The 110587-nt window shown below is 40.0% G+C and overlaps 6 protein-coding genes across 8 annotated transcripts; all 6 read left to right on the top strand.

Moving 5' to 3' along the window:
• The first annotated feature begins 28657 nt into the window (after positions 1–28657).
• On the top strand, positions 28658–31681 carry LOC124289821 (calmodulin-A-like). Its single transcript, XM_046726494.1, has 5 exons — positions 28658–28785; positions 29163–29193; positions 29691–29834; positions 30291–30530; positions 31356–31681. Exons 1-5 carry the CDS (start codon positions 28732–28734, stop codon positions 31379–31381), a joined length of 495 nt encoding a protein of 164 aa, XP_046582450.1. The 5' UTR covers positions 28658–28731; the 3' UTR covers positions 31382–31681.
• A 1282-nt stretch (positions 31682–32963) lies between these two features.
• Positions 32964–35873, top strand: LOC124289822 (calmodulin-like). Its single transcript, XM_046726495.1, has 5 exons — positions 32964–33161; positions 33344–33380; positions 34346–34489; positions 34886–35161; positions 35659–35873. The coding sequence occupies exons 1-5, from the start codon at positions 33159–33161 to the stop codon at positions 35685–35687; spliced, it is 489 nt and encodes a 162-aa protein (XP_046582451.1). The 5' UTR covers positions 32964–33158; the 3' UTR covers positions 35688–35873.
• A 1653-nt stretch (positions 35874–37526) lies between these two features.
• On the top strand, positions 37527–50954 carry LOC124289794 (calmodulin-like protein 12). The gene is made up of 14 exons (XM_046726460.1): positions 37527–37571; positions 37890–37920; positions 38330–38473; positions 38874–39116; positions 39545–39569; positions 44803–44927; positions 46498–46740; positions 47194–47212; positions 47587–47596; positions 49078–49170; positions 49568–49607; positions 49778–49921; positions 50264–50506; positions 50701–50954. Exons 1-14 carry the CDS (start codon positions 37569–37571, stop codon positions 50727–50729), a joined length of 1392 nt encoding a protein of 463 aa, XP_046582416.1. The 5' UTR covers positions 37527–37568; the 3' UTR covers positions 50730–50954.
• A 2040-nt stretch (positions 50955–52994) lies between these two features.
• Positions 52995–58933, top strand: LOC124289820 (calmodulin-A-like). Of its 2 annotated transcripts, XM_046726492.1 has the most exons (6): positions 52995–53225; positions 53356–53412; positions 53943–53973; positions 54571–54714; positions 56779–57024; positions 58767–58933. In XM_046726492.1, the coding sequence occupies exons 1-6, from the start codon at positions 53211–53213 to the stop codon at positions 58793–58795; spliced, it is 522 nt and encodes a 173-aa protein (XP_046582448.1). In that variant the 5' UTR covers positions 52995–53210; the 3' UTR covers positions 58796–58933. The 2 variants fall into 2 exon arrangements, with proteins under 2 accessions (XP_046582448.1, XP_046582449.1); XM_046726493.1 differs by lacking the exon at positions 53356–53412 and having other exon boundaries at positions 53007–53225.
• Positions 58934–64177: 5244 nt separating this feature from the next.
• LOC124289829 (calmodulin-A-like) lies at positions 64178–74080 on the top strand. Of its 2 annotated transcripts, XM_046726506.1 has the most exons (6): positions 64178–64473; positions 65129–65159; positions 66025–66168; positions 66727–66821; positions 70841–70988; positions 73883–74080. In XM_046726506.1, exons 1-6 carry the CDS (start codon positions 64471–64473, stop codon positions 73909–73911), a joined length of 450 nt encoding a protein of 149 aa, XP_046582462.1. In that variant the 5' UTR covers positions 64178–64470; the 3' UTR covers positions 73912–74080. The 2 variants fall into 2 exon arrangements, with proteins under 2 accessions (XP_046582462.1, XP_046582461.1); XM_046726505.1 differs by lacking the exon at positions 66727–66821 and having other exon boundaries at positions 70746–70988.
• A 2053-nt stretch (positions 74081–76133) lies between these two features.
• Positions 76134–107135, top strand: LOC124289793. Its single transcript, XM_046726459.1, has 14 exons — positions 76134–76701; positions 77068–77104; positions 79978–80121; positions 81113–81355; positions 85269–85329; positions 89204–89319; positions 93158–93301; positions 93763–94005; positions 94913–94933; positions 98110–98243; positions 98574–98604; positions 102588–102731; positions 104217–104459; positions 106989–107135. Exons 1-14 carry the CDS (start codon positions 76699–76701, stop codon positions 107018–107020), a joined length of 1596 nt encoding a protein of 531 aa, XP_046582415.1. The 5' UTR covers positions 76134–76698; the 3' UTR covers positions 107021–107135.
• Positions 107136–110587: the final 3452 nt, after the last annotated feature.

Genomic DNA, 110587 nt, shown 5'->3' with positions numbered 1-110587 from the left:
AATAAAAACAATATTTGGAAGTGAATTGATAAATATTTCTTCCACTTTTTCCGAACTAAGAACCAAATTTGTTTCGTGTTGGAATCCATTCACCGAAAAAAAGAAACAAAAGAATATGACCTAACGGTCCCGATACTAACATATACATCTATTGAATGTGGCACTTGGGTCAGATCCGGGTTAGCAGTGATTTTCAGTAAACCATGCTTGTCGTAGGAGGCGACAAACAGGATCGGGTGGTCAGGCTCGCTGACACATGTCATCGTATCCCAACTGCGTCGATCGATGCTCACGCTGTTGATCACTGGATTGTCTGGTCCAGCCTCAATTACTTACAGACCGCCGCGGCGTAAAACTAAACTCACTCACTCACTGGCTGCTGATTATTGACAGTGTAGTTAATTCCGCCTTTAACTAAGTCGGACAAGTCCAATAACCGGTTTTCATTAACTTTTTCCTTTAGTATGTGGGTGATAGATAGCTCAGTCATTAAATCGTTCACCAATCAAAACGAGAATCTGTGTTCGATACCCATTTCAGGCAAAACGTATGACTCCGAATCGTGCTGTTCTCCATGTTGATACTGATGGGGTATTGTTTGCTCGTTAATACACAATTGTGGCCAACACGACCAGCACAGCAAAACACTGTAATTAATGTAATGGGATTCCCATCTTCAGCCAACGGTGAAGGACACAAATTTGATCAATAGCATTCGGAGACAAACACTGCTGTTTTGAAAACCCTTGTTTTATGCGCATTGGGCCTCTCACACCATCAACCGGAGACTCATTATCACTTTAATGCAGGTTCTGCTACACAAAATACAGAATCATTTGCTTGGGTGAGTGAGTTTTAGTTTTACGCCGCTTTTAGCAATATTCCAGCAATATCACGACAAGGGATACCAGAAATGGGCTTCACGAATTGTACCCATATGGGGAATCGAACCCGGGTCTTCGGCGTGACGAGTGAACGCTTTAACCACTAGGCTACCCCACCGCTGTCTCGTTTAAGATATATATATATATATTAAAACTGTACTCTATCGAGTAAATAAAACTGACCATGTTTTTCAATATTTAGTGCTGTGTTTGAAAACATCATATCAGGTGACATTTGGTGGTAAATTTAATTTCCTGTACGCAGAAGAACTGGCTAAACTCATTTTATTGTTTATTGCTGCTTTAAGGCAGAGTTTGCTAACATGTACATGTAGTACATGTTCACTGTTTGGTTCCATTTTTAAAAAACAAAACAAACCTTAATATAGAAGCCTGTGTGAAAACGTCTTCGTGCAACCTTGACTGCGCTTGAGTCCCAGCAAGGGGAGGTAACTCTTTCGGGACTGTTCACCTAAGTGGCCAGCAACCACAATCCGCCTGTGGTCGTCCTTTCATTGATAACATGGTGGACGACATGATTACTTTCACGAGTTTTCTGACTAGTTTTTTTACACAAAACCTTGGTTAGATTAAACACATAAATATATCAAGAAAACAATTTGAAAAAAAAAATTGCAATCTTGAAAAATAGAAATCGCGGCGTGTCACTGACTACCGACACATGTGAAATGAGTCACCATGAGTATTTTCAGTATTCCGATATGTGTTATCAATCATGAAAAAAACCTTTTCATTGACGAAAATTGCACTGAAGGCGGATTGAACCCGTGAGTAATTGCTATCAACGGGGACCGAAATTCCGTAAAGCCAGGATCAGTTCTCGTGAAACCCACCAGTCTCTGACACAGACAATGCCGTTTTAATGCAAGGTTGACAAAATATAATTTCGGGCAAAACAGAGCACTCACACAAACTATATTTGATGGTGTCTGAAGTGGGAACCAGAGCAACTGGGTATCCGGCTTTAGTTTTCGTTTTTTATAAAGTTTTGATAAGGTTTTCAATTTTGTGTGTGTCAAATCCTGTTTTCAAGAGCTTGATTTCTTGATTTCTGAACTTTGGTAATCAGGGCGGTAGTGTCCAAGTGAAATCCTCCAGATTAACGGATTATCTCGTACGTAGCAGCATGAATCGCCCAGGGTTGAGTGTCCGGTTTAACGGTGGTAAACTTTACAGTGTCGTCTGAAGGCTGAGGGGCGGTGTGGTAGTCATATTCACTCTGAAGGCTAAATCAAGAACGGCGTCAATGGTGTATACTTCCTCTTTTACTAGGCATCCACTTTTTGTTCGTTTGCTGACACGGTTTTGTATTTTCATATCCTGACCTTAACAACACGAGAGGCCATATAAATCATTTGGGTTCGTGATAAACTCGAACATGACTTTCAATATGTATTGTAAACCAACACCTTTATTAGATCAGTCTGAAGATTTATGGTTCCGTACAACACGTTTAGAAAACAACCTGCCTGTGGCTTTAATATACGAGCATTTACTCAGTAATCCCCGTTAAAGGTCCGGGTTGGAATTGATCTTCAGCAACCCTTGCTTATCGTAAGAGGCGACTAACTTGATCGGGTGGTCAGGCTCGCTGAATTGGCTGAAACATGTCATCATATCCCAATTGCTTAGAACGATGCTCATGATGTTGATCACTGGATTGTCTGGTCCAGACTCGGTTATTTTCAGACCGGCGCCATATAGTTGGAATGTTTGCTGAGTGCGGCGTAAAACAAAACTAATCACTCACGGGTAGTCGGGTAGTCCGGCAATGTTGTCGCAAATAGTGGCATAGGTTAACACTAATTTTCTGAAAATGTATATTTTTTATAGAAACAAAAACAAACAACAACAAATAAACAACAACAAAACAATTCTGTGAATAGGAGCCCTAGTGGGTAGAGCTGTTGAGAACAGGGAAATCTAGACTTGGTTTATTTCAGGCTTTCGCAGTGCAGAATAACTGGTCGCAAATCAGTATGGTTATTTGTGTCTTCTGTCCTGAAAGTCTATTAAAAGACAATTGAAACTCTCGTGAAAACGAGTGAAAATGAACTGTGACTAACAAACGCTAAAGTCCCTGAATAAATTTTGAAAGTAACAAATAAACCCATTTAAATTGAAAAGGAGCCCTTGTGAGTTGGGAGAATCAATCATCTAGACTTGCTTCATTTAAGGCTTTGGCATTGCAGGGAGGGCTTGAACTAGGCAACCCACAATGTCCAGATGGCATATCGCCTGGCTATACATTGACGAATTACCTCCCTTTACCTATGCACTGGACTCAAGTTTCTGCAAACAGAAGACATTGCTCAGGTCATAAGTTTGTTCCGAATTTCAGTTGAGTGTTGCAGTTGTGTTTGTACGATAAATCACATGTTTAATTATTGTTAAATATTTCATGCAACGTGTCATAGTTATTTATAAATACCCGGGTTTCTAGTTCTTATGTTTCTTAAACGTATTCAAAGGTCAGTTTAGGGGGAATTTGTAGATAACATTCCTCAGGTGTAAAATTAGAAACCTCAACATGTACATAATTTGGAAACATGTTTGTCTACAGCCCAGCGTCGTCTAGCATTACGAACGAACCAGGAAGATAACGGGCATTACTGGTAGATAAGAAAGGTTGGGGAGAAGAAGGGTGTAGTGTTGACTGAGGAGGGTGGTATATTGACCCGTCAGTGACGTGGACACCATACCAAGACTGCCCGTAAATCACATAGACTTTTATTGCCTTCTCTGACCCCGACAGTAAGCGCCATTCGAGGTCTATTCCCTTCACTAACCACCCACGGACCTGATAACCTCTAAAACAACCCTCCCCTACCCCAACCCCCCTTCAACCACAACCCCTACAAACTGTTCCTTCATAAATGACCTTGACGCTGCTTTGTGTCCCCACAAGTTTATAGATCTCCGCGGAGGAGAGACTTACTCTCACATTTCCTGCGCCCCGCTGCGATATTAAAGTGACCCCTCTTGAATGCGTGTCCACTTTATTCATGGCTTCCTTACTGACCATTTCAGTGAAACACAAGGTCATAACATCTTCGGATTTTGTACAGTTACATGACTGGTTCTTGTTGCTTGTGGACTATACACACTGCCGGACAAAATAAAGTATTCACGTGGAAATTTGACAAAAGATTAAAGTTACCGAAACGCTAATTACTAGACTGGAAACAGTCGCCAGAACGATGCAAATTTAGGCCCAAAGGACAAGCATTATACCTGAGTAAATAGACTTGCACAAGCCTCTAAGGTAATAATTATAATAGTTTAAATGATAGTACTGTCCGCTTATCTAGACTTGCCACTTTAAAGGATACAATTAGTATAAATCCATGGGTTTAGCTAGCATTCAGTACAGCCTTGGAGCAAGGCTACCGTGTACAATACATAATGGAATAACCATTCTTGTTTTTTTCCATTACAAACACAATGAAACATATTCGTATACTTTCTATTGCCCAGCAGTATTGGTGCTATATCTGAAAATAGATTAGTGTGTATTGACTCACGATTGATAAGAACTTGAATAAACAACATATTGTCAGATTTAACAAACTTCTGCAAACACGACAAGAAAAGATCCGATCATGTGTGAATAGATACATATAAAAACCGATTTCCCTTATCTGTCAATACACGCACGCATACATAATAGTAACGAATATGCGTTTTCAAGAAGGGCAAGTGGAATCCAGTGTTTAACAAAGTACTTCTTTGTCCTGTGTATTACAAATCATTTAATCATCCTGCTTGTCTGTTACATAACATTCTATTTGTTGCCACTTAAAATTTCATAGTGTCATTTGATTCTTGTTTTAAGATTTATACAGTCAAACACGGTTGTATCTTGAGCTTAATTTGATGTGCCGAACTTACGGTTGTCTCAAGCTTTGATATGCCGAACTTATGGTTGTCTCGAACTTTGATATGCCGAACGTACGGTTGTCTCAAACTTTAATGGGGCGAACTTACGGTTGTCTCGAGCTTTGATGTGCCGAACGTATGATTGTCTCGAGCTTTGATATGCCGAACTTACAGTTGTCTCGAGCTTTGATGTGCCGAACTTACGGCTCTCTCGAGCTTTGATGTCCCGAACTTCCGGTTGTCTCGCACTTTGATGTGCCGAACTTACGGTTGTCTCGAACTTTGATGTCCCGAACTTACGGTTGTCTAGAGCTTTGATGTGCCGAACTTACGGTTGTCTCGAAGCAAAAGCGCGGCCCAGTGTAATCACTATTTGGTCATCATTTTGTGGTTGCGTCGAACTTCGTATTGCTCGAAGTATTTACACAGGTCCTTTCAACTTCGAAACAACGGTTTTTGATTGTACATAGATAAGTCACATTATTATTTGTTGAAGACGAGTTAGAATTTTGAAGGTTTTCAAATGCGAAAATGATATGTGTGACTCCCCCAACTGTAAACCTGCAAACTAAACAGTTATATTTGATACAAACATGTCAGCTGTAACGAATCACCATGCTTTCTACCCTGAATATAGGATTTCTTTGTGTTTGAGCTATGTACAACGTGCCTTTCATAGCGTTTTCAGAGATTCAAGCCGGATCATGCTGTGATAAGTAGTTCCGTTTTTAACATGGCTGTATCTAGATTTAAATATGCTTGAAAGGATTAAATACTCGGGGGATTGGCTGACCCTGGGGCGCCGAAATGCTCGGGGGTAGGTCCGGTTATGGTGTTACGGGATGACAGTGGTGGTACGTGGGCTTGTGCACAGCATACAGGTCACAGGTCACAGGTCACAGTTGAAATTAATCCACGTCGGTCATGGAGGGGAGATGTATAGATGCTTCAGTAAGACTTCAGAGACAGACTTCTGTCCAGCCACATACTGAAGCTACCTATGTCACCCAAATTTGTCCAAAATATGCATCTGTTGTTAATGGGTACCCGGTAGAGCTATATGGTAACCTTCTATCACTCACAGGCTGCATGGTTGTACACACCAGAAGTTGCTAATGATAAGGCGCACTTACAATAATCTGTGATGGGCTACTTTCGTTCGAGCAGCAATATATTCGAATGTGCAGTGCTTACAAATTTATAAAAGAACGTAATAGTACATATTTCCTCCATTCACAGGGTGAAGGGCAACTGTTAGAATATGAATTATATCATTAATAAAAATGCAGCCCGGTTTGCCATGAACATGACAATAATACATATATACTTGTGGCAAATGAAACAAAACAGTATATAGAATACATATTAAAATAGCTAACCAATTTACCATACGAGGCTTGCTAATAGGAAAAACTATAATATAAAGGTGAATTTGTCGTATGTCGTCCCTTCCAACAGAACATGAGTGAGTGATGGTGAGGTTTTACGCCGCTTTTAGCAATATTCCAGCAATATCACGGCGGGGGGACACCAGGATGGGCTTCACACATTGTGACCATGTGGGGAATCGAACCCGGGTCTTCGGCGTGACAAGCGAACGCGTTAACCACTAGGCTACCCCACCGCCCCTCCAATAACTTAAAGAGATTCTACAACCTCTTTACTGAATCACACTAATCCACACGCACATACGCGCACGCACATACGCACCTACGCCTTCAAATTAAAATCATGATTAAATAGGTTTTCGTACAGATCCATACCCGTGAAGCTCCGGGTTAGAATGCACCTTCAGTAACCCATGCTTGTCGTAAGACGCGACTAACGGGATCGGGTGGTCAGACTCGCTGACTTGGTTGACACATGTCATCGGTTCCCAATTGCGCAGATCGATGCTCATGCTGTTGATCACTGGATTATATGGTCCAGACATGATTATTTACAGACCGCCGCCATATAGCTGGACTATTGCTGAGTGCGGCGTAAAACTAAACTCACTCACTCGTACAGGTCCAGAAGCAAACTACATCCAGCAGAGTCCTCGCGAGTCTATAATTTTTGGCAAGTCTAGCTTCTATACTGCTGTCTCTCAGCTTCTTTTTAGTATATTTTATTGAGGTAATAAGAAGTATTTTTCTTCTAAAATAGTCTACTGATTAGAGTGATGTCATGGGACAGCAAACTTTTGTCGTACAACCTTGATATATTTTTAAACAACCGTTGACAGGAAAAGGACTGAAAACCACGTGACCTCATTTCTCACGTTGTTTATTTTGGAATGTTCAAATAAGCCTGTCGCATGACCCAATGTGTCGGCGCGGGGTCCGATCCACAACCTGTACTACAGGTAGATTCTGTCGCATTGCGGGAAAATTGAACCAATCAGACGCGAAAGAATGCGTGACGTGTCACACCCTGTGAACTTTGATCGAACTTGTCTGATGAATGGGACAGGCAGACGTGTGACTGGGGACTGTTTTGGCGGGAAAACGCGAGGCGCAAACAAGGGGGCGGTATGTGTGTGCTCGGGAGGGGGGAGGAGAAAGGAGGGTGGGTGGTGGGGTGGTGATTGTAGCAGATTGGTAGAAAAAGGGTGTGCGTCTTGATATGAATCGTGTCTTTGTTTGCATTCCCACAATGTATGAGACCGTTCATACCTTATGGCTTTGGGGCTGATGGTGACTTTAGGGGGGAGGGTGGCTGGTCATGGTCACCCATTTTGTTCTGTGGAGGTGTGTGTGTGTGTGTGTGGGGGTAATCCATTTGTACACATGTACTGGGGATGGGGGGTCAGCAATTTTGTACATTAAAATGTTAAAAAAACATGCTTAAAAATTATGGGGAGGAGGACGGTAACTGATTTTGTACATGACATGCAGAGGGGGCCATTAATTTGTACATAAATTTTAAGGGGGGTTGTTCACATTTTACATGCTTCTCCATAAAAATCATCATCACCCCCCAAGTCATAAGTTATGAACGGTCCCTAAAGTCTCATATACCTCCGCGAGCAGGACAGTCGATATGTGGAGATTTATAGTGAGATTAATTAGGGGAATTAGATCTTTTACATTATTGTACACATGTTGCACCTATCATCTGCCACAGGTGTGTATACTGATTACTTCCAAGCATGACTCATTGTCACAGTCTGTGTTCGCATGTCAATAAAAACGAGCAGACAAGTGCAAGCGGTTGTTATTGTGGCAATATTGTATGGCTAGAGATTTCAAACCTGCTTTCTCATGTTGTGTCTTTGACGTTCACATTTTTTTCAAGAGCCATCTAAAAATATATATACTCAACAGAATAAGTAATGCATCATGAATATTTGTTGTTCTTGTGACAATATATTATGGCCAGACACTATAAACGTAAGTTCCGATGTCGTTTCATCGACATTCACTTTATTTGCAAGAGCCTTCTAAATATATATACTCAACAAAATAAGTAATGGATCATGAATATTTTGTGGGATATTTCCTATGACATTTACGTTGCATTGCGTAAAAATCTCGTGGTTTACGTCCCAACCAGACAATTCATTCCAACGCTGGATCTACATACATGTAAGCCGATACGGTGCATACACAGCCGGTATAGAACTATCCTTACAAGCTGCTGCTAAATACCTGCTAAACCGGTATTACAGATCACAAAGAAGATACAGTTCGACAACACGTGGTTGACACAAAAATCTACAACAATTTGCTCTGCTGGACTAAGTGAATGTAAACATTAACTCCAACCAGCACATTAGGAGAAGCATCAGATCGTTTAGGGATTTCGCAATGCAGTTCCAGACAAGTCGAGAAGAGATTCACGTTTCGTTATTTACATTCACATCTGTCACATACACGTTCAGGAAATCTAATGGAGTTTCAAGTTAGGCAAGTGCATTCGAATGCATTGTTCTTCTGCATTATGCATGCAGTTGATGTCTTCCTGGGAATGGGATGGACGTTTGACTTATTGACTTTAGGCTGTCTCTTTATCTCGGCCTGCATGAAGTTGCGTGTGCACTGTTCTACTTCAACGTGTATTTAAAGCTGTGGAGCGTTTTCCACATGTTTTGCTTTACTGCTGTTGTTGGTTATAAAAAGGAATCTGACAGCAGTATCCATGGACAATGTATAACGTGCCAGTTATAAACTATACACAGTTGCATCGGGTATAGACATATCAATGGCACAGGCGTGAACATCAGATCCTTGTATTAGAGTGAGTGAGTATGGTTTTACGCCGCTTTTGCAATATTCCAGCAATTTTGCGACAGGGGACAACAGACATGGGCTTCACATATTGTACCCATATGGGCAATCGAACCCGGGTGTTAGGCGTGAGGAGCGAACGCTTTAACGACTAGGCTACTCGACCGAGACTACAGGCACACGTAATTCCAGTACATACAGACATGAAGTATAAACACGTGTATGCAGTATCATGCAGACATGAAGTGTAGACACGTGTATACAGTACGTACAGACATGAAGTGTAGACACGTGTATACAGTAACATACAGACATGAAGTGTAGACACGAGTATGCAGTACCTACAGACATGAAGTCTAGACACGTGTATACAGTAACATACAGACATGAAGTGTAGACACGTGTATGCAGTACATACAGATATGAAGTGTAGACACGTGTATACAGTAACATACAGACATGAAATGTAGACACGTGTATAAAGTACATACAGACATGAAGTGTAGACACGTGTATGCAGTAACATACAGACATGAAGTATAAACACGTGTATACAGTAACATACAGACAGGAAGTATAAACACGTGTATACAGTAACATACAGACATGAAGTATAGACACGTGTATACAGTAACATACAGACATGAAGTATAGACACGTGTATACAGTAACATAGAGACAGGAAATGTATACATGTGTATACAGTAACATACAGACAGGAAGTGTAGACACGTGTATACAGTAACATACAGGCATGAAATATAAACATGTGTATGCAGTAACATACAGACAGGGAGTATAAACATGTGTATGCAGAAACATACAGACAGGAAATGTAGACACGTGTATACAGTAACATACAGACATAAAGTATAAACACGTTTATGTATACAGTAACATGCCTACAGGAAGACAGGAAATGTATGACAGTAACATATAGTGTATACAGACACGTGTATACAGTAACATACAGACAGGAAGTATAGACACGTGTATACAGTAACATACAGACAGGAAGTATAAACATGTGTATGCAGAAACATACAGACAGGAAATGTAGACACGTGTATACAGTAACATACAGACATAAAGTATAAACACGTACGTGTATACAGTAACATGAAGTATGCAGAAACATACAGACAGGAAGTATAGACACGTGTATACAGTAACATAGAGACAGGAAGTGAAGACACGTGTATACAGTAACACACAGACAGGAAGTGTATACATGTGTATACAGTAACATGCAGACAGGAAGTGTAGACATGTGTATACAGTAACATACAGACATGAAGTATAAACATGTGTATGCATTAACATGCATACAGGAAGTATAGACACGTGTATACTGTAACATACAGACATGAAGTATAAACACGTGTATACAGTAACATACAGACAGGAAGTATAAACACGTGTATACTGTAACATAGAGACATGAAGTGTATACATGTGTATACAGTAACATACAGACAGGAAGTATAAACATGTGTATGCAGAAACATACAGACAGGAAATGTAGACACGTGTATACAGTAACATACAGACATGAAGTATAAACACGTGTATACAGTAACATGCATACAGAAAGTATAGACACGTGTATACAGTAACATACAGACATGAAGTATAAACATATGTATACAGTAACATAGAGACAGGGAGTGTAGACACGTGTATTCAGTAACATACAGACAGGAAGTATAACATGTGTATGCAGAAACATACAGACAGAAAATGTAGACACGTGTATACAGTAACATACAGACATGAAGTATAAACATGTGTATACAGTAACATAGAGACAGGAAGTGTAGACACGTGTATACAGTAACATACAGACAGGAAGTATAACATGTGTATGCAGAAACATACAGACAGGAAATGTAGACACGTGTATACTGTAACATACAGACATGAAGTATAAACACGTGTGTACATTAACATGCATACAGGAAGTATAGACACGTGTATACTGTAACATAGAGACAGGAAGTGTGAACACGTGTATACAGTAACATAGAGACAGGAAGTGTAGACATGTGTATACAGTAACATGCAGACAGGAAGTGTAGACAGGTGTATACAGTAACATACAGGCATGAAATATAAACACGTGTATACAGTAACATACAGACATCAAATATAAAAACGTTTATGTAGTAACATGCAGACAGGAAGTGTAGACATGTGTATACAGTAACATGCAGACAGGAAGTGTAGTCAGGTGTATACAGTAACATACAGGCGTGAAATATAAACATGTGTATGCAGTAACATAGAGACATGAAATATAAAAACGTTTATGTGGTAACATACAGACAGGAAGTATAAACATGTGTATGCAGTAACATACAGACAGGGAGTGTAGACACGGGTATTCAGTAACATACAGACAGGAGAGTATATAAACACGTGTATGCAGAAACATACCAGACAGGAAGTGAAATGTAGACACGTGTATACTGTAACATACAGACATGAAGTATAAACACGTGTATACATTAACATGCATACAGGAAGTATAGACACGTGTCTACAGTAACATAGAGACAGGAAGTGTAGACATGTGTATACAGTAACATAGAGACAGGAAGTGTAGACATGTGTATACAGTAACATGCAGACAGGAAGTATAGACACGTGTGGATACAGTAGCTATAGAGACACAAAGTATAAACACGTGTATACAGTAACGTAGAGACAGGAAGTGTAGACACGTGTATACATTGCAACATAGAGACAGAATAAACATTTTGTATAACAACACAGACATGGGTGTAGACACGTATACGCAGCAACATAGAGACAGGAAGTGTAGACACGTGTATACAGTAACATACAGACATGAAGTATAAACACGTGTATACAGTAACATAGAGAGAGGTGTAGACACGTATACAGCAACATACAGACATGAAGTATAAACACGTGTATACAGTAACATACAGACAGGAAGATAAACACGTATACAGTAAATATACAGACAGGAAAGTATAAACACGTGTATACAGTAACATGGAAGTATAAACACGTGTATACAGTAACATAGAGACAGGAAGTGTAGACACGCAGTATACAGTAACATACAGGCATGAAATATAAACACGTGTATACAGTAACATATAGAGACATGAAGTATAAACACGTATATACAGTAACATAGACAGAAAGTGGTAGACACGTGTATACAGTAACATAGAGACATGGAAGTATAAACATATGTATACAGACGAACATAGAGATAGACACGTGTATACATGCTGTATACAGTAACATAGAGACAAAAGGGATGCAGACATGTGCATACGAAGTAACATATACATGAAGTATAAACACGTGTATACAGTAACATAGACAGGGAGTGTAGACACGTGTATACAGTAACATAGAGACAGGAAGTATAAACACGTGTATACAGTAACATAGAGACAGGAAGTGTAGACACGTGTATACAGTAACATAGAGACAGGAAGTATAAACACGTGTATACAGTAACATAGAGACACTAACAGTATAAACACGTGTATACAGCAACATAGAGACAGGAAAGTAGACACGTGTATACAGTAACATAGAGACAGGAGTGTATAAACACGTGTATACAGCAACATAGAGACAGGAAGTGTAGACACGTGTATACAGCAACATAGAGACAGGAAGTGTAGACACGTGTATACAGTAACATACAGACAGGAAGTATAGACACGTGTATACTGTAATATAGAGACACGAAGTATAAACACGTGTATGCAGTAACATACAGACAGCAGGTGTAGACACGTGTATACATTAACATACAGACATGAAGTATAAACACGTGTATGCAGTAACATAGAGACAGGAAGTGTAGACACGTGTATACAGTAACATACATACATGAAGTATAAACACGTGTATACAGTAACATACAGACAGGGAGTGCAGACACGTGTATACAGTAACATACAGGCATGAAGTATAAACACGTGTATACAGTAACATAGACAGGGAGTGTAGACACGTGTATACAGTAACATAGAGACAGGAAGTATAAACACGTGTATACAGTAACATAGAGACAGTAAGTGCAGACACGTGTATACAGTAACATAGAAACAGGAAGTGTATACACGTGTATACTGTAACATAGAGACACAACATATAAACACGTGTATACAGCAACATAGAGACAGGAAGTGTAGACACGTGTATACAGTAACATAGAGACAGGAAGTGTAGACACGTGTGTACTGTAGCATAGAGACAGGAAGTGTAGACACGTGTATACAGTAACATACAGACAGGAAGTATAGACACGTGTATACTGTAATATAGAGACACGAAGTATAAACACGTGTATGCAGTAACATACAGACAGCAGGTGTAGACACGTGTATACATTAACATACAGACATGAAGTATAAACACGTGTATGCAGTAACATAGAGACAGGAAGTGTAGACACGTGTATACAGTAACATACATACATGAAGTATAAACACGTGTATACAGTAACATACAGACAGGGAGTGCAGACACGTGTATACTGTAACATAAAGACATGAAGTATGAACACGTGTATACAGTAACATACAGACATGAAGTATAGACACGTGTATACTGTAACATACAGACATGAAGTATAAACACGTGTATACTGTAACACCCATATATATCGACATGTTAACTAGATTCCTTAGAATGGATCGTACTTTACACAGCACTATTGTAGACAATTTAAACATCTGCCTATATTTCCATAGTAATCTATATCCACCCATGCTTATGCGAATCTATACATATTGTCCGTCTATTTGCATAGTAAATATTGAAATCAAACATTAATATTTTGAAAAGTATAAATACTGCTATTTCCATTACATGCCAGGCTACAATAATTTGCGAAAATGCAGATAGGTCTGGGTCCGAAAAAGTAGCATGGTAACGTGTCTGTCTGTCTGTCTGTCTGTCTGTCTGTCTGTGGATTAATGAACATAGTAATCCACATGGACATAAGCAGGTAAAATCGACGGGGTAGTCCCGTAAGTTCGACCTTTGGGTCGAGGTAAAAATCTCTTGATGTTTGGTGTTGTGACAATAGTGTTGTTTTAAGGGATTAAGACACTGGCATTCCACAAAATATGAAATGTGTTCATTCAGGAAACGAAATATGGCATGTGTACCAGAGTGAATGAATCTCACTCAATGACTTTGATTATGTTGATAACTTGTGAGTTATTCTCTTTCTTACATAAAATTGCTTGCTATGTTTATGTTGGAAATGATAGTTTTCGTCGTCATTTCCACAACTTCACTTATGGCAAATGTACAATTAGACTACAAGTTTTTTCCTACGTCTCGTGGTGGAAGATACCTATGTGTAAATGGTTATATGTACATCGTGAACAAGAGGAAAAGGGGAAAGACTGCAGATCGAGAGTCTCAACAGTGAACGATATAACTTTTATACACATATTTTAACCATGAAAAATAAACATAAGATGAATATGGATTGACACAACAAGCCAACGGTTTATGTAAGTGCCGCTCCATCAAATATAACACAATACAATCAATAATTAGTTTCAAACAAAGTACAGAAACAATTATTTCCACAAAGGCATGAAATGCATAATATAGCAAAAAGTCTACAAAAATACATTAAACTGTTCATGGTCATTGCATTCATAAGAGTTTAGAATAATTTGAATCTATTTGAAAGAGTATGTATTTATGAACAGAGTTAAGAATAGGCTGATCAATTCTGTTGCTTGAAGTTTCATTACCAATTTTCAGATCTCTTAATGGCCCAGGGTTTGGGTGGATATCTCGGCAGCATAAAAGGAAAATGATCATGTAAATTGAAAAGGACGGATTGTACAAGCTGAGAGATGAAAATAGCATTTTCAAATGGTAGAAGTTTCCTAAAGCATTAGCGTATAATTTTAAATCGAAAACACCAACCGCCTGTCTGTAAGTTACAAGATCAACTGGCATCGAACATTGTTGGAGAAGTAAGAACTACGTTGAAACAGAGGGCGGTTAAAAGGTAAAATAAAATACATCAAATAATCCTGTAAAAGGCTGTATGCCATTTTTGGAAAGAAAAGGGACGTGTTATGACAAGGGTATACTCATCTTCTTAAAATATTACTGAACAACAAAAGAAAAGAAAAATTATAACATCTATCAACTTTATTTATATGTATTATTTAAAATGTAGAGAATAAAGATTACTGCTCCAATGAATGCTCAAATAAAAATGACATTATACAGCGTCCTTGTTCAGTCACTTTCCGGTGAACATTTTAGCATTAACCGTACCGTTGTAAAAACATTGACTGTCCTTTGTGTGGAACAAGTCGACCTAAACAACGACATACACCTCCAAACCGACCAGTTTGTTTTTACACCCATCCAAAGGTCGAACTTACGGGACCTAACCAAATCGACACGTGGAGAACGTGATACATGCAACCTGGGTCACAATATAACACAACATGCATACATGCGACAAAGCTTATGTACTCATAGTGTAGTGTGTTGGTTGTTTACACAACACTTAACAGGGCTTTGGGGTAGCCCAGTAGTGAAAACGTTCGCTCGTAACGCCGAAGACCGGTTCGATTCCAACAAGGGTACAATGTGTGAAACCCATTTCGGGTATAAAAATATTGCTGGATTATTGCTGGATTATTGTTAAAAGACGCGTAAAAACTTACTTAACACTATCAGAGCTACAGGTAACTTTTTGAGTTATGTACTCGCTTGTGTTCATCTCAATTGGGTATCCTAATTTCCTTTGAGTAACCAATTAAATTGTACCAACCTCACTCAAACTATGGTATTTTGCCATTTTCCATTAATTGTAAAAATAAATAAAGTTTTAATGTTGGTTTCCGTGTTTGTTATTAATATTTGATTAGCAATATGAGAAACCATAAGAAAGACTGCAAGTTGCCGAGGTCATGTGCTAAAATAGAACCTCTCAATACACCTCAGTAATTTGATCTATCCTCAGTAACCTCCAAGCAAAGATTTGACATTTTTGTGTGTACGCATGTAAGATCAAATTTATTGAGTATTTACAAAAATTACTTATTTGTACGCAACAGACTTAATAGGAAATGAGTTTTTACATAAATATTTGCGTAATTTACGCAGATACGTAGCTTATCTGTACCTCTGCACTATGTCAATTATATGGCAATGGCTAAGTCTTGAACAAACAAATGATATTGGTATGATGTTGACAAACATGAACATATAATCGGGGCGGACTGGGATTCGAACCCACAAATATAGGTTTCAGGCGTGCCAAGGGACGCGACTCTTTCTCTTAAGCCTTGTTTACATGCACAACATTTACCACCATGGGTATTTTGCCCCTGGGGGTAAATTTACCCGCAGGGGCAAATGGCAAAATTGTGCCTGCGTTTACGTGGTGGGAGGTATTGATATTTCTTGTCACTTCTCTATAACCATGGATGAATATAGACGTTTGTCCAAATCTAGAAAACGGAAGAGATTCGTCCAAACTTTGTGCGTGGGTTCATCACTAGAGAACGCCTTGTTTTGGAAAAGGAAAGGAGTAGATATTGGTGGGAAGTAACTGTACCACGTTTTGATGAAACTCAGTGTAAAGAAAACGTCAGAATGTCAAGGGACATGCGCCAGCGCATCTGTGAAAAGTTCCATCTTCACATTCAAAAAGATTCGAGTAGCAGTGGCAATATACTACTTGGTCACAACAGTAGAATATCGCATTGTTGGTAATCTGTTTGGGATTCACAGGTCAACAGTTTCTTGTGTTGTACATGAAGTGTGTTATGCCACTTGTACACACGTGTTTCCAGATGTTGTGAAGTTTCCTATAGGCGAGGAAAGCTTCAAAGCTTACCACAGACTGGAAGGAAAGAGTGGGTAGTGCTAACAATGATGGTGACATGCCTGTCGTCATCATTGCAGATCCGGCCTGTCACATGTCTCACTAGCTCTTAACACTTTACGGCAACGGAGGAACCCAATCAGATGAGAAGTCATACTTCAACTTCCGCTTCAGCAGTGCCCGGATGGTCATTGAAAATACATTTGGACGCTTCAAAGGATGATGTAGGCGCATAACATGTGTGAATCAGACCACATGTTCAACCCTGACTGGCTGGATGAGGTTGAGATACATTATGGCGACCAAGGACCACAAGGTCAAGTTGATACCACTGGACAAGAATGTTGGACATTGGATGGATGATGGATTGGCATATGGTTGAGGAGTGTTCATGATGAACTGTAGTATACGCAATTGGTGTTCTTTGTCAGAAGCTTTCTGTCTTTCTCCTTTATCCAGTTTCCTAAGTGCAAGCTCTCTATTTTCTTTCTCTCGTCATTTTTCTCATTTCCAGCTCAATTTGTTTCTTTTCCAACTGAATCTGCCTTGCTTCAATATCTTCGTTAGGTTTAGCAAACTAGTCCATGACAGTTTTCAAAGTTGTTTGCAGTTTGGGTTTTCTTTGTTTTCCTTTTTGTTTCTTTTCATATGACCATTTTGTTGGCCATTTTTAACACATTCATAATCTCCTGGCTCAGCAAGTTCGACATCATCAGCAATGTTGTCGGTAACATGATCATCAGTAACTTCAAGATCAGATATGTCTGTATCTGATGCAACTGACCGCTGCAGACTTTGAATGCCCTTTCCAGGCGATGTCGCAAAATTTCATTTAACTGTTCATAAAATGTGCAGGGTTTTTGGGTCTGTCCACTCCTCTTATGTGAATCCCTACACTGTCTATATGATTTTTTAAGTGTTTTCGTTCGTTCTGTGCATTGTTTGGCCATTTTCACAAAGCCCAGTTCATGCATTACTTTGTTCACCTTTGAATAAACAGCTGTATCAGCTTTTGAGGGGCTGTCCAGAAGGGACTAGATGGGCATGTCTCCGCAGATACTAAGCAGACCCTTTGCTCATCATCTGTCCAGAAGGGATTGGATGAGCATGTCTCCACAGATACTGAGCAAACCCTTTGTCTCATCATCTGTCCAGAAGGGATTGGATGGGCATGTCTCCACAGATACTGAGCAAACCCTTTGTCTCATCATCTGTCCAGAAGGGATTGGATGGGCATGTCTCCACAGATACTAAGCAGACCCTTTGTCTCATCATCTGTCCAGAAGGGATTGGATGGGCATGTCTCCACAGATACTGAGCAAACCCTTTGTCTCATCATCTGTCCAGAAGGGATTGGATGGGCATGTCTCCACAGACACTAAGCAAACCCTTTGTCTCATCATCTGTCCAGAAGGGATTGGATGAGCATGTCTCCACAGATACTGAGCAAACCCTTTGTCTCATCATCTGTCCAGAAGGGATTGGATGGGCATGTCTCCACAGATACTGAGCAAACCCTTTGTCTCATCATCTGTCCAGAAGGGATTGGATGGGCATGTCTCCACAGATACTAAGCAGACCCTTTGTCTCATCATCTGTCCAGAAGGGATTGGATGGGCATGTCTCCACAGATACTGAGCAAACCCTTTGTCTCATCATCTGTCCAGAAGGGATTGGATGGGCATGTCTCCACAGATACTAAGCAAACCCTTTGTCTCATCATCTGTCCAGAAGGGATTGATGGGCATGTCTCCACAGATACTAAGCAGACCCTTTGTCTCATCATCTGTCCAGAAGGGATTGGATGGGCATGTCTCCACAGATACTGAGCAGACCCTTTGTCTCATCATCTGTCCAGAAGGGATTGGATGAGCATGTCTCCACAGATACTGAGCAAACCCTTTGTCTCATCATCTGTCCAGAAGGGATTGGATGGGCATGTCTCCACAGATACTGAGCAAACCCTTTGTCTCATCATCTGTCCAGAAGGGATTGGATGGGCATGTCTCCACAGATACTAAGCAGACCCTTTGTCTCATCATCTGTCCAGAAGGGATTGGATGGGCATGTCTCCACAGATACTGAGCAAACCCTTTGTCTCATCATCTGTCCAGAAGGGATTGGATGGGCATGTCTCCACAGATACTAAGCAAACCCTTTGTCTCATCATCTGTCCAGAAGGGATTGGATGGGCATGTCTCCACAGATACTGAGCAAACCCTTTGTCTCATCATCTGTCCAGAAGGGATTGGATGGGCATGTCTCCACAGATACTAAGCAGACCCTTTGTCTCATCATCTGTCCAGAAGGGATTGGATGGGCATGTCTCCACAGATACTAAGCAAACCCTTTGTCTCATCATCTGTCCAGAAGAGATTGGATGGGCATGTCTCCACAGATACCGAGCAAACCCTTTGTCTCATCATCTGTCCAGAAGGGATTGGATGGGCATGTCTCCACAGATACTAAGCAGACCCTTTGTCTCATCATCTGTCCAGAAGGGATTGGATGGGCATGTCTCCACAGATACTAAGCAAACCCTTTGTCTCATCATCTGTCCAGAAGGGATTGATGGGCATGTCTCCACAGATACTGAGCAGACCCTTTGTCTCATCATCTGTCCAGAAGGGATTGGATGGGCATGTCTCCACAGATACTGAGCAAACCCTTTGTCTCATCATCTGTCCAGAAGGGATTGGATGGGCATGTCTCCACAGATACTGAGCAGACCCTTTGTCTCATCATCTGTCCAGAAGGGATTGGATGGGCATGTCTCCACAGATACTGAGCAAACCCTTTGTCTCATCATCTGTCCAGAAGGGATTGGATGGGCATGTCTCCACAGATACTAAGCAGACCCTTTGTCTCATCATCTGTCCAGAAGGGATTGGATGGGCATGTCTCCACAGATACTGAGCAGACCCTTTGTCTCATCATCTGTCCAGAAGGGATTGGATGAGCATGTCTCCACAGATACTGAGCAGACCCTTTGTCTCATCATCTGTCCAGAAGGGATTGGATGGGCATGTCTCCACAGATACTGAGCAAACCCTTTGTCTCATCATCTGTCCAGAAGGGATTGGATGGGCATGTCTCCACAGATACTGAGCAGACCCTTTGTCTCATCATCTGTCCAGAAGGGATTGGATGGGCATGTCTCCACAGATACTGAGCAAACCCTTTGTCTCATCATCTGTCCAGAAGGGATTGGATGGGCATGTCTCCACAGATACTGAGCAGACCCTTTGTCTCATCATCTGTCCAGAAGGGATTGGATGGGCATGTCTCCACAGATACTGAGCAGACCCTTTGTCTCATCATCTGTCCAGAAGGGATTGGATGAGCATGTCTCCACAGATACTGAGCAGACCCTTTGTCTCATCATCTGTCCAGAAGGGATTGGATGGGCATGTCTCCACAGATACTGAGCAAACCCTTTGTCTCATCATCTGTCCAGAAGGGATTGGATGGGCATGTCTCCACAGATACTGAGCAGACCCTTTGTCTCATCATCTGTCCAGAAGGGATTGGATGGGCATGTCTCCACAGATACTAAGCAAACCCTTTGTCTCATCATCTGTCCAGAAGGGATTGGATGGGCATGTCTCCACAGATACTGAGCAAACCCTTTGTCTCATCATCTGTCCAGAAGGGATTGGATGGGCATGTCTCCACAGATACTGAGCAAACCCTTTGTCTCATCATCTGTCCAGAAGGGATTGATGGGCATGTCTCCACAGATACTGAGCAGACCCTTTGTCTCATCATCTGTCCAGAAGGGATTGGATGGGCATGTCTCCACAGATACCGAGCAAACCCTTTGTCTCATCATCTGTCCAGAAGGGATTGGATGGGCATGTCTCCACAGATACTGAGCAGACCCTTTGTCTCATCATCTGTCCAGAAGGGATTGGATGGGCATGTCTCCACAGATACTAAGCAGACCCTTTGTCTCATCATCTGTCCAGAAGGGATTGGATGGGCATGTCTCCACAGATACTGAGCAAACCCTTTGTCTCATCATCTGTCCAGAAGGGATTGGATGGGCATGTCTCCATAGATACTAAGCAGACCCTTTGTCTCATCATCTGTCCAGAAGGGATTGGGTGGGCATGTCTCCACAGATACTGAGCAAACCCTTTGTCTCATCATCTGTCCAGAAGGGATTGGATGGGCATGTCTCCACAGATACCGAGCAAACCCTTTGTCTCATCATCTGTCCAGAAGGGATTGGATGGGCATGTCTCCACAGATACTAAGCAGACCCTTTGTCTCATCATCTGTCCAGAAGGGATTGGATGGGCATGTCTCTACAGATACTGAGCAAACCCTTTGTTTCATCATCTGTCCAGAAGGGATTGGATGGGCATGTCTCCACAGATACTGAGCAGACCCTTTGTCTCATCATCTGCCCAGAAGGGATTGGATGGGCATGTCTCCACAGATACTGAGCAAACCCTTTGTCTCATCATCTGTCCAGAAGGGATTGGATGGGCATGTCTCCACAGATACTGAGCAGACCCTTTGTCTCATCATCTGTCCAGAAGGGATTGGATGGGCATGTCTCCACAGATACCGAGCAAACCCTTTGTCTCATCATCTGTCCAGAAGGGATTGGATGGGCATGTCTCCACAGATACTGAGCAGACCCTTTGTCTCATCATCTGTCCAGAAGGGATTGGATGGGCATGTCTCCACAGATACTGAGCAAACCCTTTGTCTCATCATCTGTCCAGAAGGGATTGGATGGGCATGTCTCCACAGATACTGAGCAAACCCTTTGTCTCATCATCTGTCCAGAAGGGATTGGATGGGCATGTCTCCACAGATACTGAGCAGACCCTTTGTCTCATCATCTGTCCAGAAGGGATTGGATGGGCATGTCTCCACAGATACCGAGCAAACCCTTTGTCTCATCATCTGTCCAGAAGGGATTGGATGGGCATGTCTCCACAGATACTGAGCAGACCCTTTGTCTCATCATCTGTCCAGAAGGGATTGGATGGGCATGTCTCCACAGATACTGAGCAAACCCTTTGTCTCATCATCTGTCCAGAAGGGATTGGATGGGCATGTCTCCACAGATACTGAGCAAACCCTTTGTCTCATCATCTGTCCAGAAGGGATTGGATGGGCATGTCTCCACAGATACTGAGCAGACCCTTTGTCTCATCATCTGTCCAGAAGGGATTGGATGAGCATGTCTCCACAGATACTGAGCAGACCCTTTGTCTCATCATCTGTCCAGAAGGGATTGATGGGCATGTCTCCACAGATACTGAGCAGACCCTTTGTCTCATCATCTGTCCAGAAGGGATTGGATGGGCATGTCTCCACAGATACTGAGCAAACCCTTTGTCTCATCATCTGTCCAGAAGGGATTGGATGGGCATGTCTCCACAGATACTGAGCAGACCCTTTGTCTCATCATCTGTCCAGAAGGGATTGGATGGGCATGTCTCCACAGATACTGAGCAAACCCTTTGTCTCATCATCTGTCCAGAAGGGATTGGATGGGCATGTCTCCACAGATACTGAGCAAACCCTTTGTCTCATCATCTGTCCAGAAGGGATTGGATGGGCATGTCTCCACAGATACTGAGCAGACCCTTTGTCTCATCATCTGTCCAGAAGGGATTGGATGGGCATGTCTCCACAGATACCGAGCAAACCCTTTGTCTCATCATCTGTCCAGAAGGGATTGGATGGGCATGTCTCCACAGATACTGAGCAGACCCTTTGTCTCATCATCTGTCCAGAAGGGATTGGATGGGCATGTCTCCACAGATACTGAGCAAACCCTTTGTCTCATCATCTGTCCAGAAGGGATTGGATGGGCATGTCTCCACAGATACTGAGCAAACCCTTTGTCTCATCATCTGTCCAGAAGGGATTGGATGGGCATGTCTCCACAGATACTGAGCAAACCCTTTGTCTCATCATCTGTCCAGAAGGGATTGGATGGGCATGTCTCCACAGATACTGAGCAAACCCTTTGTCTCATCATCTGTCCAGAAGGGATTGGATGGGCATGTCTCCACAGATACTGAGCAAACCCTTTGTCTCATCATCTGTCCAGAAGGGATTGGATGGGCATGTCTCCACAGATACTGAGCAAACCCTTTGTCTCATCATCTGTCCAGAAGGGATTGGATGGGCATGTCTCCACAGATACTGAGCAAACCCTTTGTCTCATCATCTGTCCAGAAGGGATTGGATGGGCATGTCTCCACAGATACTGAGCAAACCCTTTGTCTCATCATCTGTCCAGAAGGGATTGGATGGGCATGTCTCCACAGATACTGAGCAAACCCTTTGTCTCATCATCTGTCCAGAAGGGATTGGATGGGCATGTCTCCACAGATACTGAGCAGACCCTTTGTCTCATCATCTGTCCAGAAGGGATTGGATGGGCATGTCTCCACAGATACTGAGCAAACCCTTTGTCTCATCATCTGTCCAGAAGGGATTGGATGGGCATGTCTCCACAGATACTGAGCAAACCCTTTGTCTCATCATCTGTCCAGAAGGGATTGGATGGGCATGTCTCCACAGATACTGAGCAGACCCTTTGTCTCATCATCTGTCCAGAAGGGATTGGATGGGCATGTCTCCACAGATACGAGCAAACCCTTTGTCTCATCATCTGTGCAGAAGGGATTGGATGGGCATGTCTCCACAGATACTGAGCAGACCCTTTGTCTCATCATCTGTCCAGAAGGGATTGGATGGGCATGTCTCCACAGATACTGAGCAAACCCTTTGTCTCATCATCTGTCCAGAAGGGATTGGATGGGCATGTCTCCACAGATACTGAGCAAACCCTTTGTCTCATCATCTGTCCAGAAGGGATTGGATGGGCATGTCTCCACAGATACTGAGCAAACCCTTTGTCTCATCATCTGTCCAGAAGGGATTGATGGGCATGTCTCCACAGATACTGAGCAAACCCTTTGTCTCATCATCTGTCCAGAAGGGATTGGATGGGCATGTCTCCACAGATACTGAGCAAACCCTTTGTCTCATCATCTGTCCAGAAGGGATTGGATGGGCATGTCTCCACAGATACTGAGCAAACCCTTTGTCTCATCATCTGTCCAGAAGGGATTGGATGGGCATGTCTCCACAGATACTGAGCAAACCCTTTGTCTCATCATCTGTCCAGAAGGGATTGGATGGGCATGTCTCCACAGATACTGAGCAAACCCTTTGTCTCATCATCTGTCCAGAAGGGATTGGATGGGCATGTCTCCACAGATACTGAGCAAACCCTTTGTCTCATCATCTGTCCAGAAGGGATTGATGGGCATGTCTCCACAGATACTGAGCAGACCCTTTGTCTCATCATCTGTCCAGAAGGGATTGGATGGGCATGTCTCCACAGATACTGAGCAAACCCTTTGTCTCATCATCTGTCCAGAAGGGATTGGATGGGCATGTCTCCACAGATACTGAGCAAACCCTTTGTCTCATCATCTGTCCAGAAGGGATTGGATGGGCATGTCTCCACAGATACTGAGCAGACCCTTTGTCTCATCATCTGTCCAGAAGGGATTGGATGGGCATGTCTCCACAGATACCGAGCAAACCCTTTGTCTCATCATCTGTCCAGAAGGGATTGGATGGGCATGTCTCCACAGATACTGAGCAGACCCTTTGTCTCATCATCTGTCCAGAAGGGATTGGATGGGCATGTCTCCACAGATACTGAGCAAACCCTTTGTCTCATCATCTGTCCAGAAGGGATTGGATGGGCATGTCTCCACAGATACTGAGCAAACCCTTTGTCTCATCATCTGTCCAGAAGGGATTGGATGGGCATGTCTCCACAGATACTGAGCAAACCCTTTGTCTCATCATCTGTCCAGAAGGGATTGGATGGGCATGTCTCCACAGATACTGAGCAAACCCTTTGTCTCATCATCTGTCCAGAAGGGATTGGATGGGCATGTCTCCACAGATACTAAGCAGACCCTTTGTCTCATCATCTGTCCAGAAGGGATTGGATGGGCATGTCTCCACAGATACTGAGCAGACCCTTTGTCTCATCATCTGTCCAGAAGGGATTGGATGAGCATGTCTCCACAGATACTGAGCAGACCCTTTGTCTCATCATCTGTCCAGAAGGGATTGGATGGGCATGTCTCCACAGATACTGAGCAAACCCTTTGTCTCATCATCTGTCCAGAAGGGATTGGATGGGCATGTCTCCACAGATACTAAGCAGACCCTTTGTCTCATCATTTGTCCAGAAGGGATTGGATGGGCATGTCTCCACAGATACTGAGCAAACCCTTTGTCTCATCATCTGTCCAGAAGGGATTGGATGGGCATGTCTCCACAGATACTGAGCAGACCCTTTGTCTCATCATCTGTCCAGAAGGGATTGGATGGGCATGTCTCCACAGATACTGAGCAAACCCTTTGTCTCATCATCTGTCCAGAAGGGATTGATGGGCATGTCTCCACAGATACTGAGCAAACCCTTTGTCTCATCATCTGTCCAGAAGGGATTGGATGGGCATGTCTCCACAGATACTGAGCAGACCCTTTGTCTCATCATCTGTCCAGAAGGGATTGGATGGGCATGTCTCCGCAGATACTGAGCAGACGCTTTGTCTCATCATCTGGCCAGAAGGAACTGGATTGGCATGTCTCCGCAGATACTAAGCAGACCCTTTGTATCATCATCTGTCCAGGCTTAACCACGTCGTAAACGCTTGTTTATCGGAGGCATGTTGTTTCCAGTGTAGAGCTACAGATTAATGACAGGGTGGATAGTGCATACCAACAACATACATACCAACAAAATGCATGTCTAGATTTCCTGGAAAACCATTCCATTATAAGCAGGGATGGATGGTTCTACAAATGTACCCCTGGTTGTAGTTAGCTTGATAGACCGTTTACATGACACTTTTACCCCCAAGGGGTAGAATACCCCCGGGGGTAACTGAATTTGCTCCACCTCTTGACCAGGGGCAGAATACCCCCCTGTGGGTATAATTTACCCCCCTGTTAGACCCGTTTATACGACAAAATATGCCTCTCAGGGGTATTTTACCCCCGGGGGCAAAGGGGTGCATGTAAACAAGGCTTTAGACTGCTTGGCCAGCCAAGCCCATTAACATCAAAGGACCAAGTCATACTACAGCTGCTTACATTACGCAATTACGACTTAACACATTGATGACAATATATACTGAGTCAAAAAAGAAACTTCACATTCTTTCTTCAGGGCACTATAAAAGAACAAGAGATGGTAAGATGGTTAAATTGTTATTATTTCATTGCTGCGATCTGTGTGATGTACTCGATACACTGACAGTGCCATAATCAGTTCCATTAGGCTACACCGCCGTTCCAAAACATGGGTATACAGAATGTCAAGTCACAAGAATAAAAATGCGAAATTTTTCAGTTTAATATCGTGTATGGCCGCCCCGCGCATTCACCACTGCCAAACACCGTCTCCTCATCGACTGCCTGATGCTTGTGAACACGTGGTTGGGGATTCTGCGCCATTGCTCTTGCAAGGCAGCGCCAAGTTCCTGCAAATTCTGAGGTTGGTTCCCAAGACCACGAAGCCTTCTCCCAAGTGCATCCAAAACGTGCTCTATTGGATTAAGGTCAGGGGACCTCGATGGCCAGTCCATGGCGTTGATTCCAGCGTTTTGAAGGAAATTTCGTGTCAACATCGCGGTATGCGGCCGAGCATTATCATGCTGGAACTATAGACCTGGGCCATGAGCCGCCATGAAAGGAACGAGTTCAGGGGTGAGCACCTGGTCGCGGTAAGCAGCAGCTGTGAGGTTTCCACGGATGACCAGAAGTCGGGAACGGTTGTTCCCACAGAAAGCACCCCACACCATGCAACTTCTGCCCCCGAATCTGTCGACTTCCTGTACACAACATTGGGCATACCGTTCACGACGTCGTCTCCAGACTCTATGCCTGCCGTCCGCGAATCTGAGGGTAAACCTGGATTCATCGCTAAAGACGACTCGACTCCAGTCTCTCTGGGTCCATCGGAGGTGACGTTGGGCCCACAGCAGACGTTGACGTTGATGAAACGGCGTCAATATTGGCCACCGATATGGACGTCGAGAATGGAGATTGGCAGCCCGCAACCGATTTCGAATGGTCTGTGAGGACAGTCGACCTCTAAACATCTCAGCCCTGGCTCGTGTAGCCGGCAGAAATCTGTCAAGTAGGTGACGTAGGACGATTTGACGGTCTTCTGCTCGTGACGTCACACGTGGACGACCCGACCTTGGGCGATCAGAAGTGGTGCCAGTTTGTTGTAGACGACCTCGCAAGTCATACACAGTACGACGGTTGCATCCCATTGCTCTTGCGACGTCAATAACTGATCTTCCCGCTTGTAACATGCCAACGGCACGTTCACGTTGCACATTTGACAATCGTGGCATTTAAAGTACCGTTAGAACTGTCGTTTAAAAGTGTTTTTTCAATTCTAGAGGTCAAAGCAAACACGTGCATATGAAGAAAACTTCGATGCGAAGATCACGTGATCGACTGCACGTGCAAAACCTGATTTGACACTAACGTCATTTGCACGACGAATGGATGGGTTTGAGTGGGTTTTGCTAACGTTTTTCTAGAGTCGAAATATAGGGATCCAATTTCGGATACATAGATGTATCATCAGAGAAAAATTATTCATTATTTTTCAAATTACATTTTGTGAAGTTTCTTTTTTGACTCAGTATACATGCATAATATAAGATAAACATGAACAACACTCTATTCATGGGTATTTAACTGTATCCGTGTCATCATATACACATATCATATACTTATACATGTATAAAGAACATAACCCCCTAGGGGGTATATCAAGGCAAATTAAAAATGGTAGCTATTGGGCATACCGCGTAAACAATTGTTAACATATATACTTCATGTATATTTATTTTGTCTCGTTATGCTACCTGGTACTTCTTGCAATATGAAACCTGACAATTTAAGTCTGTTCAAAAGTGATGAAAGTAAACAATGCACACTTTGGCGGCAGCTATCTGAGAGTCGTATCACTTAAATGGTTGTGGAATATATATCCTCACAAGTAAATTAAATTGGATGACACCCTGTCATAGAGTGGAGAACTGACCAATTCTCGCCATCTCATATAGCGTTATCTCGAGCTGATACTGATAAATAACACATCGTTTATGCCCTTGATAAAGTTTTCATAAATATTCCACTGATAATTTCAAATTACTTGCATACAACCAGAGATTGAGTTAACAGGGAGCCAATAGAGAACAGCATGATACTTGTGAAAAGTGACTTAATCAAGGTATTACATAACGACGTGTGTATGAAAGTTTTCTGTCCTCGAGGAGTAGGATTTCACAAAAATGAATTCGAGATCAGAGATTAATTCAGAAACGTCAGAAAGCTTTTTTCCCTGTGTCCTCAGGGCAAGTTCACATCGCGAAATGTTTTTAATGGGCATACGTTCTGTAATGAGGTCATTTTACATTTGATCCTAAAAGGTATATCAATGAATACCTATCTATGCCACAAAATACAATAACATCACAGTTCGAACCTCAAATATATATTTATCGTCATTACGTACAATCATCTTGACGCCAGAACTGTATAAAACGAAAATTTTATAAAGAAACCTTTTCTTCTCTTCTTTGATGAATGCATATGTCATTAAATAACCGAAGCGGTACACCAGCGGTCCGCATGCATTATAACAATAACATTATAGCATATATCTTTGGGTGAAAGTTTGATGGGTTATGTTTTGCTATATACTCTGATGAACAGATATTAAGGTGGATACTTGTTTCAACGACCAAGCTGGATGTAGCCCAAGGCACATATGAGCAACGTTCAACTGCTCAGTTACAGTCGATATTCAGAGCGGAACGTCATGGTAGGTATCGACACCTAACTTTTCATATTATTTATATTTTATACAAATATTAATGCGATGTCGTTCTAAATAATGCTATGATTAAGAGGCTATTTGTTGAGGAACATGTCGTTAATGTTCTGAAGGTCATCACACGTTCACTGCCAACCCATTTGGCAGTGTCAATATCAAGCTTATAGCTGTCAAACATGTTTTGATGTGAGATTCAGGTTTTGAAAGCGTTTTGTGTTATGTCCTCTTCTCCACAACAAATTTGGAGTCTAAGATTTCTTGCAAAGTTATTATGTCCTACAATATAGATGTTGCATGTCAGTAATGCTGCCTTGTTACTAAGTTACGTGTTACTTACTTTGGGTGGAAATAATTTGTCATTACAGACAGAGCATTTGACACAGGAACAGATTTCAGGTAAGTACTTTGTGCAACTATTATTCATACAGTGGTAAATGAGTGGGTGCGTGCCTGCGTGTGTGAATGCGTGTGTGCGTGCGTGTGTGCGTGCGTGAATTGAGTTTAATGTAGACTTGATCAGTATTTGTGTTATATGGTATTATTTGAGGAATGTGATGCATTTTCGACAAAAAAGGATGTGGTCCTGACGAACCAAGGATCAATCTGGGATTCGAACCTATGTTTGATCCTTGGGTCTGATTGGGAATCAGAGGTCAGAACTGATGTAATGTAAGAAATATTTGTTGTTACATAAACACAAGTTTATCACACGTTAGAGTTCATACAATCCACTCATGATTTAAGGAGAAACTTTTTAATGGTTACAAATGAGATAGTTCTTCATTTTAACATCACATTCCACTAACAGAGAAAATATGAACAGGCCGTCCAGTATTTGCAACAAAACAGCATCATTATTAAATTATGAGACAGGTCAATCGATAACATTACAGAATTCAAAGAGGCGTTCGGTCTTTTTGACAAGGATGGAGATGGGACTATTACCACCACGGAGCTGGGGACGGTGATGAGGTCACTTGGACAAGAACCATCACAAACAGAACTACAAAACATGATCAGAGAAATAGATGCTGATGGTAAGGTGTCTTAAAGACACATGGCTCTATACTGCGCAACAAGCACGTCATCAGGCACATTAATGCTTCATTTCAGTTGCCTACACTTGTAAACAAAAACTCCTTTATGACAACAGTCTTGTACGATAATGTGCAATCGTGACGGTACAACAGCCTTTAGATGTGTATTTCCGTACCGTCATTCCACAGGCCGTCATATAATCTGCCTGGCAGAAGAAGTTGTACAAATCAAATCAAATCAAATCAAGTTATGATTTTCAATGATCCATTTACACCATTGCCATCGCGTTTATGCCTGTCAAGCTGTTGCAGTTACAGTAGGCATTTTTCCATTATGTTATACTTTATGAATTTAGGTATCTTTCTTACGCACTAGAGAGGTCATTTTGATAAAATGTGTATGTGCCAATCACCCCGACCAAAGCGACGTAGACTACTAATAATGTTTCCTTTTAGGTAATGGTTTAATAGATTTTCCTGAATTTCTGGACATGATGGCCAAACGGATGAAATCTGACGCCGATGACGAGATTAAGGAAGCATTCCGAGTGTTCGACAAGGATGGCAACGGTTTCATCAGTGCAGCTGAGTTGAGGCATGTCATGACAAACTTGGGCGAGAAGCTGACTGACGAAGAAGTCGATGACATGATCAGAGAAGCGGACACCAATGGCGATGGACAAGTAGATTATGATGGTAAGATTGTATTGAACTTATCCATTAGCATGCCCGCCTGTCCACTGTACACAAAACGTTAAGGACAAACATACGAATAACATTTGAAATGAAACCGTAGTATGATATGGTATACACTCATATATAATGATTGATATAAGAAATAAGAAATGTTTCTTCCATGGTAGAGTAATTACAACAAGTATTATATATGTGTTTTGGACATTAAGTTTGCTGTGTTTTGGACGACTGTTTCCAGCCCAGTAACATTTTCATTGCTTTGCAATTTTGGGGCCAGTATGTTCAACGGAACACATTGTTTAGCTGAGTAGTAATTTTAATGACCTGACAGAATAATATCTCTAGTGTTAACACATATATACATGCTTCGCTAAACTTACTAATATTACAGGTGACATATTGAGAAGGCTCAGTTGTATTAAATATTATTTAATTGTTCTCACTTTATATAATGTTATTAGACTGACTGACTGACTGGGTTTGGTTTTACGCCGCTTTTAGCAATATTCCAGCAATATCACGGCGGGGGACACCAGAAAAGGGCTTCACACATTGTGCCAATGTGGGGATTCGAACCCGGGTCTTCGGCGTGACGAGCCAACGCTTTAACCACTAGGCTACCCCCCCCCCCCCCTATTGTTATTAGAATATATGTATGTAATGTATACTTTTAGAGTTCAGTGGGTCGATACTTTGATGCAATAAATCACTGTTGGCCACACTGTCCTCTGGACCTTCTTGAGCTGTGACCTACACGAGTGCTGCATAAAGAGTGCAATATATTTACATTGATTATTAATATGTTGTAACTGTTTGTTTTTTCAGAATTCGTGAGGATGATGAAGAACTAGTACCATTCTGAACGTCTTCATACCAGCTTGTGTAGCTATGTGTTTCATTTTGTGGGTCTATACCTGTGGGTCAGGTACCCTACCCGTAACAGAGAACAAGGGATGTGTCTTCGAGTATGAACGTACGGATCATTAATGATCTGTTGTATTGTTCTCATTTGTTAAGACACACTTCCATTTCTTCATACAATTGAAAGAGTCAAGTGACGTTTTCCTTCCTGCAGAAGTTACTCAAAATTGATATCCATCTGTGTAGTTTACTGAAGGTTGTTGTGGAATAAATATACGTTATAATGTTTACTTGATGTCAATATGTTGTTTTTTGGTGTTCCAAATACAATACTCCTAATGTTTATTATCCTGACACACATTAAATTGGTGACTGGCGTTTCCACAAAACTGCTCACAGTATTTCTTCCGTTCTACATCGACTCTGTTTTGCTCTACTTAAGTCTACTGTTCTACTTGAGATTAGTGTGTGGGGGAGTGTTGGGTTCATACACTTGCACCCTTATTGACTCGGCTACTGCGATACTTACACTAACAATTACTCAACTTTGTCAACTGTGTGCAGACACGTTGAAACGTTTAGACGACAATGGAGATATTAACTGGGCTTCGGCAGTACGATCAATATTATTTCAACATGGCTTTGCTTATGTATGGATATATCAAAATGTTGGAAACTGGGAATTGTTTTTAAATCTTTTCAAACAACGTTGTAAAGACGTACTATCAAGAATGGACACAAGATATAAGAAACTCAAAATCACTGCATATGTATTCTGCCTTTAAATCTGATATTGTTCCGGAATTGTATTTGATCGCACTCTCTTCGTTACATCTGCGCAGAGTCTTAACAAAATTCAGATGCGGCTCCACCAATTTAAAAATAGTTTCGTATAGAAGATCTAAAGACAATGACATTAGTGTAGCTATGTGCGATTATTGTAAAAATGTACCACAAGATGAGTATCATGTGTTAATGAAATGTCCTTTATATGCAGCGGTAAGAACTCACTACATACCAAGTATCTATATTTTGAACCCAAATAAACAAAAATTTGTACATCTTCTAAATACTAAGAACCATAACATAATACTCCGTCTAGCAATTTTTGTAAACAAAATCATGTCCATGCGCTCTGTAAAAATTTAATCCAAATTGTCATTTTGTATTATTGGCCTCATGGTCACATTTATGAAATAAACCTGTCTGTCTGTCTGTCCAATACATATTTAGTATAAACAGTAGTGAGGGTGGATATTCTACAACACACAGTTATAAATACCATTCTCCAGCCATAACACATGCGAGAGTTCACATTGACATATATGACTTTGTAGGGTGCACACATATACCCAGACACCCCGAATAACTATTATCCACAATGGTCATAACAATTTTACTGTATATTCAAAGTTAACATTGCAAGTTTGAACTACACCATAGCGATTTAAGTCATGCATTGCAGGTCTCAATGTATCCTTTGTACGACCAGCAATGCATTGGCATTACTGATCCAAAAGCTTCACACCTTTACTGACTCTCCTGCATAGACTTACACACTCACAAAAGACGTCTTCTCTCTTTCATTGTTAACAGTACCGTTACAACTGTTTTTTTCTTACCTGAATTATAGCAGTGTATGTTCTATAGAGACTTTCCTAAAGGGTGTATAAATGTTGGACCATACTAAGAACATAGTCAGGCTGTCTGCCATTTTGGGTTTGTATTCTTACAGCTACACCTGTGCAAGTAGCACCTGTAGACAACATGGTAAGTGGATAATTTACTTTGTGTTTTGAAACGTGACACCAATAATGCGCTTAAATAAGTAATTAATATGTGATCATTTATAGTTGTTGAGTGTTAATTTGTATATTTAAATTGTGACTTAAGTGTCAATAATCTTTTAATGGAGACACAGCTGACGTAATGTCAATTCTCATTTGTTTTAGCAATCTGAAAACGATCTAACGGAGGATCAGGTTGAAGGTAATGAATGTGATACTAATTGTCAAACACAATTGACGTTCACACTGTATATGCTATTCGCTCATTATCATGACGAACTACGATGCAATGATAATATAACGTTTTGAGGTCATATTAACCTTTGAGAGGTTGATATGATGGTCATGATATGATGGTCATGATATGTTATTTGTGTTATAATGAAATTAAATATGTGCATCTTTGTAATCGCATAAAACCTGGACCAACACATGTGACCCTGACCTTCAGAAATTTGTAACTCTGGACCACACAATCCAGTGATTGATATCATGAAATACGATGACAGGGCAGAGTACGAAATAATCTAATGGGTATCATCATACAATTAATTACAGACTAATCTCAATTGTCTATTGATGTTCTTTACCTGTTTTGTTGTTACAGAAGTAACAATATCCTTACATCCTTACTAATTGTTATGGTCTGTTTGCAGTGAAAACGTACCGATGAATTTCACTCTAAACAAAAAAGTAAATCGATTAAAGCGAAATTAAAGCGAATCCTCATAATTTTACCTTGCCAATTGAACATTCAATCTCAGAATTTTATTCAACTTAGGATTAAAGTTTTTTAACAAACGATCATAGTTTCAAATCGCTATTATTAGTTTGTATTACAAGGGGGTATGCACATTAGATGAAACACCGAGAACAAGTAGGGCTGGTCTAAGTTAACGCTCATCACGTACAGCACGTGTAATACAAACCAATAATGGCTATTTGAATCTATTATCGTTTGTTAAACAACTTTTATCCTAAGTTGAATAAAATTCTGAGATTTAAATGTTCATTTGGCAAGGTAAAATGATGAGGATTCGCAATCTTAATTTCGCTTTAATCGATTTACTTTTTGTTTAGAGTGAAATTCATCGGTACGTTTTCACTGCAAACAGACTATACAGTGGTCACACTCAATATAATATTCTGAATTCATCATATCCGCAGAGTTTACGAAAGCCTTCAAAGAGTTCAGTGAAAACGATGACGAAACTATACCAAACGAGAAGTTGGGAGCTGTGTTGACGAAACTAAAGCTGGAGCTACCAGATGATGAGCTCAAGGACATGATCAGTGAAGCGGATCCTGATGGTACGAATAATGTTGTGCTCAGGCTGTTTCACATTCATTACTCTGTCATTACCGATCTTACCTTGACATTAAACCTTAAATGTATATCAAAACAGAATAAAGGTACTTAAAAGTGGTACAGTATTAACTGAAATATGAAAATATGGACTCCAGTGAACATGTATAACCTATTACCTATGTTCATGGTCGGGTCGACAGGGTAGCCTAGTGGTTAAGGTGTTTGCTCGTCCCGGGTTCGATTCCCCACTTGCGTAGAATGTGTGAAGCCCATTTCTGGTTTCGCCCGCCCTGGTATTGCTGAAATATTGCTAAAAGCGGTGTAAAACCATTCTCACTCACTCATAGTAGCTCAGATGTTGCTTAGCTGACAACTGACGCCATGTTTAATCTTTTCAGGGAAGGGCAAGATTGACCTTCCTCGGTTTCTGAGCGTGATGTCAAATAAGCTCAACGAGGAGGAGGAAGAAGAAGAGGAGGATGAGGAGGATGAAGATAGTGAGGAGGAATACAAAGCTACCTTCCGACTCTTTGACAAGGATGGCGATGGTTCCATCAGCGCGACAGAAGTCAGGGCGTTCCTTGTAAATATGGGGGAGACTTGGACTGAAGAAGAAATTGACGATATGATCAACGAGGCCGATGCTGATGGGAACGGAGAGGTCGACTACGAAGGTGAGCAGGTCACAGCCTGGAAAAACAACCCGTTACTTTACACTCAACTCCCCTAATCCATACAAGAAAATAGAATAAAGCAATATGCCATTGGTTATTATAGAACGTCATCTTGACCTTGACCTTGACCTGCTCTCTCGACGGATGGTAAGGGCAGCAAAGGACAAGGGTGTTGAGAACATCTAGTTTCACTTGTGCAACGTCAGTTATTCTAGAAAGTTTCGCCACCATTATGTGTCATTGTCGTGTGAGGGTTTGACATTTTCACTCTGAAAATTTACTGGTTGCTCCTCTCACAAACAGTATAACACATTATCGCAAATGCTGTTTATTTGACCAGAATGAATGTCATCACTCATTCAAACAATTATCAGTTTTATCCACAAAGACATGACAAATGGCTAATCAACAAAACATAGTCCATGTTTCATCTTATTCATCCTAAACATATGATGATATGATGAACATATAATATATGATGTATCATTATGTTTCAGAATTTGTAAAGATGATGAAGGGAAAGTGAGTTCAAGAGGATAAAGAATATAAACTCTGTGCTACTGAAGGTCATGTGGGTCTAGATAAATCCTGTAGATGGTAGATTCATCAAATGGAACAAGCCAGTATAAGGACGCTATGATATCCATGACATTTCACGTCTCTCATGTGATCTCAGCATGTATGAACGTCATAATAAACGCATTGAAATAAGTCTCTGTGTTTTCTTGTTTTGTTGCTTTTGAAAGTATTGACTTGAATTCAGCGTAAAGTGTCCAAACTTGTCCATACTACATGATCATGTGACATACTACATGATCATGTGAAAGTGGTACAAGCAGCGTCATGCTTTTGGTTACTTGAATACATGTATCAACAACAGCGTGGACCAGTGTTCTCATAGCCTTAAAGTACAAACTGTCTGTAAGTGGTGAGTTAGTGCATATTGTGGTTGTCTGGTTGTATGGTTGGTTGAGTGGTTGAGTGAGTGAGTGTTTATGGTGGATTCTTTTGTACAACCATTTTAATGTGAGTGAGTGATTGTTGGTGGGTTGTTAATGTTAGACTGACTGACTGACTGATTTTGGTTTTACGCCGCTTTTAGCAATATTCAGGCAAAAACATCACGGGGGACACCAGAAATGGGCTTCACACATTGTACCCATGTGGGATTCGAACCCGGGTCTTCGGCGTGACGAGCCAACGCTTTAACCATTAGGCTACCCCACCGCCCCTGTTAAGTGTTAGAGTGAGTATTTGAGTGGTTGAGTGAGTGGTTGCTTGAGTGGTGGAGTGGTTGAGTCAATGATTGTGTGGTTGAGTGGTTAAGTGAGTGGTTGTGTGGTTATACAGTTGGTTGAGTGAGTGAGTGCATATGGTGGATTCTTTCGTACATCCATTTCAATGTGAGCGAGTGATTTATGGTGGGTTGTTAAGTTTTAGAGTGAGTATTTGAGTGGGTGAGTGAGTGTTTGGTAGAGAGGTTGAGTGGTTGATTAAGTGGTTGAGCGGTTGAGTGAGCAAGCGAGACTGAGTGAGTAAATGGTTGTGTGGTTGAGTGGTTGAATGAGCGGTTGTGTGGTTATGTGGTTGCATGGTTGGTTGAGTGAGTAGTTGAGTGAGTGGTTGAGTAGTTGAGTGAGTGAGTAACTGGTTGAGGGAACCAAGTGAGTGAGTGAGTGACTGCGACAGAAGCTTAAGGTAATATCCTTAAGTGGATCAAATGTCACACTTTTACCACTTTGGTAAAATAACAACCCCTAAGGAATGCGTCAAGTGGAACATGGAAACTGTGACGTTGGGTTGACCAGATGAATCCTTGGTACGAATACTTGTCGGGACTTACGACGTTCGCCACAAATCCTGGTTCAGATACGAATTCTACAGTGTCTCCAAGATTTCATCGACAACATTGTGTTAACGAGGTATCGTCTCATACCATAACCACTGATGATAAATGTTTAGACGGGTTCACACTATTTTCACACGTTTTCAATAATTGTACGTATTACTATTAGTTCAACATATTATACTTTACTCGTAATAGACGCACAGAACACAAAACATATATCACATTCACTGTCTAACATACTGAATGTAAGCACTACCTGTTCAAATAATTCAAACCACATAAAAGACAACTTTGCTGTAACACTTCACTTAAAGCATACAATCACGATCTCCAACACCTTTACAAATTCAACCTGCAAAGTGTTCACAAAGATGTCTCATGTGACTATCAGTCTGGCATAACTAGTTTTACCATATGAATTGCATGCTGTCTATTCTCCTTCATATGCTCATAATGACGCTATAAGTGTTGAATATACCAATATACCTGTGCGACAGGTGGGCATTTTGATGGGGTATTCTTGAGACGACATCTGTACAAGACACACCTGCAGACACCATGGTAAGTCGAGATTGTTATATAAAGGTTAACCTTGTTTTGTGATCCAATGTTAATTGTAGTAACTTGAATTTAACAAGTTTTAGGAACAAATTCGTAATTACAAAATAAATGGCTTTCAAGACGATTCAAAGACAAATTAGTAGTTCATACGAGTGTATGGTTAGGTTTACAATGATGCAATGGTTGAACGTTACGATAAAATGAAGTCCCATTGACATGTATAATCCATCGCCTAGTTGCATGGGAAACCAATATGAATAGTCGAAGAATTTCACGTTTTGGTTAATTTTGAATGTTTAAAGTTTTACTTATTTTTAGGCTGACGTCTTGACACAGGAACAAATTGCAGGTGATGTAGCATATTATTTTATCGGTTTATATTGCAGCTATGGAATGTATACAGATGACATGTGACATGAATTGTTGGAACTGTGTGTTATTTATGCAAATATAATCACTCTGATATGACACATCATAATAATCCATTGAGGGTTATGTAAATATGAAACGCCAATAATTAATCAGTCCAGTTCTAAGAGATTCCATCCGGCGTACAAGTGGAAATATTGGTAAACATTACATGCATGAATCACGGAACGTAACTAACGGGATGGTGCATTTGCAAGAAGGGTAAGCATATCATGTCCTACCGGTTTCACCACCTCTCCCAGAATTTCCATAAAAACACTTTGTAGCTTCTCAATCTCAGTGTGACGAGCTTCTGTCTGTCTGTTCATCTATCCGTTTCACAATTTCAGAAATGCAAGAGGCATTTGGCCTTTTCGACAAGGACGGGGATGGAATGATTACAACGAAGGAATTAGGATGCGTCGTTAGATCTTTAGGACAGAATCCAACCGAAGCGGAATTGCAAGAAATGATCACTGAACTTGACGAAAACGGTAAGATGCTAGTTTCTTTGATTCCAAGATAAACCTTGACGTGTATTCATAATGTGAATAACTCGACTCTGACAAAAGTAACGTGTATGTCTCAGAGAATTCATATCCGTTTATCTCTCCTAACAAGTCCAATTCCATCAAATATGGAACATCAACACCAGAGAGTTATCTGGCTCAATTATGTTCCTAAAAGAGATTCCATTGTTTGGAAATGGCACAACAGCCATAAAATGGCATGAATGGAAACGTAAACTCATATATACTAAACGTTTGACACCGGATATCAAAACGTTCCATGAACGTTTGTTGCATTGTTGTCGCCAACGGATTGTGCGACTCTTATCGATAACTTATTAATCCATAAAAAGATTTTATATCTGCTGATTTTCTCTATCCCAAGAGAATGGAACACTCGAGTTTCCTGAATTTCTAAACATGATGTCAAAGAGGATGAAAGAGGAGAACCCAAAAGAAGAACTCTATGAAGCTTTCCGAGTGTTCGACAAAGACGGTAATGGCTTCATCAGTACAGCTGAATTGAGGCATGTCATGACAAACCTGGGCGAGACGTTGTCAGAGGAGGAGGCTGAGGAGATGATAAAGACAGCAGATCAAAGCGGGGATGGGAAAATAAACTATGAAGGTACGTGTTTCTCAACATCATAATAACAGGAATGAGACCAACAATAATGGTATATAAAGTTCTTGGTGGGTTCGACTAGGCCCTGTAATACATATAATTATAATAATGATAAGGTGATAAAGTACAACTTCAAAATATTTTACAAGCAAAAGGTGTATGTAGTATCATATGTTTTTACTAGATATCATTTTCGGGGCGGTGGGGTAGCCCAGTGGTAAAAGCGTTCGCTCGTCACGCCGAAGGCCCGGGTTCGAGTCCCCACATGGGTACAACTTGTGAAGCCCATTTCTGGTGTCCCCCGCCGTGATATTGCTGGAATATTGCTAAAAACGGCATAAAACCATACTCAGCCAGTCAGATATCATTTTCAGTGGATAGCAAATTTGAATACGGAGAGTTAGATACACAAAGGAATGGCTTTTTTTCAGAATTCGTGAAGATGATGATGGCAAAGTGATTCAGAGAGGCCGCTTGATGCTCCTGATATTCCAATCGAAAGGATTTATTCAGTGGACCTGGACATTTTTCTGGTGAATGTAAATGGGTGCTAACGAAGTTTTGAAGCGTATTTTCTTCTTGTCAGTCACGCCGTCCTAGACTCTAGTGCATATATTTCAATAAACAAGTTATATGATTTCAAATACTTGTTACTTACTTTTTATAAATACGATTAAGCTAAATAGAGCCACCCATTGAGAAAGTTGGAATTAACGTGTCACACAGGCGTGTGGCCCTTGGACGTGGAAGGACAGCCCCCATTGATGCTGGTTATAGAACACCCACACACCCCCTCTCTCTCTCCCTCTCTCTCCCTCTGTGTGTGTGTGTGTGTATGTGTGTACGTGCCGTGACGCATAAATAAAAGCAACCTCTGCTCACAAAACTCACACAGAAAATGAAGAAACCCCCAAATCTTCCCAAATGCATTTATACAATTACATCTAATCACACAAGTAAGTACATGTATTTAAAACAGGATCGTTATTTGAACACTTCGCAATATGTATACGAAAGATTAAATACCGATACGTTTCGGTGCCTTATGGGAAGTTCTTATGTGTCAGAATTTGTCACATCAAAATCTCTAAGGGCAGTAGCCTAAGATTCCGATCGTGTTACAGCTAAAGCAGGTACAATGTTTCCCCATGTTATCACTTACTGTCCAATATATACATAAAACTCTGAAAGACGATCTGATGTTAAAATACCTCAGTGTAAAACAGTTTCAATTTTTAGCGGCCATTAAACATATCGGATTCACAGTAGATACTGACCCATTGCACAGAACAACATATACTACGTACTGACACGTCACATAGAACAGATACTAGATAATGACCCACCAAATAGAACAACATATACTAGATACTGACCCGTCACATAGAACAACAGATACTAGATACTGACCCATCACATAGAACAACAGATACTAGATACTGACCCGTCACATAGAACAACAGATACTAGGTACTGACCCGTCACATAGAACAACAGATACTAGGTACTGACCCGTCACATAGAACAACAGATAGTAGATACTGACCCATCAAATACAACAGATACTAGATACTGACCCATCACATAGAACAACAGATACTAGGTACTGACCCATCACACAGAACAACAGATAGTACATAATGACCCATCTCATAGAACAACAGATACTAGATACTGACCCATCACACAGAACAACAGATAGTACATAATGACCCATCTCATAGAACAACAGATACTAGATACTGACCCGTCACATAAAACAACAGATACTAGGTACTGACCCGTCACATAGAACAACAGATACTAGATACTGACCCATCACATAGAACATCAGATACTAGATACTGACCCATCACATACAACAGATACTAGATACTGACCCGTCACATAGAACAACAGATAGTAGATACTGACCCATCACATAGAACAACAGATACTAGATACTGACCCATCACATACAACAGATACAAGATAATGACCCATCACATAGAACAACATATACTAGATACAGACCCATCACATAGAACAACATATACAAGATACTGACCCATCACATAGAACAACAGATACTAGATACTGACCCATCACATAGAACAACAGATACTAGATACTGACCCATCACATAGAACATCAGATACTAGATACTGACCCATCACATAGAACATCAGATACTAGATACTGACCCATCACATACAACAGATACTAGGTACTGACCCATCACACAGAACAACAGATACTAGATACTGACCCATCACACAGAACAACAGATAGTACATAATGACCCATCTCATAGAACAACAGATACTAGATACTGACCCATCACATACAACAGATACTAGGTACTGACCCATCACACAGAACAACAGATAGTAGATACTGACCCATCACATAGAACAACAGATACTAGATACTGACCCATCACATAGAACAACAGATACTAGATACCGACCCATCACATAGAACAACAGATACTAGAAATGACAGGTACAAATATATTTGTAAAGTAAGGAAGAAACCTTGTACACACTCTTACAGACATAAATATTCCAATGAATCTTACAAAGATATGTTCAAAAATAGGTACTATTTAATGTAACACATTGCTGTTCACAACTGTTGTGTGACTGTGTAACTCTTTTACTATCTTAACGTTTAGGTAACATATGTTCATGTTAAATTATACACCCAGATATTCAACAGGTTCTATTGACTACAACAAGTCCATATGTCACTCTTCACCATTGCTGTGTAACCATCAGTGTGGTAAGCTGCATATTTACTCCATATGTTAATATTCGAATTTGCCGATCTATTTGATAAGTAACAGTAATTTTACACCAGATATTCTTCAATACAAGACTTTTTCATATGTCACTCTTCACCATTGCTATGTAATTGCCTTATTGCTGCATGTTTACTTAATATGTTAATAATAAAATTTGCTGAAAAATAAAGTCAAGCTTTTTAATAAATAACAGTAATTATACACAAGATATTTAACAGATATTCTTGAATGCAAGACTTAGTTAATAGTTTACCCTTCACCACTGTTGTGTAATTGCCTTAGTGCGGTAAACTGCACGTTTACACCATATGTTAAAATTACAATTTGCTAAAACATAGAGCCCAACTATTTAATAAATGACAGTAATTATACACCAGATGTTCAACAGATACTCTTGAATACAACAAGTTCATACCTTCTTGCTGATCACGATTATATGAGTCACTTTTTGTAATGGACAAATGAGATGCATATTAAACAGCCTGAACAAAGTTAATACCTCTTTACCCATAACAGCCACGATCACCCTCAAATGAATACTATCTTGATATTGAGAAGTTTGTATGCATATTACAAAGTCTAAAAAATGTTTACACTCCTTGGGTCCGACTTCTCAACTGTATCCAACTATAAAAGATTTTATGACTCATTTCATTTTGAGAATGATCATAAAACGAGATTGTTTGTTTTAGCCACCTCAAGCTCTTTCCTTACGTAAGCGTGAAAATTTAAAGGAAGGATTTTATAATTAACCAAGAAGCTGAACTGAGCTGTAGATTGAGATACCCTCTGTGTCCCATTATCCTGTGGCGCCCAGAGACATGGACTCGTTGCAAATCAGAATGCACGGACAGTTCGAAATAGGAATTCTGCCGCTCCTCTCACGTCAAATCATGAGAACACTTTAATGTGCGGCAAATCAACAGCAAATAGGAGAATATTCTTAAGACAGTCTATGCTACTTTCAATTCATATTCCGCAGTCTAAAGTGAGTCGTTGGGTTATAGAATTTCAATACTCCACGACGATACAATCTTCTCATTCATGACTTTAAAGGCTGACAAAAACGTTTCAAACTGTCAATTGACCGGATTAAAATAACTTGTATGACTGTACCAGCACAACTTGAATAGCGAAAGTCTATTTTCTGTTGAAAGGTTCAACACATGTTTTAATTTGTTAAACGTGTTGAGAGCACGGTGAAACGCACTGCCATTTTTGTTCCGTTCCTTGAGGCTTCGCCAGTGCAGTTACCGCCCAGAAACATCATGGTAAGTGTCACATAGTTACCTAATATACTAGTAAATAAATAAGTCTATTGAATTTGAACCGAGTAAGAGAACTGCCGTTATTTGTTCCCATTAAGTGCTCAGCTGACTTTATTGAACATAGAACATAACTAAAATCAATAAAAAAAAGACTTATTTACTAATAACATAAATTGTCGGATAATAGGAAAATATACATTAATGTTTTGTTTTACTTAAAAGCCATAAAAAAATAAACAATCATGGTTATCCGATAATGATGTTATTCACACGGGTATCACAGTTGGTTTGGTCCTTTCGTTCGCAGTGTAAGGTTTGGAAAACGGTTGTAATTGTTTTCGCCATATTACGTTTTCAAGAGAATACATTCTTTTACCCTGTAGTTTTAATTCAGTTATGACATTGGAGGGATTTTCGTGGTGGTGACAAATGACTCTTTGATAAATAAGATAATTTTCAGGTTCCGATTACATACACTGTGAATATGCATATTCAGTTGGTGCTGAGTAGACATGTGTAAAGAGCACAGGTCACAAATCAGTTGGTCAGTTAAGCAGCGTTGGTCCGTTGGATTGGTGACAATGTTTGGCAGCAGAGTTTCTAGGACCTCAGTCCTGTACAAAAAACAAGGACATGTAACACATGTGGTCTCAATTTAGGCAAGTGATTTTGTTCCAAATTGCCTCTGGTTACCCAGCAGTGAGTGGGTACCCGGTGGGATGAGATGACTGTTAACCTTCTAGCATGGGTTGTAATACACACTGATCCATTGATAATGTGTAATAATCTTAGCGCACCTTGTATATGAACGAAGTACAAAATTGGAATTATGGAATTATTGTCATCATTATTACAGCAGTCCCCGGATTTACTTACTGAAGAACAGATTGCAGGTAAGTCATCTTTGACTAATTGTGAGTGAATTTTGTTATTCTTGCAAGCCAATTTGAACAGTACTTCATTTATACCAAGACTAGTCAGCTTGATGTCAGAGAAAAATCCAAACTGTAGAAGGTCCTTAGGGAAACTCACTTACAAGATCACTTGAATTTTTGATCATCCAGCACACACGTAAGGGAGGCAACTCCTCAAAGCGAATCGCGACGCTTGAAATGACTAGGCAACCTATATCCATGATACGAAATGTATGTTAATGAAAACCTAAGATGTAATACAATCATGACAGTTTAATGTCTTTAAAGTAACTTTTTAAAATGGACGTCATCTCTGAAAGAGGAATGTGAGAATATTTTCATACTTGAAAAGTTGACACAAATCAGAACTGAAATGCATGAAACGTTTCTCGAACATGTATATCATAAACCTTATGCTGATATATGTCATATGTGTATTACTTTTATAGTATAGTTTATTAACCTTTAATATAGTGAAGTTCTATAAATGTTAAAAGCGTTTATGCTATGCAATTCCTTTTGCATACGAATATATTCTAGCGGTTTTTATTAAGAAGTTTTATGTGAATTTACAGATATTTCAATGCAAAATACATATAGGTAATATAAAAGTATAAAGAAAAATAATAAAAATCAAAGTTGTTCAAACGAAATATGAAATGATATTTAAAATTGTTCCTGCATGTCACCATATATCATGCAGAATTCAAAGAGGCCTTTAGTCTTTTCGACAAGGATGGGGATGGGAGTATCACAACGACCGAGCTTGGTACGGTCATGAGGTCTCTGGGCCAGAACCCGACTGAAGCAGAGTTACAAGACATGATCGGCGAGGTGGATGCGGACTGTGAGTAGATGCCATCTTTCTACACTAAACAAAAACATCTTTGTATTAATAAGGGGACGACAGTGAGCCTAGTGGTTAAAGCGTTCCCTCGTTACTCCTAAAACTCGGTTCGATTCCTCACGTTGGTATAATGTGTGAATCCCATATCTGGCGTCCTTCAGCGTAAAATTATATTCACTCACCTACAGTCGAACCCCAATGTCTCGAACTCGCCTGAGACGAATTCACGGTTGTGTCGAACTTATATCTCGGTCGCAGAAAAAACGATGTTGTAAGCACTTTGATCGTGTTGGTACTTGGTAATGTCTATGCTGACGGATGTGTCGAACACTCTGATAAGTCGAACTTTTCCCTCGGTCCCGACGAGTTCGACACAACGGGGTTTGACTGTACTTCCTATTCGGCTATTACAAGTTACTGTTCCACTACCTACTACCACATTGTCTGCATCGGCAGGCCCACATGCAGCCTAAAAACCAAATAAAATAGTATTAAAATAATCATTAAGTAAATGCCTTGTAAATGCTGGTTCATGTTATCTCACAGCAAACGAAATATATCAGGAGTATTTTAACCAAAAGAATAACATTAAGATATACAGGTACATGTTGGCAGTCAATTTTGGGCAATACGTACACACACATACAAGCGACAAACCCCTTTCCATCTTAAGCCATCTCTGCTAAAAGGAGACTCTCTTGTACAATATAGACAATATCACAGTCGAAACACGGAGATTTTTCTACAGAGTGATTTTATCAATCAAATCTTGCTTAACTTGCAGGCAAAAACGCTTAAGTGTTTCAGCATACTGTTTCAGATAAGGCAAAACCAATAGTGATATGGTAATAACATCAGTGAAATTGATTCTGTTACATATTCTCAAGTAATGTTGAACAAGTACTTTACTATTTCATCCATAAGTGTTGAGTATTGTCTCGCTTAGCGTCCCGATATTTATTTTTCAATGTGCAGTTTATCGATTCTCAAACCTTGATTTGTCAATTGAAGCCATATGCCGTCACGATGTTACTTTGTTGAGACAAAATGACGTCATGCATTGTTCAGACTGATTACATGAGGTCAACAGAACTGTTGGGAAGCTCCTGTAAATCATCTCTGTAGGGTTGATGTTTCATTTGGGTTTTTTTCATTTTCTTAATGTCAAAGAGAAATATATAAACTTACCTAAAAACTCGGGATAACAGACTATCTGTCAGTTGTGAGGGAATGACGTTATTAAGTCCGAACAAATAACCCCTTAGTTAATATCATAAGTCGTGCAAATGCAGAGATTAAGAAACCTCGAATAATGTAAAATTTATCTGTGAACAATAAGCCTTGTTCTGAAAGTTATATCATTATTGAAAGGTTAGATTGGCATTTTAGAAGTCGGTAACTAGCAAGAAAGACAATATATACTTTATTTTTACTATGATGCTACGCTTTGGCATAGGGTTTAGTTAAGGGTTTTGTCGTCAAACCCGGAAACGTTGCATCAAAATTTGAAAAAAAGGTTGTCATCCATAAAACAATCTTTATTGTCATATCATTTTTATTCATATTTTAGGTAATGGAACAATTGACTTCCCCGAATTCCTTGCCATGATGTCAAAGAAGATGAAGGAAAGTGATGGTGACGAGGAAATACGAGAAGCATTCCGAGTGTTCGACAAGGACGGCAACGGTTTCATCAGTGCAGCTGAGTTGAGGCATGTCATGACAAACTTGGGCGAGAAGTTGACAGATGAGGAAGTAGATGAAATGATCAGGGAAGCTGATCGTGACGGTGATGGACAAGTAAATTATGAAGGTAGGTTACTGCTGATAAGGGATGTATATTCATATTTTTTTTTATATTTGAAAGAGATAATATACTGATTTTTAAAAGACAAATTTCAATGAAATGAATCGAATGATATCATCAGAGAAGCACATACTGATGGTGATGGACAAGACAACAAGGAAGGCATCTTGACACTACAGTTGCCGTTGGGAGAAAAACGTCAGTCACCTAAAATGTATAAGAATATTTTCACAACTGTATGGAATTGGGTGCATTATTGCAATGTTTATTAGCCATAATATACCTCTCGAAGAAGATAAGAAACAGATAAAAATGGAAAGCTGTATTCTTTAACTTTATCTGAGTATTATGCTGATTATGTGTTATTATTTATAGCAAAGAACTGTTTGGGGTATGTAATTAAATAAAATATCAAAACATTATTTCGACTGTGGACCCTGTATTTGTGTTCTTTTTCAGAATTCGTCAAGATGATGATGTCGAAATGAATCAGTGACTTAACCACGTGTTAAGGAACTTCTCAATGGGACACATTCGGAGAGTTGCTGTTGATGATATTTATGATTCCAATTGTTACTGTTGTCGATGTGTTGGATTTCATTAGTTTCTGTTACGGATGTTTAGAGTTGATGTCCATTAGACTGTATCCATGGCGATGTCACTATCAGATTAGGCGAAACTGTATTTCGGCATATGTACAAAAGGCGAGCTATGCAAACATTGACTATAAGGTAAAAATCGTTATGAAACGAACTACACTATATGTACATTGCAAAACCGTCGTCACATATAGTCGCGCCAATAACCTTTCCATATTTGCTCTAGTTCAGCATGTTTGCTGATGTTTTTCAGAATAAACCCTGTATGTTACTGGGTAGCTTTGTTCATTATTAAACTCTTTAAACCGATAGGAGTCCTGTTAGAGTAACGGAAATGTGTAGCCGTGTTGCCGATGTAGCTGAATCAGTATGATTCAAAAGAATAGTGAGTATTCTTTCACGCCGCCTTTGGCAACATTACTGCAACTGCTCGGGACTCCAGAAATGGGAATCGAACGCGGACGAGCGAGCGTTTTGACCACAAGGCCACCACATCGCCGCAGAATAGCAAAAGAAAATTCAAACCTAGGAAGCTTTGAAATATTGGCACTTAAATGCATGATTATGCATGAATGCATGATTATTTCGGACCATTATGTTTACTCTAGTAATTATTCGTTCAGTCATTGATGACCCCTATGTAATAATATACTGGACAAAAATAGTTAGGGATATACTAGTATGTAAATTTAGAAATTATGAATAAAGATCTATTTATTCATTGACACACTGATAAAATATCAATCATAAAAATACCAATATCCCTAACTTATTTTGTCCAGTATATGTTGGATTTTAATCTGTTGAACTTTTCGAACCAGCATTATTCCCCATATGACCTGAGACATTTCAAAAGAGGTGTTTAAAACTAGTATCGAGTGAGCGGGTTAGTATCGAGCCACATTGAACAGTATTTCAGTTATATCAGAACGTGTCAGCTTCATGTAAAAGAAGAATTCTAACTGGTGCAGGTCTTAGATGCTTGACTAGAATCAACGCAGTGAGGAATGCCTTGAATAGTCCATCGTTGAAACGCTTTGGTTCAAATACTGATACCTTTAAAGTGACACTCTCCATTCATTGATGTCTGATATTCCGGTTTAATCAGATATGAGGCCTTTATCCTTTATGCAACTTGCATACATGCATGTTTTTCATATTTATGTTTTACCAACTCCGTCTTTTTAATGTTTAACAAGAAAGAAAAATACTCGAATATGTAATTGTGCATGTAGGTGATTACTTTTTTCTTATTGTTTTGTACACATTATGATAACAGTCGAAATGAGGGAAAGGATCATATACCCCTACAAGGTTACCGAATCTTTATTGTTTAAAACTTTAAATTTCAGGCACAATTGTCTTAGTATGTATTCCGTCCTTTAGACAGAGAAACTGTTCGGTCACTTACGTTCAGTTTCTAAAAGTCAAATCTTTGGAAAAGATGACAAAACACTGCATTTAGTGAAAGAACATCTGTATCAATTAAAATTCAAAACCCACAGAAATATTACCCCTTTCATTTTATGCTCCACCGAGTGAAGTCAAAGGGATCGATGTCTCTATTCAATGTTGTTAGCAACTTAACACAAATAGGCTGTTTATCTGAGCGGGGCGACTCCAGTTGCCAACAGCATACGCGTCCATTGTAACGCTAAGTGAGAAGAGAATGGCTTCCCGAACAGCCTTTCTGGGTTCTTCAATGCACACTTCCCCTTTAACACTTGGCTGAATGTGAAGGTAGTCGAATTTGTCGGTGTATTCTAACATAATCGGTCGGGTCAGTCCGAGGGGAAGGTATAGCGTCGGGGAGCTCGAGGTTTCTTCATATAAAATGGTACGTATGGTACTTTGAAAACGTTATTATGAAGTATATTTTTCAACTTGTTCTCATTGTACTTTTCTCACATGTATGCAATGGTGTATTAGCGTTTGATTGAACCTTCCGAGGCATTTTGTTGTAGTTTATATTCAAACTGAGACTATAAAGGCCTACATTTATTGCAAGCTGCACAGTAAAGAAATCCCTTTATGGTTTAATTTCAATGGTATGAGTTTTGCTTGGGGTATTTTTAGGGAGTGGGTATCATTTTAGTTTTCTGTGTCAATCCTTGACTCATATCAATTGTATAATCTATATTTCATGTTAAGCTGGATGATTTGAAGATGTGGAACATGGCGGTTTATTTTCGGTGCTGTTGATTAATTGAGAGTGTTTTCGTTTGCATTTCAAGGCTGATCAACAAACCCAGTTAACAGAAGAACAGATAGCTGGTAGGTTGTCACTCCCTTGCTCTTAATCACAAAATTTAAAAATCTGAATTCAAAATGAACCGGTTTGCAGGCAGTTACATTCAAAATCTACACCGTGAGACGGCTTGCTCAGTAGGCATGACTATCTTCTACTGATTTAGGCTTCTCATTTTGTGTCTATTTGTTTGCAGAGTTCAAAGAGGCATTCAGCCTTTTCGACAAAGACGGCGATGGCACCATCACAACCAAAGAGTTGGGAACCGTCATGAGGTCACTAGGTCAGAACCCAACAGAGGCAGAGTTGCAAGACATGATCAACGAAGTAGATGCTGATGGTGAGTGTATTTATCTCGATGGTGCATGTCATACGGCAAAAAGAAGAAGAATTTGAATATACAATGCATAGTTACGCATATGAACATTGCATCATTTTGCACTAAAATGTGATAGTGGCGCTGCAAAGCATTAGTCTAGTTCACGAATGCTTCACCGGCCTCCCGTTAATTACCCGAAACCATCTGTTTGCAGCCAAGAAAAGCTGTAATTCCATTTTTGTTACAGTTTGCAGCAAACGTGATAATTCCAATAATAACTAAGACTTTACACATTTTATGTGTCAGGACAAGTGATTTGTTATGCATGAATTTGTCTGACTATTCCCATTCCCTTGTTCCAAGGCAACGGTACCATAGATTTCCCCGAATTCCTTACCATGATGTCCAAGAAGATGGGCAACAACGATTCAGATGAGGAACTTAGGGAAGCTTTCCGGGTCTTCGACAAAGACGGCAACGGTTTCATCAGTGCAGCCGAGTTGAGGCATGTCATGACAAACTTGGGCGAGAAGTTGACGGATGAGGAAGTAGATGAAATGATCAAGGAGGCAGATATTGATGGTGACGGACAAGTAAATTATGAAGGTAGGTTAAATTCATGGTGGACATGCATGTCTAACATGTAGAAATAAATGATTAAATTTCGACAATACAGCTTTGGTTGTACCATGTGTTTGTTCATACCATTTATGAATGAATATGTGTATTAAGCATCAGAGAATTAACTTAAGTCAATACTTTTAACACAATATCAATATTATGAACATTCTGAATTTCAGAATTCGTTAAGATGATGTGCAATAAGTGATGAAGCGGTTGTACAGGGATGGATTCGTGGTGTACATTCTATTAACCGAAGAAGGCAGCAGTGTCATCGTGGCCCTAGGCAGATTCACATAGATCATGAACACTGTGACCCAGTGTCTTGTGTGAAGACCTCGGGCCTACACCAGCAGACTGTTCTGATTAGTACATATGCATAACCAGTATTACCTACTGTAATTATGATGGAATAAAGGTTTTTATCAAAATGCTTAAATATTGATTCTACCATTCATGTGGTTTCCAAATGAGGAATTTTATGAGTAATGCTGCACTCAAAGCCATCTTCACGGATGTCGGTGTTAAACTGAATGAATTGTATATTTACTGACCGATACCATGCACATATCATGTAAGAGCCGGCCAACGGGATCGCATCCTAATTGTGTAGATCGGTGCTCATGCTGTTGAGCACTGGATTGTCTGGTCCAGACTCGATTATTTACAGACCGCCGCCATATAGCTGGAATATTGCTGAGTGCGGCGTAAAACTAAACTCACTCAGTCACTCTACAGTTGTTACGACTTAAATGTTGAATATTCTGTTTTCTTAACAGTCAGAGAAAGTATTTCCGTGGCCAAGTTTACAATGGCCTTTCTTTCACCCACGACAAATACTTGTGAGTGAGTAAAGCTTTACGCCCCTTTTAGCAATATTCCAGCAGCATCATGGAAAATTACACCAAAATGGGCTTCGCATATCGTAGCAATGTATGGAATCGACCACGTGTATTCAGTGTGACTAGCGAACGCTTTAACCACTGTGCTACCTAACTGGCCCCATTAGAACTTGTCGAAATTTCCTCTTTCATCACTGTATTAAATAGTCTAATTTTATTTCCATTATGTTGGGGCCCCTGTCATATTTAAACAACTATGCCATTAAATACCAGGTGTTGCAACGTTTACATAGATTGAAACACTTATACACTATCTCTATCATCACTGAAGGCCAGCCTTGTAATTGAAGCGCTCGGCATGGGTTCAGCCCTCCATATTCCCGTTGTAATATGGCTGGAACATTGCTACAATAGGCTAAAACCATCCCCTTTGCTTAAAGGGGCTAAAACTATTCTGTCTCATCCGACTATAATCACAGGATGTCATAGTCTTGAACCTGTATATTCGTGTGTGTCGGACATTACTGCTGAGCTATTTCTCGATTGTACAACACGGACTATAACATGGTCATGTGTGAATGAATCACCATCAAGTAGTGACTATACAAGATTTTCTCAATGAGGTGAGTCTATTCTGCTTAACTGGTCACTTACACATAAAAAAAAAAAAGCAATTCAAATATTCGCCTGAAAATGCAAAACAAATCGAAAAACTTTAAGAAAATAAGAACATAAAACAACAATACAAAACAATCAAAACAAAATAAATAGAAACACAGACGTTAGGTGAAATTGGGTTTAACGTGGTGCTGGAGAATATTTCGCTCATATGACGACGTGCATGCGTGTGTATGTGTGTGTACTAGTAAGAAAGTAAGATTGTTTATGGATAACAACTTCTTTATTAGAAGAACTAGCCCCGACTGAAGTTGGTTACCTTGCCGCAGTGAAGCATGAATACCCCTCTCAGACACAGTATACTGACTCCGAGCCGACCAGTCCTTGTTGTACCCATTAATGCCGAGCGCCAGGCAGGGACGAACAAGTACCATATTTTAACGTCTTTTGGTATGACGCGGTCGGGGATCGAACCCGCGACCTTCCTTCTCCCCGGGCGGACGCTCTAACCACTACACCACGGAGGCGGTCCAGAAACACAGAAACATGGGAACATAAGAAAGTGCTTCGGGCATAAAGTTTATCATTTTGGCGTTAAAAGGAGAAATGTCCTTCTCATGTCAATCATGAAAGTTTCTGAAGCTTTACTGAGGTACTGCATCTTAAACCCTGAATAAACAGCTTTTGTGCAAAGATTATTTGCGGTAAGGCATTAGAGGGTATTTTGACGGTTAGAACGGTGTTATGAATGGGGTTTCAATTCAAGCTAATAAAAGGATGGCCTCGAATGAACAGTCAGGAACATTTGTGTAGAATTGTGATGTTTCGAACTTAAGGTTGTCACAAAGTAAGAGCTTTGTTCCTTCGTATTCTTTCTTTAATAATTTTTCTCCAAATATTTATTAGGTCCCTTGACCTTCAACACATCCGTGTTTGACTGTATCTCTATTGTGAAGGGTTCATTGATTACTCGCTACAGTGGCTCCAGAGAGTGGAACTCGGTCGGTCTTTAGTAATTTTCTAATGGAACTATAAATATACACTTCTTAAACAACATTTGTTGTTTTCTCACCAGTTTGCCACACATAACAAAAGGTACGATACAAGTATGTACAACATATAAACGGTAGGTACAATAAAATCTCACGGGAACATCTGTCACTGCCCATAGCGACCATCTCGCTCGAATTGGTATCCTATGTCAAAGAAGACCTTTGTAAAGATGTCACATGCCTATCAATACGGTAAGTAAGCGCTTATTGGAATCTATAGACGCCTTTCAATGGTTAAAAGAGCTGTTACTGTTAGTTTGTATCACAATAACAATAACACAGTCACCTTAAATAGACAATCTTCCGTCACTCTCTCATGTAGGTCACCGAAGGCAAGATAGATATATGTGATCTGAAGGCCTCCAGAAGCACCACCATGGTAAGCTTGTTTGTATGTCTTTGATTTATGAACCCGTGGATATTCCAGATCATGCTTGCTACCCAGTAATCTTTGTTTGTAGAAAGATGAAACCATGTGGTAGGATTTGGTGATTGATTGGGGTGTTCCCTGACGTCACAGGATGTTCAGAACATCAACCAAGAGCTGCTGCGGTCTAGATTCGATTATTTACATAGCTGAAATATAGCTGTCTTGTCTCACAATAACAAATAGTTTAATGTGACAAGGATCTAGACAGAACAACCTAATTTTCGCATACCATCTTTATTTAATTTCTTATTTGTTTGAAAATATTAACATTTCAATTTTAACAGACGTTTTGTGTGAAATAAGTTTACTTTAGATGAGGCGCCGCATTATAGACATGTGTTTTCTTGCTTTCTGCAATGTTTAATTACACTTCGTTAGTGACGTGGATAAGTTATGTGGATCATGTATCGTTTTATTCATGTGCTTATCCTCGATATTGATATTGATCTATTTCTAAACTTGTGTGTAATATTTTTCAGGCTGAGCATTTAACAGAGGAACAGATTGCAGGTACAGCTTTACATTGTTATTACACAATCGGATTGTTAAGGTGATGATGTATTTTATTCGATTATAGTTTCACAGCATTTTCAATTTGTCATTTAGCCCCTACCTCTGGTTTCAATATGCATGATAACACTCTACTTTACACACTATTTTACAGAGACGCACACATACAGACACATACAGACATAAACACTGATTTAGTCATACAATTACAGACATTCAATGCTTTCACTTACAGCGGGATCTCTCTTCTATTCTACTGCTCACCTTTTTATTTGCAATGTTATATGTTAGCTATACAAAGACGCGATTGTATTTTAACACCTTTGATATTTTAAAGAAATAAATATTACATCAGGATTGGAAGCTTACGTTTGTATGAAACCTCAAAGTGATGTTTGCCTTTGATGAAAAGAGTATTTTTCCTAATAAAACCGCCAACTATAACCACAGCCAACCTGGTATTCAAACCCATGATCACAATTCTGGACCCTGGAACTCTGCATACTGGATTAAGGAATCTTGGACGAGTGTCCCTTTCCCTCTACGACGTATAACCGTTGTGAAAACAGTTCATTATATAACGCATGCATATTCCAGAGTTTCAGGAGGCCTTCGGACTGTTTGATAAAGACGGGGATGGCAGCATCACCACGATTGAACTGGGGATCGTGATGAGGTCTCTCGGGCAGAATCCCACAGAGGCAGAGCTTCAGGACATGATCAACGAGGTGGACGCTGATGGTGAGTCCACCGTCACATACGTTCACGTCATTTACAACTTCATCAGATACGTCTCGTAACATCAGAACTATTGGATGTCAGGATTGGCAGAATTCATTATCGTTTTTATTATTTGTCTTTCTAAAGTTGAGGATCGTGTTTGTACTTGTACATGGATATTTTGTTGAAGAAGATGATATTTAGGGATTTAAATCAAATACTTAAAACAATTCAAAATATATTTTAAAATATAGCAAATAATATTCTTACTCTCAATATAAATTAGTTAATGTAAGAATCAAACCCAATGCATATATACTCTCCCAAAAAAGAAACGCATATAGGAATTTCGACTGTATTTTTATGTTTATTTTGAAACATCTTGTAGGCTTTATGAGTCAATGAAATATAGCGAAATTGCACACTGGGGATGCAGACTTATCCGTCTTTGGCACCAACCCGAGGAAAGTCAGTCTGAGTGTCACATGGAGACATGTGGTGGCGCTGAAGTCAATACCTCGTGTCACCACCGTGGGCATCCAGAACTGCACGGCATCGCCTCGGCATCGAACGAATAAGTCTCAGAATCTCGTGTTGCCCAATCGCAGCCCACTCTGCCTGTAGTGCCTGTGCGAGTTGCTGAAGCGTCTGGGGCTGAGGGTTACGGCGTCGCACCCGTCTGTCGAGGGCATCCCACAGATGTTCGATCGGGTTTAAGTCCGGTGATCTTGAGGGGTGTACATTGATGTTGTGGTTCTGGAGGAAGTCTCTAGTGTGACGTGCTGTGTGGGGCCTGGCATTGTCCTGTTGAAACAATTCCCTCTGGCGATCAATGATTGGAAGGAGGTGTGGGCGTAGGATTTCGTCACAGTACCGTTGAGCTGTCAGGTTGCCCTGGATCATCACCATATCACTTCTCCTACGGCAGGTGATCGCTCCCCAGATCATAACACTTCCCCCGCCGAATCTGTCCACCTGGGGAACGCAAGCGTCGGCGAAACGTTCACGTCGATGTCTGTACACCCGCATTCTTCCATCGCGTCGTTACAATAGAAATCTTGATTCATCACTGAACCAGATTCTACGCCAATTCGGTAGGTTCCAGGCCTGAACGTTGGTGCACCATTGAACTCGATGTCGACGATGTTGTTGTCGAAGCACAGGGCCAAAATAAGGTCTTCTGGCACGTAACCAGCCTCTCTCAACCTGTTCCTGACGGTCTGTGCAGAAAGCCTCCTCAATCCGGGTATTTGTCGAGCGGTACTGGTCGCCGTCGCTGTTCGATGACGCAGGTGATGTACCCGGATGTAGCGATCCTGCGCCGCAGTGGTCGCTCGAGGTCGCCCACTACGAGGGGCATCTGCTACCGAATTCTGCCGGCGATATCCCTCCCAGAGCCGTGAAATGGTGCTTTGGTGAACATTCATGCGTCGGGCAACTGCACGGTGAGACTGGCCAGCTTCAAGCAAACCAATGGCGATATGACGGTTTGCTTCACTTAGACGTGGCATTTTGCGTTCGTCAACAATATTCCAAATACAGTGAATAATCGACAGACAGCGATCAACCTTTAATACCCATCATTGAGACTATCTGATCCCCAACTTTCACGTGCATTGCATGTGAATTGTGTATTCTGTGACACTACACGTCGAAATTGAAAATCATGCTTTTAAATACGGGTATTTTACGGATGGTGCGTTTTGTTGTGAGTTTTCAAAACATAAACACCATAGGACTCATAAACAGAGCAAAACCTTTCGTAAAATGAATCACTTTTTAATTCATTGCTACATGAAATTGCTATTTCCATGATGCATTTCTTTTTTCGGAGAGTATATATACTGTAGCCCATGCCAATACTGTAAGTTTATGAATGAGCATAACTTGAATGTACTTGATTGTTTATCTGTGTGACGACCACTAACTCACACGCACGCACGCGCATCTAATTGTGCTTCAGTATTAATAGATCAAATGGACAAGTTTATTCGATACGTATGAAATCATTATTGTATATCAAACGTTTCCTTTATGTGAGTAGAGGAAGCTCCCCTTTAACATCTTGTGCTAATGTTCCTGCAGGAAACGGCAACATCGATTTCCCGGAGTTCCTGACAATGATGCAGAAAAAATTGAGCTCCAGATCGGACTCCGAGGAGGAAGTGAGGGAGGCCTTCAAAGTGTTCGACAAGGACTGTAACGGGTTCATCTCCGCCTCTGACCTCAAACAGGTGATGAATAACCTTGGAGAGAAGCTGACCGATGAAGACATCAATGAGATGATCAAAGAAGCCGACCATGATGGTGATGGTCAGGTTAACTATGAAGGTACGCCAGGTGGCCATGGTTACATATACTGTTCGAAATATTTAGGGAACACACTTATTTTCAGATCAACACTGCAGAAGAGACAGAATGTGGTGTATATTGAAGCTACGGTGGTGTTAATGGTGTGATACATACTACTCAACTTTGAATACAGTTATTTGAAGTATTAACTGAGAAAAAGAGGAACTGATGCCATGCTGTATATTTACAGAATTTGAGAATACAGCTTATGAACACCAAATTTATTTTCTGTTTGTTTAAATGAGATTTCCACAAACAAATATATCGTTTCAACAGCGAAGATGACAATTTCGCATGGTATGTTTTCTTATATTTGCGATAATACCTAAGATCCAGAGACAATGCTTTTGCTATTCGTGAGGGTGGAGTACACTAAACGCCAAAAGAAACGTTACCCTCCTTCCTAATGACGGGGTAACCTATCTTCAGCTGGCGTTCTGATGCGTGGACGTCCATTTCTTGGTCTGTCTACGGTGACCCCAGTCTGTCTGAAGCCCTGAATAAGTATTATAACCGTGATACGGTGGCATCCGAGGGCGTTGGCAACAGCATTGTATGTCGACCCCATCTGCACCATCCCAATGGCTCTTTCTCTCTCTTCAGCTGTTAATTGTGGCATATTTCTCGTACCTGTGTATCATATCATGTATTCTAGGCTCTCTTCATACCCTATAGAATCATTCTACATGTGAAATGGAGGCAAATACTGCTTGAATATTGCTGCGTTTTGGCGATTGATATTGCTATGTGTAAACAGAAAATGGAAAAATGTTACTTTTGCAAGCAAACATGTTAACAAAGATAATTTTAGATGTTCCTAAACATTTTCTCACAATATCAAAGACACGTTTTACTTGTTTTCACTAATGCAAATCAGCAGAAAATGTTTTAAAAGACCGAAATCATAGGAATGATTATTTTACAATTTTACACACTCTACAACAGTCGTTTCTTGTTTTAATAGTTGAAAAATGGTGACTTTATATGGTTTATCTTTGTCCCAAAGCAGAATTTTATTTCAACCTTTCTTTTGTACATCTAAATTACTGTTATTGGTTTATTTCGGCATGGACGAAAATAAGACAATTTAACTCTTCTGAAAAAGATGCATTTCACCTAAATAAGAATGCATTTGAGAATGTTTTTTCGCGATTCGCATAAAGCTGTGTTGTTAAGCTTTCTTGTACACTAATACCTTCTAACATATCTTGGATAGTTTCTAAGTAATTCATAAAGGTAGGAGGGTAACGTTTCGTTTGGCGCTTAGTGTTCATTAGCCGACTTCGTTACATCGAGTAATCACATGATAATATAGACTCGTGAAGATCTTAGAACTGGTTTTCAGCAACCCATCCTTGTAGTAATGGGATCGGGTGGTCAGGCCCGCTGACTTTGTTAACCACATGCAATCTTATCCGAATTTCGTAGATCAATGCTCATGATGTTGATCACAAGATTGTTTGGTGAAGATTCGTTTGTTTACAGACCGCCGCCATATAGCTGGGATATTGCTGAGTGCGGCGTGAAACAACAAAGTAAATAAAAAGGTCTCGAAAGACGATGTATTATCATATCATCCAAGACACTACTGCAGATCAAGAGACACTCTGGTCCAGACTGGATTATTTACAGTCCGCCGTCATATAGCTGGGATATTGCTGAGTGCGGCGTAAAACAACAAACAAACAAAAATGACAATATGCAGCTTCTACTGTTTGCAGAGTTTGTGATGACAATGCTGATCAAGTGACGACACAGCAGGGAGCGTATGGACCTGAAGATGAGGCTGAGGCACAGAGATGCTGTACAATATGGCAATATGGCGGACTCCAGGCACATTTGACGTCACGAGCGGAAAGGTCACGTGGGTTCCAGCGAAATATGCATAACGGCCGAAGCTGAGATTTACAGAAACTGTTTTCGCGATTAAATCATAATTATACATAAGTTTTAATTGAAAATTTGGGAATATGTTTCTGATGACTTTATCTTTCACCCAGCAAATTATTGCAATCCACACGTATTCTCCTTTAAGGGAACTGTCCTTACATGTTTGTAGCTTGTACACAGACAGCAATAATGCTGACACTGAAACTGATGCGGGATGGACTTGAATAACGTGCTGTATGCTGCTTCTGACGGCGGCCTTGGGTGTTGAAGTGATCTTGGGTTTTGGGAAGTAATGTGTCACGGTTGATATTTCTCAATAGAATAAAGAGGTCATGCGAGTGTTCATCAAGCGTTTGTTGCAGCTGTGCGCAGGTCTTCTGCTTGGTTCGTTTTCAGTGTTGTCATTCAGTAAACTACATCTCCGTCTAGTCTTGATAAAGGCGATTGTCTGATGTATTACCTTATCGACATGGCACGAAAACCTGTGTATGTTTTTTGCTTTGGTGAATATACACTACCCATCAAAAGTTTAGACTCACCTGAAGCACTCATGCATAATGCTTACATGGATGAATTTCTCCACTAACTTGGAGGAACTAACCGCAAACCTCATGCAGATGAATTGCACAAGGATCATGCATCAAATTGCTGAAAAACATGTGTAAATATCGTGCATGTGCGTTTTGGTGTAAAGTTTTGTTAAGAATTTGCCAATTTTTACTGAGCCTCTCATATAAAAGATAGAGTCCAGATATTCGTGCTTGTCAAAGCTCCTAAATATGTACAGGGGCGGTGGGGTACCCTAGTGGGTTTATATCGCTCGCTCGTCCATATTAATTGAATCCCATTTCTGGTGTCCCCCGCCGTGATATTGCTGGAATATTGATAAAAGCGGCGTAAAACCATATTCACTCACTCACTCACTCATTTACAAGTAACTGTCGGACTGCATCTCGCTGTCACATGTTTCGTCTCGTACATGGTTACAGTTAGTTGCAGGTTCCATGTAAGTTTAATCTTAAAATCTAAATCAGAACCAGAAAAAGTAAAGAGAAGTTTTTGTTTCAGTGTTAAATTCCTTTATGAGTAATGCACCTGATTAAACTGTCCATGAGGTGGTAACAAGGAGTGAGTGAGTGACTGAGTTTGGTTTTACGCCGCTTTTAGCAATATTCCAGCAATATCACGGAGGGGGACACCAGAAATGGGCTTCACACATTGTACCCATGTGGGGAATCGAACCCAGGTCTTCGGCGTGACAAGCGAACGCTTTAACCACTTGGCTACTCCGCCGCCACTAGGTGGTAACAAGGATGTATGTGAGCATACAATCTATACGTACACTATACCCATATGGTATTATATGTAGTATTTTGTATCACAAAGTATAAGATGGCTATGTAACAAATGTACATTGTGCAACATAATTTATCGAGATGATAGCCAAATAGAACTGACTGCTAGAGGGATAGACTGTACGTGTAAATACATATAGCTGTTTGTCGTAAATGTTGTTATGTGCTGGTACCGATCATTATTGAATTGTATAGTTTTAACAGACCTCTAAGAAGAATAAATGTGCTTGCAACTCGTGCACCATTGAACGTCTCCCAAGTGTTCGATGCGAGATGGGGGCGGTGGGGTAGCCTAATGGTTAAAGCGTTGGCTCGTCACGCCGAAGACCCGGGTTCGAATCCCCACATGGGTACAATGTGTGAAGCCCATTTCTGGTATCCCGCCCGTGATGTTGCTGGAATATTGCTAAAAGCGGCGTAAAACCAAACTCAGTCAGTCAGTCGATGCGAGATAGCAGTTAATGTACCATCTACCTGTACTTTATTGGATCAAGATACTCTTGTTCATGGACTGTCCATAAAATACTGCTTATCCTTGATAGGGATAATCTGAGGCAAGGGGAGGTAAATATGAATGATCTTTGACACAGACTCAGTATTGACATGGCTACACATATATTTTATTAAACTCTCTCTTAAGCCGTTGTTTTAAATCTAATAGAATGAAATATCTCAGTATTCTTATAAAGGTTGAGGAGTAATAATGAAATGATGCAACATGAGGCATCATCAAACTCTGTATACATGATAATAATAACTTTGTACAGATACTCTCAACACAAAACGTAAACAGTAAAATCAAGAAACACAGACCGTGGAAACGGTTCGTGGAATATCGAGTCAGTAAACGTAATGCAGTATCCTATTGAAACACATTCACTCCTGATCGGAATTTTCCGGGCACGTGTTTTATCAAGTTACCTGTGTTCAATGTACCCCCCTTCCCATTTGCCGCTGCGATTTCTCATTAAACGCAGTACACCTCCTGCCTAAATGCGGGTCACCGCTGTCGCACTGCGACAACCACTGCGACAGAACAGGTAGTGAAAATAACACACTTGTGTGACGGTGTGTGTCGCAGTGAAGGCTAATGACGCAGGTGGGCAACCTGGTTTACAGGGATACCTTATAGGCAGGTACGGGGACCCTTGCCATTGGCGGGGCAACGAGGAATGACGTAGGTTACCCGACATGCCCTGCGAGAGGGTATTAGCCTTAAGTTGTTATTTGATAGTACGGGTGGTTCACTTTTGGCAGTGTGGTTTTGATTCATTACGTGAAGTCAATTCACCTAAAGCTGGTTATAGGTTTTTAAAGGCTTTAACTCAAGTTAATCATGAATCTATATTGACTGGTATAAACAGCTGAAAGTATGCACTATGATAAAGAAAACCCATGCACATTGCAAAAGGAGTGAATGAGTATGGTTTTACGCCGCATTTAGCAATATTCCAGTAATATCATACTTGGGACACCAGAAATTGGCTTCACACATTGCACCTATGTGGGGAATCGAACCCTAGTCTTCCTGACAACGCTTAAACCACTAGGCTACCGCCCTGCAAAAGGAAATATACACTGATGTTTCACAGCGGCTAAAGGTGAAACGGCTGGAGATGTATTTGATACAGATAGCAAAGTTGTGTATTGCATTTTTTCGACAACTGTTTTCAGACTATTAACCTTTGTATGACGTTTGACAGTTTTTGGTCAAGACCTGTTTTCTAGTGTATACGTTTTTCCCTGGCAGTTTATAGTGAAAATGTGGTCACCTGATTGTCTGGTCCAGACTCGATTATTCAAAGACCGTCACCATATAGCTGGAATGTTGCTGGGTGCGGCGTAAAACTAAACGCACTCACTGTGATAACATGGTTCCCATATCCACTGATTTCCGTGTGTGTGGCATTCATACTGCCATCCATGTGTCCCATACACACCTGTAATCAATATCTGGAAATTAATCAACAAAATGATGCATCAGACCCCGTTAATCAGGAACAAACGCCAACGGGATTATTGAAGCTTGGACTGACTGCCTGAGTTTGGTTTTACGCCGCTTTTAGCAATATTCCAGCAACATCACGGCGGGGGACGCCAGAAATGGGCTTAAGATTGAAGCTTGGAACGTTTTCAGAATTGGCAAGGATGTTATTGCATGAGGCTATATTTTCAAATCCAGATATTTGATAATCTGTAAACTATCTCTGCATACGATAATGCCCGATATGGTTTTAACTACTGATATTATACCTTGATTATTAGTTATTACAATATTAACCAGTACGTACATTGTCATACTTTTGTTAACTTTCAACTTTCCACAATACTTTCTTTGCAACAACTGACTGAATATCGTATACTTTCACCATATCAATGTCAAGTATCTTCGGACCAGTGTGAATGTCACGTCCAGACTCGATTATTTACAAGCCGCGCCTTAAGGGTTAAATATACATGGTCCGGTGATACACAACACAAAAACTAAATTGATTGTTTTTCGGGGTACCGACACACATATTACACATATATGACTACGCTGTATCCAATAAAAGGGTTTTACAATTAAATACAAATAGTTTACTCTGCCAGAAAATGTTTTGTTCCTAATTCGTTTGTTTGTTTGTTTCTATAACGCCACACCCAGCAATATTCCAGCTACATGGCGATATCATTAATATAATTGTTTCTACTGAAATATTTCAATGCTGCACTTACTGAAATGGTCTACATCAGACGAAGAGGGTGAATGTTTTGAAGCATGTATCCGGACATGCATGTAATTGAATTCAGTATTTATATGCCATTAGTATCTTATATGCCTGTATAAATATCTTATTGTGTCTCGTAGTACAAAAAGTAATTCCATTAAGGAGAGACTTGTATAGCGTGTACACAATCCCACAGTTGTCTCAAGTAATGAATTAGTGCATGCAGCCTTCACCCCAGGGTCAAGGCTGACACGGCCATTCAGGGTTCGTGTTTCTTCAGATGACTGATGTAGTTTTCAAACGTTGATATCTAACTTAACCACTAGGGCTGTGTAATCACAACGGGAAACATCAGTTGTGAATGAAATGAATCTGTTTCGTCTTATAATCGAGACTAGTTGTTTTCTGACATTGACGTTTGACGTCTGTATTTACATCACATTCACTGTTGAACACGCCCTCGCGGCATGCAAGATGCCTACAGTGATCTGTCTGTAAAGACATCGTCTGGATTGCATAGTTGCCACATGTTACCTTAGAGTCAAAACATATTCACTTACACATAATCCGATACTTATTGTCTTTGTATTCCTGTAATAATTGTTATACATCGTTACCTATAATGGTTATATTTACCCAACAACATATATTACTTACAAGACATATTGAAGATCTATATTCTCAGGATTTGTTAATGTTTCACGATTGAATTAAAAACTTGTATTTGGCTAGACAATACCTTGTTTACTGAGAAAATGTAATCCCAAATATATATTACATATATTAAATACCTTGTTGATTTATCACGACTAAAACATAACTTAATATTATCAGATATTCTCAAGTGCAGTTAATATTTAATATTTCCAGTTTCATTTAAAATATTTTATGTGGCTAAACAATGACGTTATAATTTCTCACGGCTAAAAGACAGCTTGATATTCTCAGGTTCCACAGTCCCACGTGGTAGCCCTTCAAACAGGAATCCAGGCCTTTGGTATTGACGAAACTGTCACCTTGAGACACCATTGTCATTTATTACGAGTATTCAATACGCTATATAATTCCTTTATGACATATGACAGATCAAAGATACTAATCTATCAATAATCAAAAATACACCCTGAGAACCTCACATCCCCCAACAATATAAACCATCACATACACCCAAAAACGATACGATATGGGTGATAATCGCAATACGTTAATACACAGAAAGGGTCACACAATAAGAAAAGAACGACTTTCTCATGCTGTGTTTCGACACCAAACAGGGCCAATTGTTGGGTCTAGGGGCGAATTCTTTCTATTGAATTCCATGTTGCTAGCTGTATTACAGCGTGCGTTTGGTATTACAATGCTCGATATAAACAGTGAATGTTCCAGGCTCGATGTTTTGTGGTCTAACGTGTAACTAGGAGGACTACCATATTTACATGCTTACCTGATTTTGAGAACATATATTAAACATGGTAAGTATACATGTCGTGAATGATTTCTTTAAGAATTAATACTTGTATAAGATTTCAATACTCTTAAGTGCGTATGAATGCATGCTTAGGAACTCATTCGTGTATTCTGTTGTACTCTATCAACCATGGAATTGCAGACTGTAATTGTACGCATTTTAATGTTGAAAGATATATTATATATCCCGTTATGTACCAACCAATGCCATGATGCAGATTTAATTGAAACCAATAGAGTGTTCATTTGTTATTGTTTTGCTACATGAAATGTGATATGATGACTGATTAAAGGGGAGGTAATTCAGATTATCTCTAATGCTATTTTGGTATGATAATCTAATCAAACACGATTTTATGAGTTATAGTTGGACCACTTCGGTTGTCAACATTGTCTCTGTGCTTCAATTGTGTTGACAAAAATGCCGGAGTTTCATGTCCGTGCTCAAGTGTCTAGATCCTAATATTTATTATTTTGGGTTAACAGTCCGTCTCAGTTTGCCACCTGAGTCTGCTTGATTCAAGAACGAGTGTGCAGTTGGATAGGAAATATGCAGGCACGCTGGAAATAATTTCATTTCTCGTTTAGCCATAATTCATTGTAATTCACATGTCTATGCCAATGCTATGATACTAAAATGCTTTCATTTATATTTTTAAGGTTGAAAATCTCACCGATGAGCAGATTTCAGGTTAGTACCATATCTTCATTGTTTGATAGCCAAAGCCTTTAACACATGGTGTCATCACTTGTGTTTAATGACCCGCCATGTTATTTCCATCACTATTTTGTCTTTTACGCCCATTGGAGTCCATTTTTTCGGTTAATCGAGACTGATTATTCTCTGGTGTTGGCGTTTTATATTACCGTTTTATATTACCGTAAAGTTTTATATTACCGTAAAGTTGGGAAACTTTCTCCCCATACAATGAAAAAAAGGCCAAAGGTATCGGCCAATATGGTTTTCTTATTGACATGTTCAGTAGATTGTTGAGTTATAATTGATCACGTCTGGGCTGATGGAACACATATTACCTGGTGAGGTGAGGTGAAATTGGGTTTTACGTCGTGCTTGAGAATATTTCGCTCATATGACGACGTGCATGCGTGTGTATGTGTATGTGCGGCTGCTTGTACTAACCCAGACTTAAGCTGGTTTTATAGTGCTAGCCCACTGAGATACCATGCCGCAGTGAAGCATGAATACCCCACTCAGACACATTATACTGACTCCGAGCCGACCAGTCCTTGTTGTACCCATTAATGCCATATTTTAACGTCTTTTGGTTTACATATTGCCTGGAGCGAATGAATGAATGAATGAATGAATGAATGAATGTCTTTATTTCCTTACTGGGTGTTGAATGAACAAATGAATGAATGAATAAATGATTGTCTTTATTCCCTCCCTGGTTGTTTAATAATGAATGAATGGGTGAATGAATGTCTTTATTTCTTCCCTGTTTGTTGAATGAATGAATGGATGTTTCCATTTCCTCCACGTTTGTATTATATGTACAATAAACACAGTTACATATATGTATGTTGTTCCCCAGAGTTCAAGCAATGCTTTGCTCATATGGACAAAGATGGTGATGGGATGATCACAACCAAAGAGTTGGGCATCGTGATGAGGTCACTAGGTCAGAACCCAACAGAGGCAGAGTTGCAAGACATGATCAACGAAGTTGATGCTGATGGTGAGAGGTTTACATCACTTTTCTGAAATCGTGTGAATGCTGGGTGGTACAGGTGGAGTAGAACATGCTTGTCCGTTTCGCGGCAACACCTGGTGCCGTCACTGCATTCTAGTGATAGATTCGTACACGTTTTATGCACGTATTTACCTCGCTGCAAGAGATGCAAATTCACTCACTCACTCACTCACTCACTCACTCACTCACTCACTCACTCACTCACTCACTCACTCACTCACTCACTCACTCACTCACTCACTCACTCACTCACTCACTCACTCACTCACTCACTCACTCTGACAAAAAACACCTGTATATTACAATGTCCAATCTTCTTGTCAAATCTGTTTCGACAGATAATCGAGACGATTTATCCTGAAAAAAGACCCTGTGCATTGAAAAAGACCCCGTTCATTTGTGTCCATAATCATCTTACCTGATAGATAAGACGTAAACATCACTGATAGTTGAGTTGGAAAGCAGAAACGTTTAGTTCTTAATCATTAGCGATCAGCCCTGACTTTAAGTTTGGCTCTAGGGCACGCTTTATTTCGTTGCTAGGAAACGGAACGATTGATTTTGATGAGTTTCTGACGATGATGTGTCGACGTTTAAACACTTATGACGAAGAGAGTGAGCTCAGAGAGGCGTTTGACGTATTCGACAAAGATGGCGACGGTCGGATTTCCGTCGAAGAACTGCAGATTACCATGAGAGAGCTTGGAAACGTTATAAAAGACGAAGATATTCAAGCCATGATCACTCTCGCAGATATCGACGGGGACGGGAAGGTCAATTTTATAGGTAAGAGAAAAGCATTTCTATAGTGTTTGATGATTAATGTTGATAGATACTTGATCCTTAAGGTATAACATTTTATACTAAATATTTAAATCGGAATTTCAGCTTAAAAAAATAATATATTAGCAATGGTCTTGTTCTGAGAAAGTGAGTGTTGCTCTTTCGCCATGAACCTATGTTGGGAATTAAACCTAGTCTTCGGTAGTAGCGAACGCTTTGACCACTAGGCTATCCCGAATCTCCTTGTCCTATGGCTCTGTTTATATGTTTGCTTTGTCCGAAATACTATTTACATGATCTCTGACGTCAACAATAATGTGAGATTGCAATTGTTGTTGTGTAACCTTCGCTAAATATTGTTTGGCCAGGGTTACAATCTTCAAGGCCTTGGTAAAGCATTAAGAAATATTGTTCAGGTTGATTGATGTGTAGAAGGTATTAAACATGCTAATGGATTATTGATCTTAACGATGCCCGATACAAATCCTATCTTGACTTATACAATTTACTTTGTTGATCCTCATGTTGGTTAATATTAGCAGTTGACGTGCCATTGCATGAATTTGTGACCATGTGCTACAGGTTGGGTAGGATACGCATACATTTTCGTGAATACCTCTTATCACAACTATCTGATAGAGACTTACATGAAATTCCTCATTAAGAAAACGTGTTATATTGTTATATTTGTATAATGGATACTAGGGATTCGATTCATGGTAACTCCATGATTGAGGGGAAAAGCTTCGCATGAACCAAATCAGTAATTTAGTGAACTGTTTGGACCGTTGTGTTAACTATAGAGTCAAAGTATGTCTGGAAGAACTATTAGGTTACCTGGTAGTGCAGGTACTAGCTCCTTACTGTTTTAGTTCTCAATGCATAGTGAATATTCACCTGGGTACCTGGTAGTGCAGGTACCAACTCCTTACTGTTTTAGTTCTCAATGCATAGTGAATATTCACCTGGTTACCTGGTAGTGAAGGTGCTAGCTCCTTACTGTTTTAGTTCTCAATAGATAGTGAATATTCACATGGGTACCTGGTAGTGAAGATGTCAACTCCTTACTGTTTTAGTTCTCAATGGATAGTGAATATTCACCTGGTTACCTGGTAGTGAAGGTGCCAACTCCTTATTGTAATTAGTTCTCAGTAGATAGTGAATATTCACCTGGTTACCTGGTAGTACAGGTACTATCTCCTTACTGTTTTAGTTCTCAATAGATAGTGAATATTCACCTGGTTACCTGGTAGTGAAGGTGCTAGCTCCTTACTGTTTTAGTTCTCAATAGATAGTGAATATTCACATGGGTACCTGGTAGTGCAGGTACTAACTCCTTACTGTTTTAGTTCTCAATGGATAGTGAATATTCACCTGGTTACCTGGTAGTGAAGGTGCCAACTCCTTATTGTAATTAGTTCTCAATAGATAGTGAATATTCACCTGGTTACCTGGTAGTGCAGGTACTATCTCCTTACTGTTTTAGTTCTCAATGGATAGTGAATATTCACCTGGTTACCTGGTAGTGAAGGTGCTAGCTCCTTACTGTTTTAGTTCTCAATAGATAGTGAATATTCACATGGGTACCTGGTAGTGAAGATGTCAACTCCTTACTGTTTTAGTTCTCAATGGATAGTGAATATTCACCTGGTTACCTGGTAGTGAAGGTGCCAACTCCTTATTGTAATTAGTTCTCAATGGATAATGAAAGTTCACCTGGTTACCTGGTAGTGAAGGTGTCAACTCCTTACTGTTTAGTTCTCAATGGATAGTGACAATTCACACTCCACGAATGTCAAAGTTACGTTACAGGATATAGGTCTGTTGCAAAATGACAAATAGCTCTATATGCTTAGAAAGTAAGGCAGCTCTTACAAACATTCTCGTCAATGAAAAAACTGTACATCCGCTTTTAAGGAATGTTGCGGATTTACATCAATATTTTATTCAACAATCAGCGAAACATTTATATATTTATTAACATCAAGTTATCGACTTGCTGTCCACATAGCTGACCGTCACAAATCAGTAACTCTGCATTATGCAACTGAGCCAAGCTGCCACTGCTAGGGTTATGCCCAAGGCTGTAACATGCTGTGAACATACATGAGTAATTATGTTTATGCAAATAAGAAAAACGTTTGTATTGCCTTTCAGAGTTCGTAAAAATGATGAAAAACGAATGAAGTAAACTCCAGAATCTTGGTGAGCGATCAAGTTGCCTTTGACTGACTCTGACAGCAATGCTTTGGTGGAATCTTACACCGTTCACGAGGGCGTACTGCTCAACGTGGAACACTGTCACTGTTACAACGATGTGTGCTGTCTATACGCAGTCTATTGTGAAGTTAGTTCAGGAAAACACTGTATGTAATCAAACTGTGATATTGATCTTCATCACATCGATGACAATATGTTACGGACCAAGATGTCTGAGATGTGGAAGCAGAATACTCGCGGAGAAAATGCTCACGTACTTCAATAAAACGAATACTCATCGTATATACCTTTCTCCATGTATGTATTTAAGTGTTTACCCTTGTTTCAATAAATATTGTTTGATAACACTTGTAAAGATATGGTTGTCTCTTGAAAATATACCAATGCAGATATATAGGTAATGTGTGACAACATGGTAGTTTCTGGGTGTTGGTTCTGTAACGATAATCGTAAGGATCAGCATGGTTGAAGAAATATCATATTCATTCTCAAAATCCGAAGTCCTCTGCTTACAGTGAAATCCCATTAGAACACACACTTAAATATGACATGACACTCTTTATGTGAAGGTCATATCACACCGATACAGTATTTTATGCTTTAAATAAGACGAAATCACCCGACATTCCAGTCGGGTTGCTGTCGGTAGACAATGACCAGGCACCAACGTTTAGAATTGGGTGAGAATCGGTGGTATCGGTAGATTTCATGGAGGTTTAATGCTGACCATTTCGAGAACACCTGGTGTCACCACTGTATTTCATGTGGGGAATCGAACTCAGGTCTTGGACATGACGAGCGAACGCTTTAACCACTAGGCCACCCCACCCCCTTTGTAGTGAACAATTACATGAATGACCAATTCAGTGAAATGACCAAGATTTTGAAGACGGCAATTGGTCATAACCTGCGTACCTGTATGACCCTTCATCAGTGAGATTGGAACTATACTCTTTGGTTAACAAGGCGTGACTGTAGATCATATACCCAGCATTTCGACAGATAATCTAGACGGGTTATTTTGATAAAATTTATAATGATGAAACGTGTACATTTGTGTCCATAATCAGCTTACCTGATAGATACGACTTAAAGACAACTGACAGCGTCAGAACTTCTAAAACTTGACATTCCAGATTGTTAAACACCAGTCAGTGTGGTAACAATTGATGTCACAGCTGCTGTAAAGGGACAAACTGCATTTCACTGATCACAATGTCCGATTAGAGAACGAGGCTCTCTGCTCTGTAATACATTATTGCATTGAATTGCAATAAAACAATATAAATTTACTTCAATTTAAGACAATAAAGAACCAATTTTAAAGACTTTTATTATACTTGGGAATTATAGATATATCCTTAGCAGATTTGTTTGGCGTTGCCTTTCTTCAACATGCTACGACAATACAATCTCATGATGCTTTTGTGAATCGTTGCCCATGTTACCACTGATGTGCCTAGCCAAGGTTGAGTATTTTGAGTCAACGTTGATACTAAATAAATATCGCAGGGCTTGTGTTGAACACCGGACAATCGTTCCCTCCCATGTCTCCTCAGGTAAAAACCAAGTTACCTTCCCGTCCTTCCTGAACGTCATGGCGAAGAGGCCAAAGGTTGTGGACACTGAACAGGACATTCTTGACATCTTCAAGACGATGGACAGAGACCAAAACGGGTTCATCAGTGCCGCAGAGTTACGTTACACGTTGACATCAATGGGGGACATGCTCTCTGACGAGGAAGCGGACGAACTTATTCGTCAGGCGGACATTGATGGTTCTGGAATGATAGATTATGAAGGTACGTTGGTGGTTTAGATTAACATTGATGGCACGGTAATTGTAGCTTATGGAAGTATACTGATGGCTTAGGTTAACATTGATGGCTTTGGAATGACAGATTATGAATGTATGTTGATGGTTTAGGTTTACACTGATTACTCGTTTACTGTAATTATGAAGGTATGCTGATGTTTAGGTTAACACTGAATGCCAGGTGACTGTATATCATGAAAGTGCGCTGATGGTTTTGGTTAACATTGAATGATGGTAACTGTATAGCATAGAAGTACGTTGATTGTTTAGGTTAACATTGAATGATGGTAGCTGTATGTTATAGAAGTACGTTGATTGTTTTGGTTAACATTGAATGATGGTAGCTGTATGTTATGGAAGTACGTTGATTGTTTTGGTTAACATTGAATGATGGTAGCTGTATGTTATGGAAGTACGTTGATTGTTTAGGTTAACATTGAATGATGGTAGCTGTATGTTATAGAAGTACGTTGATTGTTTAGGTTAACATTGAATGATGGTAGCTGTATGTTATAGAAGTACGTTGATTGTTTAGGTTAACATTGAATGATGGTAGCTGTATGTTATAGAAGTACGTTGATTGTTTAGGTTAACATTGAATGATGGTAACTGTATGTTATGGTAGTACGTTGATGGTTTAGGTTAACATTGAATGATCATAACAGTATGGTAGTACGTTAATTGTTTAGGTTAACATTGAAAGATGGTAACTGTATGTTATAGAAGTACGTTGATTGTTTCAGTTAACATTGGATGATGGTAGCTGTATGCTATGGTAGTACGTTGATTGTTTTGGTTAACATTGAATGATGGTAACTGTATGTTATAGAAGTTCGTTGATGGTTTAGGTTAACATTGAATGATGGTAGCTGTATGTTATGGTAGTACGTTGATTGTTTAAGTTAACATTGAATGATGGTAGCTGTATGTTATAGAAGTACGTTGATTGTTTTGGTTAAGATTGAATGATGGTAACTGTATGTTATAGAAGTACGTTGATGGTTTAGGTTAACATTGGATGCTAAGTAACTGTATATTATGAAAGTGCGTTGACGGTTTAGGCGCGCAGCGATTGCTCTGACTTGATACAATATAAGTGACGAGGAAGAGGACGAGGTAGATGTTGATTGCTCTGGAATGATAAATTATGAAGGATGTACCTTGATGGTTTAGGTTAACATCGAAGTCCCGGCAGGTTATGAAAGTATGTTGATGCTCTGATTCGATGGTTGGGTAGTGACAGATTATGCAGGTACATCGATGATTTAGGTCGACACTGATAGCCCAACGTGATAGATGATGAAGGTACGTTTACGACAAAGGTGACAGATTGGGATAGAACGCAAATATATCAGGCGGATTTTGATACCTCCAGGATGTTATATGGAGGTTGGTTGATACGCTGATACGCACCCGGACATTTTCTGTAGCTTCTTTCGTTATATAACTTAAATAAAAAACGGCAAATGGTCAAGAGGCAATGATATCAAGATTAAATGAACTCGGAAAAAGAAGTTTTATTTAAAATTACAATTTGTTTCACTGTATAGTATATATATATATACTATACCTTTATAAATCTTCACCAACTAGTGAAGACACCAGGTGTTTGCGAAGATACACGCGTATCGCATATTGCTTTCTCAGTGAGGGTTGTGTGGTAGCCTAGTGGTTAAACCACCGCTCGTCACACCGAAGACCCGGGTTCGATTCCCCACATGGTTACAATGTGTGAAGCCCATTTCGGTGTCCCCACCGTGATATTTATGGAATATTGCTAAAAGCGGCTCAAACCCGTACTCACTCGCCTTCTCAATGAACGTAAAGTGGGCCATACAATGGATCAAACGGCATGAGGCGTAGTCGTAGAATGCATTGGTTATTTCTCACATAGTAATCATGTTATTCTGGGCGGAAATGTTTTCAATGAATCCCTTCGATTAACATCGAATTGCCGGCTTAACACATTATAAGTAAGTTTCAATGTGTAATGTGTACCAAGCAGAATGTGCCGGGTAAGGTGGGCTTCTGTCACATTACTTACGTCTTTACTGACGTGACTGCTGCTCCCTAGGGCTTTGTGTGTGAGTTAGTGAGTGAGTGAGTGAGTGAGTGAAACAATTTCGCCACATCGGCAATATATCAGCCATGTCGTGAAGACAAAACAGTCATATAATAAGAATAAATATATTCATACTTTTTTTAAAAATGCTGGCATCGAAGGACAGTATAACAACTAGATTATCACAGATTATATTTAAAACAGGTTTGAGATCATTTTCAAACGCTAAATCATTCTTCAACAACACAAAATAAAATCGGGCTATAGATCGCCAACAACCAAAGTTTTGTCTGTAATGTTGTTGTTAAATGTTTGTAGTGAGTGAGTAATGCAGTCTTAAACAACATTTCATGAACAACATGTGTAAGCTTAAAATATTGAAGTGATGCAGGTTACGAACGTCCACTATTTTAATGAAGCTCAAGAACACGGATATGTCTCTGGCAAATCAGGAGGATCACCAGGGCGAATCTCGGATTCGAACAGCGATCACAGGATTTAGTGGAGCATATTGTAGTGCCTCCAACGACTGATGCATCCTTTCGTTGTTTCTATAATTTATACGTCAGGAAAAGACGAAATGTGTACTGTTCTCAAGTAGTCTGGTCTCTGATTTTCAGTGATTAATTTATATCATTTCCACCGCTGGTTTGCCTTGTACACCTATTAGGATATATTTGGGAAATAATCTAGACGCTTAATGTATAGTTATGGTTATAGAAAGTGTTTTGTTGTTTTATGACACAATTATGCAATTTTGCCACTCGTAATCAAAGGCAAGAATGGAAATTAACATGTCTTTACTGTTTTTTTTCTAGATTTCGTAAACCGAATGATGGCAAAGTGAAGTGACTTCTGATCCTTAAATGCAGGAACATCTACCATGGTCACCGATGGCGTCCATGCTGGCGTTATATGATCTTACCCCATGCTATGAGTATCTGAATCAACGGATGAATATGTGTAATATTTTAATTCTAATTAAATATATTTAATAAAACAAATTCCACAACATATGCACTGGTTTCTTCTTTAAGTCAATGATGAGTACCGCCGAAGTCAGCGATATTCCTCCATATGTGAGTGAGTGAAGTTTTACGCCGCTTTTAACAATATTTCAGCAATACCACGACGGGGGCCACCAGAAATGGGCTTCACACGTTGTACAAATGTAGGGAATTGAACCCGAGTGTGGGGAATTGAACCCGGGTTTTCCGCGTGACGAGCGAACGCTTTAACACTCGACTACCACACCGCCCCAACCAGTAAATGAAAGCACGGGCAGCAGTGTTACTCAATCGGTCTAGTTGCAGATCCTAACCATACCCTTCAGTCGCTGCAAAGGCAGACTTCGGGCATTGATTGCCCATCGTCCCGACTCCCTTCGAGGTTAATGAAAATTATATTTACAACCGAATTGTAGTGGACGCAGATTGTAGAGTGTACTGCCTTGGCCCCAACCCCCGAAACCCTTCAACACTCAGATGCAGATGTCACAAACACATGCAAAATTCCGCATTACTCATATTTGTTATGATCAACATAATATATAACAAATACACGACTTAAATATAGTGGCAAACATTACGACATTCGTCACCCTGTTACAGAAATATTAAAACTAACCAAGAGTACTAAGAAAGATCACGATGGCATTAAACTGACTGATTATTTGTAACAACGTCCAGTCAGCAAGGGAAATTTCAAAGGAATGTGTTATTCCTGAAAGTTTCTGGTTTACAAGGGAAATATTGTTCAGAGTGGCCATAAACCGACTCACTCACTCACTCACTCTAGTTAGTTCCGGCCTCCAAATATATTTTAATGATTGTGTGCATTCAAAAAATAATTGAAGAATATTTTTGCAAAAATATTTATGTTTCGAAACGAATCTAGTAAAAGTCTAACAGTGTACAACGCCTTTCTAAAAGGTATTATTTACAATAGGTAAACTACAGTCTCCTTAAGATCATCGACCTGGATAATCCGATATTATGCATGCAGATGTATGTACGGGCCTACAACAAAATACTAATCCATTGAGCAAGCTGAGCGGTAGCCAGTTCCCCACGCCAGGTTAGTGGACATCAGAGTGGACATCTGACATATGTATAGGTTACAATATCTCTGTCGTGTATCTGCTCAGATGATTCCCTAGTACATATCCCTAGGTCTGCAGCATTTACTTGAAGGAATGCGAGTATTGATCTCCAGAAATGGAAGACTACACATGACGGTACGGTACATATCTTGTCTCCAGCCAACAACATTTCCCTAATGGCACCTTCGTACAGTTCTCATGATGTGTAGCATCTTGATTGTATGACAATATATATGTGGTATCTAGTATTTCTTATAGGATTTCCGACTAGCAACATTTACCCGATTTATGCCAGTGTATATCTCACTAGACATGACGTATTTATTTTATGTTTGTTTACATATTTCTCTCCAGACATGTTCTACTGTGTTGATGAAATGCACATATTTAGCTCTTTTTTCTTGGTAATATGAAATATTGTTTGGATGGTACGACAGTATAACCATCGTTTGTACTAATCTGAAGTATTGTCGTGGGTAATGTTAGTATATAGTCTCTCAAGACATGCACCATTGTGTTTGGCGGTATGACGTGTATATAGTCTGTCGTGATATATAGTCTTTCGAGATCTGTAGTATTTACTTTCTATGTTCTTTAACGCTGCATTCAGCAATATTAGAGCTATGGCTGCGATCTGTAAATAAACCAGACAATCCAGTGACAACATGAGCATCGATCTACATGACTGGGGTACGATGACATATGTCATCCATTAGTCGTCTCTTACGACAAGCATGTGTTGCTGAGGACAAATTCTAACCTGAATCTTCAAGAGTGGTTTTACTTCATGGTATGTAGGCATCTATCTTCTGATTTCCACCTGAGGTATTGTCTCGGATGATATGGCAGTATATGAGGTATGTCTTCGCCTCATGGGCTGTGCACATCATTGTTGACACATGTAATATTAATGCAACACCGGGTAAGATCAATAAGTAATCGATATGTCAACATGGATAATGAACCGATTTTTTATCTTTGTATGTATCTGAGCGTGACGCTTTCTTTTTGTCACGAATGATGTCCTTTCAACAACAAACAACATCTGAAACAACAGCCGGACATCTTTGAGACGAATATCAAAGGAATATAATGCAGTCGTCAGAGAGTCGCCACAGACAACAATTGTCTTGATCCAGAGACCATCTCGAGAGAATTACAACACCCCTCGACATTAAGGCTTGACATTAACGGTTCCAGTCTCAGGAGCGGTCTACCATAACACCCTATTTCTGTTCTTAGTACTACATGTGAAGACGTATTGTGGGTCGTGGACTCTTAATGCATTCTGGAGTACACAAGGCTTGGTTATGAACGACTTCGGGGTATATTCATTATAACAAAGGACAACTCGCACTCAACGTTTTCCCAAGCTACCTCTTGTATAGCGGGTAGACATTCTGCCAAAGCTGTGGACCCATATTCAAGGAATTACCGTGCACTATACAACGTGGACTGTCCAATCAGCTAAGTTTTCGGATCTACGCCGTGGAACCATTCTCGCTCCGATTGTCTGCTGTTCAAAACAACAAAATGGTGAGACGATGTGTTTATCGGTTGACTTAGACATCATACCATGTAGATAGTGATTCATACCAGCAAATGTGTATATATATTGTTTACATTGTATTTGTGGTTATTGTGTTTATGTGAATTTATTTATGAGTACAATGTCTGTCTTATGTAATCACAAAGGATATGTTAATTCCGTGCTAAGGGTCACGGATTTCATTTACCTATTTCGTTACATAGTTAGATCATGTAAAGATAATCTACTTATGCAGTCTACGTTCACAGTCTACTGGGTTTTCTATCTGGCTTATTATTTTGAACAATGACATTAGTTATCAAGTCTTGCGTCTCAATCATATTATCAGTTAACAATGTTAATCTCTTTTGTAGTCAATACTGGATGAATTAACGCAGGAACAAATAGAAGGTAAGGTCAAGACCTTTGAACAAACGTGCAGCAGAGATAATCCTGATTGCAGGCTGTTAATCAAGATTAACCAACATGAAACCCATACAAGCTGATATATGAACTTCATACACAATATACAATATGTAATAACTGGCAATCCTCATTACCAGTGGTGGTAATTATCCGTGTCGTTTAAGAGGATGCCACGGCGAAAGGTCACAGTAATATTGTTTACCCCGTTTAACACTTGTTAAGTCGAAGTTTCGAAGTAAATACAATACTTCAGTTTGTTGGCAATTGTAGGTAGAACATATCTTTACTACCCATCTGTGGTATTAAAGTATTCGTTCTATTCGTTAGTGATATAAGTTTGGTTTATGGATACAGTGATAGAATATTTGAATTATTACTTTTCAAAGGAATGTGGATGGAATATTGTCGATATTATTGCCCAGTAAACTACGGTTGTAGAGAACACAAATGACCCCTAATTGTAATTCGTTATGTGCACTTCGACTGAACTACACAGCAAGTGGTCGTGACCCAAAACACTTCGGTATATCCGCCAGTTCGTTATAAAGCGTGTTCGTGTTTAACGTAGTTGATTGTTCATGGTGAAGACACTGACTTAAATCTATGTAATACAAAGTCATCGAATAACCGTTCCTTGTTTCATTTTTGTCACCATCGAACAGGGACGTATACTTTATTGTACAGGAGTATATATGCCATAATAAATTCTACATTTGCAAAATACTCATACCATGCAAGAAAAGCTTCATTATCGCTTTCTGAACAGCCTTATGCATTCAGTACTCTCATGATTGTAATTAGCCATGGATATCATAGTACATCAAAACATAATAAAAAAACTGATTCAAAATTAAATCGGCATATGTCATTCACAACATTGGTGGAAACAGTCATTCATCTTTCATTCAATACTTTAGACATTAACTTAAAATTTAATTAAAAATAATGAAACATGGATTGTTTGAATATTAGTCTACTTGATGTAACTGTACTTCAGTAAACTACGTTCATAACGAACTCGGTTATAACGAACTGATGGATATAACGAACTTTTTACGTCGCGGGTACTTTGTGTATTTTGTATTCCACTATAACGAACTTCGGTTATATCGAAGCATTGATGGTCCTCAGAGTTCGTTATAACCGTAGTTTACTGTGTTTTTGTATGAGTTACATCGGTTTGATCAATCATCACAGATAAAACCATGATCATTTGTCACTGTCAGTACTGCAATGTGTTCCGCTCGAGGCAATTCTCACATGACTGTCCCTATATGTCCAAGGCCATTGTATGACAAGACGCATATTTATGGTAGTATGTCATCATTGATTTTAAACAACCATGACATCCTATCCGATCAGGTTTTGTATAGGCATCCCCTGAATCAATAGATACGTTTGAAATCATACCAGTTATCGATTCCAACGCCAGGGAGACAAAGCAGGTCTATTGTGCAACGTTGATGTTGTTATGTTGAAGACTATCCATACACAGATGATGCTCAGGCACAGTTTTTCAGTGTAGTGAGTGAGTGAGTTTAGGTTTACGCCGCACTCAGCAATATTCCAGCTATATAGCCGCGGTGTGTAAATAATCAAGTCTGCACCAGATAATCCAGTGATCAACAGCATGAGCATCGATCTGCGCAATTGGGATACGATGACATGTGTCAACCAAGTCAGCCAGCCTGACCACCCGATCCCGTTAGTCGACTCTTACGACAAGCATGAGTTGCTGAAGATCAATTGTAACCCGGACTTTCAAGGGTAAATGAGGCTCAAGCACAGTTTCTCACAGTGTAATGCATAATAGTGAGTGTGTGAGTGAGTGAGTGGGGTAACTTTAAATAGTATTTCTGTTATTCCGTATTTCCGTATTTCCGTTTGTCGGCTTAATATTAGGGGAAAGTAAAACTAGTTTCAGACGTTTACAACTTTGGTGAAAACCAAATGCGAGAAGATGCTGCAGAGAAACCTAGAAAAATAATCAGGAGTAATGGATTCGAACCCAGAACGAAAGTGTTTTTTCTGCAAGACACGCCATTTCTCTGCCCTCAGGCTGCATCACCCCCATGACCCCGCGTTGCGTACACAATGAAATATATTGGAAAAGACAAAACGTGTTAATGTTCAAAATCAATCAGCACATTGCTTTTAGATATCATCCGATAGTTTGTCAGCAACCAATACAATGTGCGTCATGCTTCACAGTCTCGGAGACGATATCAATTCATAATCCACAAAGTAGTATGGAAGAAGAGGGGGGAAATGACAGCTAAGGTTTCGACCGTGACAAACCCATTATACCTTTCAAAACATTCATTTCAGTTGGATGCATTCAAGTGTAGCTAAACAATAAAATTTACTATTAGTTTATAGCGCGCTAACGCATTATGGACTTACTCAATCGTTACGGAAATACAGATTGAAACGTCTACCACAGAATAATATAAATTTAAATAGATTCAGCTGGGAGTAAAAGTAAAAATTTCGCTCAAAACTATATGAATGGATCAGTGAAAATCAATGATTACACCAAGCGTTCGTGTAAAGGGATTTTAAAACGGGAGGGATTCAAACCGCTATCAATATATGGTGAGTTGGTTTAATTTAACGCTGCTTTTAGCAATATTTCAGCAATATCACGGCAGGGGGGCACCAGAAATGGGCTTCACAAATTGTACCCAATTAGGGAATCGAACCCGGTTCTTCGGCGTGACGAGCAAACGCCTTAACCACTAGGCTACCCCGTCGCCCCATCAGTATATTGCAATAGGGGCAATAAAGGATGGACATCACTCATGTGTGATGTCTATAGATAGGACAGCTGACATGCTGAACGTATTCTTATTTTGCAGATTACAGCCGTGCGTTTCGTCTTTTCGACAAAGATGGCGACGGTACTATTGACGCTAAGGAACTGGGCACCGTAATGAGATCCCTGGGCCAGAACCCGAACGACGATGAGCTCCAGGAGATCCTGGAGGAAGTGGATGCTGATGGTGAGTGCCATATTAATAATATCCTGAAAAAAAGTATTCCTTGAAATCAATCCCTGCAGTACAGTTACAATATAATAGAGCCCCAAACTTGATAGATGTACAACAACGGGTATCGATATGCGGGAGCAACATGTGTGTATGTTCAGGATTAGAATAATCGCCCACTGTCTAAAAATGTGAAGGACGGAGATTTGAGAGGATGGTTGCTATGGATGGATGTAATTCCATAGCCAGAACAGTTACTCAGAACAATTGCTCAATGTCGGTGGACTGAAGTCGGAATAGCTGCTAAGTGTCCAATGATTGACTGAAGTCGGAATAGTTGCTAAGTGTCCAATGATTGACTGAAGTCGGAATAGTTGCTAAGTGTCCAATGATTGACTGAAGTCGGAATAGTTGCTAAGTGTCCAATGATTGACTGAAGTCGGAATAGTTGCTAAGTGTCCAATGATTGACTGAAGTCGGAATAGTTGCTAAGTGTCCAATGATTGACTGAAGTCGGAATAGTTGCTAAGTGTCCAATGATTGAATACAATGATTGACTGAAGTCGGAATAGTTGCTAAAGTGATTGACTGAAGTCGGAATAGTTGCTAAGTGTCCAATGATTGACTGAAGTCAGAATAGTTGCTAAGTGTCCAATGATTGACTGAAGTCGGAATAGTTGCTAAGTGTCCAATGATTGACTGAAGTCGGAACAGTTGCTAAGTGTCCAATGATTGACTGAAGTGGGAACAGTTTATCATTGTCGAATAGTTGACTTAAAGTAAAATCGGTTTTGTAGGTCACCGAATGAATGGGTTCATCCTAAGAAACAGACAGATAACCGTATCAACTGTGTATTTTCTCATAGTAGTGTTGATGCTGATCATAGAGTTACTGACCAGCGCGAATCCCATTTATAAGCCTTCCAGTTAGTGACGACACCAGATGTTTTTGTGATCAATGAAGATTCATAAAATGAATGTACATGGTTGATGCTGTATCATCCAGGCAACGGCATCATCGACTTCGAGGAGTTCCTGGGGATGATGGCAAAGAAGATGCAGTCCCGTGACTCGGAGGAGGAGATCAAGGAAGCGTTCAAGGTCTTTGACAAGGAAAGCAAAGGTTACCTGACCTCGGAAGAGCTTCGTCACATTATGACGACAATGGGCGAGAAACTGACCCACGAGGATGTGGACGACATGATCAGAGAGGCGGATCTAGACGGGGATGGGAAGATTGACTACCTTGGTGAGTGGCCGGGATATCTGGTTTGGGAGCGGAAGGATTATGGGTTTGGTCGGACAGGGTAGAGAAATGATGTGGTGTTCATGAGCTGACGCGTTGTGAAAAGTGCAGGAGGTAAACAAAAGAAGAGACAATTGCGGAGACTCATCACAGCATTTTTGTAGACAGAGTAAGCGACAGGAAAAGTTATGCAAGAGTGTTTTATGAGAGAGTTACAGAATAGCGTGTGAAGATCCGGGTTATAATTTATCGCCTGCGACCCATGTTTTTCATATGAGGTGACTAATGTGGGCGGGTGGTCAGGTTCGCTGATTTGATAATGCATGTCATCGTATCCCAAGTGTGTAGATCCCCATGATGTCAATCAATGGATTTTCTGTTCCCGACTCGATTAGTTACAGACCGCCGTCATGTAGCTGGGAACACCCGGTGTTAAACAACGTTATGTATATGGGATCTGTGAGAGAAGCGAGTATGGGAGTACAGTAGTTTTATGCTGAGACCGAAATGCAGAATAGAACATTTTGAGACATATATATTGCTATACGGATGTTGACAAATACAGCTGAACCATTGGATACTATGTGAAATATAAGTAGACTTGAATACATGACACTTTTATGGATAACAACTTCTTTTTATTCTTTACACGACGTTTTAGAGCTAATTCGTACTCCTTCATCAGGTGAATACTGAGTCAGTACAAAGAGTGAATATATAGAGATAAAACATGTTTACACAATGCAAGGAGGGAGAATGTACAAAGATAACAATATAATTACGTAGCCAACAATATAATCACGAAGCCAATAAGATTACAAAGCCAAACAGTAGACTGTTTGAAAATATATTTATGTTTAAAAAAGAGTTTTATTTAAAACAAATATCACGAGAGCGTGCAGGTATGTAGGCGAGATAAGAAAATACCTTAATTTGCTAAAAGTCACCTGTAAAGACAAAGAAACAATCTACATGAGGTCATAAATCAGTTCATCAATGTCGGTGACATCAAAGAGAGACAGGTGGGTCAGATGACAGATGAGGGGAACCAAAGGCTGTTTGATAACAGGTAGAACAACATCGTGGTCATACGGGCAGTCGAGACAACACCGTGTGTCCATCAGACAACAGATCGTGTAGGCAATTGACGCCGCCCAAACTTCCATAGTAGAAGAGCTTTATCTTCTTTGCAAAGATGTTCCCCACATTCCGTTTTACGCGAACTTAGATATATAACGGTCAACATGAAAGTAATTGTTTGTTTGTTTGGGTTTTGTTTGTAAGTGATGACACCAGGTGTTCGCTGAAAGGGTAAACATGTCCTGTCCTCCCATAGCACCCGCCATTCACAACCTTTGCCTAAAAAATGGAAGTATATTTTGCATGACGCCGAACAGCAGTACTTCTGCGCGATGTCGACACTCCGAGTTTTTGGTTTTGTCGACGGTTAGCAACAACCTATTTTTCATTTGTCGACAGATCGGGCTGACACCGCGACGACGGCTTGTAAACAAACCGGACAATCACATGATTGATGTACCGGAAAATGTACCGGAAATCCACCGAGATTATATTTGAAAGGTGTCTTACCGAAACGTCGACCCCTAAGGTTGAGGGTAAAAATCCTTCGATGTGATATGTTGTTTTAGCGTTGTTGTTTCAAGGGATTAAAGTCTGGGTGTCACCCAAATTTGAACTCAGGTGCGAAAAGTGATCACCAATTTAAGTATGAGATCTGTTCACCTACTGGAATATTATTATTTAGTGAGTTCACTCAATGCCACTAATAAATTCAATCATATCACACATATAAGGCAGCATGACATCTCAAACATCATTTCCATCATGGCAAATGCACAGCTTGATCACTGCTTTCTTCCTACGTCTTGGGGGTAGGTGGGGTAGCCTAGTGGTTAAAGCGTTGGCTCGTCACGCCGAAGACCCGGGTTCGAATCCCCACATGGGTACAATGTGTGAAGCCCATTTCTGGTGTCCCCCGCCGTGATGTTGCTGGAATATTGCTGAAAGCGGCGTAAAACCAACCTCAGTGAGTCAGTCAGTCCTACTTCTTGGGGCGGTAGATACCTGTGTATGGGGAGATATATGTACAGAATAAGCAAGAGAAAGACAGGAGGTTGGGTTTCTTAGAAATGCTTCTTTCTTTTTCTTACTTCCCCAAAAAGAATTAAGCCGACTGTTTCTACGATCAATGGCTGTTTCTTGCGAAACAGCCATCAGCGCACAGCCATGAGTCGACTGAAATGAATATTCAGGTGCGTAATAATATAATTATTTTATTTATATTCTTTTAAACACATATAATGTAGATTTAATATATCATTATAATTATAAATTCGGGCGCAATTTGAAATGAGGGATGGCACGGCAGGATTTACTCCCAATAGTTAGACATCCTATTAGTTAGAGATCCCAATTGTCAGACACTGGACTCGACATTTATTAGGGCAACACCCATATATACGTAGGAACGTCCCAATTGGATATTTTAACCAGTTAGTTTAACCTAAGGAAAAACTGTTATTGTGTATAAATATTTTGGACTTATTTTTGATCAAATTATCTGTATCAAAATCAATTTTATACATGAAGTGTACAAATGCTGATTTCGCTGAAATTTGTTCATGAAGTGTATTGGTAAATGTATAATTCGATTTACAATTTAGTGCTTTACTGTTCATAAATGACTAAATGTTGAATCTGTTTTTTTTGTCGTTTCTGATTTCTGTATAACCCGTATGACTTTAACAACATTTTAATCCCATTGTATCCAGTCGGTGGTGCGTGGAGACTGTCGGCACCTTTTTGTTTTGACACGCTTTAGAAGGTCGACGTTTTGGTAATGAACCATTTGAAATACGACTGCGTAGAAGTACAGAGAATCCATTGTTGATTTTTCAAGTACAAATATTTATAACTCGAAAGTATAGAAAAGAAAGATGTACATGATGATAAAACCATATTTGCAGTAACTTCTGAAAATACAAAATGGCCGTTATATTCAGCCTTCGTGGATTTGAGATAGCTTACTGTCCACGACAAATAGAATTATTTATGAAAATATTTATTAAGAAAGACACTAAACCAAAGATACAACATGTGTTTCTGTTTTACTTTATAAAAGTGACTGTCTATAACGGATATGCGGTTTCCGTTCCCGGACGGTAAATTTTACAAACCAACCGGTTAAGTCAAAACAAAACTTATCCGCACGAAGCTTTGATCTTCCGCTGACCGTGTGAAGTGAAGCGCGAGTGTCCCACGTGTTTTGACACGAAACAAGTTCAGCTATTCCGGAATAATGATCAGCAGTGTATTGGTGGTGATTAGTAGGCCTGTCTGACACAGAGTGAATTGTAGTTGGCAAATCAAAACGACCATGCTGTTTTGGAAGTGATTTTAACCCAGAAGTGTATGCTCGCTACCGTTCAAACACCTACTATATTATTGTGCATGTTTGAACTTGATCACCGGGAAACGTGTGCACAGCTGATTGCTATTTCCGGCACAAATACACACGGTAATCTTAAGCTTAATCCCTGCAAATAATACAATGCCCAGCAAAAACAACTTAGCACTTAAAACGTAATTAATCTTGTCTAGTGACATTTAATTGCAAATTTGACGTCTTTACTGACAAATTTGTCTTCTGTTGTTTGTTCACGTGAAGTTTCCCCTGGAAAAAGTTTGACGAAAGCGTAACTCATAGATAAGCCGACCCCATTCTACACACTGCTTTTTTTATACTCAAAATTCGGCTTATAGACTGTAATATACGGTCAGCCTGGATGACAGAAATCCAGATATCCGGATATTCAGTTATCCGGACGATTTACGTAAAAACGAATGTGTCGGATATCCGGGGTCTCACTGTATATGTTATACTTTTTGTCAATAGAATTCAGCAAGATGTTGGCATCCGGCTGCGAACAACAAAACCAGTCCCTCCTGCAACCTATGTAGACGATACACAGATATGGACCCATCCCTATCACAAAACCAGTTCGTGCTTATTTGGACTTATGGCTGGACATTCGTCATCATCTGTGATAAAACAAACACTTGGGCGTATTGAGTTATGTATGTGAGCAATGGAGTGTGTGTGTGTGTGACAGTATCACAATGTTGTTGATGCTATGTCTCACAACAAGCGCAACCTTTGGAACCGACAGGATGGACATGAGGGGAGATCACTCTCAGTTGGGCATGAGGGGAGATCACTCTCATTTGGCAACATCAAGTCAGCGAAATGAGAAGTCACCTGCGAGATTGTTTGTTATGTACGTTGTCATTTTCATTACGATCATTATGTACCATACATTTTCTTAGAAAATGTTTCATTTTAAATATAGAGAGTATTGATGTAAATATATTTATATATTATGATACTCATTTTTCCGGTTTCCCGATTTTGAAACACATGTGGAGTTTTCATACTGACATGATATTTATTGCTGAGCATGTTCTTTTTATTTTTGTAAATTGCTTACTGAGATATTTATCTTTGACATTTCAGCACATATGTGGAATTTATGTAGCACTAAGAATATATGCCTTCGTCTTTGTCACGTCTTCTTTCTCTTCTATTAAATGTTGCACAACAGAACACTGTTAGTTTTTTGTTTAAAATAATTTTAGCACAACCTAAATGGCCATACCACATAAACAAAATATATAGTCTTAACACAGATAGATCAGTAGATCTAACAGAACCCCGTGATATCTGTGTTTGAGAAACCCTTGTGAGTGGTTATCTGTAACATTGTTGAATAAATCATCATGCATTTGCAACTGTTTTCATTTTTTTTTATATTTCATGTTTACTCAATATAATCTTCAAATTAAAGATGTCGACGTCGGAGAATATTCTGTCTAGAATGTCTGAAAAAAAACCCGGATTCCTTTTTGACTGCAAGGCAAAATAGAGTGAGTGAGTGGGTGAGTGAGTGAGTGGGTTTGAGTGTATGGGTGAGTGAGTGGGTGGGTTGGTGGGTGAGTGAGTGGGTTTGAGTGTATGGGTGAGTGAGTGGCTTTGAGTGTATGGGTGAGTGAGTGAGCCTTTGAACAGTATTTCACTTTTGCCAGGACGTGTCAGATTATGTGATGCAGGACTTACATTCAGGTGAATCGAGCCCGGACCAGACAATCCAGTGATCAACATCATGAGCATCGATCTACGCAGTTGGGATACGATCACATGTGTCAACCAACTCAGCGAACCTGACCACCCGATCCCGTTAGTTTCAATGTTAATTTTGTTATTACTTTTTAAAACTTTTCTTTAATTTTTTTTTTTAAAGAATGACATTGAGTTCTGTATTTGTCGTTCAAATCACATTCAGATTTTGTTCCGTCAATATTACTTTATTTCTTCTGTTTCGCATTGACATTAAACATTTCCCCAAGCAGTCTTTCTGGCAAACACATGTCTTCTCACCTGAAATTAACATCATACCCAACCAGCACCACATCTCAACTAAGTCTAATTCCTAATAACGAGTATATCAAGTAAGTTATTCTGTTAACCATTCAGCGTTGGCATTCCGGTCTTTGTGACACTGGATCTCTAGGTGGGTTGACATTTCCAACCTAAAACCTATATGAGAACGCCATTGTTCATGCCCCTTCTAGTAATCCGGAACAATATGTCAGATTTACATACCCATAGACACCGAGTCGGCTTGTCAATTTCTACCGCTATTGACGAAAGCAATTCTCCACTTGCTTTCATGACTTTCCGCAATGCGACTAGTTGTCAAGCAGTTTAAATGCACCCGTGACAATGCAAGCACACCATACTCGCTTTATGATCATGTCTGTTACCTTTCAGTAGGTGCGCGGTCTAGAAAAGACCACAGTAGGTAATCGTTTTCTCATTAGGATAATCGTTTCATGCTGTAGTTTAAAATGGTAAGTATGATTTTTATGTTCCTCTATGTAAGCGACCATTCTTGAAAGGATAACCGCTTACAATCGGTTGCTCTGAGTAAATTGTTATCTGGAATGTTCCGTGCATGGTTCATACATTTAACCAATACATATTTGAAAGACATTCAAAAGTAAAGTTTCCAACATGTAAAGAATCTGAACATGTATTGCTGTTGATCATTTTTACCCTGTGTACCTGCTGAGCTGAAAGATCTGGAGGTGTCATTTTGTTGTCATTGAATAGACTGACTGACTGAGTTTGGTTTTACGCCGCTTTTAGCAATATTCCAGCAACATCACGGCGGGGGACACCAGAAATGGTCATTGAATAGAAGAGCACGAATAGACGAATAAATGTTAAAAGGCATATATGACTTTCAATTTCATATAAATTGATACACCGAGTTACGACACTTTGAATCAGCAATGCCAAGGCAATGTTAATGTTCCAAATGATTTTTGTGGACGCGGAAAGAGTTTTCTCGCTTTTATTTCAATTTTTTTTCACGTTCACAAAACCCATGATAGCGATGAAAGTATATAAAGTGTTCAAAGTTTTAATCATAAGAGACACAATCATTTCCATGACCAAATGAAATTTTGACTAAAAGCAAAGTCCATTGTACGATTCCGACTACATCATGAGCTACTGATGGACAGATTGTCACGAACAATGGTCTCATCCCTATTTGAAAATGATAATAAACACATACTCACCGGAATTGTACAATCGACTCGAGATTTCTTATGGATGCTGAAAGAGTTATGTCGCTCTTACTGCTATGCATGATGATATAGATTTAGGCAAAAGGGTAAGCGTAGCCTGTATCCCTATTGGCTTCGGTCACAAACACATGCAAAGGCATGTCATCCGATCGGGAGCTAACGGCACAAGTGAAAATAATGAATAACATCGACATAGTCTCGAAACGATTCTTGTCCAGAGCATCTTGTTCTGAGTGTCATGAGCAAGTTTGTACCTACTCCGACCTGCTTCTATTATGGCTCCTTACCAGGATCGTTTGGGGCCTAAGGGTGCGATGACGTTGCGTCATTAAACAAAGCGGAGGGTATGTCAGATGAGTGAAGGAGCGTTATGGAGATGCCGTTGTACTCATTCAGGGATTTAGGAAGATCGAGAACATATCACTGAGAAGGAGATTTGTTGGCTAAAGTTGTTTGTGGTTTTACGCCGCATTCAGTGATATCCTAGCGTGTTGGTAATATCTCCCAAAAGGTGTTTTATTGCGTTTGGTTAGAATCAGATCTTTAGCTTTGTGATATTAAAAAAGATGAGAACGTATCAGTAGATTATTCAACAAGCGAACACCGGGCATACAATTTCAGATAACGACATTGCTTTATGGCTATAACTTTCGCATTGAGTGAGTGAGTGAGTTATGGTTTTACGCCCCTTTCAGCAATATTCCAGCAGCATCACGGCGGGGACACCAGAAAAATGCCATAGACATTGTGCCCATGTGGGGAATCGAAAACGGGCCTTAGACGTGACGAGCGAACGCTTTAACCACTTGGCTACCCCCCATTGTCCCCGATTCGTAGTAAATGGTGTGTTTTAGAAAAATCATTTTAATTGTCAAAAATAGTCTGGAACCATGCACATACCAAACATACCAATGTTCGTAATTATTGTCGCCCCATACTAAGAATTGTTTGCTTGTTGTTTGACGCCACAGTCAGAAATATTCCAGCTATATGGCGGCGATCCCCATACCAAGACGAATAATAATTATCAGCATTGGTATACATCTATACATGGTATGACCATTAAGAAAACATACAAGCTGAAGAGAAAAGAACCGCTTGACCATTGGGTTCGTCCTTTAACAATATTGATTTTAATGTGTAAAAATCTAAACAAAAATATACGCCAAATTTCAAAAGCCTTCTTCTGAAGCAGCCAAACACGTTCAACATCATCGTGGTGCCGTTTTGTCTGCAGGCAGAAGAACAGCAGTGTGCGCCGGAAGGATCCCAACTCACAGAAGATCAGATAGCAGGTACATATATATCGTAACTTGATCTAACTGAACAGGACCGGGTGGAGAGTGGGTGTTGTTTTACACCGCCTTTAGCAATATTCTTGGAACACCAGAAATGAGCTTCACGCGTTGTACCCATATTGGGAATCGAACCCAGACCTTCGTCATGACGTGATAACTTATTTTGATTTATACTTGACCTGAGAGTTGGTATATGAGAGCTTGTAATAGGCATACAACAGCTGCAAATAGGTATATAAGATCTGATTATAGGCATGTACGACCTCATCCCAGGCCCGAGAGTTGTTGGTAGGTATTCAAGAGCAGGTAGAAGGTTAATAGGATCTGGTGGTCGGTATAGAAGATGTGCTAATAGCGATTGTATACAACTATATACCACCCCATAGAAGGCATACAAGAGCTGACAGTAGGTGATTAATCTGACAGTAGATGTATATGATTTGATGGGAGGTGTAAACAGCAAGAGGTAAGTACATGAATTGTAAATAAAAGGTATACGTGTATACGATCCCATAGTAAGTATTCGAGAACTGACAGTACCTGTAGCTGTGGGTATATAGGATGTGATGGTAGGAATATAGGATGTGATGGTGGTATATAGGATGTGATGGTGGTATATAGGATGCGATGGCAGGTATATAGGTTGTGATGGTGGTATAAAGGACGTGATGGTAGGTATATAGGATGTGATGGTAGGTATATAGGATGTGATGGTGGGTATATAGGATGTGGTGATAAGTATATAGGATGTGATGTTGGTATATAGGTTGTGATGTTGGTATATAGGATGTGATGGTGGTATATAGGATGTGATGGTGGTATATAGGATGTGATGATGGTATTTAGGATATGAAGGTGGTATATAGGATGTGATGATGGTATTTAGGATATGATGGTGGTATACAGGATGTGATGGTGGTATATAGGATGTGATGGTGGTATGTAGGATGTGATGGTGGGTATATAGGATATGATGGTAGTTATATAGGATGTGATGGTGGGTATATAGGATGTGATGATAGGTATATAGGATGTGATAGTGGGTATATAGGATGTGATGGTAAGTATAGAGGATGTGATGGTGGGTATATATGATGTGATGGTGGTATACAGGATGTGATGGTGGGTATATAGGATGTGATGATAGGTATATATGAGCAGGTAGTGGGTATACACTACCTCACATTTGGTATCCGACAGTAATCAGTGAGAGAGGTTGGTAGAAAGACAGACAAGGTATGGTAGTAGATTTGTGTGCCCGTGAGAGAGGACAAAACCAGTTCATAGGTAAACACAGCTAACAAGGGCAATGGGATGACGCAGATGAATAATGTGATGTAAAATGTCAATGAAGTGGCTGATTTTCCATTCTATGACTAGTAAAAGCTTTCATGACTTTACAGTTCTTAATAAATCTCGCTATCGGTTACAAATGAGTTCAAGGCGGGGAACGTGATAGGTCCGCACAGGTTGGACCTACACACAATACTGTTTACAAGCTTGGAATGTAGCACACTTGGGATTATACATTATTGGAAATGTGATATGGCAAGAGCTTATTACACCAATACACCATAAAGTAGACACAATGCTGTGGAAGGTAATACAGATGTGGAGTTCACGGCTAGGTTCTTTGTACTATCGTTGATTTATTACTTTCCTTGTTAATGATATATCCCTGGGATATGACAACTGTGCTCACGTCAGTGGTTGTGGAATGTTGAAGAGTCAGTGCTGCATAATACGTCATTGTGTCTCTGTAATATGCATGTGTTTTGTGTCAGAGTGAGTGAGTTAATGAGTGAGTGGATGGGTGGGTGAGTGGGTGACCGGATGGGTGAGTGGATGGGTGGGTGGGTTGAGTGAGGTTAGTGTGTGAGTGATTGAGTGAGTGAGTGAGCAGTATTTCACTTTTGCAATGACATGTCAGTTTATGTGATGCAGGACTTACATTCAGGTGATCAACATCATGAGCATCGATCTACGCAACGGGATACGATGACATGTCTCAGCGAACCTGACCACCCGATCCCGTTAGTTTCATTGTTAATTTTGTTATTACTTTATAAATCTTTTGTTTAAAATTTTCTTATAAAGAACGACATGGATTTCTGGTGGGTGAGTGGGTGAGACGGATAGGTGAGTGGATGGGTGGGGCAGGTTGAGTGAGGTGAGTGAGTGGTTGAGTGAGTGGTTGAGTGGTTGAGTGAGTGGTTGAGTGGTTGAGTGAGTGAGTGAGTGAGTGAGTGAGTGAGTGAGTGAGTGAGTGAGTGAGTGAGTGAGTGAGTGAGTGAGTGAGTGAGTGGACAGTATTCCACCTTGGTCATGACAGTATATGTGATGCAGGTCGCAGGCGCGACACAGTGTTGACCAAAAACAAGTATAAAAAATCACCAGAAAAATCTGGGATTCGACTGCGAAACTACCATTATATTGGATACTTCTCCCCCTACTTAGTCAAGATTTATATTCCCATGTTTATCTCACTTTAATTTACTCAGGGGGCAACATGGCGATACGTCTCAACCCAACGTATCTATGTGACATTGGAGTTATTTATGAAACTGGTTCAGGGACAGGCACTTAAATACACACAGATATTAATTTCAATCACGTCTGGATTTCATCTAACATTTTACCGAGCCCTGGTCCCATCCTTATGGACTATTTAGGTCACAATACTTCAACATGAGTTTCCTCATAGAGAGGAGGGCGTGGAACACGAGCTGTGCCAGCTGTTTGTACCAGGGTATGTCCAGGTAGCGGTTTGACAGGGTAAACTACCAACACGTTCTGCAATTGTTGTTATTAATGTAAACGTTAATAGAAGTATTGCGTTGGCAATGAGTCTCTTGACATTGTTTGTCGCGATGGTAGTATGACCATTAGCATCTCTGTAATGTTGGCATGTAGCAGTTGACAAGTTTTATAGGCTGTTTCAACTCTTTGTTGATGCATTTAAGATGAATATAGTTGACTCATATTTACGTAAATGGCGTTTTACTCGGACAGAATTTGGGATAGATAAACATTGTTTACGAGGAGTACTGAGCGGTTACGAGGCCTGTGTAATAGCAGTCATATGACAGTTTATACATGGAGCCAGCGTTTTAATGTTATGGAGATATGGTCTTAAGTTTGATTTTTTATACAGGTTATTGTTATATAATATTTCGTTGATATGAAATGTAATGTATTGCAAGTGTATTTTTCCAGATTGGTTGATGTGGCCTTGTTCATTTATTAACACATAAAACAGGAGTACTTAATGGCTTCATCTTTGTTTTAATTATTCATTTATAGATGTATTTATAAATAATATGATGTGGCATGTCATACGTGTTTTCAAAGCTTCTCAAATGACAATTACACATATTCAGATATATGCACACATGTGTTCACACGCAGACAGGCACAGACAGACACAGACAGACATACACTGTGTCACCCAGACGCAGACATTTACTTACAAAGACACATATATCCACACACCCATGCACACAGCCACGCACACACCATACCTATGCATGCATGCATGTAGGTATGTATGTAGGTATGTACGGTGTGTGTGTGTGGTGTGTGTGTACACGAAACACTATACTGACAATGAAGACCACGCACGCACATATAACATACATAACATGCATACATGCATACTACATACATACATGCATGCATGCATACTACATACATACATATATGCATACTGCATGCATACATACATGCATACATGCATACTACATACATACATACATACATACATACACCAAAGGGCACTGACACAATTCATATCCCACTTGCAATAACGCACATTCCCGATTGAATTTCCTTTTAGAATTCAAAGAGGCATTCTGTCTCTTTGACAAAGACGGTGATGGCACCATCACAACCAAAGAGTTGGGAACCGTCATGAGGTCACTAGGTCAGAACCCAACAGAGGCAGAGTTGCAAGACATGATCAACGAAGTTGATGCTGATGGTAAGTAATGTCTGATTTCAGGTTCTTGAAAGCAAAGTCCACTCTAGGTGTCCGACTGTGTAATATGTATGTGCCAGTAAATCATATAAGATTGTAATGGTAAATCGTATTTGCGATATGATAAGCGTATCCTCAACCAAAGGTGGCACCGTCACAAAGTCAAAGTCAGTCGTTCGCATGAGAAAGAAAAAAATAACGTCATAAGTGAGAACAGGGAATTGGCAATCATTTTAGTCACTGAAGATGGAAAAAAAGTTGAAAAATCAAATGTTTTTAAATAGATGAACCTTCATGAAATTTAAAAAGAAAACATCTTTTAATTCCACTTGGTATTAATTCACTTGTCTCAAATATTTTCTGTGAAAACAATATTGGAACTCAGAGAGATGGAACATAATGGTTGTAGAGTTTTAAAAATATTTTGAATTTGTAGTTTTTAGTTATTTTCATTTTTAAATCAGGTAACGGCATCATCGACTTCCCTGAATTCCTGACGATGATGTCGAAGAAGTTGCAAGGTGCCGACAGTACGGACGAGCTGAGAGAAGCATTCCTGGTTTTTGACAAGGATGGGGATGGGTTCATCAGCGCTAAGGAGTTGAGACACGTCATGACGAATCTGGGAGAGAAGTTGACAGATGATGAGGTGGAGGAGATGATGAGAGAAGCGGATGGGGACGGTGATGGGCAGGTCAATTACGACGGTGAGTGGTCAGTTATGGATGTATGTTGGTGGTGTGGCTGTTGTGGTTGATGCTGTTTGGATTGTAGCCTATGATGGGCAACTAACTAACTCACTCACTCACATATGTCCAATGATGTTACGGCCAGTTGCATTCCTTGCTTGAGGATGTTTTGTGTTCACATCATCTCTGGGCCGAATGGTTAAAGCGATCGCACGTCACGCCATAGACCCGGGTTCGAGTCCCCACATGGGTACAATGTGTGAAGCCCATTGCTGGTGTCCCATGCCATGATATTGCTGGAATATTTATAAAAGCGGCGTAAAACCATACTCACTCACATCGTCTCTTATGTGGCAGACTAACATATGTGTACATATAGCTGTTAATTAATATAAGGTAGATTATTATTAGCTATTAAAAAGTCGTAAGGTGTGTGACATTGTTACCATTTATTTACTTGTACATTTATATTTAACAAGAGGAATATAATACTAGTTAGAATATTAATTATTAGTACAGTTGAATATTAGTTATGTTTTATACTTTAGCATTTTATATTTAAAAAAATAATCCATAGTTCTGCATAGTAAGCTTTACTCTCGGTTTAACAACCACTTATTGTCACTAGGCATGTTTTTGCCTTACAGCACAATTTGCCCCAGCGTGCCAGGCCGGGACCATTGTCTCAGTGATAAGCACTGACTGCCACTTTCAGTGTTCAGATTTTAAACTGAGATGATATGTTACTTCTGAAGGAAAGACACATGATATATATTTTCAAAGGTTTTTCGAATCATTTCCTATCATGTGAAGATTTTTGGGACATAACACAACATTTCTTCAGACTTGAGATTTGGCAGCAAAGATGCTTGACTACGTGTTATCAGCATAACTCACTCACTCACTGAATTAGCTTCTCTTTCAGAGTTTGTGAAGATGATGACTGGGAAATAAAGAGGATTCTGGACTTCTCAAGATGGCGGATGACAATATGATTTGGAATAGCACAGACACATATCCCTACTAGTGTATCTAGCGTAAAATAAAATGTTCTTTTTTGTACCGATTAGGTCTGTCCTTTACGTAAGAAATAACTAAAAACAATACTAAAAATATATTTACATAATTAACGAAGATTTCGACACATAAAATACATGTCACATAAACAATCACATGACTCCTGAACATGCTGTCTGGTTGTGAAGAGCTGCGTCCCTTAGCTGTGTCGGGATCTTCTGCGGATGGATTTGAAAACAAGTTTCGTGTCTTTTATCTTTGCCATTGGCCAGGCAGCGTCATACCCGTCAACTTTACCACCTCAGTATCCGTTTCCCTGCACATGTATTCCACACGCTATGATACTGTTAAGGGTGGAATTACTGGGAGAATGTTATGGAGTTCTATTTATTTATGTTATCGTATTCATATAAAAATGGCAGAAGACAATAGTACGTATCATTAAAACATTGAAATGACATTGTTAAACAAGTGATTTTCTTAATATTTACGCCAGTTCACAGAATGTTACGTTAAATAAGACGGAGGTTTGATTTTCACACACTGAAATACGAAATATATTGAATGCACATCTTTTTGGTGTATACGTACGGAGTGAGCCTACTACAGTTGCCCACTAGTATTGCCGTTCCACGTCGTCATGGGAGGTGTAAGCCAGAGTCGCTAAGTCAATGAGTGAGGGGTAGGACTTGGATGACCGAGACTCTTATCTATCCTCACCACATTCATGTACAGGCGGGGCGGTGGGGTAATCTAGTGGTTAAAGCGTTTGCTCGTCACGCCAAAGACCCGGGTTCGAATCCCCACATGGGTACAATGAGTGAAGCCCATTTCTGGTGTCCCCCGCCGTGATATTGCTGGAATATTGCTAAACGCGGCGTAAAACCAAACTCAGTCAGTCAGACAGTCATGTACAGGCTCACATTCATACAATGATTAAAGCACACCAGGTTCTATACTCACAAAGTTACTTTGCCTCTGTCCATCTCTCCAAATACGACTTCATCACAAGACAAGGTATTGAAACGTGGAAAATGAATGACGGCGATTGGCCTCGGCCAATGTAAAAGTCCAAACCACTCTACTTTTTTTAAAGGTATCTTTTTTAAGGGTTGGAGTCTGATCTAACCTTGATAACATGCCTGAATACTTTGGTTCATTAAATCAAATGGCAACGATCGCATGAAACAATCAACCTAACAAAAGTACGAGCATCTGTAATCCCAAACTGTAACATATGTTAGCCGGCTCCATCAACTCCATCTATTGAAGTCTACTTCATCATCGAGGTCAAGCAAACAATATACTTAGGTATTGTGATCTGGGTGCCGTTGTACAAAGCGATCTTAGAGCTAAGGTGGCCGTAACTCCGATACCTTAGCATAGACTTAAGGTAGTCTTAGTGCTAAGGTTGTTTTGTACAACGGGACCCTGGGAATTAAGGAACAGCGTTGAACACTACATGCAATCCTCCTCTGCTAGAAATGTAATTAGTGGTCCCTTTATTGCAGGTAAAGGTACAAGGAAATAGTCGAGGATATTCCTTAATTGTTACCATAGCAACATTTATCCATTAGGACAAGTCCGAATGTAAATGTTAATAAGGGACATAACTCTCGGTTGATACGGCTTTACAAAAGAGGTGAGCAGGTACACTAAACACCGGCATTTCTAAGCCTGGTTAAAATGAAAACTATGTCAATAAATCGGATGAACGCAGTATCCTGCAATAATGAAAACATATGCTACCGCAAAGAAAACCAAATCCAATATTTGCATCACATGACAATAATCTCGCTATTGTAACGCCAGCAAGAAGCTATTACATTGAACATAGAATATTCTCTTGAGTCAGGTAGCGAAAAAAACGCAAAGCTGGCTTGTAAAGTGGCAGGCTTTGTTATCGTAACGAACTGTCATTTCATAATGAGCTGAGTGATCGATCTGTACACGTTTCTCTCAAAACGCTGATGCTGTCGTCCATGACGCCGCCTGATGAGGATCGATCTGCTCAGTGACATGAAACGGTGGTTCTTGCAGCACCAAGAAATGGATAGGACACGGAGAGTTGAGAATCATAATCAGCAGTGAAACAGATACAATATTGTCAGACTCTGAAACTAAAGCAGGTGTTTGTTAATCAGGTCGATGGTGTACTTTTGAATACGGTCTGATAAAGTCATGCTTTATTCATGAAACATATTTATAGGATCTGTTGAGAAGGATGATCTCCCTAAGGAACATATCGATACCTTGAACGTGTATCTCTGAGGATGAAGATCATTAACAATTCTTTTGATCAAATGACACATAACAGTGATGGAAATTTAGCATGAAATGCACGGTTTCCTTATCATGGTCTTAATGTTAAAGATTAATGATTCAAAGGGTCTTTAGATTAAAATACTACAGAAGTAAATGTCGTGGGGTGAGTTTGTGGGGTTTACCGCCTCTTTAAACAGCATGTCAGTGATGTCCCAGCGTGTCAGCGTCATGGAGGAGGAAGCTGATGTCAATGATGCAGGTGTAAGACGTTCACCACGTTGACGCAACCACGTTAATCTACAGTGGTTTTGACAACAACAAAAACAGCATTAGGACCACGATCACAAAATGACCACTGTTCTTAGCATAGCAAATAACATAGCTTCAATTGACAGTGGGTGTATTTTGACTTGTAAAATACTGTTATAAGGTTTCAAAAGGCATAATGATTTGTTATACAAGAACAGTATCACAAATCCATTATTGAGAACTGCGGCTTCGTGATAGAAGTGATGCTATCATTGATTGGAAATTAATCAAGGGATATAGGACATAATAACTGCCAATAACAGAACACAAAAGTCTCTTAAAGTATCAATTAACGGTGATTCATATAAGTGTTCAAATATAGAGATAATATGTTCTACAAAGACATCTGGAAATTTGTGATGACTTGTAGAAGTCCATTTTTTAAATATCCATCCCGGGCGACCATGTCAACACAATTAAGAACTGTCGAGAGCATTAATTAGTTTCTGGAATGAACGGGACCTGTGACAGTAAGAGCTCATGAAAGTTTAATCCTGCTTATGTCCTTGACTACCTCGTCTCTGTGGGGAGGCGGTATCGACCACCACCACGTTCACTGGCAAACATACGTGGAGAGAAGTGGGTTTCCAAAACAAATTATCATCTTTCCCAGTTGTCAGTTGCCTCATCTCGGTCGCCACGTAATTCTTATCCTTCAACACAAGGTGGGTGGTTCCCTTAAACAAGGCATTGTCTTGCGTAACATCCAAACAATGATCTTCCAAGTCATCATTTCGTTTTCTTATCACTAATGTCAGAGACCATATACCGATATACCGGTATATGGTCTCCGCTAATGTTAATCGTTGGCAGCATTGATGTATGTATGTGTTAAGCTGGATTAGGAATGCTTAAGACAGGCGTGTGGTGTTAAGAAGCAGATCCGGGAATGCAGTTCGATACTTTTCGACATTTCTGTAGACATGACCTTATCGTCACTATGTGGCGAACCGTGTAAACAAGGAGGTATGTTCTCATAAATAATACATTTACAGATGGATCAGATCTCCGAGAAAGACCTCCAAGGTGAGATTAGTGTGCCGTCACGGGCACCTGTAGTGTGACCTTGAAAACTTCGTGAAGTAAGACAACTGCACTCTTTGATGTATTCCATGTTGCCAAACTATTAAGTGCTGCACACTGCACACTGCACACTGCATACAAGTACACTGAAAACCTTTGGGAACGTAACTCCCTCGCGATAATTATTTTTTAAGGATAGATTAAAATAGGGACATTACTTTACATAAACACCGGTGTCATCACTTGTGTTTGGTGATCCAGGGGGCAAGACTCTACAAACCTACCTGTTATTTTGAGTCTGGGGATGACAGTATGCACCTACCTGTTAGATAAATATCTGGGCAAAGCACTATACACCTACCTTTTTTTATGTCTGTGTATGGCGCTTTACACCTACCTGTTATTTTGTGTCTGGGGATGACAGTATACACCTACCTGTCATTTTATTTCTATGTATGACACTATACACCTACCTGTCATTTTATTTCTATGTATGACACTTTACACCTACCTGTCATTTTATTTCTATGTATGACACTAAACACCTACCTGTCATTTTATTTCTATGTATGACACTATACACCTACCTGTCATTTTATTTCTATGTATGACACTATACACCTACACTGTCTGCCATTTTATTTCTATGTATGACACTTTACACCTACCTGTCATTTTATTTCTATGTATGACACTATACACCTACCTGTCATTTTATTTCTATGTATGACACTTTACACCTACCTGTCATTTTATTTCTATGTATGACACTAAACACCTACCTGTCATTTTATTTCTATGTATGACACTATACACCTACCTGTCATTTTATTTCTATGTATGACACTATACACCTACCTGTCATTTTATTTCTATGTATGACACTATGAACCTACCTGCCATTTTATTTCTATGTATGACACTTTACACCTACCTGTCATTTTATTTCTATGTATGACACTATACACCTACCTGTCATTTTATTTCTATGTATGACACTATACACCTACCTGTCATTTTATTTCTATGTATGACACTATACAACTAACTGTCATTTTATATCTATGTATGACACTATGAACCTACCTGTCATTTTATATCTATGTATGACACTATACACCTACCTGTCATTTTATATCTATGTATGACACTATACACCTACCTCTTGCATATATATCTGAGCATAACACAATACACCAATATGTTTTGCCATGGCACTATGAACCTACCTGTCAGATATATGTCTAATTTTATGTCTGGCATGATAATATACACTTAGCAGTTCAGATATATATCTGGTCTATTCGTGAGACGCAGCATTATATACAAATGCATAACGTAAACTCATCCTTATAATTATGGATTTAGCTGTTCATTAATGCTAGAGCGCACATGTGACTGTACCCGTAAACATGTTAAAGCGCACATGTGACTGTACCCGTAAACATGTTAAAGCGCACATGTGACGTGACTGTACCCGTAAACATGTTAAAGCGCACATGTGACTGTACCCGTAAACATGTTAAAGCGCACATGTGACTGTACCCGTAAACATGTTAAAGCGCACATGTGACTGTACCCGTAAACATGTTAAAGCGCACATGTGACTGTACCCGTAAACATGTTAAAGCGCACATGTGACTGTACCTGTAAACATGTTAAAGCGCATGTGACTGTACCCGAGACACATGTTAAAGCGCACATGTGACTGTACCCGTGAACATGTTAAAGCGCACATGTGACTGTACCCGTAAACATGTTAAAGCGCACATGTGACTGTACCCGTAAACATGTTAAAGCGCTCATGTGACTCTACCCGTAAACATGTTAAAGCGCACATGTGACTGTACCCGTAGACATGTTAAAGCGCATATGTGACTGTACCCGTAAACATGTTAAAGCCGCACACGTGACTGTACCCGTAGACATGTTAAAGCGCACATGTGACTGTACCCGTAGACATGTTAAAGCGCACATGTGACTGTACCCGTAGACATGTTAAAGCGCACATGTGACTGTACCCGTAAACATGTTAAAGCGCACATGTGACTGTACCCGTAAACATGTTAAAGCGCACATGTGACTGTACCCGTAAACATGTTAAAGCGCACATGTGACTGTACCCGTAAACATGTTAAAGCGCACATGTGACTGTACCCGTAGACATGTTAAAGCGCACATGTGACTGTACCCGTAGACATGTTAAAGCGCACATGTGACTGTACCCGTAAACATGTTAAAGCGCACATGTGACTGTACCGTAGACATGTTAAAGCGCACATGTGACTGTACCCGTAAACATGTTAAAGCGCACATGTGACTGTACCCGTAAACATGTTAAAGCGCACATGTGACTGTACCCGTAAACATGTTAAAGCGCACATGTGACTGTACCCGTAAACATGTTAAAGCGCACATGTGACTGACTGTACCCGTAACATGTTAAAGCGCACATGTGACTGTACCCGTAAACATGTTAAAGCGCACATGTGACTGTACCCGTAGACATGTTAAAGCGCACATGTGACTGTACCCGTAGAACATGTTAAAGCGCATGTGACTGTACCCGTAAACATGTTAAAGCGCACATGTGACTGTCCCGTGTAAACATGTTAAAGCGCACATGTGACTGTACCCGTAGACATGTTAAAGCGCCACATGTGACTGTACCCATAAACATGTTAAAGCGCACATGTGACTGTACCCGTAGACATGTTAAAGCGCACATGTGACTGTACCCGTAGACATGTTAAAGCGCATTATGTGACTGTACCCGTAGACATGTTAAAGCATGTGATCTGTACCCGTAAACATGTTAAAGCGCACATGTGACTGTACCCGTGAACATGTTAAAGCGCACATGTGACTGTACCAGTAAACATGTTAAAGCGCACATGTGACTGTACCCGTAAACATGTTAAAGCCGCCATTACGTAACTGTACCCGTAGACATGTTAAATCGCACATGTGACTGTACCAGACATGTTAAAGCCACATTACTGTAACTCCTCGTAAACATGTTAAAGCGCACATGTGACTGTACCCAAACATGTTAAAGCGCGCATACGTGACTGTACCCGAGACATGTTAAAGCGCACATGTGACTGTACCCAGAACATGTTAAAGCGCACATGTGACTGTACCCATAAACATGTTAAAGCGCACATGATGACTGTACCCAGACATGTTAAAGCGCATTACGTGACTGTACCCGTAAACATGTTAAAGCGCATTATGTGACTGTACCCGTAAACATGTTAAAGCGCACATGTGACTGTACCAGACATGTTAAAGCGCACATGTGACTGTACCCGTAGACATGTTAAAGAGCACATGTGACTGTACCGAGTAGACATGTTAAAGCGCCATTGTGACTGTACCCGTAAAACATGTTAAAGCGCACATGTGACTGTACCCGTAAACATGTTAAAATGTGACTGTACCCGTAAACATGTTAAAGCGCATTGTGACTGTACCCAGACATGTTAAAGCCACATGTGACTGTACCCGTAAACATGTTAAAGCGCACATGTGACTGTACCCGTAGACATGTTAAAGCGCACATGTGACTGTACCCGTAAACATGTTAAAGCGCACATGTGACTGTACCCGTAGACATGTTAAAGCGCACATGTGACTGTACCCGTAAACATGTTAAAGCGCACATGTGACTGTACCCGTAAACATGTTAAAGCGCAATGTGACTGTACCGTGTAAACATGTTAAACATGTGACTGTACCCATAAACATGTTAAAGCGCACATGTGACTGTACCCGTAAACATGTTAAAGCGCTCATGTGACTGTACCCATAAACATGTTAAAGCGCACATGTGACTGTACCCGTAAACATGTTAAAGCGCACATGTGACTGTACCCGTAAACATATCTTCCTCGCCCTTCTCATCCTATGTACCTAACTTGTTTATTGTAGTATTGTCAATAATCGTGTTCCTTTATCACTTTTGTTCTCTGTATATGCCTCAGTGTATCGGGAAGCATTCTCGCTGTACGACAAGGATGGCAGCGGCTACATCGCAGAGGAGGAGTTGGGGACGGTGATGAGGTCGCTTGGACAGAATCCCACGAATGCCTATCTGCGTGAAGCCATAAGACAGGCAGACACCGATGGTATGATTGTGTCATCTTTCAATATTGTTTAATAACTGGAAGAGCGAAACATATTGTCTAGTTTTTCTTGTGTTTGTTTGTTGTCGAACGCCTCTCTCAGCAACATCCCAGCAATGGCGGTGAGTCTGGACCAGACAATCCAGTGATCAACAGTTGACCATGGTGAATAAGAGTAATAGTGGTTATGTACTTCTGTAAGCTACACTGTATTTCAGCTAAATATGTCAGTTAGCATGGGAGTATTCAGGGCATGTACTTTTACCACTGTTGCCAAACCCACGAGCATGCTGCTCACGAACAAAACCTCATATTTATGCCAGCTCTGGGACATGGCCTCTGTTCAGCTGTACATGAAGCACTATACTGAAAATGAAGACCATTCCAATCACCAAACTCACTCTCGTCACTATAACGGGACAAAGTTCCCCAATACACCAATGCCTCACGGATCAGATACTAAGGCTCTGAGTGAGTGAGTGAGTGATGAGTGAGTGAGTGAGTGGGTGGGTGAGTGAGTGAGTGAGTGAGTGAGTGAGTGAGTGAGTGAGTGAGTGAGTGAGTGAGTGAGTGAGTGAGTGAGTGAGTGAGTGAGTGAGTGAGTGAGTGAGTGAGTGAGTGAGTGAGTGTGAGTGAGTGAGTGAGTGAGTGAGTGAGTGAGTGAGTGAGTGAGTGAGTGAGTGAGTGAGTGAGTGAGTGAGTGAGTGAGTGAGTGAGTGAGTGAGTGAGTGAGTTTAGTTTCACGCGGCACTCAGGAACATTCCAGCTATATGGCGGCGGTCTGTAAATAATCGAGTCTGGATCAGACACTCCAGTGATCAACAGCATGAGCATCGATCTGCGCAATTGGGTCGCGATGACCAGTACTAAGGCTCTGTAACAAGACTGCTTGACAGACCGCACTGATGCCTTATTCGTTGCTCATGTGTTCACAATGTGTCTGTCTGGTCCCAATTATCTACAGGCCGTGATACAGCTAGATTATTTCTGGTTTTGGTTTGTTGTTTTACGCCGCACTTGGCAATATGCCAGTTATTTGGTGGCGGTCTGTAAATCTGATAGTCTGGACCAGACTATCTGGTGATCAACATACATGTATGATGACAAGTATAGAGTTAGACGCTGCTTGCAACAAGCATGGGTTGCTGCAGGTAGAACAATACTGGCTGAGTCAAAATCAACATTCACCCAACTATCTCAACTCACAAAATTCACATCCGTGAAGATCCTGGTTGGAATTAATACTCAGTTACCCATGCTTGTCGTAAGATACGACTAACGGATCAGGTGGTCAGGCTCGCTGACATGGTTGACATGCCATCGTATCCCAATTGCATACATCGATGGTCATGCTGTTGATCACTGGATTGTCTGGTCCAGACTCGATTATTTACAGACCGCCGCCATATAGCTGGAATATTTCTGAGAGCGGAGTAAAACTAGACTCACTTACTCACTCACTCACTCACAGAGCTCACTATGTTCCAGGTAGCGGACAGTTAGGATTTGAGGAGTTCGCCCTGATGATGCACGAGAAGAGCAAGGAGAAGGAGAACCCTAACGCTCTGAAGGACGCCTTCAAGGTGTTTGACAAGAACGGAGACGGGACAATAAGCGCAGGAGAGTTGTACGACATCATGACCCAGCTCGGGGAGGCACTGTCGAGAGCGGAGGTGGATGAGATGATCCGGGAAGCGGACAAGGACAAGAACGGGGTGATTGACTATGAAGGTGAGCGGATGATGAATTATAGCAATCTCTACCGACGTTGTAGATACAACAATGTACTCAATGTCGTCAGACTTTGTATCCTTGGCCAGTTGTAGAAACGCTTTAGACATCATATGTATCAAGAATCAATGCTCCAGGTGCTATATATTAGGAATAGGTATCTTACTCGCGATATATGAGGAAAATAATCTCCTGTTATCAAAATACCAGGATTCAATGTCCTGGTTACACAACAACAGGATTCAGAGCCCTCTACAAAATTGATTAGGATTCAACTTCCTGGTTACAGGTAATCAGGATTCAATCTCCCAGTTACAAATAATCAGGATTCAATCGCCTAGTTACAAGTAATCATGGTTCAACGTCCTAGTTACAAAATACAAGTATTCAACTTCTAGTTACAAGTATTCAGGATTCAACATATAGGTTACAACAAGGATGTAACTCCTAGTTACAAGTATTCAGGATTCAAATATTAGTTACAACAACAAGGATTTAACTTCTAGTTACAAGTATTCAGGATTCAAATATTAGTTACAACAACAAGGATTTAACTTCTAGTTACAAGTATTCAGGATTCAAAATATTAGTTACAAAATACAAGGATTTAACTTTTAGTTACAAGTATTAAGGATTCAAAACATTAGTTACAACAAGGATGTAACTCCTAGTTACAAGTATTAAGGATTCAACATATTAGTTACAACAAGGATTTAACTCCTAGTTACAAGTATTCAGGATTCAACGTCCTAGTTACAAATAATCAGGATTCAATCGCCTAGTTACAAGTAATCAGAGTTCAACGTCCTAGTTACAAAATACAAGCATTTAACTCCTAGTTACAAGTATTCAGGATTCAACATATTAGTTACAACAAGGATGTAACTCCTAGTTACAAGTATTCAGGATTCAACGTCCTAGTTACAAATAATCAGGATTCAATCGCCTAGTTACAAGTAATCAGAGTTCAACGTCCTAGTTACAAAATACAAGCATTTAACTCCTAGTTACAAGTATTCAGGATTCAACATATTAGTTACAACAAGGATGTAACTCCTAGTTACAAGTATTCAGGATTCAACGTCCTAGTTACAAAATACAAGGATTCAACTCCTAGTTAAAATTTATCAGGATTCAACGCCCTAGTCACGATATATCGAGATTCATTACAGTACTTTGTAATCCAGTAACGTTAGTAGGAACCTGCCCTGTGGATACCAGATCCTGCCAGACTATTGGTACTTACATAACGGCTCAGTTTTAGTCCTCGACAGTTAACGACAGACCCCGATTCATTTTAGTCGGGTTAGCGTAAAAAGAAGCGACAAAACCATTCCCATCATCACTTGAAATCTCAAACACATTTCTTGAAATAGAATCACGATATATCGCGATGATTAATTTTTTGAAGACAACTGCATGAGCACTAATACTTGCAAAGAAAATACAAGTCAATCTGTCGATAAGGAATGCTACTTACATCAATATACAAAAACTGCCGAGTGCACTTTTCCAGAAAAAAAAACGGTTTTGGTACCTATTAGCATTAGCATTGAGTGGTTGCAATCCCAGTAACAACTGTCTGTCAGGTGACTGCGGAAAGTTATATTTAGAAGTGAACTTTGCCAATATACGGTTTGACATACAGCATCTGCTTGCTTGTATTCCTTCCGTTCCTGTTAGTACAGCCCGTATGCCGTGAATATTCCTAAAAATAGCCGCTCGCAATCACGTGACTGCCAATTCTTACCCGGATGTCTATGATGATGAGTTTCTCGAAGAGTGCACTTTGCCACTTATCTATGAATTAATGACACTATAATGGAACGAAAATTCATTTACCGTAACAGTTATGTTTAGGAAATGAATTGTTTTAGGAAAAAGGGTATTTTCCAACTTACATTTTCTTTCTTTAAAGGAGAATTTTATAGAAGTGGAGAACTGATGTACACATTTGCTTTTCTAAATACATAAGATGACATTTGTATGTGACGTTGAAATTGTAATAAAAGTATTATATATTATACATGTGTCATATGCCCAAAAGACCCGTGAAGATCAGGGTAGGAATTTATCGTCAGTAGGGGCGGTGTGGTAGCCTAATGGTTAAAGCGTTGGCTCGTCACGCCGAAGACCCGGGTTCGAATCCCCACATGGGTACAATGTGTGAAGCCCATTTCTGGTGTCCCCCGCCGTGATCTTGCTGGAATATTGCTAAAAGCGGCGTAAAACCATACTCAGTCAGTCAGTCAGTCATCGTCAGTAACCCATGCTTGTCGTAAGAGGCGACTAATGGGTTCGGGTGGACTCGCTGACTTGGTTGACACATGTCATCGTATTTCAATTGCGTAGATCGATGCTCATGATGTTTGATCATTGGATTGTCTGGTTCAGACGCGATTATTTACAGACCGCCGCCATATAGCTGGAATATTGCTGAGTGCGGCGTTAAACAACAAACAAACCAAACAACTAAATCATAATATTTACCCAAAACGTTAGACTTCATACATTTCTCTTTTCATACAGAGTTCGCCGACATGATGTCCAAGATGGAATAGTCAACAACCAACTGCATGCTCAGCATCCGATGTCTCATGACCTTACGTATGTCGTGATGATCAACTCTATATTCCCATCATCTTACATGATGTCTAGTCACAATGTTGATATCCTGATAATCGATTCCACACATGGGTACAATGTGTGAAGCTCATTTTGGTGTCTCCCGCCGTGATGTTGTTGGAACATTGCTCAAAAGCGGCGTAAAACCCAACTCACTCACTCTCATCATCTCATCCCATCTGAAGTTCTCATCGTTTCAGCTGTACCTATGCGTATTAATTTGATGAGAAATGAGTTCGTCATACATGTCGCTGGCAACAGGAGCAGTGATGAGAGCAGGACGTGTGTCAATATCGCTGTCTAGAGTTGCGTCCCTTGGGCACTCTAAGGACCCTTGAGTTTGGGTTCGAATCCCGGCTCGCTCAGTATTTGATTCTAAGGTTTAATCTGCACTATTTTAATGCCCGATGGTTTCCTCAAAGTAATACCCTCATCACGACCTACTTACCTCATCATACTCTGATATTACTGGAATAGTGAAAAGTGGTTTTAGAACCCAAATCACCCATTCTTTGACATTCTTTAAAGCATGCCTAGCAATAACTTGAACAACACGACACATATTGTACAACACGTTTTTATGATATGCTTAACGACATGTTTTACATGCCCTGTGCAAAATAGCCACTGGCCCGCTAGCCCGTGGCTAGTAAAATTCCAGTCGGGCCAGTAAATCTCCACACTTACTGGCCCGACTGGCTGATGAATTTTCATGGGGTCATTTTGTAAAGATACCACTCCCTCTCCGACTTGTAAGTTATAATACACTTTTAAATCATGCAAGATTATGGCCTGATAAAAAATGTTCATCATATTAGCAGCTTAATGATGAAACCCGTGTCTACATTCCAATTTCGGATTAGTGAACTATTTTGTGGGCTAGAAACTTTCAGGCATTTGGAAACTATCTCGGACACTGTTTACATGCATAACATGTTTAACATCTTCTCATATTAGTATAACATTTGGAGAAACACCTACGAGCATCAACGCGTCACTGACATCTACCCTTAGTGAATTTCCTTGCTTTGGCAAAGATTATTCAACATTAATTCAATAAGATGATTCAGTACGTTATTTGGAGAAGCGAGTGGGGTAGTGTTTCTTGTATTACCCCTTGTCTGTGTGTCAGAGAATATGTAGAAAAAAAGTGAATTCGCGGGTCGCAGATCTCAAGTGGAGACAACCCTTCTCTCGCTATTGTAGGAGCGACGTCACCTACAATCGTCAATGCGTTATGACGTATCTTCGTACTTCATCTTCAATTACTTCCGAGAATCTGTTATTTTTGTTTTTTTTTTTTATTATTATTATTATTATTATTATTATTATTGTTATTATTATTATCATTATTATAGTCCGTTTGTACCGCGCTATTTCCATTCACAGTAAATGCTCAAAGCGCACAGAATTAAAAACATAGTCACTTGAGATGAAACTAGTCATCTGGATATGACATTCTGAAGAGATGAGTTTTGAGACTTCGTTTGAAGTCATGTAGATTAGAACAGTCTTTCAAAAAACATGAAGTCGCACATTTTTATTATGATTTCTGTGAAATACAGAAATCAATTGCTCCTCTATGGGTAATATTATGCAATGACAAGGGGAAGATAACTTTGTACAGTGTATAGTTTGATTTAGATGAACTTATACAGTTTCCAGGTTAGCGTGCAATTAAGCATACCTAATATTTTTCGAACTTTCAGTTTTCAGCTAATTGTGTTGTGATAGTAATGGCAATGACAATTAATTTGTGACATATTTAATTGCTGGCATCGATTGTTCCCGATAGCAGTAGACTATAATGTCAGACAGTTATCTGAGAAGCCGTGTACGTCATGGTTGTTTCTGAATAATTCATGAATTGTTCTTTTGCGATTGGAATCAAGAGATCCATTTATACCCAAATAAGGTCAACATTGTTTTCATACTTTCGGCATGACGATGTTCCTCGGTTCTTCGCAATAAAACGTGTACTGCTGATACAGCCTTTGTTGTGCTTAATTGCCTGCTTGCAGTTTATGCCAGCTTGCATCAACATTCGCCTTTTAAATTTCCATCCTTGACTTGCTGAGTTTGGTTTATGAACTTGCATTCAACATGTCGATATTTTTAAATTACCCATGTGGGGATTACCGGGTCTAGGAAAACAACTATTATGGGACATTTGAGGCATCGATGGTTTTTTTTTGTTCAATTTGATACACGATATACGGTACAGCATCACAATGCATCTTTTCTTTCCGGCGACACCAGGGATGGGTGAATGAGTATGGTTTTACGCCGCTTTTTGCAATATTCCAGCAATATCACGGCGGGGAGACCAGGTATAGGCTTCACATGCTGTACCCATGTGGGGAATCGAACTCGGGCCTTCGGCGTGACGAATGAACGCTTCAACCTCTGGGCTATCCCACCGATGAGAATGCATGTATTGTGTAACAAAATGCAAGTGATTTCCCAAGTTGATACCGACGTCAATTACCCATCTATTAAATGATTGTATATTACTCTTTCGGGTAAAATGACAGTGTAATACGTTTTCTATACACAGGTACGCTCAAATGTCACATCGCTTCATTGTTGACAGTTATACAATGCCACAAATTCATAAAATTCAACAAGGGGCAGATTTTATTACATTTACCTGTAGGTTGATATTTTATAAGATTTAAATATACATGAAAAAATATTTTTCAGATCATATTCTTACATTTGTTCAGGTAAATAATACGAGATATTTATACAGTTCAGGGTATTTCTATTACAATGTAATTGTGATAGCTTTTCTGAAACACAAAAATTTAAGAGACGAATGGTGGTTAGATAAATACACAATTCAAACATCGGAGCCACTTTTGTATGTATATTAGATCACATGAAATTAAAATAAAAACAGTCAATTGCCAAAGTAATTATCAATTCGCAAACGTAGAAAGAAAATTTAATATTGATTTTATGCCAGTAGCACCTAGAACCCTTCATGTATATTTTACGTCTCTCTTGTCTTGGAGTCAATTTCAACTGTCTACCTCAGCATATCTGACAACCTAATAGGAAAAGCTGACTGATATCATTTTCGCACGACATCGGTACATATTCAGAACACGACTGCCTGTACAGAAACACGAGCCCCGTCAATGGAACTGTTTACATATGAAAATTACCGTTTTCCCCAATCATGCAATGAACGCAAACATATCTCTAAGCAGTATCGATTACCCAGCCAGCCTGGCATCCTTTACCAGCAGCTCTCTGAAAACATGAAGTGTGTACCCTGTATCGAGTCACGGACGCCCTATATACTCAATCGTCATTTCAACAAGGGAGATATCATATTGATATAAATTAGGTTTACTTATTATTAATAATATATGATGGATCAAAACATTTTTTCAATAAAACGTCCCAAATGCCAAGTAGCAATCCACAAGTCAATGAACAAACAGAAGTTCCGTTAGTGCTGGGTGGTTGACTTGCAGCTGCCCGGACTCCAAAAG

This window comes from Haliotis rubra, unplaced genomic scaffold (assembly GCF_003918875.1).
Source record: "Haliotis rubra isolate DU_JTF1 unplaced genomic scaffold, ASM391887v1 Scf45, whole genome shotgun sequence".
Classification (NCBI taxonomy): domain Eukaryota; kingdom Metazoa; phylum Mollusca; class Gastropoda; order Lepetellida; family Haliotidae; genus Haliotis; species Haliotis rubra.
This window is presented reverse-complemented; position numbering and strand designations above follow the sequence as displayed.

Excerpts from the sequence above, each read along its gene's own strand:
- LOC124289822 (XM_046726495.1), top strand. Across the intron at positions 34,490-34,885 it reads CAGTGAAGCGGATCCTGATG|GGAAGGGCAAGATTGACCTT; the intron begins GTACGAATAATG and ends TAATCTTTTCAG. Across the intron at positions 35,162-35,658 it reads CGGAGAGGTCGACTACGAAG|AATTTGTAAAGATGATGAAG; the intron begins GTGAGCAGGTCA and ends ATTATGTTTCAG.
- LOC124289794 (XM_046726460.1), top strand. Across the intron at positions 49,608-49,777 it reads AACAGAAGAACAGATAGCTG|AGTTCAAAGAGGCATTCAGC; the intron begins GTAGGTTGTCAC and ends ATTTGTTTGCAG. Across the intron at positions 50,507-50,700 it reads CGGACAAGTAAATTATGAAG|AATTCGTTAAGATGATGTGC; the intron begins GTAGGTTAAATT and ends TCTGAATTTCAG.
- LOC124289829 (XM_046726505.1), top strand. Across the intron at positions 65,160-66,024 it reads CACCGATGAGCAGATTTCAG|AGTTCAAGCAATGCTTTGCT; the intron begins GTTAGTACCATA and ends GTTGTTCCCCAG. Across the intron at positions 66,169-70,745 it reads CAACGAAGTTGATGCTGATG|GTAAAAACCAAGTTACCTTC; the intron begins GTGAGAGGTTTA and ends ATGTCTCCTCAG.
- LOC124289793 (XM_046726459.1), top strand. Across the intron at positions 81,356-85,268 it reads TGGGAAGATTGACTACCTTG|AATTCAGCAAGATGTTGGCA; the intron begins GTGAGTGGCCGG and ends TTTTGTCAATAG. Across the intron at positions 85,330-89,203 it reads CAGTCCCTCCTGCAACCTAT|CCTTCTTCTGAAGCAGCCAA; the intron begins GTAGACGATACA and ends AAATTTCAAAAG.
- LOC124289820 (XM_046726492.1), top strand. Across the intron at positions 53,413-53,942 it reads CCTCCAGAAGCACCACCATG|GCTGAGCATTTAACAGAGGA; the intron begins GTAAGCTTGTTT and ends AATATTTTTCAG. Across the intron at positions 53,974-54,570 it reads AACAGAGGAACAGATTGCAG|AGTTTCAGGAGGCCTTCGGA; the intron begins GTACAGCTTTAC and ends TGCATATTCCAG.
- LOC124289821 (XM_046726494.1), top strand. The coding sequence starts at position 28,732 with ATGAGCAACGTTCAACTGCTCAGTTACAGTCGATATTCAGAGCGGAAC. Across the intron at positions 28,786-29,162 it reads ATTCAGAGCGGAACGTCATG|ACAGAGCATTTGACACAGGA; the intron begins GTAGGTATCGAC and ends TTGTCATTACAG. Across the intron at positions 29,194-29,690 it reads GACACAGGAACAGATTTCAG|AATTCAAAGAGGCGTTCGGT; the intron begins GTAAGTACTTTG and ends ATAACATTACAG.